At 43.5% G+C, this 143,162-nt stretch overlaps 7 protein-coding genes across 29 annotated transcripts in view; 1 reads left to right on the top strand and 6 right to left on the bottom strand.

Annotated features, from left to right (window-relative positions):
- Positions 1-2,582: 2,582 nt before the first annotated feature.
- On the bottom strand, positions 2,583-10,330 carry matn3a (matrilin 3a). Of its 9 annotated transcripts, none has more exons than XM_041865288.2 (8): positions 10,067-10,330; positions 8,558-9,052; positions 6,806-7,381; positions 5,393-5,530; positions 4,734-4,859; positions 3,883-3,981; positions 3,419-3,489; positions 2,583-3,339 (listed from the first exon to the last, which is right to left on the bottom strand). In XM_041865288.2, the coding sequence occupies exons 1-7, from the start codon at positions 10,230-10,232 to the stop codon at positions 3,434-3,436; spliced, it is 1,656 nt and encodes a 551-aa protein (XP_041721222.1). In that variant the 5' UTR covers positions 10,233-10,330; the 3' UTR covers positions 2,583-3,339; positions 3,419-3,433. The 9 variants fall into 9 exon arrangements, with proteins under 9 accessions (XP_041721222.1, XP_041721223.1, XP_041721224.1 ...); XM_041865289.2 differs by having other exon boundaries at positions 2,583-3,336; XM_041865290.2 differs by lacking the exon at positions 5,393-5,530 and having other exon boundaries at positions 10,067-10,329.
- A 12,581-nt stretch (positions 10,331-22,911) lies between these two features.
- LOC121552938 (lysosomal-associated transmembrane protein 4A) lies at positions 22,912-36,889 on the bottom strand. Of its 2 annotated transcripts, XM_041866046.2 has the most exons (7): positions 36,676-36,888; positions 30,767-30,905; positions 28,409-28,485; positions 26,909-27,031; positions 25,463-25,558; positions 25,020-25,118; positions 22,912-23,916 (listed from the first exon to the last, which is right to left on the bottom strand). In XM_041866046.2, the coding sequence occupies exons 1-7, from the start codon at positions 36,802-36,804 to the stop codon at positions 23,842-23,844; spliced, it is 738 nt and encodes a 245-aa protein (XP_041721980.1). In that variant the 5' UTR covers positions 36,805-36,888; the 3' UTR covers positions 22,912-23,841. The 2 variants fall into 2 exon arrangements, with proteins under 2 accessions (XP_041721980.1, XP_041721981.1); XM_041866047.2 differs by lacking the exon at positions 26,909-27,031 and having other exon boundaries at positions 36,676-36,889.
- Positions 36,890-43,890: 7,001 nt separating this feature from the next.
- LOC121552761 (syndecan-1) lies at positions 43,891-48,633 on the bottom strand. Its single transcript, XM_041865787.2, has 5 exons — positions 48,511-48,633; positions 45,235-45,316; positions 44,694-44,836; positions 44,433-44,547; positions 43,891-44,322 (listed from the first exon to the last, which is right to left on the bottom strand). Exons 1-5 carry the CDS (start codon positions 48,619-48,621, stop codon positions 44,156-44,158), a joined length of 618 nt encoding a protein of 205 aa, XP_041721721.1. The 5' UTR covers positions 48,622-48,633; the 3' UTR covers positions 43,891-44,155.
- Positions 48,634-48,988: 355 nt separating this feature from the next.
- LOC121552090 (pumilio homolog 2) lies at positions 48,989-70,575 on the bottom strand. 13 transcript variants are annotated; one of them, XM_041864796.2, is made up of 23 exons: positions 70,442-70,575; positions 68,524-68,878; positions 67,788-67,856; positions 67,540-67,645; positions 64,702-64,889; positions 64,268-64,440; positions 63,642-63,963; positions 62,334-62,427; positions 61,868-61,975; positions 61,515-61,663; positions 61,210-61,330; positions 60,507-60,674; positions 59,924-60,193; positions 59,470-59,703; positions 57,117-57,384; positions 56,798-56,927; positions 56,346-56,480; positions 55,747-55,884; positions 54,577-54,702; positions 54,088-54,159; positions 52,625-52,746; positions 52,107-52,299; positions 48,989-51,538 (listed from the first exon to the last, which is right to left on the bottom strand). In XM_041864796.2, exons 2-23 carry the CDS (start codon positions 68,863-68,865, stop codon positions 51,407-51,409), a joined length of 3,660 nt encoding a protein of 1,219 aa, XP_041720730.2. In that variant the 5' UTR covers positions 68,866-68,878; positions 70,442-70,575; the 3' UTR covers positions 48,989-51,406. The 13 variants fall into 13 exon arrangements, with proteins under 13 accessions (XP_041720730.2, XP_041720733.2, XP_041720736.2 ...); XM_041864799.2 differs by having other exon boundaries at positions 56,352-56,480; XM_041864802.2 differs by having other exon boundaries at positions 60,507-60,650.
- A 715-nt stretch (positions 70,576-71,290) lies between these two features.
- Positions 71,291-73,209, top strand: LOC121552091 (rho-related GTP-binding protein RhoB-like). Its single transcript, XM_041864811.2, has one exon. It carries the CDS (start codon positions 71,479-71,481, stop codon positions 72,067-72,069), a length of 591 nt encoding a protein of 196 aa, XP_041720745.1. The 5' UTR covers positions 71,291-71,478; the 3' UTR covers positions 72,070-73,209.
- Positions 73,210-87,140: 13,931 nt separating this feature from the next.
- Positions 87,141-104,606, bottom strand: LOC121552089 (apolipoprotein B-100). Of its 2 annotated transcripts, XM_045211369.1 has the most exons (27): positions 104,491-104,606; positions 104,134-104,178; positions 103,045-103,157; positions 102,764-102,909; positions 102,372-102,519; positions 101,768-101,920; positions 101,116-101,240; positions 100,899-100,984; positions 100,285-100,735; positions 100,043-100,160; positions 99,776-99,922; positions 99,265-99,506; positions 98,915-99,137; positions 98,646-98,819; positions 98,320-98,523; positions 97,948-98,115; positions 97,476-97,681; positions 97,181-97,363; positions 96,939-97,069; positions 96,621-96,822; positions 96,328-96,500; positions 96,010-96,185; positions 95,775-95,890; positions 95,273-95,646; positions 90,300-95,011; positions 89,175-90,170; positions 87,141-88,319 (listed from the first exon to the last, which is right to left on the bottom strand). In XM_045211369.1, the coding sequence occupies exons 1-27, from the start codon at positions 104,543-104,545 to the stop codon at positions 88,236-88,238; spliced, it is 9,951 nt and encodes a 3,316-aa protein (XP_045067304.1). In that variant the 5' UTR covers positions 104,546-104,606; the 3' UTR covers positions 87,141-88,235. The 2 variants fall into 2 exon arrangements, with proteins under 2 accessions (XP_045067304.1, XP_041720728.2); XM_041864794.2 differs by lacking the exon at positions 87,141-88,319 and having other exon boundaries at positions 88,851-90,170; positions 104,491-104,605.
- Positions 104,607-136,952: 32,346 nt separating this feature from the next.
- The window catches only part of LOC121552223 (apolipoprotein B-100-like), a 16,986-nt gene continuing 10,776 nt past the window's right edge, over positions 136,953-143,162 (bottom strand). The window contains exons 25-29 of the mRNA XM_045211368.1: positions 139,100-143,162; positions 138,896-139,007; positions 138,706-138,729; positions 138,352-138,538; positions 136,953-138,224 (exon numbers count right to left, since the gene is read on the bottom strand). The exon at positions 139,100-143,162 is cut by the window's right edge and continues 1,970 nt beyond it. Of these exons, the coding sequence (XP_045067303.1) occupies positions 137,235-138,224; positions 138,352-138,538; positions 138,706-138,729; positions 138,896-139,007; positions 139,100-143,162 (5,376 nt within the window). The 3' untranslated portion in view covers positions 136,953-137,234. The remainder of the gene's footprint in view (positions 138,225-138,351; positions 138,539-138,705; positions 138,730-138,895; positions 139,008-139,099) is intronic.

Here is a 143,162-nt window from a genome sequence, read left to right as displayed (position 1 = left end):
TGAATGATATACACTACCAGTCAAACATTTGGACACGCCTACTCATTCAAGGGTTTTCTTTATTTTTACATTGTAGAATAATAGTGAAGACATCAAAACTATGAAATAACACATATGGAATCATGTAGTAACCAAAAAAGTGTTAAACAAATCAAAATATATTTTATATTTGAGATTCTTCAAATAGCCACCCTTTGCCTTGATGACAGCTTTGCACACGCTTGGCATTCTCTCAACCAGCTAGTCACCTGGAATGCAGGTGTACCTTCTTCAAAGTTAATTTGTGGAATGTCTTTCCTTCTTAATGCATTTGAGCCAATCAGTTGTGTTGTGACAAGGTGGGGGGGTATATAGCCCTATTTGGTAAAAGACCAAGTCCATATAATGGCATGAACAGCTCAAATAAGCAAAGCGAAATGACAGTCCATCATTACTTTAAGACATGAAGGTCAGTCAATTTCAAGAACTTTGAAAGTTTCTTCAAGTGCAGTCGCAAAAACCATCAAGTGCTATGATGAAACTGTCTCTCATGAGGACCGCGACGGGAATGGAAGACCCAGAGTTACCTCTGCTGCAGAGGATAAGTTCATTAGAGTTACCAACCTCAGAAATTGCAGCAAATCTCTTTGCTTATTTGAGCTGTTCATGCCATTATATGGACTTGGTCTTTTACCAAATACCCCCCCCACCTTGTCACAACACAACTGATTGGCTCAAATGCATTAAGAAGGAATGAAATTCCACAAATTAACTTTTAAGAAGGCACACCTGTTACTTGAAATGCATTCCAGGTGACTAGCTGGTTGAGAGAATGCCAAGAGTGTGCAAAGCTGTCATCAAGGCAAAGGGTGGCTATTTGAAGAATCTCAAATATAAAATATATTTTGATTTGTTTAACACTTTTTTGGTTACTACATGATTCCATATGTGTTATTTCATAGTTTTGATGTCTTCACTATTATTCTACAATGTAGAAAATAGTAAAAATAAAGAAAAACCCAGGAATGAGTAGGTGTGTCCAAACTTTTGACTGGTACCGTAGTTTTAGAAATGGAAGGATCCTTCCCCTTCTTCCAATACGTTTCTGAAAGGTCTCACTGTTACCATACAGCCAGAGTACATTTTAACACAGTGTTAACATAAATATCGTTGCTGGAACTAAATATCTGCCTTGCTATACTGACACCTAAGCGTAGGGAGCTCAGGTTTATAGAACAAATACCACATAGAGCTTCTTTTGTATCTACATGTACTGCACAGAATTATATCAGTGTGGATCGAAAATGTGAATACCGTTATGTACATAAGTAATGCACTTGCTACCAGCAGATAGTCAATAGTCAGAGTGCGGGTCTAAACTTGGTATGTGCCACTCTAAAAAGATATGTGTGACTCTTTGTTTGGAATCTGAGATGTTGGTGTCTTTATATATATATATATATATATATATATACACTCGGTTGCCAGTTTTTTAGGTACACCCATCTAGTACCGGGTCTGACCCCCCTTTGCCTCCAGAACAGCCTGAATTCTTAGGGCATGGATTCTACAAGGTGTGGCGTTCCAGCTTTGTTCAATTGGTATCAAGGGACCTAATGTGTGCCAGGAAAACATTCCCCACACCATTACACCACCGTACCGTTGACACCGGACAGGATGGGGCCATGGACTCATGCTGCTTATGCCAAATCCTAACTCAGCATGACGCAACAGGAACCGGGATACATCGGACCAAGCAATATTTTTCCACTCCTCAGTTGTCCAGTGTTGGTGATCGCGTGCCCACTGGAGCCGCTTCTTCTTGTTTTTAGCTGATATGAGTGGAACCTAGTGTGGTTGTCTGCTGCAGTAGCCCATCCGTTTCAAGGACCGACGAGTTGTGCGTTCCGAGATGCTGTTCTGAACACCACTGTTGTACTGTGCCGTTATTTGCCTGTTTGTGGTCCGCCTGTTAGCTTGCACAATTCTTGCAATTTTCCTTCGACCTCTCTCATCAACGAGCCCACAGGACTGCCGCTGACTGGATGTTTTTTGTTTGTCGCACCATTCTCAGTAAACCCTAGACACCGTTGTGCGTGAAAAGCCCAGGAGGCCGGACGTTTCTGAGATACTGGCACCGACGATCATACCATGCTCAAAGTTGCTTAGGTCACTTGTTTTGCCCATTCTAACGTTAAATCAAACAGTAACTGAATGCCTCGATGCCTGTCTGCCTGCTTTATATAGCAAGTCAAGGCAACATGACTCACTGTCTATAGGAGCGAACTATTTTCCTGAACGGGGTGGTGTACCTGGCCACTGAGTGTATATTCTCCTTAACTACTAACTTGACCCATGTTCAGTATTCATGTGTTAAAGGGGAAGTTCACAGTTGCTCCTATTACCCCCATTGATTTTTAGCTAGTGGTGGCTAAAGTAAGATGACGTTTTTAGAGGCTGTTTAAAGAACTGAACCATTGAGTACTGTTTCTCCTGGTCTAGACTACTTTCAGGGAGAAACAATCTAAAAACAACTTGTAAAATACTGAACTTTCCCTTTAATATTCATCAAGTAGTTGGATGGATAAAGGCACTGTGCAAAATAATTTCATCTCCTGGTCTTTATTGTCACATATTCAGTACATTAGTACACTTTTCAGACAAACATACAATTTTTTATCCTGATGTACACAGCACACATGGGGGTTTACATTTTCCCCACATTATAGCGTTCAACATTTTGCACCGACACAACCTAACAAAAATACCTTATATGGAGAGCATAAAAAACTAATGACATATTTCTACCAGATTAGAAATGATCATATAGTATAACATTTCAACCATCTGTTAAAATAAAACAATATCTTAAAAGCAATGACCCTCACTGACTGGTCCCTACTGAACATTATTTTAATTTTTTTTAATATACTTAAAATAAACTTCCAAAAACAAAAACTCATTTCAAATGTGTTAGCTGAAGCAGAGACTTGATGAAAATGTATTAATACAATAAATGCATTTAACACATTTCTAATGTGTACACCGACATATACTGTAACGTTTCCGTGGGAACCTGATGCTCAGATATGGACAGACTGACACCCTTAGCCAATCGATAGCCCCCATAATTCCTTGATAGAGTCCTGACCTATGTCTAACAGCTTGTTTATAGCACCATGGACTGACGTTATTTCCTTCTAGCCATTGCAGTGCTGTTTATCCAAAGTTCCACTGTCTGTTGTTGTCGATATCCGCTGATGTGATGACGGAGGACAGCAGTAGTAGTACATGCCTGTGTTGCAGTGGTCCATGACTGTGACGGCTGGCTGCGGGGCCATCGGAGGTTGGCTGACCCTGCTGAGGGTAAACAAATATACAGAGGTCAGGTTTGGAAGGGTTTAACCTACAGTCTTCCTTACAGGGAATTGTTACTTACCGTTTCCTCCTCCCCTTAGACAGGACCCAAAATGTTCTCAATCTGTTCCACTCTTCCTGTCATGTCAGCTAGTGAGAAGAGTAAAGGCAATTCTTTTTCATGGTAAAACATTAGGAGCAAGCTAAAAACTTGAATTAAAGGTTAATAAACACAATTACATCTGAAAAACTCATATTTATAACCTTTCCCCCCCCTATATATATATATATATATATATATATATATATACACAATTCATCTACAACATCAGATTATTCAGTTGACAAAGTAGTATTTGCTTCCACAAATCTAAACACCATAATGTCATGGTAGATCATGCAACCTATCCCATCAATCATACAGGCATTCAAGATAACCCATGAATTGCTTTGAAGGAGGCATACCACTGAGTACCACTGAGTCTTCAGCCTATATTGAGTGTTGCGGTCAGTCATTTTCCTACTGTGAACTAACAGAAAGGATATGTCTGGCAGTGATCTCCTGGAGTGCGGCCTGTGTCTGCATCTGGAAAGCCAGTCTGGCCTCACACTTACAGGGGTCCTCCACCACCACCACCTTCACCTCTTCATGTTGGGGCGGAGCAATATGTCACGTTAGTGTTAAAGATTACATAATGTCTGTACATAGACAACACAGGAGGAGCCTCTCACTCAATAGCTCCTAACTAATCTTGGTATACTGTTGAGTTCCCTATACTAGCAGGGCATGCAACTGTACTTCTACAAACCAAGGTTGTGTACAGTAGAGCACACCGTAGCAAAAGGTTTTTTGCACCGGAAAATGTAAATATGTGTTCTTATTGGACTAGATCAGGTAGTGCCTGGAAGATTTTCTCCCTACTAAACATGACCCTGTATAAGTACTTTACCTAGGTTCAACTGATCCTCTTTTATAGCAGTAGGCATACCCAAAAACTCAACCCTTACCTATCCTGGTTTTGCTCTCTTGTGTTCTATAGTAGGCAAGACGAACAGCACAGAGAGTTTGGTTCCATTTGCATGGCCATGACAGGAACACAATGCTATGACAACGTTGCAGCAACGTTGAAGCAACCTAGCGAGTGTTACAAAGTGTTCTGCAAATGGAACACCAATGGTGAATCAAGAAGTAATATTGATTGTGCACCAGTTGGATTTTAAAAGCTGAATGAAGACTTGTCATTCATGTTCTGCTTATAAGAAAACAAACAAATTAGGGATCTTCTGTGATCACCATTCATAACGGGTGGAGCATCTGAGCAGACTCAACATACAGTTATAATTATATCAAGGAGGCATATTTATAATACAACCACAGTTAGCCTACTGACTCTTACGTTTCAGGGCACACGTTTTCTGGTCCAGGTTCAAGATATAGCCCTTCCGACACGTGCAGTGATAGGACGCGTTGCCGCTGACACATATGTGCTCGCAGTCGTGTCCCATGGCACAGGGGTCCACACCTGGAATAAGCCGGGGTTAAGGGAGGGAGCTGACAAGCTAGCAGCATGGGTACCATTTCATAGGCTGGCATCATATTTGGGACTGTAATAGTTTGTATATATATAATCATTCTGTCTAAGTAAAGGTGATCTGGGGTAGTACTCTGAAGAAGCCATACTATCAAACATACTTACCACACTGTATGTAATGATAGCATTGTTGGTCATTTATAACCCATTTATTCAATTTCATTCCTGGATGGCAATTTGATAGAAACCCTCATTTCAAAGTGAAGTTACCATAACAAACTGAACTAGGATAACATATATGTATAGGGACACATTTTGCCATAGCCTGTTTGATGAAATTGTGCATGCAAAGGACACTTGTATTGTCTGAGTTCCAGTGGCAATATTTGCAAGCTTCAAAAAGCTGTATGGAAGTATATATTGACATAGTGCCAGCTATACACTGTGACTGGAAAGCTGTTGGACCATACACCTTCAATGCAACTCAGCCAAGGTCCTTTGCAAACATAAATGGGGAGGTTTACGTTTCTGACTCTGGGAACATGTTTTCTTGTCCGTGTTCAAGAGATACCCCTCCCGACACCTGCAGTGATAGGAGTTGTTGCTGCTGCTGCTAACACATATGTCCTCACAGTCGTGTCCCATGTCACAGGGGTCCCAACCTGGAATAAGTCGGGGTTAAGTGAGGGAGCCATCAAGCTACACGTATAGCAGCATGGTACAATTTCATAGGCTGGCAAGTTTGGAACGGTTATAGCTTGTATGCATTCAAAGGTGATCTGAAGAAGCCATATTATCAAACATACTTACCATATATAAACGCTGGTCGTTTATAATCTAATTTCTCTAAGAAAACGTAATTTCTGTATATAGTATAAATAGCATAACAAGTATAGATACCATAGCAAACTGAATTAAGACAACATGTTTTGAGCATATGCATGTGAGTGCAGTAGAAGGTATAGACATTTTGCCATAGCCTGTTTGATGAAATTGTGGATGCAAAAGACTGTTTGTTGTATTGTCTGAGTTCCAAGCTTCAAACAGGTGTATGGAAGTACATCAATAGACTATTGACATAAGTCCAGCTATACACTGAAGGCCACCTAATGTGACTGGACAGCTGGTGGACCAAACACCAACTCAGCCAAGGTCCTTTGCAAACATAGAAGGGGGAATGTTAACATCAAAATATATATTTTAAAAACAATATTAAAATGTACACAACATTCAAGTTTAAAGAAATATTTGTACATTACAAATAAATCTGACTAGGAAAATCGTAGTATATTTACTATTCAAAATTACTTTGAAGAAGCTTTTAGAACAGTATTCTGATCATTTTAAACAAAGCAGTAGGATTGACGGATTCAAAGCAATCTCTGTGTGGCATGATGCTTTGATTTCTCATTGGTCAATCGTTAATGAGCAGTTACCTCTCAATCACCTTGCACTTGTCGAAGGACCATCCTGTCTATTACTCACTAAGATTTCTGTCGTTTTGGGGGACCATACCTGACTCTGTTCACTAGAGACCAAGACTGCCCTAAACTCTTGGGGCGGGTTTCCCAGACCCAGATTAAGCCTAGTCCTGGACTAAGAGGCACTTTCAAGAGATTCTCCATTAAAATATATTTTAAATCTGGGACTAGGTTTCATCTAAATCTGGGAAACCAGCCCAGAGTAGACCAAATGGCCGAACTACTTTCCAATGGGCTGGAATCTAGTACCAGGGTATATAAACCTTTAATCCATGTGAGGTCTGTTTTTTCTCTTTACCATTTTGTCAGTGTATAATTGACACTAAGGAAGTGCTAAAGAGAAACACAGATTAAACCACCCCTGTAGACGGTACGCGGTCCCTACACATTCTAGGACTAAAACCAACGTTTAAGGTTTAGACTGGTCTCCTCCTCCTCCACCCTGATCAGTCATACCACACAGGGTCTCCCTGAATTTGGAGGTGAGCTTCTCGATGACGCCGTAGGTCTCCACGTAGAACACGTGGTCTTCCAGAGGGTTGCTGGCCATCAGCCGCAAAGAGGTCATGTCGGCGCGGTCCACCCCCACCGCGTAGATCTCGATGCCAGACCCCCGGGCAGCTGCTGACACCTCCTCCACCTGGTCCTGAGGACGCCCGTCTGTCACGATGATGGCCACCTTGGCGATGTTCTTCGACTTCGGCCGGGCGCCCGACTCTTCGGTGAAGGCCTTGGTCATGGCCGACTTGATGGCCAGGCCAGTCATGGTGCCGGCGGCCAGGGGCTCGATGCGGGTGATAGCCTGCTTCATGTTGGGCTTGTTCAGGTGAGCCTTGAGCAGGAACTCGATCTTGACTGTGCTGGCATAGTTGACCACGGCCACGCGGGTGGCTTCTGGTCCCACGTCCAAGGTGTCGACCATGTCGGCCAGGAAGATCTTGACCTTCTCAAACTCGCCGGGGCGCACGCTGCGGGAGCTGTCGATGATGAAGACCAGGTCCAGGGGACGGCTCCTGCACGAATTGTCTGTCACTGGTGGCAAACCAGAAGCATTGCAGCTCTTAACAAGCTGGCCATATGTTCACACTGAAAAGCCCAGTTTATTTCATACAAACTTATTCCATTGAAACACACACATGTAGCCCTAGTTTGTGGATTGAAAAGCAACACATTCATTCATATTAGTGCCCATGAAGAAAGGTGAAACAATTCAGTTACACAAATTAGGACAACACTTCACATGGTTGTTTAGGGGATGCACAACTCTGGTTTCTTGAGAGTTATGGGATGAAAGAGGGGTTCGCAAGGCCATGACTTGTGCATCATTTCAGTTAGACAGATGGTTTAGAGGTTAGTTATTACAGTATATTATGCCTTTCATGGAGACATACTGTATCCCTTCACCTTTCTTAACTGTTCTTCTATGTCAATAGTTCAGGATTGGCATGTGAATGGCCAAAATTAATGGCAAGGCTTCATTCAGCTTTGACATCCAAGTGGTACAGAACTGTATTGTTACTAGTATCCTTCTTTAAGCATTCTGTTGTCAAAACTGATTAGTTTTTTTCCAGGATAAGTTTAAAAAATATCCTTCTAATATACAGGGAAGAGTATTTAAATGTATATCCAGTTATTCATAGTTTTTCTATTCCAAATTATAAACTGCGGAGGACAAGAAAGTCATTTTTGACTTGTCCCGGAATGCTTCACCCCAGTATTGTATGGTGTTTTGTCATTATTAGATTGCAAATAGCATAATTTCCTACGATTTCTTTCTATATATTGTAATACTTTTCTCTGGCTGGTTGATTATGTGATGAATTTATCAATGAGAATGGTTGGTTATGTGATGAATTTATCAATGAGAATGGTTGGTTATGTGATGAAATTATCAATGAGAATGGTTGGTTATGTGATGAAATTATCAATTAGAATGGTTGGTTATGTGATGAAATTATCAATGAGAATGGTTGGTTATGTGATGAAATTATCAATGAGAATGGTTGGTTATGTGATGAAATTATCAATGAGAATGGTTGGTTATGTGATGAAATTATCAATGAGAATGGTTGGTTATGTGATGAAATTATCAATGAGAATGGTTGGTTATGTGACAGTAGTCCTGTGCTATTCTAAAATAAAAGAGAGAGCTGACATGGACAACTATGGATTGGATTGGTTGGGTTGGAAGGGAAACCTGGCTTCTACCTGTCTTCACACTGGTGGTGGTGATGACGCCGCTTTGGGTACTGACCGGTAGCGTTGGCGGCACGGGGTTGGTGGTCACCTCCAGTGGCAAGGTGGTCATCACCGGTTGCAAGGTTGTTACTGGTGGTAGAGTTGGAACTGTGGTGGGTAGGTACACCACAGAGGTCGTTGGCACTGTAGTAGGCTTAGGCTGTACCAGAGGTAAAGTTTGTGGACATGGACCTTTGAATTTGTGGTGGTGGCTCACTGGTGGAAAAAATCCTTTAAATGGGTGGTGGTGAACTACTGGAGGTGAAAGGTCTTGATATAGGTTGTACACCACTGGTGGCGCTGGCCCTTTGAATCTGTGTTGGTAAGGTGGCAAGGGGACAGAGGGTCTGTGGTAAGCCACCGGTGGAGATAGAGGGACAGGCTGATGGTAAACCACGGGCAGGTGGATCCCTGGTGGCTGGTGGTGGTAGTGATAGCCTCTATGCCTGTATGCACTGGCGTGAACTAGGGGCCACCAGAGAGGAGGAGAGGAGGAGCGGTAGAGCAAATTAGTTAGTCAGCAAATGGGAAAGATGTGAGTCTGTATGAATTATAGCTATGGTTTTGATGTGAGTTTGTATGAATTATAGTTCTGGGTGTGTTGTTGATGTGAGAATGAACTCTGCTTGCTTTAAGAGTTAGTTGTTGAAGCATGAGTGACATTTGAGCTGGTAGCCGCTTGGCTCGTTTCGAACAAGCATAGAGGAATATGGCACTTGTAAAATGTTGTTGTAAATTACTTATACATGCATGTAGTCTTGTTGCACATATAGTTTTGACAAATATGGTGTCTGTCTTATTATAAGCTTGGATGTCATTGTTTAGCCAATAAAGCAAAATCAAATAAATGTATAATTTGGTCAATTTTGAAATTGTATGTCAAAAAAAATAAAAAAAATAAAAAGAAGGTAAATGTCAATCTATAATGAATTATTATTGCCATGTTGAACTGCATGAACATGGAATGCATATGTCCAAGTACCTTAGTACATTTATTAGCGTTTCCACATAGCAGACTAGGGTTGCAAAATTCTGGTAACTTTCCCAAAATTCCCAGAAAACCCTGTTAGAATATCCCCGGAATCAGGCAATAAGCAAGAAATCCGGAACCTCCAACCAGGATTTCTGGAAAACCAGGGAAAAAGTTAATGCAATTTTGAAACCCTATAGCAGACCCAATTCTCTACAATAAAAGGACTGGCTATAATGAAACCAATTGGACCGTGCGCATTTTACGCGATTTTAATTGTTCCCTATGAGAAGCATGAAATTATCGGATTAAACTCTCGTGGACAGACTACGAGTACCTGGCACGAGATTTTGATCAGATTAGACAAATAATTGAATTCAAGAAGCGCGTTTTCAATGTTGGCTGATAATTTACTTGGCTTAACAATCCAGTGCTATTCAGTGTGTATCGTTACACAAAACACAAATAGAAAGCTGTACTGGGGACCGACACCCTTCTATGAAACCTACCTGAAGGATCGAGCGTCCGCAGCGGTGGCCGGGCAAGATTTCTGCGTTGTGCATAACTTTGAGCAGTAACCTGCAGTGGATCGAATCCATTCAAACGGTACGTTCCGTATACATCAGACACAAAGAGGAAAAGGCAGTAGACGAGATTCCCGAATAAAGACTTCATTGTACCAATGTTTTCTTCTCACGTCCGTTCAAGTTCTTGCCGGCTTGCACGGTATGCACAAGTGTCTGAAACTCAAATGGCTAGGAGAGGGAACTTGAGGGCCAATTTGAAGACCACTGGCCAAAGCACGTGTACAATTATTGTCCAATCCAGATGCAAGACGGAAAGAGTGTGTTTTTCCCCTCTCCAGAACAAACACCATTTTGGAAGGGTCCGTGCTATGCGGGATACTTTGGAGTTCTCCTAAGCTATATTGAATTGTTTTAAGAAGGTCATACCAAGGACAATTTAGCCATTTGATTTTGAATTTTAAGACCCCTTGAAGTATCCAAAATATATATACCAAAGTTATTTGATGAAAATTTATTTTTGGCCTTACCGCTATTAGCCCATTCAAACACATTGAATAACAGATAGTCCTTCCCCTGAAAATCAAAAGGAAGTTTGTTCTGAAGTGTCTGTCCTATATCTGAGCGATATAAGAAAGATAATGTATTTAACCCCTTATTTTTGGCACTAAACAGTGTCCATATATACAGTGCATTAGGAAAGTATTCAGACCCCTTGACTTTTTCCACATTTTATTACTTTACAGCATTATTCTAAAATGGATTAAGACATTTTTCTTTTCTTATCAATCTACACACAATACACCCCATAATGACAAACTGGTTTTTAGACATTTTTGCAAATGTATATATAACAAAACCCTGAAATATCTCATGTACATAACTATTCAGACCATTTACTCAGTACTTTGTTGAAGCACCTTTGGCAGTGATTACAGCCTTGTGTCTTCTTAGGTATGACGCTACAAGCTTAGCACACCTGTATTGGGGAGTTTCTCCCAATCTTCTCTGCAGATCCTCTTAAGCTCTGTCAGGGTAGATTGGGAGCGTCGCTGCACAGCTATTTTCAGGTCTCGCCAGAGATGTTCAATCGGGTTCAAGACCGGGCTCTGGCTGGGCCATTCAAGGACATTCAGAGACTTGTCCCACAGCCACTCCTGCGTTGTCTTAGCTGTGTGTTTAGGGCGTTGTCCGGTTGAAAGGTGAACCTTCAGCCCCAGTCTGAGGTCCTGAACGCTCTGGTGCAGGTTTTCATCAAGGATCTCTCTGTACTTCGCTCCGTTCATCTTTCCCTGAATCCTGACTGGTCTCCCAGTCCCTGCCGCTGAAAAACATCCCCACAGCATGATGCTGCCACCACCATGCTTCACCGTAGGGATGGTGCCAGGTTTCCTCCAGACGTGACGCTTGGCATTCAAGCCAAAGAGTTCAATCTTGGTTTCATCAGACCAGAGAATCTTGTTTTGCATGGACTGAGAGTCCTTTAGGTGCCTTTTGGCAAACTCCAAGCGAGATGTCATGTGCCTTTTACTGAGGAGTGGCTTCCGTCTGGCCACTCTACCATAAAGGCCTGATTGGTGGAGTGCGGCAGAAATGGTTGTCCTTCTGGAAGGTTCTCCCATCTCCATAGAGGAACTCTGGAGCTCTCTCAGAGTGACCATCGGGTTCTTGGTCACATCCCTGACCAAGGCCCTTCTCCCCCGATTGCTCAGTTTGGCCGTGCGGCCAGCTCTAGGAAGAGTCTTGGAGGCCACTGTGTTCTGGTACTTTACGGACAATTCCTTTGACCTCATGGCTTGGTTTTTGCAATGACATGCACTGTCAACTGTGGGACCTGCAGACGAGTCTTGTGAGGCCCATGGGCTTCCTAGAGCAAAGCAACCAACATGTAGGTGTTTGTGAGAGTCTCACCTTTCCACAGGGGGGTTATTTTGTAGCACAAACTGTTCGGACGCTACAGACAGAAGTTGGCAGATCGGCTGTATGGATTTCAGATTAGTCCCAAGACACTTATGGGGGTCATAGAGAAAAACGGAGAACACCATCATATTCATGAATCTCATCCATCCATAATAGTTTGTAGGCCAAACCGTTTGGACGCTACAGATAATTTTGTGAGAAGACTGATTTTCGGGCTTTCATGGTCTGACAAACACCCCTCTAGCTCTGTCACCTTTCACCACAGATGCAGAAGGAGGAGCGGACATCGACCTCAGGGGTTTAACGGGTTATGTTTAGGGTAAGGGTTAAGGTTTAGGGTAGGGACGTCCCAAGGATCCCAGATAACAATGACCATTTTGGAAGCTGTCTGGAGAGTAGTCTTTTGCTTTTGAGTTTGCACTGTTTATTTCTTTCGAAGGTGTTATTATAAGCCTGAGTAAATGTGAAATGGATAAAGAATAGCATAACCAACTTCTATAACATTGATTTAAACAAATGATACAATGGGAAAATATTAAATAGCCCTATGGGAAAAACATAACATCTGGCCCTTTAGATTAGTGTAAAATAATTATGGCGCATTATTAAATTACCTAATTATATCTAATAAACTGAATACATTCATTTATTGGCATACAAAGCACAGAGTTTGCAATTCAAATTAGCATTTTATTTTCGTCATTTACTGACACAAGATGGCGCCAAAATCCATTCTTCGGGCTAGAGAAGCTGCCTCCAAATCGATTTTAACAAATGCCGAAAGTAATTTATACTGTAGGCCAAATAGGCATTTGTTAACAATGACATTAACACATTCAGAGCTTTTGTAGCTTTATAGTTGCATTTTTTATTTTTATTTATTTTACCTTTATTTAACTAGGCAAGTCAGTTAAGAACAAATTCTTATTTACAATGACGGCCTACCCCGGCCAAACCCGGACGACGCTGGGCCAATTGTGCGCCGCCCTATGCGACTCCCAATCACGGCCGGTTGTGATACAGCCTGGAATCGAACCAGGGAGTCTGTAGTGATGCCTCAAGCACTGAGATGCAATGCCTTAGACCGCTGCGCCACTCGGGAGCATTGCCTGCACTTTAATTGTATTCTATATTTTTGCAAACGTTTGATATTTCATAGAAATGCCACGTGCATCCACTTATATCAGTACATTTGTAACAGCCTAAACATTACGAAAGGTCTATTTGATCAAATAAGCCTCACATAATTCGCCACTCTCATAGACCTCCATACAAAAAATCCCCACTTCTCTGTTTATCGCACATGGACAGATTTTGGGCGGAGTAAATCTTCTCGCTTTGCCTCTTCCTCTCTGGTCAGATTAAAATGCAGGAAATTGTCATACCTATGAATTGAGAGGACTCAAGAAATCGAGGGTTTTGTTTTAGTAATTCAACCAAGTGCTGCCCTAAAACACAGACAAAATGGAAACTGCCATTTAAAATATGATTAAAGTATCACACAGTAGACCTAGGCCTAGCATCGTGCTGAAACTGCTAGATTAATGTGCTGTGAAATATACAGTAATACAGTGAGGGAAAAAAACTATTTGATCCCCTGCTGATTTTGTACGTTTGCCCACTGACAAAGACATGATCAGTCTATAATTTTAATGGTAGGTTTATTTGAACAGTGAGAGACAGAATAACAACAACAAAATCCAGAAAAACGCATGTAAAAAATGTTATAAATTGATTTGCATTTTAATGAGGGAAATAAGTATTTGACCCCCTCTCAATCAGAAATATTTCTGGCTCCCAGGTGTCTTTAAAAGGGAGTGCTCCTAATCTCAGTTTTTTACCTGTATAAAAGACACCGGTCAACAGAAGCAATCAATCAATCAGATTCCAAACTCTCCACCATGGCCAAGACCAAAGAGCTCTCCAAGGATGTCAGGGACAAGATTGTAGACCTACACAAGGCTGGAATGGGCTACAAGACCATTGCCAATCAGCTTGGTGAGAAGGTGACAACAGTTGGTGCGATCATTCGCAAATGGAAGAAACACAAAGGAACTGTCAATCTCCCTCGGCCTGGGGCTCCATGCAAGATCTCACCTCGTGGAGTTGCAATGATCATGAGAACGGTGAGGAATCAGCCCAGAACTACACGGGAGGATCTTGTCAATGATCCCAAGGCAGCTGGGACCATAGTCACCAAGAACACAATTGGTAACACACTATGCCGTGAAGGACTGAAATCCTGCAGCGCCCGCAAGGTCCCCCTGCTCAAGAAAGCACATTCAGTGGGGAGAACAAGTATTTGATACACTGCCGATTTTGCAGGTTTTCCTACTTACAAAGCATGTAGAGGTCTGTAATTTTTATCATAGGTACACTTCAACTGTGAGAGACGGAATCTAAAACAAAACCCCAGAAAATCACATTGTATGATTTTTAAGTAATTAATTTGCATTTTATTGCATGACATAAGTATTTGATACATCAGAAAAGCAGAACTTAATATTTGGTACAGAAACCTTTGTTTGCAATTACAGAGATCATAAGTTTCCTGTAGGTCTTGACCAGGTTTGCACACACTGCAGCAGGGATTTTGGCCCACTCCTCCATACAGACCTTCTCCAGATCCTTCAGGTTTCGGGGCTGTCGCTGGGCAATACGGACTTTCAGCTCCCTCCAAAGATTTTCTATTGGGTTCAGGTCTGGAGACTGGCTAGGCCACTCCAAGACCTTGAGATGCTTCTTACGGAGCCACTCCTTAGTTGCCCTGGCTGTGTGTTTTGGGTCGTTGTCATGCTGGAAGACCCAGCCACGACCCATCTTCAATGCTCTTACTGAGGGAAGGAGGTTGTTGGCCAAGATCTCGCGATACATGGCCCAATCCATCCTCCCCTCAATACGGTGCAGTCGTCCTGTCCCCTTTGCAGAAAAGCATCCCAAAGAATGATGTTTCCACCTCCATGCTTCACGGTTGGGATGGTGTTCTTGGGGTTGTACTCATCCTTCTTCTTACTCCAAACTCCAGAGTGGAGTTTAGACCAAAAAGCTCTATTTTTGTCTCATCAGACCACATGACCTTCTCCCATTCCTCCTCTGGATCATCCAGATGGTCATTGGCACACTTCAGAGGGGCCTGGACATGCGCTGGCTTGAGCAGGGGGACCTTGCGTGCGCTGCAGGATTTTAATCCATGACGGCGTAGTGTGTTACTAATGGTTTTCTTTGAGACTGTGGTCCCAGCTCTCTTCAGGTCATTGACCAGGTCCTGCCGTGTAGTTCTGGGCTGATCCCTCACCTTCCTCATGATCATTGATGCCCCACGAGGTGAGATCATGCATGGAGCCCCAGACCGAGGGTGATTGACCGTCATCTTGAACTTCTTCCATTTTCTAATAATTGCGGCAACAGCTGTTGCCTTCTCACCAAGCTGCGTGCCTATTGTCCTGTAGCCCATCCCAGCCTTGTGCAGGTCTACAATTGTATCCCTGATGTCCTTACACAGCTCTCTGGTCTTGGCCATTGTGGAGAGGTTGGAGTCTGTTTGATTGAGTGTGTGGACAGGTGTCTTTTATACAGGTAACGAGTTCAAACAGGTGCAGTTAATACAGGTAATGAGTGGAGAACAGGAGGGCTTCTTAAAGAAAAACTAACAGGTCTGTGAGAGCCGGAATTCATACTGGTTGGTAGGTGATCAAATACTTATGTCATGCAATAAAATGCAAATTAATTACTTAAAAATCATACAATGTGATTTTCTGGATGTTTGTTTTAGATTCCATCTCTCATAGTTGAAGTGTACCTATAATAAAAATTACAGACCTCTACATGCTTTGTAAGTAGGAAAACCTGCAAAATCGGCAGTGTATCAAATACTTGTTCTCCCCACTGTATACAGGGCCGTCTGAAGTTTGCCAATGAACATCTGAATGATTCAGAGGAGAACTGGGTGAAAGTGTTGTGGTCAGATGAGACCAAAATGGAGCTCTTTGGCATCAACTCAACTCGCAGTGTTTGGAGGAGGAGGAATGCTGCCTATGACCCCAAGAACACCATCCCCACCGTCAAACATGGAGGTGGAAACATTATGCTTTGGGGGTGTTTTTCTGCTAAGGGGACAGGACAACTTCACCGCATCAAAGGGACGATGGACGGGGCCATGTACCTTCAAATCTTGGGTGAGAACCTCCTTCCCTCAGCCAGGGCATTGAAAATGGGTTGTGGATGGGTATTCCAGCATGACAATTACCTAAAACACATGGCCAAGGCAACAAAGGAGTGGCTCAAGAAGAAGCACATTAAGGTCCTAGAGTGGCCTAGCCAGTCTCCAGACCTTAATCCCATAGAAAATCTGTGGAGGGAGCTGAAGGTTTGAGTCGCCAAACGTCAGCCTCGAAACCTTAATGACTTGGAGAAGATCTGCAAAGAGGAGTGGGACAAAATCCCTCCTGAGATGTGTGCAAACCTGGTGGCCAACTACAAGAAACGTCTGACCTCTGTGATTGCCAAAAAGGCTTTTTCCACCAAGGACTAAGTCATGTTTTGCAGAGGGGTCAAATACTTATTTTCCTCATTAAAATGCAAATTAATTTATAACATTTTTGACATGCGTTTTTCTGGATTTTGTTGTTGTTATTCTGTCTCTCACTGTTCAAATAAACCTACCATTAAAATTATAGACTGATCATTTCTTTGTCCGTGGGCAAATGTACAAAATCAGCAGGGGATCAAATACTTTTTTCCCTCACTGTAGCATGGATTAAATGCTGGTTAAATTTAGCCTTTTCCTTGAAAGATTCAAAAGGACCCCCCCCCCCCCAGAGGAAGTTGCCGCCACTATTTCGACGTAATTCCTGTCCTAGAGAAGAAAATTACGTTTACTAAACACATATTCACGAATTGGGAGTGGGAATTTCCACGTGGAGTTGATGAACGTCAACAGTTGATGAACGCTAGCTAATGTTCTGTTGTTGTTACTATTTTCTTATTTATTTAACCACACCATATACAAAAGATTAGCCAGCTGGCTCCATGGCTGGTTCTAAGAGGAGGGCGCATGAGGGAAAGGCCGAAAAGGAAGCAGGAAAATGGCGTCCCTTGAGAGGGCCAGAACGAGATAAATGTTAGGAGAAGTGCAATATTATCATAAGGAGACATATGCTTGGAATACGGAGGAGGAGGAGGAATGGAGGGGAAGAGAAAGGCAGAGGAGGTCGAAGAGAATGAGGGAGGTAGAGGGTGAGCTTGGCGGAAAAAAGGGAGATGGTTTGTCGAAAAAGAATGGTGGAAAGTGTAAACAGAGTGAGCCGTACACGGTGGCAGGTGTGGTGAAGTTCTTGGAACCCGAGGCTTGCACCGATGGTCAGGATAAAGATGAGTGTGATGGTAGGAGTGACATTTTTGGAGAAAGTGGACCCCTGCCTTTTGTCTGATCCATATGTGGTTTCAGGGTCGGTGAAAACGGAGTTGGGTGCGAAAGTAACCCGAAGTGGTCTTGTGATAATTGTCTGTGTTTCTACCAATCAGAGAAAGTGGGCGCTGTGACTTGTTTTGCGCTCAAGAAAAGGGCGCCATTGAAAGGAGTGATTACTAGGGCAGCTCTAAATGTGATAGTGGACCAACTGAAGGGGAAGATTCCCAGTGTTTGTGTGCTCACCGTTTGGTGCGACGCAGACAGGGTGGCGTGAGTGTTGAAACAGAAACTGTTCTTTTGAGTTTTGTTGAGTCTCTGCCCGACAAAGCGAGCTTTTGTGCCTAGTCCATTATGTTGTTACAGGTGTCAAGCTTATGGGCATGTGGCAGCAGTGTGTAGGAGGGAGGTTCCTAGGTGTTGAAGTGTGCAGAAGGGCATGAGACAAAGGAATGTGTAGTATTGGGAAAAGAAGCGGTATGTGTTAATTGTAGGGGTGCCCATGGGACTGGGCATCAGAAGAGTCTGGTGCGAGAGACGCAGGTTGAGGTTACCTGGGTTAGAGTAGTGCAGAGGGTGTCGTATGCTGAGGCAGTGAAGAAAGTAGAGGAAGATGGGTCAAGGGGGAGGGATCCTGAAAGGATTTGTGTGAGTAGTAGATCTGTGCCAGCACAGAGGGATAGGCCAACGAGTGATATATGCTTCAGTAATATTGGCTTTTTAGCGTTCATAGCAATGGTTATCAACTGTACCACAGGGATGGAATGTAAGTAGCAGAAAATAGAGGTTGTGGTGGCAGCGGCAGAGAAGTATTTGGGTGTACGAGATTTGACGTCAGAAGAGTTACAGGGTGTGCTGAGTGGTGGAGTCTCGTCCTCCCAGGCTGTTGGCCAAAGGTAGGACCAGATAGGTTTAAATTGTGGAATAAGATGGCAGGTTTTTAATGAGTTTAGGGTTAGATGGCAGGGCCCTTTTTATACACTGCTCAAAAAAATAAAGGGAACACTTAAACAACACAATGTAACTCCAAGTCAATCACACTTCTGTGAAATCAAACTGTCCACTTAGGAAGCAACACTGATTGACAATACATTTCACATGCTGTTGTGCAAATGGAATAGACAACAGGTGGAAATTATAGGCAATTAGCAAGACATCCCCAATAAAGAAGTGGTTCTGCAGGTGGTGACCACAGACCACTTCTCAGTTCCTATGCTTCCTGGCTGATGTTTTGGTCACTTTTGAATGCTGGCGGTGCTTTCACTCTAGTGGTAGCATGAGATGGAGTCTACAACCCACAAAAGTGGCTCAGGTAGTGCAGCTCATCCAGGATGGCACATCAATGCGAGCTGTGGCAAGAAGGTTTGCTGTGTCTGTCAGCGTAGTGTCCAGAGCATGGAGGCGCTACCAGGAGACAGGCCAGTACATCAGGAGACGTGGAGGAGGGCAACAACCCAGCAGCAGGACCGCTAACTCCGCCTTTGTGCAAGGAGGAGCAGGAGGAGCACTGCTTAGAGCCCTGCAAAATGACCTCCAGCAGGCCACAAATGTGCATGTGTCTGCTCAAACGGTCAGAAACAGACTCCATGAGGGTGGTATGAGGGCCCGACGTCCACAGGTGGGGGTTGTGCTTACAGCCCAACACCGTGCAGGACGTTTGGCATTGGCCAGAGAACACCAAGATTGGCAAATTCGCCACTGGCGCCCTGTGCTCTTCACAGATGAAAGCAGGTTCACACTGAGCACGCAACAGACGTCTGGAGACGCCGTGGAGAACGTTCTGCTGCCTGCAACATCCTCCAGCAAGACCGGTTTGGCGGTGGGTCAGTCATGGTGTGGGGTGGAATTTCTTTGGGGGGCCGCACAGCCCTCCATGTGCTCGCCAGAGGTAGCCTGACTGCCATTAGGTACCGAGATGAGATCCTCAGACCCCTTGTGAGACCATATGCTGGTACGGTTGGCCCTGGGTTCCTCCTAATGCAAGACAATGCTAGACCTCATGTGGCTGGAGTGTGTCAGCAGTTCCTGCAAGAGGAAGGCATTGATGCTATGGACTGGCCCGCCCGTTCCCCAGACCTGAATCCAATTGAGCACATCTGGGACATCATGTCTCGCTCCATCCACCAATGCCACGTTGCACCACAGACTGTCCAGGAGTTGGCGGATGCTTTAGTCCAGGTCTGGGAGGAGATCCCTCAGGAGACCATCTGCCACCTCATCAGGAGCATGCCCAGGCATTGTAGGGAGGTCAACACAGGCACGTGGAGGCCACACACACTACTGAGCCTCATTTTGACTTGTTTTAAGGACATTACATCAAAGTTGGATCAGCCTGTAGTGTGGTTTTCCACTTTAATTTTGAGGGTGACTCCAAATCCAGACCTCCATGGGTTGATACATTTGATTTCCATTGATAATTTGTGTGATTTTGTTGTCAGCACATTCAACTATGTAAAGAAAAAAGTATTTAATAAGATTATTTTATTCATTCAGATCTAGGATGTGTTGTTTAAGTGTTCCCTTTATTTTTTTGAGCAGTGTATATACAGTTGAAGTCGGAAGTTTACGTACACTTAGGTTGGAGTCATTAAAACTTGTTTTTACACCACTCCACACATTTCTTGTTAACAAACTATAGTTTTGGCAAGTCGGTTAGGACATCTATTTTGTGCATGACACAAGTAATTTTTCCAACAATTGTTTACAGACAGATTATTTCACTTATAATTCACTGTATCACAATTCCAGTGGGTCAGAAGTTTACATACACTAAGTTGACTATGCCTTTAAACAGCTTGGAAAATTCCAGAAAATGATGTCATGGCTTTAGAAGCTTCTGATAGGCTAATTGACATAATTTGAGTCAATTGGAGGTGTACCTGTGGATGTATTTCAAGGCCTACCTTCAAACTCAGTTTCAGGTAATGCAACATTTATTGGATGCCAACCGCCGTTAAACCTCATCGAAGTCTGGAGCTGGATTTATCATAAGCGCTGATTTAGGGAAAACTAAAAAAGAGCAGAGATCATGAAAAGAAGATGGCGGACAAGGAAAAAAGGAAGAAAGTGGAACATTCTGAATAAATATGGAGTGGGGGATTGCACAAGCCTTCTGGGAGATCTGGTGAAGGAGAACATGGCGGATAAGGAAAAAAGGAAGAAAGTGGAACATTCTGAATAAATATGGGGTGGGGGATTGCACAAGCCTTCTGGGAGATCTGGTGAAGGAGAACATGGCGGATAAGGATCGCACAGAACTTTTGGAAGAGCTAGAGAAGGAAAGTAAATGTGATGAGAGTGAGGGTGAATTCATTGTGGTGGCAGGTGCAGGAAGTGGTGTGGACGATTGGCGTCAAGTGCAAAAAGAGGGATACGTGCTCTAGTAGCTCAGAGATGGAACCTGACGAGGGTATGGATGTGATACTGGCACTGAGGACCGCTGAGTTTGGGACACTCCCCAGGATGAAAAGGATGACTCTGGCCCAGTGGGAGTAAGTTTGTGGAAAGAATGGATCCTTGCATTTTGGCTGATCCATATGTGGTGTCAGGTTGGGTGGAGAAGAGGTTGGGGACTGTTGAGTTGGTGAGAGTAACTGAGTGGATTAGTGATGATTTGTGTTTCTTCAGTCCAGAGGGAGCGGGCGCTCCGGATCACGCGATTAAGGACAATAAATGGGACTTGCTTTACTCTCCGGCACCCTGCGTTGACATGAGTGATAACAGGGTGGCATTAAGTGTTGAGGAGGATCAGTTGAAATTGAAGACTTCCGGTGTCTGGTGATGCCCTCCGTTTGGTGCGATGCATATCCGGTAGAGAGCGTGGGGAAACGGAGAAGTCATTGTCTGTCCCGCTGAGTTTTGATGGAGTCTTTGCCCGACAAGGTAAAGTTAGGAAGTGTAAGTTATCCAGTGAGAGCTTTTGTTTCGAAAACACTATGGCGTTTTAGGTGTCAAGTTTATTGGCATGTTGCAGCAGTGTGTAGGAGGGAGATTCCTAGATGTGAGAAGTGTGTAGGAGGGCATGAGACGAAGGAATGTGTAGTATCAGTGGAGAAAGTTGCTTTAGCTGGCCATGGGGCTGGAGAGGTGTCCGGTGAAAGGCAGGTTGAGGTTGCCAGGGTTAGAGTAGTACAGAAAGTGTCTTTGCCGAAGCAGTGAAGAGAGTGGTAGAGGAAGATGGGTCCAGGGTGAGGGATACAGAGATGATTCCTGTGAGTAGGCAGAGACCAAGAGAGAGTGATGAGAAAAATATCTGCTTCAGTAAGGTGAGCTTTATAGCATTCATAGCCATGGTTGTAAATTGTACTGCAGAAATGGATCGGAAGTCACAGAAAATAGAGGTTGTGGTGGCAGCGGCAGAGAAGTTCTTGGGATTGCGAGGATTTACAGCAAAACAGTTGCAGGTTGTTGAGTGGTAGTGTTCTGTCCTCTCAAACCGTTGGTCTGGAGTAGGATTATATAGGGTTAAATATTGGAATGGGGTGTTTTTATATTTTTTATAGGGTTAATAGTTGGCGGGCAATTTTCCTTTCCCCAATTTTATATTACCTTACCAAGAATTGAATGTAGGTAGGCCGTGAATGGCCAGTACAGTAGGTGGCGGTGTATGCACCTAAAATTTGGATGCGATCCGCCAACCAAACCCAAAAGAAGAAATTACACCACAGATGGAAATCACTGGCATATATTTGACTTCGCCATCGATTGTCATCTCCAAAGTTTGGGTATTTTCCATAAAATGCGATAGTGAATCCACCATATAAATAGTTGAAGATCTGGTAATATGGATAACTAGTGAAAGATAGCTGATGTGTTTTTCTACATTGTAATGGACACAGCGGGGCGAGCGGGTTTGCAAAATGCTATCATATCACACAATTATACCATTTATAAAATGGCAAGATATTTTAACAGACTAGCTCAAAAATAAGTGAACATTTACAAATTATCCAATTATGATCATTTTCACACACAAAAAAAGTGCCGGTGCAAAAACATACGTTTGCACCCCCTATTTTAATTAGCTCCATGTCTCAGGGGGCCAAGTAGACAAGGCTGTTTGGCTTATCTCTGTCACAAGGAGGAATAACTTGAGGTTTTTCTGATTAATAAACAATGCCATGCTGCTGGGTAACATTCAAATAAAACCCAACACCGAAACGAAATGTAGGCTGAAAATAATTGTATATCATATATGAAAAGACACTGCATTCACATGGATTTTAACATACTGGGCAGTTCGGATTTGTCACTTTAAGCCCAGAAATATCATAATTTGTCTAAGACGATCAGTTATTGACTTAAATAATTGTGCAACATCATAGGTACGCTCTGGCCATCGTTTTTCAGCAAATAATAAAAAAAATTAAAAAATAAGGGATTTCTACTGGAGTTTAACCAGAGTACAGAACCAAATTAGTCCACAACAAAAAGTATGGACATTTCTTTGAACACATCAGGGGAAAAAAATAATGGACACACCTTCCAAAGATTGGATACAAAATGTTTTTGAATGGTTTATTGAGGCCATTTGTTTCCCACAAGGATCAAAACACAATGTAAAGAAAAAGGCAGAAAGAAAGAGTAGAGCATCCAGTGCTGTTTACACTAGCTGTTCCTTCCCTACAGGTTTCAGGTGAGCCTTACGCTCTCCTTAAAGGGACAGTGCACTCCAAAACCAAAGTTTGTCTGATGTTCAGACCTCCAAAGTGGACTTTTGTTAAGAAGTCTTATTATTTCATCTCGACATTAGACTAATTTTGAGGTCTGAAAACATCTGCCAAATGTTGGTGTACTTTCCCTTTAACCAGCAGTGTCTGGACGCGTCGAACTGCAACACAAGTCACTAGCTTGACTAAGCTAACAACGCAAGGTCACAAAGGCAGCGGAGAATGAACACGGAACAGTGGCGGATGGACATTAAGGCCAAATATATAAAAGGAGAAAGAGCTACAAACGTCCCCATCAAACTCTTAGACAGAATAAAATCTAGATTATGTTAAACAAAAAACACAATTCAACAATAAAGATAAGAGTTATCATAAGTGGATTGTCTTAAGAGTTTTCCTTTTTACATTCACGCGTTATATCTATTAGGAAAGAATTATGTTTTTTTCTAAAGCTGGACTGGTGAAAGGCATTGAAGCGATGGTACTTTCACAATATCCCTTTTTTTTTTATTAAGACATCAAAAGACGGGGCGAGAAAAGGAAAGAAAAGTCATCGCTTTATACACTACACGGCATCCAATGGCAGACTACTTGAACTGCCCCTCCACTCTCCTTTCACTACAATATTACCGGGGGTCGGGTTTGAATGTTAGAGGGACTTTTAAAAAAAAGAGTATCCCTCCTCTCTAGAAATATATGGAGGGGTTAAAATGACGAGCTGTGGGTGGCCACACACACATCTAGATGGGGGTGGCACAGGGTCTTCAGGCGGGCATGTAGGGGGGAGGGGGCTCCTTCTCTGGCATCTTCATTGCCATCTCATAGGTGGGCAGGATGTACTGAGGAGAGAGGGAGAACACATTCAATCCTTACATTCTTTTAATTCATCAATCCATTTATAAATATACTGCACACAGTGGGAGGACCAAAGCGATGGACATAATCATATTTGAGACATTTCATATTGTGCTAGATATTTCATCCGTCTCTAAAATAATCTGGGAAGGAGGGCAGACTGGGTATACAGTGCAATCGGAAAGTATTCAGACCCCTTGACTTATTCCACATTTTGTTACGTTACAGCCTTATACCATAATTGATAAAATAATTTACACATAATACCCCATAATGACAAAAGCAAAAACAGGTTTAGAAATGTTTGAAAATAAACAGAAATACCTTACATACATAAGTATTCAGACCCTTTGCTATAAGACTCGAAATTGAGCTCAGGTACATCCTGTTTCCATTGATCATCCTTGAGCAGTTTTCTACAACTTGATTGGAGATCCTTGATGAAAACCTGCTCCAGAGCGCTCAGGACCTCAGCCTGAGGCGAAGGTTCACCTTCCAACAGGACAACGACAAGTCTTTGAATGTCCTTGAGTGGCCCAGCCAGAGCTCGGACTTGAAACCGATCGAAGAGACCTGAAAATAGCTGTGCAGCGATGCTCCCCATCCAACCTGACAGAGCTTGAGAGGATCTGCAGAGAAGAACGGGAGAAACTCCCCAAATACAGGTGTGCCAAGCTTGTAGCATCATACCCAAGAAGACGCAAGGCTGTAATCGCTGCCAAAGGTGGTTCAACAAAGTACTGAGTAAAAGGATCTGAATACTTATCTAAACGTGAGTTTTTTTCTTAATATATTTGCACAAACAAAATTTAACGTGTTTTTGCATTGTCATTATGGGGTATTGTGTGTAGATTGATGAGGGGGGAAAAACAATTGAACCCATTTGAAAATAAGGCTATAACGTACAAAATGTGGAAATACTTCCAAATGCACTGTACACTTGAAACCACTGTGCTTCCTTGAATTGACTAAAGATGTGAAAGGTATGCCCTCTACTGGTTATGCCTCAGTATACTTCATAGGTTTGATTATGTGTGCCATTGACAATTAATTTGGGACCCGGAGAGGGGGCTTTTCAGACACATACCTGGGGAGGGGCCGTGAAGGCAGGGTAGACGGCGCTCTCCTGCACGTTCCTGTTGTTGATGTACTTGTAGCAGTTCCACACACTGTTGATCAGGTAAGCCTGGGGGGGTGGAATGGCCAAAATGTTTAGTCTTTCTACCTGAGCCAGCGATGCTCAATCCTGGTCCTAGAGAACCACAGTGAGCAGGCTTTTGTTCTAGCCCAGCTCCAACACCACTGATTCAGCTCCTGAAGGTTTATCACCCATCTACTGATGGTCAAGTCAGTCAAGGTCTATCATTAGTCTACTAAAGTACAGCCATGGATTGGGAAATCAGATCAAATCTCACAATGAACATTAACAAGTGCAGTAAATCAAATAGATTGCATATTCTTGGGAATCTGGATGGGGGAAAAAAATTAGTTTAGTATTCAAATCACAGCCTATTTCCCAGAAACACACACCTTCATGATGATGAGGAAGGTGAAGAACACGAGGACGAAGAGCAGCAGGCAGCTGGAGTCCATGGAGAGCAGGTTGTCCTTGTAGGGGAAGTCCGGCTGAGAGGCGAGGGGAGACACATTCAGCACGTACAAAAACTAAACACCCCATAAAACCAGGGACAGTACTAAAATATGGGCCTACAGTTCATCTTTAGCTTCAGCTTCAGTTCCATTGAACATCCCAGTGCTTTTTCATTTCTCATTCAGATGTCAAATCCAGCTGATGTAATGGCGGCAGGTCTAATGTACAGACAGTGGATACAGGCCAGGCGACAACGGTAGTGAGAACATATTGTTAAGCTTCTGGGGGGTCCAATGAGTTTGCCAGCTAACTTTCCTAAGCATTCTGAAATTACTTTGTGTACTCTGAATATAAACTATATTGAACAAAAATATTAAATGCAACAATTTCAAATATTTTACTGAGCTACAGTTCTTATAAGGAAATCAGTCAATTGAAATAAATAAATTAGGCCAAAATCTATTGATTTCACATGACTGGGCAAGGGCACAGCCATGGGTGGTCCTGGGAGGGCATAGGCCCCACAGACAGAAATACTCCTCAGCGCCCCCTCAGACGATCCCGCAGGTGAAGAAGCAAGATGTGGAGGTCCTGGGCTGGCATGGTTACACGTGGTCTGCGGTTGTGAGGCCGGTTGGACGTACTGCCAAATTCTCTAAAACGACGTTGGAAGTAGTTTATGGTAGAGAAATGAACATTCAATTCTCTGGCAACAGCTCTGGTGGACATTCCTGCAGTCAGTATACCAATTGCACGCTCCCTAAAAACTTGAGACGTGGTATTGCGTTGTGACAAAACTGCACATTTTAGAGTGGGCTTTTATTGTCCCCAGCACAAGGTGCACTTGTGTAATGATCATGCTGTTTAATCAGATTCTTGATATGCCACACCTGTCAGGTGGATGGATTATCTTGGCAAAGGAGAAATGCTCACTAACAGGGATATAAATACATTTGTGCACACAATTTGAGAGAAATAAGCTTTTTGTGCGTATGGAACATTTCTGGGATCTTTTATTTCAGCTCATGAAACATGGGACCAACACTTTACTTGTTGCGTTTAGATTTTTGGTTTATATAATTGATTTAATTGTGCTTTAACTAGAAAATTAAGAGCTATATCTGGATGTTTATTTAAGTAAGCCGACAGGCCTGGGTGGTGGACTGGCCCGACAGGCCTGGGTGGTGGACTGGCCCGACAGGCCTGGGTGGTGGACTGGCCCGACAGGCCTGGGTGGTGGACTGGCCCGACAGGCCTGGGTGGTGGACTGGCCCGACAGGCCTGGGTGGTGGACTGGCCCGACAGGCCTGGGTGGTGGACTGGCCCGACAGGCCTGGGTGGTGGACTGGCCCGACAGGCCTGGGTGGTGGACTGGACTGACTCACCAGGTCTGTCATGTAGTCCTTGATCCGGGGCAGGTAGGTGAGGGAGCTGATGGCCACCAGACAACTCAGAGCAAAGTCAAAGAGCTGGTAGCAGAAGAACGGGATGAGCCAGCCGTCACGATGCTACGTGGAGTGGAAGGGTAAACACAAAATACATAATTGACCATACATGTAAAATGATGGCCATTTCACAAGAGAGTTTGTCAGGGGGTTTGTCAAGCAAGAAGCATATCCACTAGCAAAAATCTGATCTAAATTTTGGGTTCTTAGCAAGGTTGAGGATGTCAAACTTCACAGGCAGTGAATCAATCTATGTACATCTGTTCTTAGGTCATCATGACTGGGTATTTAGCAAGGGAGGCTACAGCCAGCAATGGAACTACTCTGACAAACACTGAATACAGGGCATCTACAAGGGTAACCTAAGAGCCTGTACTCACAGCTAAGGCATAACGCTCGTCGCTCACACAAAGACCAACCAAAACCTTGACAAGGCGTCATGCGTTAGCTGTGAGTCGCCATTTAAAGTAGCAGATCTATTTGGGTCCACGTCACATAGCCGTCAAACCTGTCAGTGTGGATACCCATCAGGCAGGCCTGGTGAGGTAAAGATGATAACGTTAGAACAACTTTCCGCTTGCCCTGGTGGGACTAGTTGAATGCACAAGCAAGGAGTCTGCATGCAGTGACTCTTATTGGTCAATGTCCTTTCAGACACCAGGAAGTGACAAAGGACTTGCCATCGGAGTTGTGTTCATTAGGGCACATATCAGATAACGTTTTAAAACATTTTGCAACACAAAACTCAAAATGAGTGTTTATTATTACTCCAGGTAGTCCCTCCCCGTTTCAGTCCGCTTTCCTTCGTAATGAACATGGCCATGGTTGAAGCTCAATGACAACAATATATTTTCAATGTTCTATTTTACCCACTCCTCCAGGGGTAATTGTCATCGTCCCCGCTGTCACACAACTTAAATTTGTATGCAGGGTTTAGAATAGCTGCGACCAAAAGGTCTATTATTAGAAAGCAGGAAAGCAAGGCTTTTCATACATGTGTATTTCGGAGCACATATTTGCATCACAAACCAAGACACTAGTGAGAGAATGCAGGGGTTATTTTCCCGCCCCTGAGCAAATATGTTGAGGAGTGACTCGCAAATTTTTTATTTTGTCGTAAATTCCATTGTGGACAGGATGTGGATGAAGACATGCGGACACAGACACACACAAATCTTTGAACGTCTTGAAGAACGATCTGGCCTAAATGACCAGGTACTCTTAATCTCCACCCGGCACAGCCAGAAGAGGACTGGCCACCCCTCAGTGCCTGGTTCCTCTCTAGGTTTCTTCCTAGATTCCTGTCTCTCTACATCCACATTGCTTGCTCAGTGGGGGTTTTAGGCTGGGTATCTGTAAAGCACTTTGACAACTGCTGATGTAAAAAGGGCTTTATAAAATACATTTGATTGACAAACACACACACGGATAGAAACTTACAGTAATGGCTCCATAGACCATCATGGCGCTGATAGTGAGCATCAGCAGAGAGATGACGAATCCCACACAGGCATTCTCTAGAAGCACAGAGAGTGTCAGAGAGAGATTAACAGACCGAGAGTTCATTCATTAGGGTCAAATACTTGTGTATTCAACTACAAACTCAACTTGTAGTATGTCTTGAAATTAATGTCAGTCAAAGGCGTCGGGAGAAAAAAAAATCTCCTAAATCAAAAAAATATTAGCCCAAACGTTGAATTATCTATAACTAACAATTGAATATAGTGGTATTGTGCACCTATCCTTGTGAGCCACCATGGCCGCCTGGTCTGGGTCAGTTGCATCCCATGGTGGGGCCACACAGAGAGCATTCATGCAACTGTCAGAGTGAGAGCTCTACTACTGAGAGGCCCAATTGATTTGTGTGTAACTGAAGAGTCTCCAGGGATGCATTGCCTACTAACTCGCTCTCGCTCTCTTTTAGCGTTAGCTTGCTCTGGGGAACCCTTAGCTTCTCCTGCTCAGGCACTCAGTAGCATCAGTGAAGACAACAACACACAACACAGGCTACGCTAGGCTAATTAAAAGGCCTGCCATCTGCTGCGTCGGTCAAGTGCTTCTGACAGCTCACAGCCTCGTGCTGGGGACTAAGTGAGTGAGGAGAGACATGTGTGGTTCGCTCCAAGGCTCCCAGACTATTATTCAGATAGTCACTCTAAAGCTGTGCAGGAAGCAGTATCTCTTCAAAGTGTAACGCATCCGATTGTCTTAACAGTAACTGATGCAATCTGCAAGCCATTCCTTAATAGTAGGGCATTGTGAGTGTGACTGTGAGTGAATGAGAAGAGGCGTATGCGTTTCATGCGGAGCGCCCAAATTCAGTTGTTCTGAAGCTGTGCATAGTGTGTGTGTTCAGAAGGGTCGTCACTGATGCAATCTGCAGCCCAATCCATAACAGTAGAGTTCAGCGTTACGTCCCGTACCTGTCTGAGGCCAGGCTATACATTCAGCCTCTGGCAGGCATTCTGGACCGGAGCATCTGCCAACACCAACAGGATAACTGTGTACCTTTCTATGCGCATGTGAAATATCTGATATTACAGTGAAAGATATCAGTGGAAAAGAACAGACGGAAATGGTAGTCAAATACAGAACTTTTTCAATTTTTTGGATGTAATGGTAGGAGAGTATTGGTGTGGAAGGTCTCTTATTTGGGGCGTCTCCATCTGTTCTCGGCTCTGTTAGAAGACTTCAGAAAGGAAGGCAGGATACCTTGAGGTAATCACAGATATGAAATGGTTGGATTGGTGAAAGTAATAGGGTGGTAATGTTGTTTAATACCAATCCAATCACTTACAGATCTGTGCTTACCTCAAGGAACCAAGAAAGGAAGGATGCATTTCTCAAGTCTTCGAACAGGGCCCTCTTTTTCCACACCTTGTACTTTGATAAACAAAATCTCAGACTACAGGTCACGGCGGTTCAGTCCCTCATGCTTTGTCTGTAAACAATATCCTTTATTTAGACTGTAGGTGGGAGTCATAGAAAAGGATGGACAGCATTGAAAGTGTCCTACCGGGGAGTCGTACCACTACCCTGGGGCGATGTCATACAATTGTTGGTCCGAAGTCGGCTGTGTAGACGCCAAACTCTGGCTCGCAACCTCCTTCTTAAACACGGTAACCAAGTGGGAAGAGTAACTAGAAATGGCACCGATGAAGCCACAGCAGTGCCAGGCTTTGATAATAGTCGAATCAGTCCCCTGAATGCTGAAGTTGTATCACAGCTAGGATTTACGTAGGGCGCACAGCACCCCCCGTCTTTTGGCACAGTCCTTCTGTTTGTTTGTGTGTGTGTGTGTGTGTGTATTGTGGGGGTGGTTCAATCGCTGCCCACAAGAGCCAAGCCCCTTCAGCTCTCTCTGAGTCACAGTTTCTGGGAAATGAGGAGTCTGCACCGAGCCAACTAAACAACAGCCAGCCACAGAGAGCACAGCCCAGCAGGTTATGTATTACAATCCTGCTTTTACAGGCTTTGGGCCTGCGACAAAATAAGAGCTCTAGCGAAATCAGTCAGTATTGGGCTGAAAGGTTAGAGAAGCAGGCATTTGGAGAAAGTTATCAATTCTGGATGAGAAGAGGATTTGTGTGTATGACAGATAGGAGGTACCAGTCTAGAAAAAGTAGTGCAGCTTTGCTAATGTCGGGGGGGAGGTGAACAAATACCAAAAATCAGGAGACGATGCTAAATCATGCCAGCTACTGCCTGTAGGGAAGATAAACACAGATTATCGTGAATGCTGTCACTACTGGCCTACGTGGACAACTTGACCCAAACATGAAGATAAGACGAACTAACCCTTTAAGGCATTCCCCTCCCCTTGGAGGGTGTGGCTAAAGTAGTGCTGGATAACCTCATACTGCAGGTCCACAGTGGGCACGTTCTCTGGGTGGGTCACAGCCACAGTCAGCAGGATGCCCATCAACAGGTTCACCACCTGGGGGGGGGAATAGAGAGGCATTGTTACAGTATGTCCTTGAACGCATAGCCTGGTCCTAGATCTGTTTGTGCTGGTTTGCCAACTCCTATAATTTTGCGTGAGTGACAATGACCATAGGAGTTGTCAAAACATTACAAACAGATCTGAAACCAGGCTAGGATAAAGTCTGTGATAGATTAGAACATCAATATTTTGTGATATACTGGGTTTCTGTTTCCGCAGACATAAGCGACACGCAGATAAGCAGCAAATTACACTTCATTTTATTTCAACAAACCAAGGCGCTCTCATTAGGATTAGCTTAAACAATAGTTACCAAATAGTTATTACCAAGTGGTTTGTATGGTTGCCAGGAGTCCTTTTCCCCTAATCTGTTTAATGGGCTTCCCTTCCCAGTCAAAGTGTATGTCATATTTAAAATATTAAATCCCTCTCACATGTTGCATAATATATTTAATGGTTAGACTTGTGATAAAAGCCTCTGTCGTCAATGTATCCAGAGGTTTTGCCAACAATCGTTGTAAACGACAGATGGATCAGTGGCGCAGTGGTCTAAGGCACTGCATCGCAGTGCTAGCTGTGTCACTAGAGATCCTAGTTCGAATCCAGGCTCTGTCGTAGCCGGCCGCAACCGGGAGACCCATGGGGTGGCGCACAATTGGCCCAGCGTTGTCCAGGGTAGGGGAGGGAATGGCCGGCAGGGATGTAGCTCAGTTGGTAGAGCATGGCGTTTGCAACGCCAGGGTTGTGGGTTCGATTAACTGTAAGTCGCTCTGGATAAGAGCGTCTGCTAAATGACTAAAATGTAAAATGGATCAAATGTGTCTTTTTACACTTGTCAACTGTTGGACGTGAAATCATGAACTGTTACCAATCGTCACTGTGCAAAAAAAATAACATTCAGAGATCTTATACACGTGTTGTTACGGTCCCTCTGTAGTTCTCACTTCTCATAATAAATCAAGTATTAAAAACAGACACACAGAAAGACAGAGAAAGTGAAAACTTATTGAAGACTATCCTAGCAACAGCAGAGAATTTGAATGTTCATTTCTCTACCATAAGCCACCTCCGTCGTTTTAGAGAATTTGGCAGTACTTCCAACTGGCCTCTTCACCTGCAGGATCGTCTGAGACAGCCACCTGATGAAACTGTGGTTTTGCACAACCAAATAATTTCTGCACAAACTGTCAGGGAAGCACCTCTGCGTGTTCGTCGCCCTCACCAGAGTCTTGACCTGACTGCAGTTTGGCGTTGTAACCGACTTCAGTGGGAAAATGCTCACCTTCGATGACCACTGGCACGCTGGAGAAGTGTGCTCTTCATGGATGAATCCCGGTTTCAACTGTACCGGGTAGATGGCAGACAGCGTGTATGGTGTAGTGTGGGTGAGCGGTTTGCTGATGTCAACGTTGTGAACAGAGTGCCCCATGGTGGCAGTAGGGATATGGTCAATGTTCCCGGCCTATTCCCCGGGACTGCCGGGCAGAAGAAACATCAGCCCGCGCAGAGAACCATGAGATTGAACGTCACTCAACTTTCTAGAGTTTTCCCCGTTAGCTAACACTATCAACGTTTCCATTTACTGTGGGAATTGTGATCGAATCAACACAATATTAGCCACTTTCAATGCTACATACCGAAACTAAAATGAACTATACAAGAATTAGTATGCAAAACTAACTAAGCAAGAGATTGTTGTAGGCAGAATGCATCGGAGTAGGATTTTATTGCATTAACAGGCACGACTCAGGCCCATACTCTACACAGACCGGTGAGCCATAACCAGTCAGAGCTGCAGTCTGCCTATATGCATAGACCAATGCCATATATGGATCTGTGCCATTCACTTTGAACTGGACTGTTTTTACAGCATGAGCGGTCGTGACTAGATGCACTTGTTTTGAGATCAAAGCGACCGCTACATGTAGCGACGTGTGCACATTTGTTCATATCCTTTGCTAGTTACTGAGTTATTAGATAATTTGTAGTCAGCAATGGGGGAGTGATTGCTTCCTACAAGAGCACAAAACGTGTGCATTTCTATACATCTTTGAAAAGAGTCAGGTAAAGAGCTTTTTTTGTCTTAAAGAGGGGGAGTGTTGTATTTTGAGACAGGCTTGAATAAGCTAAGTAGCCAATAGGCAGAGGGTAGCATAATTTGTCTGATTTGCTGTAATAATGGTATGGGGAAAATGATGCATTTTCTTGCATCAAAGAACAACATTTTTAGTCACCTTGTCTGAAGTGGATAAACAGGTTAATGTCAAGCCCTGCATGTTTTTTTCCCCAAAGGTCTCATGGAATGTATGCCTACATTGAACACCACACATTGGCTGCTACTGTAGGCTTAACGATAGAACAGCTATTTCCGTTAAAATGTTATGGGATGCATTTTTTCCATTGTTTTTGATGGTAGGCCACTCTGGTACTTACTTACTTTATTGTCCCCATGGGGAAATTTTGTTGCAGTGTCATGTACACATTTAAAGTGGCGTTAAATACAAAACAAGATTGACAATACAACTTTCAATAACAGTCACACACCAATAAAAGTAAGAAATAAGAAATAAAACATTTCAAACATTTCAAACAAAGACTAGCCTGCTGGCCTTACGGGGTCAATGGGAACATTTGCCGGAGCTATTTAAGAGGGATATCACACCTGGCACAAATGATTGTCTCGTTCTATTTTTCCTGCTGAGGGGTGCCCTATACCTACGCCCAGAGGGGAGTAATTCAAAGTCCAGGTACAGGGGGTGACTTGGGTCTAAAATGATTTTGTGAGCCTTACGGAGGGCCCTGACCTTAAAGATCTCATCCAGGCCTGTCTGTTTGACTTCAAGTACCTTACTTCCTGTGGTAATAATCCTTCTCAACATGTTTCTCTGACTGACAGTGGCATTGCCAAACCAACAAACAATACAAAAAGTTAAAATACTCTCAATAAAGGATTTGTAAAACAGAGTCAATATAGTACAGTCTATATTAAAAGAACCCAACTTTTTTGGGTATGCCTACATTATGACCAAATAGCCACAGTAGCCTACTTGACCACTGTTAAAACTAACTTAAAGTGGGTACAACCTCAGTGTTTACAGTAAACACACACCGGAAGTTGCACAGCATCTTCACAATGTTCAAGTTTTTGCTCAGCAGACCTGAAATTTGCTCAGTGACAAAAACAATTTTGAGGGAACATTGGTTATGGTATGGGCAGGCATAAGCTACGGACAATGAACACAATTGCATTTTATCAACGGCAATTATGAATGCACTGAGATACCGTGACGAGATCCTGAGGCCCATTGTTGTGCCATTCATCCGCTGCCATCACCTCATTTTTCAGCATGATAATGCACGGCCCCATGTCACAAGGATCTGTACACAATTCCTGGAAGCTGAAAATGTCCCAGTTCTTCCATGGCCTGGGTACTCACCAGACATGACAGATGTCCATGGGAGGGAGCTGAAAGGAGAAGGGGTGTTCCTGCAGATGCCTACATCAGAGCTGCCAATTCTCACACATTGGCTGTGAGACACACACATTTGACCCTCTTCTCACGCCACAGCTCATATCTCGCACATTGAAAATTACTGCTTTTATTTTTCTAAATTAGTACATTAGCGCGTTAACTGTGCTCCAAATCGTTTTGAAATCAGAGCACCTGCGCCTACAAGTTAACATCATGAGTGGAACCTCGATCATTGTCCCGTCTTGCCACAGCACTGTGAACCGCAGCACATTGAAGCATATGATTGGTCTAGATATGTGAAGGATCAAGGGGATTGGACGAATGTTTTAAAGAAACACAACTCAAGATTAGAGTGGAGCTGGATGGAGAGAACGTTCTCCACTGAGTTTATAAAACTGTAAAATGAGCAGCATGGTAGTGCTGTTTTATGTAAAATGTTGTCAACAGAATTAGGTTGCTGTTACTCCCGTCCATTAAATCTATTGCAGAATGGAGCCTTTTGACAGCATGTACTAAAGTCAATTTAACCCACACTTGCATTAGTTCCCTCGTTTGGTGATTGGCATTTAGGCTGAGACAATGAAAAGGCAGCAGACAGACCTACAGTATGTTTTAGCAGGGAAGTTTGGTGGGGTGACCTGATTTGTAACTATGAAAATACATTTTGTCAAACAGATTGTGAACCCAAAAGTGTATGTTTGATTGTAAAGTAAAATCATTTGGTTAGGGTGTAGGAGCAGATTTATGTAGTCTTGTCTTTAGGAGATTTTATTATCTATTTACTTTATTTAGTCTGATCAGTGGAACAATTCTCATTCTTAACAATGGCCTAAAATATAGGGTAATTACTGTGCTTGTCAGCAAGAACACTACTGTTATTCCCCAAACGTACTTTATTGTTCCACTTCTTCCCAATGTTGCCAGTGTAGTGTAATCACACATTTGAAATATATATGCATATTGTGTCTTTGAAAATGAATGATATGAGGCTATGTATTATTGCAGCCATTCATGGACAGTTTTTAATGAGTCATACAAACACGCAAACGGATATTAAATGCTCCAGGAATCAAATATAATTTGATATTTTAGTATTGTGCACATGCTAGGCAGAGATGGTAGGGGGACTCACCTCATAAACGCATCATATCGTGTCTATGTAGAGTATGATGAAGGCAGGGATCTTCAACTAGTAGGAATAAACCACCTGAATATGGATATTCATTAGATTTTTATTTTAGGTTGATGATTGAGAAATTAATTGTTATAACAATAACATTTTCAAACACCCTGCACTTGGGAGACATAGATCAGGGGTGGCCAACTTTCTGGAGAGCAAGCAGGATTTTCTTCCAGCCCTATTTTAAAGAGATAGCTAGTTCACCCGAATAACAAAATGTTTGTGTCCTTACCTTGAAAGCAGTCTATGGACAAGGACACTGCAATCTATGATTTGGTTACCCTCAACCATTAATATAGAAAATTCCTGTGCAGACTTGGTGTAGTGGTAACACTCCCCAGCATGTGTTGCACACAACTTTCAACCTGAGAACAGGGATCGATCCCGGCTCCAAAATGTTCTAGCATTTGCCTGTCTCCCTCTCTTATTTCATTAGTCTGAATTAATTGTCAAACCACCTAAAAATACATTTTAAAAAAATATTAGCGTACTTTAAAATGTAATCCACTCAAAGTCGTCGAATTTTGAGTGTTCATTTAATATTCAAAGCATCCTGAATACACCTGACCTGTGGTTTTTATTTTCCACCCTGGTCATAGGCCTAAACCATGTCAAAATACGCAGAATATTTGCTTTAAAACAGTAACATTTTCCCAGTCCCAGTTCTAGGGACTGTGTCAAGGGGCAATGAAATTCACTTAGCAAATCTCACTCCAAGCTTTCTTCAAAAGTTCGCAGCCCTGCTATATATGCAGGGACACCCCGAATTACGTGCCGCAATCACACTATTGGCTGAAAGTCCCTAACGGTAACGTTGACACTTAGCTAATTAACTAACGTTTGTTAACGTTAAATATCTGATTACATTAGTGCTAGCTAATATAGGAACATTCATTGACATCAGCTACCTAGCAATATGTGCGAAAGTAGGGCACGCATTCAGATATCAAAGTGACTTTCTCGACAAATACTAGCTTCGGTTTAATTTACTGGTAGCTAGTTAGCGCAATGGCCTACTCTCGACAGTGCAATGGCAACGAGGGGGTACTGCAACATGACCGCAACGAAGCTAACGTTAGCACAATCTAGCAAGGCGACCATTTGTACGTACCATGTACCAAGTGCCGAGAATTATGGTTCCCGTCCTGACATGGCAACACCCACAGCATCTCGTTGTGTAGTGCCTGTGTCGATTCGGTTTAAAATGGTGCATGTCTTCCTCTAAAGTAGGGATAAACATCGCTGAAACTGCGCGATGAAGAAAGCCTCCACCATCAACAACTTACAGTGATATGAAGCGCCTACTTATGTGACTTGCGTGGTGAAAAAAACCCACAAACGATAACCTGTTTTGATTGACAGACAATTTGGCCATTAGTAGAGCTAGGATGGTGAACGTCAACCAACCAGCTGCCACAGCTCACACTGACAAGTTCTCAGAACTGTCTCCTGTGGCTCAGGGGTTGAGGGTGATGATGGGGAGGGAATACAACATCATCATCAGTTTCCATTCTCTTACATCAGTTTCCGTTCTCTAAAAGACGAGATGCTCTTCAAAAAAGAAAACAAGCTGCTCTTTGTTATTCAGAACATTTTATTGTTCTACACTTACACACTAAACATGGGCCTGCATCTCTCACCTCTGCTTCAGGGGGATTACACGAGTTACATATGCAGATATCTATTAACATGAATAGAATCCATAACTAAAGTGGATGCATAGTTGCATACAGTATTCAGGTCAATGACTGGGCAATGCAGAAGTCTTTTGGGGTGTTTTGTTTTTGTTGCTGTTGTTTTTGTTTCCATATACCCCAGCTAATGCTGAAATGATGGAATGATGGATGAATGGTAACACTACAGTACCTTCAGAAAGTTTTCACACACCTTGACTTTTTCCATATTTTGTTGTGTTACAGCCTGAATTTTAAATGGATTAAATTGAGATGTTGTGTCACTGGCCTGCACACAATACCCCATAATGTCAATGTGGAGTGATGTTTTTAGAAATGTTTACAAATTAATCTAAAATGAAAAGCTGAAATGTCTTGAGTCAATAAGTATTAAACTCCTTTGTTATGGCAAGCCTAAATAAGTTCAGGAGTACCCCACACATATAATTATCTGTTTGTTCCCTCAGTAGAGCAGTGAATTTCAAACAGATTCAACCACAAAGACCAGGGAGGTTTTCCAATGCCTCGCAAAGAAGGGCACATTTACATTTACATTTTAGTCATTTAGCAGACGCTCTTATCCAGAGCGACTTACAGTTAGTGAGTGCATACATTCTGTGAGCATGGTGAAGTTATTAATTACACTTTGGGTGGTGTATCAATATACTCAGTCACTACAAAGACACAGGCATCCTTCCTAACTCAGTTGCCAGAGAGGAAGGAAACCGCTCAGGGATTTCACCATGAGGCCAATGGTGACGTTAAAACAGTTACAGAGGTTAATGGTTGTGATAGAAAACTTTGGATGGATCAACAACATTGTTGTTACTCCACAATCCTAACCTAATTGACAGAGTGAAAATAAGGAAGCCTGTACAGAATAAAAATGTTCCAAAACAAGGCACTAAAGTAATACTGCAAAAAAATGTGGCAAAGCAATCTACTTTTTGCCCTGATTACAAAGTGCTATGTTTGGGGCAAATCAATACAACACATTACTGAGTACCACTCTCCATATTTTCAAGCATAGTGGTGGCTGCATCATGTTATGGGTATGCTTGTAATCGTTAAGGACTGGGGAGTTTTTCATGATTAAAAATAAATGGAATGTAGCTAAGCACAGGCAAAATCCTAGAGGAAAACGAGGTTCAGTCTGCTTTCCACCAGACACTGGGAGATTATTTCACCTTACAGCAGGACAATAACCTAAAAAACAAAGCCAACTATACACTGGAGTTGCTTACCAAAATGACATTGAATGTTCCTGAGTGGCCTAGTCACAGTTTTGATCTAAATTGGCAAGACTTGAAAATGGCTGTCTAGCAATGCTCAACAACCAACTTGACAGAGCTTGAAGAATTTTAGAGTCACAGCTGTAATCGCTGCCAAAGTTGATTCTAACAAGTATTGACTCAGGGGTGTGAATACTTATGTAAATGAGATATTTATTCATTTCATTTTCAATATATTTGCAGACATTTCTAAATATATGTTTTCACTTTGTCATAATTAGTTATTGTGTGTAGATCGGTGAGTTTTTGTTGTTGTTGATTTAATCCATTTTGAATTTAGGCTGTAACAAAACAAAATGTGTAATAAGTGAAGGGGTATGAATACTTTCTAAAGGCACTGACTGTGTGTAGCACAAAGACCATGTAAACCAGGATATGTGACAAATTCAACTGAGATCCAGTCAGATGATTCCTACTTTGAGCCCTAGATGGCAGGAGAGCACTAATGAGACAAAAGTTTTCAAGACTACCTCTGAAGTCAGAGGCAGCAATGTGTTATAGGCCCAGTGGTGGAAAGTACTTAAGTAAAAATACTTTAAAGTACTACTTAAGTATCTTTGGGGGGTATGTGTACTTTACTATTTATATTTTCGACAACTTTTTATTTTACTTCACTACATTCCTAAAGAAAATAATGTACCTTTTACTCCATGCATTTTCCCTGACATCCAAAACTACTAGTTACATTTTTTATGTTTAGCAGGACAGAAAATTGTCAAATTCACACACTTAGAGAACATCCCTGGTCATCCCTACTGCCTCGATCTGGCGGACTCACTAAACACAAATGCTTTGTTTGTAAATTATGTCAGTGTTGGATTGTGCCCCTGGCTATCCGTCAATAAAATAAAAACAAAGACTATTGTGCCGTTTGGTTTGCTTAATATAAGGAATTTGAAATGATTCACACTTTTACTTTTGATACTTAAGTATATTTTAGCAATTACATTTACTTTTGATACTTAAGTATATTTAAAACCAAATATTTTTAGACTTTTACTCAAGTAGTATTTTACTGAGTGACTTTCACTTGAGTCATTTTCTATTAAGGCATCTTTACTTTTAATCAAGTATGACAATTGACTACTTTTTTCCATCACTGCATAGGCTGTATACTCATTTAGCAGACAGTTGTACGCACAAAACTGCATTAAGGTATAAGCTGAAAAACACTTATGGTTCACTTAACAATATCCCACTCACATAGACCTATGAATATACATTTTAAAATGTCTACAGTTTCTCTATGAACATATGAAAATATCTTAGAAATGTGTTTTTGCAAGGTAAAATATAGAATCTGGTTCAGAAATGTTGTAATACAGTTCTTTATGACGTCAGTGATTCAGAGAGATATATGGTTATTATATGGCTCTGCTTCATGATAAGGTGCTACTCACTGTTGCAACACAAGGAGTTTATTGTGTTAGGGAGGTCAATTTCCGCTCCAATTAAAGCAATAAGTGATGAGACATAGGACATAACTACAAGGTACACTTTAGTCTCAAGGCCATACTATGTTAATTACATTCAACACAGTTGTATGTACAGTGTCCATTACATCAAGGTGTAAAATATACACACAGTGTCACGTTCGTTTATAGACGGGACGGACCAAGGCGCAGTGTGATATGCGTACATGTTTATTAAATATTAAACACAACGACAAAATAACAAACAAAACGTGAAGTCCAAGGCAACACAACACAACATACCTTAACTGGAACAAGATCCCACAACCCACTAGTGCCAAAAGGCTGCCTAAGTATGGTCCCCAATCAGAGACAACGAGCTACAGCTGCCTCTGATTGGGAACCACACCGGCCAACATAGATCTACACAGAATAGAAACCCAACATAGAAATACACCACATAGAACATACACACCCTGACTCAACATATACAAGTCCCCTGAGTCAGGGCGTGACAGTAGGCGGATCCGGCTCAGGGCGTGACGACCACTTACTCTCCACCTCCCTGTTGCGCCCCTGGTCTGGTCTGGACCTCGGCACGCTGCTTCCCCTCTCCTTCCTCCCACGAAGTACCAAGCCCTGTCTGGACCCTGGTGTGGGAGACCCCGAACCTGGAGAGGGGCTGACGTCTGGGTCTGGACTGGAGCCGCTGACTGGAGCTGGACCCGACGACGGTGGAGCGAACTGCTCTGGCTCCGGAGTGGAGCCGCTGACCGGAGCTGGATCAGGCACCGGTGGAGCGGACTGCTCTGGCTCCGGAGTGGAGCAGCTGACCGGAGCTGAACTGGGCACCGGTGGAGCGGATTGCTCTGGCTCCGGAGTGGATCCGCTGACCAGAGCTGGACTGGACCCCGGTGGAGCGGATTGCTCTGGCTCCGGAGTAGAGCAGCTAACCGGAGCTGAACTGGGCACCGGTGGAGCGGACTGCTCTGGATCCGGAGTGGAGCAGCTGACCGGTGCCGGACCAGGCACCGGTGGAACAGGCACGGGCCGTGCCGGACTGGACAAACGCACCACTGGCTTGGTGCGAGGGGCAGGAACAGGCCGGACCGGGCTGGCGACGCGCACCACTGGCTTGGTGCGAGGGGCTGGAATAGGCCGGGCCGGGCTGGCGACGCGCACCACTGGCTTGGTGCGAGGGGCAGGAACAGGCCGGGCTGGCGACGCGCACCACTTGCTTGGTGCGAGGAGCGGGACTGGGTTCCTTTGTTAACCCCCGCTCCTTCTGCTGCCTAACCAGCTCCTCTCGCCGTGCCTCTACAATCTCCTTCTCCCTTATAGCCTACTGTAGCGCCTCCCTCTGACCGAATAACTCCTGCTCCCTCTGAACCAATAGCCCCCGTAACATGGTGGCCTCCTCTCCTAACCTGCAGACCCGCCCTTTAACGGCCTCCTGCTGCCTCGTCGTCCACACCGTGTGCCCCCCCCCAAAAAAAATGTTCTTGGGGTTGCCTCTCGGGTCTCCGTCGTCGGCACTCCTCCTCCCGTGAGGACTCCTCCGGGAGCCCCCACGAGTTAGGGAACAGAACCTCGTCGTCATCCTCCGACTCCTCAGTATAATACTGTTCCCACTCCTCTTCCCATGGTCGTAGGGACCCAATCTGAAAACCGACCGGGTGCAGTGGTCGGGGCTCTTCTCTCTCGCTCCCCGACCACCCCTTTAGCCCCCCCAAAAAATGTATTGGGGCTGTCTCTCGGGCTTCCTCCTCGACCGGCGTCCTCTGCGTTACCATTGCTCCTCTTCTGCCTGGGTATCTACCGTCGCCCATGGCCCTTTCCCCGCGAATATCTCTTCCCATGACCACAATTTGCCCACCTGGGACATGGCTATTCGCTCCTCCTGGGCACGCTGCTTGGTCCTCGTTTGGTGGGATCTTCTGTCACGTTCGTTTATAGACGGGACGGACCAAGGCGCAGTGTGATATGCGTACATGTTTATTAAATATTAAACACAACGACAAAATAACAAACGAACCGTGAAGTCCAAGGCAGCGCAACACAACATACCTTAACTGGAACAAGATCCAACAACCCACTAGTGCCAATAGGCTGCCTAAGTATGGTCCCCAATCAGAGACAACGAGCTACAGCTGCCTCTGATTGGGAACCACACCGGCCAACATAGATCTACACATAATAGAAACCCAACATAGAAATACACCACATAGAACATACACACCCTGACTCAACATATACAAGTCCCCAGAGTCAGGGCGTGACACACAGTGTACACGTTACAGATCATAACATAATACAAATGTGGAAGAGTAATAAAAATAAACCTCTGAAGATGTTTCTTACTCTAAGATAAACCTTGTAATTACATATACAGGTGTAGGATCTTAAGTTGACCAGTTTCTCACAGCAGGAAAATAATCTGTCAGCAAAAGGAAATGTGAATTATTGTGTGGATTAATGTACATTTTTGTTGAGGTTAATACATTTTTTATAAGGGCAAATAAGGTCTGACATATTAAAATGGAAATTACAAACTTTAGAAGCCTTTGTGGTAACACTTTACTTGACACCCAGCCTCATAAAACACTATGACACGGTCATAACCATGTCATAGTATGTCATAACAGCTGACATAACCTGTCATAATATGGTCATAGCACTGTCATGACTCATATATTTACACAGGTTGTGACAAAAATATGAATGCAACATGCAACAATTTCAAAGTTTTTACTGGTTACAGTTCATATAAGGACATCAGTCAATTGAAATACATTAATTAAGTCCTAATCTATGGATTTCACATGACTGAGAATACAGATATGCATCTGTTGGTCACAGATACCTTAAAAGAAAGGTAGGGGCGTGGATCAGAAAACCTGTCATTATCTGGTGTGCAGCGTAACACATCTCCTTCGCATAGAGTTGATCAGGCTGTTGATTGTGGCCTGTGTAATGTTGTCAGTCATCAGTCAAAAAGAAGGTGTCTTGTCCTGCTCCTGAAATCTGCTCCTGCATTCATCCCAGTCATCACTAATAGAGCATTGGAGTATGCGCATGTATGACATCAATTTGTGCGCAATTACAATGATAATTTAATACAGTCAATTTCAGAACATTTTATATAACATAAACATACTGTTTACAAGTAGGCTATGGTGTAATGGAATGTTTTGCCTTGTGTGTGTCACGCCCTGGCTCTGGGGACTCTTAAATGTTGAGCCAGGGTGTGGACTTATGTTTAGTTTTCTATGGGTTTTGTCCTAGATCGTTTATTTCTGTTGGCCAGGGTGGTTCCCAATCAGAGACAGCTGTAGCTCGTTGTCTCTGATTGGGGACGATACTTAGGCAGCCTGTTGGCACCAGTTTATTGTGGGATCTTGTTCCGTATGGTTTGTTGTATTACCTAGGACTTCACGTATCGTTTTGTTGTTTTTGTTCGTGTTGTGTACACTTAATAGATTAGCAGACGTTTATCAAAGCGACTTACAGTGAATTTTGTGTAGGGTGGGTGTGAACCCCTACCTTGCGACCAGTGAGCACGCCTATCACGCTGCGCCTTGGTCCGCTTCTCATAACGATCGTGACAGTGTGGTAGGTTTTGACACTCTTATGTAGGTGTCATAACCAGCCATAAAAGAACTACCGTGGTAGGTTTTGTGGGTTTTGACACTCTTATTTAGGTGTCATAACCAGCCATATAATAATGTAATATATGTCACAACAGGTCTAAATATATGTGTTATGACCATATTATGACAGTTTATGACAAGTTATGTCAGCTGTTATGACATATTATGACATGGTTATTTTACATTTTACATTTTAGTCATTTAGCAGACGATCTTATCCAGAGCGACTTACATGAGCAATTAGGGTTAAGTGCCTTGCTTAAGGGCACATCGACAGATTTTTCACCTAGTCGGCTCGGGGATTAGAACTAGCGACCTTTTGGTTACCTGGCACAACGCTCTTACCCACTAAGCTACCTGCCACCCTAAAACGTGTTATAACGTGTTATGATGCTGGGTGTCAAGTAAAGCGTTACCGCCTTTTTAAACCTCGAATACACAAGAAGTTTACATTTCCTGATGTGAATTTTATCATGGCCAAACCCTACCAACTTCTTTCTCTCAAAAATGAACTTTTCAATAATATCTGCTGGGTTGAGACATTATTATGTCTTTGAGGGGAAGTTACGCGATAAACTCCTCCTTGGTCTTAGGTTTCTGATATCCTCCATTCGACGTGTTTTTCTGGTTGACAGTGTAGCCCCCCTCGTCTTTCTTCTTCATGCTATAGACCATGAGTGTTAACAGGGAGGCAGCCAAGGCCAGTCCCACCACCCCTCCTGCAATAATAGCTGCAAAGAAGAAGAATAAGAAGGTTGGATCACAAGTACCTCAGCGCATCTGTTAGTAAATATGGAGGAAATAATATACCAAATAATATACTAAATAAGTCGGACTTTACCTGCAAGAGCTTCATTTGCTAGAATACTCCCGCTCTTTGCCACGTTGCCAATGGCTGATCCGTTGTTGTCATCTCCTAGCTTAGGCCTTTTGTCAAAGGTCAGGTCTGAGTCCTCCTAAAGACACAAAAAGAGGGGATACTCACACGTCGCAATTTTTGCACCTCTACCGAGAGAGAACATATTTAGCTCATAGTGAATTCTTAAAAGACTAATCAATTCTTAAAAGATGAATCAATTCTTAAATTACTAAAATGACCTACTGGTATTTTATTTCTGGTGTTGTCTGTCATTATAATTGGGACGGTTTTATCCTCTTCGTCGATGGCATTGAACATGAAGTAATCTTCACTCATTGTCATTGTAAATGTTGAGATTGTGGTAAACCTCACTGAGCCTTTGGACACTGAAGGGAGTGGAAGCAGAAATAATTACTGAGAAATGTGAAACCCACAGACACAGACCGACACAGACAGACACGTAGCTAACCTTGTGGGGACATACAATTCAGTCCCATTCAAAATCCTATTTTTCCCAACCCCTAACCCTAACCCGTACCCTTACTCTAACCTTAACCCAAAAACCTAACCTTAACCCTAACCCTAGCTCCTAACCCTAACGCTAATTCTAACGTTAACCCTAAACCCCCTAGAAATAGCATTTGACCTTGTGGTCACATTTTTCTTGGTATACTATTCTTGTCGGGACTTCTGGTCCCCACAAGTATAGTTAAACACGTCCACACACACAGATACACACACATGCTGACACACACACCCTGACACACACAATGAACAGGATTACCTTCCGCCCATTCCCCTGAACCTGAGCCAGAACTTTCCAGATCATGTCCCGATCCATCCAGGTCTTCTGGAGGTATAGAATACTGAGTACAGAGAAAAACAACACACGTACAACTTCAGTGTGGAAATCCAACATAAGGCCAGTGTCTATAGAAGCCAATAACTGGTCACCTCTATACCAGTGTTGGGGAGTAGTGAACTACATGTAGTTCAACTAGTACTTGAATTACATTTTCCAGTAGCTTGGTGGTAGTTGAACTAAATTCAAATCTAGGTAGTGTTTTCATTAGTTATTTACTCTTTTGCTATGTAACGGTGTACAGTGCATTCGGAAAGTATTCAGACCCCTTGACTTTTTCCACATTTGGTTACGTTACAGCCTTATTCTAAAATGTATTAAATTGTTATTTTCCCTCATCAATCTACACACAATACCCCATAATGACAAAGCTTAAACAGGTTTTATACATTTTTGCAAATGTATAAAACAAACAACTGAAACATCACATTTACATAAGTATTCAGACCCTTTACTCAGTACTTTGTTGAAGCACCTTTGGCAGCGATTACAGCCTCGAGTCTTCCTGGGTATGACGCTACAAGCTTGGCACACCTGTATTTGGGGAGTTTCTCCCATTCTTCTCTGCAGATCCTCTCAAGCTCTGTCAGGTTGGATGTGGAGCATCACTGCACAGCTATTTTCAGGTTTCTGCAGAGATGTCCGATCAGGTTCAAGTCCGGTTTCTGGCTGGGCCACTCAAGGACATTCAGAGACTTGTCCCGAAGTGACTCCTGCGTTGTCTTGGCTGTGTGCTTAGGGTCGTTGTCCTATTGGAAGGTGAACCTTCAACCCAGTCTGAGGTCCTGAGCACTCTGGAGCAGGTTTTCATCAAGGATCTTTCTGTACTTTGCTTCGTTCATCTTTCCCTCGATCCTGACTAGTCGCCCAGTCCCATGCTTCACCGTAGGGATGGTGCCAGGTTTCCTCCAGACGTGACGCTTGGAATTCAGGCCAAAGAGTTCAATCTTGGTTTCATCAGACCAGAGAATCTTGTTTCTCATGGTCTGAGTCCTTTAGGTGCATTTTGGCAAACTCCAAGTGGGCTGTCATGTGCCTTTTACTGAGGAGTGGCTTCCGTCTGGCCACTCTACCGTAAAGGCCTGATTGTCCTTCTGGAAGGTTCTCCCATCTCCACAGAGGAACTCTGGAATTCTGTCAAAGTGACCATCAGATCGTTGGTCACCTCCCTGATCCGATTGCTCAGTTTGGCCAGGCGGCCAGCTCTAGAAAGAGTCTTGGTGGTTCCAAACTTCTTCCATTTAAGAATGATGGAGGCCACTGTGTTCTTGGGGACCTTCTATGCTGCAGAAATGTTTTGGTACCCTTCCCCAGATCTGTGCCTCAACACAATCCTGTCTCTGAGCTCTACGGACAATTCCTTCAATCTCATGGCTTGGTTTTTGCTCTGACATGCACTGTCAACTGTGGGACCTTATATAGACAGGTGTGTGCCTTTCCAAATCATGTCCAATCACTTGAATTTACCTCAGGTGGACTCCAATCAAGTCGTAAAAACATCTCAAGGATAATCAATTGAAACAGGATGCACCTGAGCTCAATTTCGAGTCTCATAAATTCCACATTATGTTAACATATGACACCAAAGTGATCTGTTCTTGCAATTTGTAGTCTGACATTTCAAATTTACATATGATACGTTTTCAGAAAGTAGTGAACTACTTTTTCAAAGGAACTTTAGTAACTTTAGTTTAGTAAACTACATTTTTCTTAAAGGTAGCTTTAGTGTAGCTTAACTTCTTCCAGTGTGAAGTAATTGGTAGTAAACTATACTTTCAGAGTAGATTCCCAATCACTGCTCTATACCAATCCCTCTACCTCACTGGCAAGGAGGATTGTCACAGAAACAGAAAACAAGGAGTATTTATCACATTTTCATGGTAGTTTGAATGATTTAGCGACTGAATTGTAGTATTTACAGGGTTAACTTTCATGTAACCCTTTGAAACCATGTCATACTAGATTAAGGACTGCAAGAGGAAAGGCTAAAACAATATTGTCTCAATAACACAGAGCTGTGAGTCAAGCAGTGAATCATGAGGTCCGAAGTCCAGTGCCCCACCTGCAACACAGGCCATTTCATCCCTTCACGACATGGCCAATACGTAATGACTCAGGATGAGGTACTGCCGGCAAGCTGTCACTGTCCTATAAAAACACCCGACTGGACAATACATAGACTGTAGGGACAACAGCATTGGCTGGATTTTACAATGTGAGTGAGTGTCAATAGACTACAAATTAACCCAGTAAGAGATAACAAACAGAACATTGGATCTTTTGTCTGCCATCAGGAAATGGTTGGTAGAAGTGTGATTCACAACAGAAACGTTCATGAGGTGTCTGACAGAATCCATTGAGTGGCTAGAACTAATAACCTCTCCAACAGATGGCATCCATTTGGGAAATAAAATGCGTTTAATTTTATGTTTCTTGTGACATTGTTTTACTAATTCAAAAATATAGAATTAGGTCAAGATTCTGTCAGTATCATGGTGACATCACCGATTTTACTCCTCCAGCCGTGTGTAATGAATCTCATCACAATAACGGTGAGTGATGTGCACTCAGTTGATCCATGACAGTATCATCACACGTGAACACTTTTAAGATGAAACAGTAATCCTGCATATTGAGAATAGAAATTACACAGATGTACTTTTCAGATCGGAATCTTATCTTTTCATTTTTCACCTAAATTGTTTATGTGATTGAGCGGCGATAAGATCAAGTCCAGACTTTGTTACGAGGCTAGGTCAAAGGTGCACAAGTCTTATTCAAATTCCACCCCTTGAAAGCCTGTCCGAGAGCTGATCCCCTATATCATATCATAAAATCTAAATGAAGTTCAACAGCCTGATCTCTTATCATCATTAGGTATAATTAGTGATAGGCCTAATGATAAAATTCCAATGGCATACATACTGTAAATACTTACTTTTTAACTTTGCATTGTTGGGAATGGGCTCGTAAGTAAGCATTTCAAGGTAAAGTCTGCACCTGTTGTAATCAGGGCGCATGTGACCAATCGATCACAGTGTATTTCATATTTCAAGCTGCATATATTCATCCCGAAGCCTAGGTTCATTCACTGCAGTCAGAGCAGAAGGTGATCGAGAAAAGTCCACTGCTCAAATCGACATTCATGACAAGTAAATGAAATTGACATTAATGAGAAAAGTAAACCAGGCTACTCACCGAAGTCGTTATTGCAGGTAAACATGCGCCCATAGCAAACAGTAAAGTGGAAATCAGTAAAGTCCTCATTGTATCTTGTCTGCAGTGATTAAAACGTATTTTCAGTCTCATAATAATACAGGTGTACGTTAAACCTACCTGTGCGGGATTCAAGGCCCCGCCCTCTGTTTACAGAAGGACAGACAGTGAGCATGTCAGAGTCAGAGGCACAGGGTCAGACAACTCGACTCCAATTAAAATCTTATCTGATCCGCAGAATGTGGACATTTACATTCAGCAACCTGTTAGAAACTCCTTTATAAAACAATTGATAATGTGGAGACTGGAGATTGGCAAGAAGCACCGTCTGCTGCTCAAAACAGATTTAACTGACCTGCTTAGCACCTAACTTCAAGTTCCAAATTCAAGTACTGCAGTTTGCACAACACCAACTTCCTAAACAAGATATGGAAATGAAAGAAGGCACAGAAATAAATGATCAAATGTTAGAATGGTTTAATCATAGTCACAATTCTGCTTCCAAAAAATGAGTCTTTTTTTTCTTCATCTAACGTCTGGAAATGTACATAAGGCCACCTGAAAATGTACAAGACTTTGACAGTGTGACAAAACTCATATGTTCATATTTATATAATTGACAATATCTTACATTTCTTTTGCTTACAAGGTAGTAGCTGTTCCAAAATACAGCACTCTTCTGTACAAAAATAATTCTGTCATATCCTGTGAAGTTTTCCATGGCAGCAGAGGGGCCCAGAAGCAGCCTCATTTTAAGTACAGAGCATTGGTGTTCCTTTAAAACTGTCACACGTCAGAAAGACAATATCAACAGGAGATGTTATAAAGCTCCGCATACAAAACGAGGCCGACCTTTCTCATAACAGATTTAAAAACAAAAACCATGTCAGATCGAGAAGCCATAAAAAGACCGGTTTTAAAATAACGCTTGATCAAATAAAACTGTATACATTATATTTGAGGGGAAAGGGAGTGATGAATATACATCCACATCAAAATGCACATTTAGGCTAATTCTTCCCCAAAAGTGTAAAAGACATCCATTTACAGCATCAACGTTTACAAATGTACAACTGTACAGACGAAATAAAAGCATCACTACCAATTTATCAAGGCCTGTCAAACACAACAACTAGACTTGTCAATTAAACTCACACTTATTAACTGCACATATACTACATGTATTCTACAATTATTCATATGAAGCAAAAGCCATTACTACTAGCATCACAGAGGAGTTGTATAGCTTTTTAGATGGCCCCACTACCCTCCCCACCCAATTCACTAGAATATTCAGACCAGAATTTGTTTTAAAGAATAACTGAATTAAAACAACCTCATGACGGTCTCACATAAAATCATCCTGTTATTTTTCTCATCTCATCTCCAAATCCCAATTCTACTCTCCGCTTTACACACTTGGGATAAAAATATTAAATAAAAAAAACTCTTACCCAAGCCCCCTACCCAAAAAAGCAACAATTTAATATTTACTCATACACAAAGATGCTATAAATTTTTGCTAAACTACTTCTATGCAAGAGATGAATATTCAGTACATAAAGATACCGCTTCTAGGGCAGTGTTCATCTCAAAACTACAAGACAGATAGATGTTCCACAATACATGATAAAGAAATAATTCCAAGTTATTAAAAACCTGTTACAGCATGCCTATGCTTAACCCGCTCCAACCCCCACCGCCCCCCAAAAGCCCCGCTACGGTCATTTAATGTAAAGATTACAACCAGGTTAAACTTCCACTATTCAACCCGACCTCGTGCTCTGCTTCTGAATGAGAATAAACGTCTACGGTAGCCATGTCTGCCGTAAGCCCCCAAGCAGCCACATAGAGTGATCGGCCCAAAAAAAGAATCATAGAGTAAGACCGTATAGGTGGGGCTTAGTGGCATCACTGCCTACGGATGCAACAGCGTATGTACGCATTTCTCAATGTGCACCGTTTAGTACCAATGCCATTCGTTGCCGACTAGTCAAATCAAGCCAACTGCAAGCCAACAGTGCGACAGACCGATGCACCAGTCTGCGGAAAAACAGCGGGGAGAAAAATAAAAAATTCGAGGCCATCACGAGCCACCAACTGGATGACACTCCCCAAAAAATTAAGCACAGAGCTCTCCAAAGCAAATCATTCTAGTTGTTCAAGTAGAGACCAGTGGATGACTAACTCATTGGCACGAGAGACATAGTAATCGTCGGTGGGACAGATGGGTTTCATAATCTATCCATACTATGCAGTGCTAGAAGTAGAAAATTGATCCATCAGCTGCTTTGGCATTGGGATCATTGTGTGGTAGTAGAAAGATAATTATTTATATATTATATTTAAACACCTGGCTTTTAATTAGAACAGCTGATAGTAGTAGTAAGTCTGGGTACAAAAACAAATGGAAAATTGTTTAAAAGGATCACTCAAGTTCGGCCTTATAAAGTCACTTGCTGGTGTAATTGTAAGAATTGTACATTTTCAGCAAATGCGGTTCCTTTTTTTTTTCTACAGAGAATTTACAAGGTAAAAAACTAAATGTACAGGATTATATGAAAAATCAGTCAGTTACATAATAAACAAATGGGGGGAGGGGGTTGTGCTTTACCCAAGAGATTGCCTGCAAAACTGTCTGCTACCCCCTCCATGGTGGCCACGTAGGGGACCAGCGCTGAGGGTAGCATTAGAGTGGCAAGGTCAGTTGTCACAGCATTTCATAGGTGAAGTTGAAATCTTTTTTTTTTTGGTAATTCAACAGAGGGTGTCAAAGGTCAGCCCTGATGGCTCAGGAGCTAGAAATAAGAAGGTGTGGGGGGGGGGGGGCAGCTCCTACTCTGGTCTTTAGGTAATGGACACAGAAGGCAGGACAGGCCTACATGAGGCCGTTGGCGGGCCCTCCGATGGGCCCCAGGTCAGAGCTACTCTTCATGTAGTATTTCTCTAGCTTGGCCAGGATGTGCTTGCCGTAGGTGTACTTGCGCAGGGTGGCGATGTGGGGCCGGATCTGGGGGAGCAGAGAGCAAAGATTAATTAATTACACCATTTATGGTGGGACTGGACCAATCAGGTTTAAACGTCGTTCTTGTTTTACATTTTTAAAAACAATGCCGTCTGCCTTCCACTTAAAAAGTCTGCCCTTGAAGGATACTAAGACATAAAAAATGATGGGACAGCAAATGTCCATCTGGTCAACATTCCACATAAAAATACAGGACTTCACACAGCACTTGGCAAGGAGAGACTCCTATGGCTAACAATTAGATTTAGGATAACAACTAGGAATCACTTAATCAGAGTATCCTAACCATGCTGTACCGAAAACACCACCAACCTTTGGTTTTATGGCAATAAATGAACCTGGCTTAAATTAATCTGATCTAAATGAACAGGCAATAGGAGATGTGGGATGTGCTCACTAGGAACCAAAGGCAAGCAAACAGGGAGAAACAGGAAAGGGACTAACCTGAACTTGTCCATTGAGAAATGCTCGTTTCCGTAGCAAAATGTTTCCCGTTGTGAAACTATTTGCACTAATGACTTCACCTCAGAGCCGATGGTATATGCCAACCCACCTTGTGCATGATGATCTTGCGCTGGGCGGGTTCGGCCATGTCGATCATCCGCTGCACCACGTAGTTGGCGTACTGGTCCTTCATCATGGTGTACAGGGCGCTGTGGGGGCCATCCTTCTGGCAGCACACCTCGTCAATCAGCAGGGCCCGCTCGGCACGGGACGAGTGGATCACACACTTCTCCACCACGTTACTGAAGGAGAGACGAGAGGTGGACTTAGTTAAAAACACTAAAACTACATGGGCCGGTGTCCTGGACACTGTCAGCCTAGTCCTGAACTAAAAAGCTAACTCACTGGAGAATCTACATTGAAAACCATGGGAAACCACCCCATGAAGCCTCAGAATGTGATTAGTCTCACTCAGTGGAGGCTTGTGTCACTTTAAAACTGGAGGCTGGCCTCATTGTAATGGCTGGAATGGAATAAATGGATCTCACTCCCACCAGCTATGGAAAGGTATCTAAAATGAAAACAGCCCTATGACTAGTAATGGAGAACCAAAGGGTTTTGCCTTACCTTGCAAATTTGTGCTGGCTCAGGAGGAGCACCTTTCCGCGGACCTCTGCCACAATTTTGCTCTTATCTTCGGGTCTGCCGTGCTCCAGGACGTGCTGGATGACGTAGTTGCCGTACTGATCCTGCAGAGGGCGATGGAAACAGAAGATAGTGAGCGTGTGTGTGATCACGTTTCCCATTTGCCACAAAGGAAAACAATAAATTACATAATCTTGTAATGGCATTTAGTTAACCCCCACTATGGATTCAATACTTTTCAGACAGACAGTTGAGACGGATTTTCTTGTGACAGAAATCTACAACGACACCCCCGCAGAATCGTATCAATAGCACCAAATACCACCATGTCATCACTGCAGATTAAGGTCAAAAGACCAGAGAGGCTAGTGATTTGCGTGGGACTCAGGCCTATACAGGTCTATGAGCAAACAGCAGCATCTTTGTCCCTTCAGGGCCAGCTGATAAGACAGTTATGGGTATGGTTGTGAGGGAAAACAACCCAATACACCTAAAGCTGCGCAGGAAGACAGACACTGAAACTCACCTGACCAGATAATAACATCAATAGTGCCAACATTTTGACCATCTTAAATGATGGCGATTCCTCATTAAAACAGTTTTTTTTTTTTTTTATGGTGCAAGGCCTGGCTGGGTAAGGTCAAAATGTCACAAATATTCCAACTTCAATTCATTATTTCTCAATAATGCTTTCAGATAAAAATGTCAAATATAAGTCAACATATATAGTTTTAAATGACCTGTTTTGTCCTGGTTTCGTGGGGAATCACCCATGAGTATCATGCCTTATTATTACAGACCCCCCCCCATTTGATTTAATGCAAATTACATTGTTTGATTTACAAACCTCCCCATAATTTTGCATCATTGCTCAACATGGTCTGATGGACTTTACCCCTAAGTTCCAAGAACCCACAGTCGAGTTGGAAGCCTATAGAACAACCCATGTCAATGTTGGGGGGGAGAGTCCAAATTGTGGCAAAACAAATGCTCTTGACTTAGGGAGTCTTCCTACCAAGCATTGAGGATTACAAAATCACAGAAGTAAGGAAGAGAAGAGTGAAGGAGGGAGGGAAAAAGAGGAAGAATCAGGAGGCGCCCGTGACCTAAGAGAGGGATTATCCAAACAGAGAGAGCCGAGAAGTGGGGTGCTGTGAATCCTCTACGTGACAGAACAGAGAGATTGTTTATAAGCGAAGGAAGGAGAAAAAGGAGGGGAGGGGAGGGAGAGGCGTGCTCTGTGAGTTTAGAGGAGGAAAGAGGCCTGCAAAAGAGGGATAGAGTTTAGTGATGGTAAAAGGCCTTTACTGTGTAAAAGCACACTGGTTGTTGAGAGAGAGGGAGAGAGAGAGAGCGAGCGAGCGAGAGAGAGCAAGAGAGCGAGAGTAGGGAGGGAGGTGACACGAGGACCACGTCCGCGTGGGAGGGAGGCGAATTGCTCTGACCTTAAACAGTGCGTCGCTGGACACTGTATAATATGTTTTGGGTGTCATCTCCAATGAAACGCCTTGATATTTCTAGATGGAATAAGTGGGGGGGGTAATTAACATAGGTCAGAGGTAGAAATCATTGACAGCATTAATACACTTATCCTTATCTATCATTAACCGTAGGATTAACATTAACTGACAGGGCTCACAGTCGTGTTCGTTAGGCACCAAAGGGAAGAAAACAGATTGAAACAGGGAGGGACTGCCGGGACTTGTCCAAAGAGAATCGGCCATTTCTGTTTTCCGTCACCCTTTCGTGCCCTAATGAACACAACCCAGGCTACACAGCAACACTAACCACACTAACAATTAAAACAAAACTCCACAAAAACTACAACACACACCTAATCACATCTAACAACCACAAAGCATTACATTGTCTGTGTCTGGGCGACTGGGGCCTAGTTATGAGTTGAGACCAGGGGCTTGCCTGGCCGCACTTACCTGGCCGAGCTGCTCAGAGTGCTGGTGCAGCTCCTCCAGGATGGGCAGGGTCTGCTCCTGGGTGCAGTGCTCCAGGATCCTCTGAATCACCCTGCAGCCGTAAGGGTGGGTGGACAGCACAAACACCTGCAGGGAAGAGACAGACAGCACAATACACCTCAACAGAATGGGTGGCAGGCTCCCTCGGGTCTAGATAAGTGAAAAATAAAGTAACGCTTCAGATAAATGGAATTAAGCAGAACATTTATTAAAGCGTAGAGTATGTCGTCATTAGCTGGCGCTCAATGCCGACGTGTGAAAATGTATTTAACAAAACAAAAAACTTGTAAAGGGCCAAATGAGCCAGTCCATACATTGAATCCTAAGGAGAAAATGGGGGGAAACCTTTCTACTAATAGCCTGTGTGTCTGGGTCGTTTTCAATAAGTGAAAATTTTTCTGGAGCGGGCAGGTACTGCTATTGGAGCTGGTCCAATAAGAACATAGATTTTAGTTTCCAGTTGTAAAAAGTGTTGCTGCGGTGTGCCCTGCTGAACACGAGCCTGGCTACACCCATAACTAGGGGTGCGTTCGTAAAGTCACTCTGGCTCTCTACTCCTATTTCAGAGCACTCTCGTCCGAGTGTGCCAGCGCGCAGAATAACTGATGAATTTACAAACACGCAACACCCGTCTAATATGACCGGTGTCAGTAAACATTGGCAAACAATTGTTGCCAGCAGCACAGTTACAGTCACCAACGCTCTAGATAACATGAAAACAGCCTAACCAGCTCTGCTAGGGCGAGTAAAATGGTCAGAGTGAGGCGTTCTCTCATTTGTGTCTGGGAGTAGCTAGCAAGTTATCCAGTTAGCTTGGGTGCTTGACTGCTGTGGTGAGGTCAGAACGCTCTGATCAACCCTACTCCTTGGCCAGTGTCCAGTGTGCGCCCTGAACGCTCCTAGAGTGAAACGTTCTGAATTTACGAACGGACAATCTGACTACGCTCTGAATTTACGAACACACCCTAGGATAATGAGATTTATTGGTGCATCATAACGGGTTTATGTTTTATGGGTCGAGCTCATCAGGCATTAAAACACGGAGGGACAACTTAAACTTGTTCAATCAGAAACACTCATTTTCTGTTACAAAACATTTTCCATTGCGTGCCCTATTGAATGGGCTCTCACCTGGCCCTGGAAGGCGTCGATGATGAACTGCAGGGCCTGGGGCTGAACACACTCGATACACTTCTGCACCACATGGTTCCCGTTCTGATCCTTCACACACTTCAGCACGTGGCCGTCCAGTTCTCGTACTATGTCACTCTGAGGAAGGGGATAGAGAGGGAGAGGAGTCATCTATCCATCCCGCTCATATCCATCTATCAATTTTCTACCAGTCTTTGTTCATCCCATAGAAATAGAATGACTAAATAATGATATTTCTACAGTACATCCATCCATTCTCTTCCTTCCAATGGCTCATTGATAAGTCTAATTTCTACCATAGTCCTCAATGTAAAGGGCAATTCAGAGATGCTTAAGACTGTTCAAAGTGAACAGAAAAGATCACAGGACCGTATTACACAGTTCTATTCATCCATCCACCATGCTTACTGGAGAGTACACTAATCAGAATGCAGCAACTGATAACCCTAGGGCTTCGTCATGGGCTACATCATGGGCCCTGGTCAAAAGTAGTGCACTATAATGGGAATAGGCTGCCATTTGGGACGCATCCTAGAAGCAAATAAAATGATCTAACGAGAAGTGAAGATCCCACTTACAATTACCTGCTGGTCAGAGGAGATAGACTCCAGGGCCTTCTGGATGACCCGGCAGCCGTACATCTGCAGGGCCAATGGCAGCACGTGGCCGCGGATGCGGGTGGCCAGAGCCAGCTTCTGATCTGCACTGCCGAACTGCACAGACACAAAGAACATTTCAATTACGATGCAAAATTATGGCGACTTGAAAGTTTGTTCATTTGCATTATATAATGTCAATTTTAGTCATTTAGATAACCGTACAATAAGTGCAACCAACTAAAGTAGTTAAGATAATATCACGATTAATATTTAACCTTAAAGAATATATATAGATGTGCAATATCAGTGCTAGTAAAAATCGAATTATCAGACAGGTACTGGTTGAAGGCACACTAACAGTTGGTATGTTATGATCCAACGATAACAAGTATCCAGAGTGCCATCGAATCTAACCCGACAATGGTTCCCACCTCAAAGAACTTCTGGATGACGTAGTTTCCAAACACGTCGGTCATCAGCTGGTAGGCTGCTTGCAGGATCTCCCCAAACACCATCTGTCTCTCTGCCGGGGTGGCCCTCTCCAGCTTCTGCTGGATGAACCTGGAGACAGAGGAGGAGGGAAGAGGAGGAGAGGGAAGAAGAGGAGTTAAGAGCAACCCGAGCATTATGGTGATGTGTTGTTTTTCAAGAGCATGATAGTGGGGCATAATATGCAGCAGAGGATGTGTGAGTGTTTGTGTACCACTGTGCGTGTGTGTCCATTCATCCGTGCCTCTATCCGTCACCCACCTGGAGCCGTGCTGGTCCTGGGAGAACTCCACCATGTGGCCGGGCAGGTCACGCAGCTGCAGGTTGGGGAAGCGGTTGTTGCGGAAGTCCTCCAGCAGGCGGCTGCGCCCACTGGGCATGACGTCTGAGCGGCTATAGCGAGGACGCGACGGCGGGAACAGCTGACTGCTGGAGCTGAACAGGCTGGACGTGCCCCCTGCACTGCGGTACTTGGCCTCCGCGCCGGGCGCCGCCGAGATGTAGCGCCCACTGCCGTTCGTCAGGCCGCCTGGAGGTTGGGAATACCGGGAGGGAACAAAGGATGAGGGGGTGTAGCCATAGAAATAGAATTTCGATCCTCAGTATGTAGCTTGAATGGGAATCACCTCTCTGGTCACCAATTCTATGCATGTATAGCCATCCACTTAGACAGTGGTGGTTGAGTCAAGTGAAGTAGACAGATAGTATGTATGTATGTATATATATTTTATAGGTGGAGATTGTAGTAAGAGTCCTCGCAGCTCTGCATGAATCTACTCGTGTATGTATGAAAACAGACATTTCCAGCAAGACTGACTGACAATTGCCGCAGATGCAGGATAAAGACATACATCTCCATTTTGTGCAACACTATTTCCTCTTTTGAAGAGTGAGTGAATTACAATGGCAGGGTGGCGACAAAACGTCATGCAGCGATACACAATTAATTTCTAAATATATCTGCCTGCCCATCTTATGTTCATATACAGTGGGGGAAAAAAGTATTTAGTCAGCCACCAATTGTGCAAGTTCTCCCACTTAAAAAGATGAGAGAGGCCTGTAATTTTCATCATAGGTACACGTCAACTATGACAGACAAAATGAGCATTTTTTTCTCTCCAGAAAATCACATTGTAGGATTTTTTATGAATTTATTTGCAAATTATGGTGGAAAATAAGTATTTGGTCAATAACAAAAGTTTCTCAATACTTTGTTATATACCCTTTGTTGGCAATGACACAGGTCAAACGTTTTCTGTAAGTCTTCACAAGGTTTTCACACACTGTTGCTGGTATTTTGGCCCATTCCTCCATGCAGATCTCCTCTAGAGCAGTGATGTTTTGGGGCTGTCGCTGGGCAACACGGACTTTCAACTCCCTCCAAAGATTTTCTATGGGGTTGAGATCTGGAGACTGGCTAGGCCACTCCAGGACCTTGAAATGCTTCTTACGAAGCCACTCCTTCGTTGCCCGGGTGGTGTGTTTGGGATCATTGTCATGCTGAAAGACCCAGCCACGTTTCATCTTCAATGCCCTTGCTGACGGAAGGAGGTTTTCACTCAAAGTCTCACGATACATGGCCCCATTCATTCTTTCCTTTACACGGATCAGTCATCCTGGTCCCTTTGCAGAAAAACAGCCCCAAAGCATGATGTTTCCACCCCCATGCTTCACAGTAGGTATGGTGTTCTTTGGATGCAACTCAGCATTCTTTGTCCTCCAAACACGACGAGTTGAGTTTTTACCAAAAAGTTATATTTTGGTTTCATCTGACCATATGACATTCTCCCAATCCTCTTCTGGATCATCCAAATGCACTCTAGCAAACTTCAGACGGGCCTGGACATGTACTGGCTTAAGCAGGGGGACACGTCTGGCACTGCAGGATTTGAGTCCCTGGCGGCGTAGTGTGTTACTGATGGTAGGCTTTGTTACTTTGGTCCCAGCTCTCTGCAGGTCATTCACTAGGTCCCCCCGTGTGGTTCTGGGATTTTTGCTCACCGTTCTTGTGATCATTTTGACCCCACGGGGTGAGATCTTGCGTGGAGTCCCAGATCGAGGGAGATTATCAGTGGTCTTGTATGTCTTCCATTTCCTAATAATTGCTCCCACAGTTGATTTCTTCAAACCAAGCTGCTTACCTATTGCAGATTCAGTCTTCCCAGCCTGGTGCAGGTCTACAATTTTGTTTCTGGTGTCCTTTGACAGCTCTTTGGTCTTGGCCATAGTGGAGTTTGGAGTGTGACTGTTTGAAGTTGTGGACAGGTGTCTTTTATACTGATAACAAGTTCAAACAAGTGCCATTAATACAGGTAACGAGTGGAGGACAGAGGAGCCTCTTAAAGAAGAAGTTACAGGTCTGTGAGAGCCAGAAATCTTGCTTGTTTGTAGGTGACCAAATACTTATTTTCCACCATTAATTTGCAAATAAATTCATTAAAAATCCTACAATGTGATTTTCAGGATTATTTTTTCTCAATTTGTCTGTCATAGTTGATTACAGGCCTCTCTCATCTTTTTAAGTGGGAGAACTTGCACAATTGGTGGCTGACTAAATATTTTTTTTCCCCACTGTATATGCTCTCCAATATATATATTTAAAACTTGATCTTACCCAGGTGAAGGCTGGAGGAGGAGCCGTGAGAGGAGGGCAGAGAGGGTGGGGGTGTGAGGGGGGAGTGGCCCGGTGTTAGTCCAATGGGACTGGGCGAGGAGTAGCCCAGGCTGTTGTAGAAGGGCTGGCCAATGGGGGTGAGGCTGCTGCCGCCGCCGCCGCCACGCTTGTACAGGTCAGAGCTGGCCAGCAGGGAGTCCCGGCGAGAGACACTGCTGCTGGTGGAGCTCGACACTACGGGAGAGAGAGATGAACACGGGGAAATATAATGAGGAGAGAGAGAGAAGACAGCAGGGAATCTAAAGCAGGGGCAAAGAGAGACCTTTACATATATCACAAATCTTGGAAAACGCAATTAATTGTCAAGAGAAAAGTCTAAGTGGTGCATGACATCACATTTTATGTACGCTTTTTGCATATGTACAATGAACCTGAAAGTTCCTTCTCCACTAACCTGAGGAGCCAAAGCCTCCGAGTGCCGAGCCCAGGCCCACGCCCAGGGAGCCGCCGGCGCCGCTGAAGCCCAGAGAGGAGGTGGGGGAGAACAAGGAGCTGCTCTGGGAGCTTGCCGGCACCGACCCGGAGCCGTAGAAGGAGCTGGAGGGCAGGCCCTGGTTCTGCTGCTGCTGGGGCTGCTGCTGGGGCTGGGGCATGGAGCGGTACAGGCCGTTGGGCTGGGGGCCTGACATGTTGTTGCCCGAGCCGGACGCCGAAGCCGCGGCCGCTAAATAGACAGAAGGGATGGAAAGAAAAAGCAGCTCAACACGGTTCAGTGGTCCCCGTTTGGAGAGGACAGGGGGTGGGGTGAGCGTATTAACACTGCTGGACAGCCCTGTCCGTATGAGCAATTCATAATTGTAAGATTGAGAGTCTAGATTATAAAGCTTTGCTCATTTTTCACAAGCAAAGTACAGTAATATTGTGTTCACACTGTAAACGTGGCACTCATTCCACTGGCTGCTAAGCCGCCTCCAAAAACACAATTTCCCACAATAAACATGAGGAGAACACTGGGCCAAACAACCCGTGGTACTTACCAGCCTGCGCTGCGGCCTGTGGGTTGATGAGGAGCGGGGTTTGGACCAGGCGGACGGGCCCTCCCAGACCACCGCGGGCCCCGGGGGCCATCACCAGGGTTCCGTTCTGGTCATAGTAGGCGGCGGGGGCCAGCATCTGGTAACCTGGGTGGGCAGGAGACAGACAAACTGAGGGGAAACACACTGTGAAAACCAGCCTGGTCTATGAAGTTGCGTGTGCTCTACAAGAGGGCTAAAGATGTGGTATCTTACTGCACCATAATCAACAGTAAGAGAAAGGCAGTTTAAAATAGTATGTACACGAAGGTATTCCCACAGTGGGAATATGAGAGACAAGTTTTCATATCAAATTACCCCCCTAAAACACTACACGACCTGTTAAGCCTGTTTGAAGGGGCTAAAGGGGAACCTCAACATGCCTTTGAAGGCTGGCATAGATGCACATAATGCTGAGAGCAAGTATACTATATTCAAATGCTACTCTTCACCTCTCACTCCTTGGGTAAAATCCAGAACAATTGAGGGTGTTACACCGCGCCGACCCAAACCAAACTCTATTGGCTCGGATATTCTCTTTTCACATTGTCCTTTGTTCCTGCAATTATGTGAATGCTTAACCAGGCCTGATCAGTACAGCTTGGTTTGGCTCAGTAGTGTTAAAAACCCTTGTGTGCTCCTCAACTAACACTACTCGGTCACTGACCTGGCATACCAGCATAGGCGAGAGCAGGGTTGGCGGCTGCGGCTGCTGCCAGGGACTCCTGCTGGCTCTGCTGGCTCTGACCAGGGGTGAGGGGGCGCTGGTTGTTCCCAGGGCGCATCACCTGGAGAGAGAGAAGATCAAGGGTTACACCACAACCTCACTTAAAATGACTTGAGTCATCTGAGACAGAGGGAACATGTACAAGATCAATCATGGTCACTTCCAATATTCCTTTGTCTATAACTCTCTTCTCAATACTTAAATTAATTCTCCAGTTAGCTGCTGTTAATTGGGGAAATGCCTACCTGTTGCTGTCCTGGCCCTGGTCCCTGATTGGATGCCTGCTGGTTAGCATTGTGACTGGCAGCCGCCGCGGCAGCCTGTTGCTGGAAGAGGTTGGCAGGGTACACGCCCCAAGGAACACCATAGTACTGGGGGGGAACCACTGTAGGCCCTAAGGGAAGGGAGTCCTCAGTTACTACTACCAAACCTGTGGCATGAACTTGCAATTCAATTGAATTTTATACAATTGTTGGGTGCATGGAAGTAGAAGATGATACACTCACGTAGCAGTAAAGCAGCTTTTAATGAAGGTACCCACTCAGAGTGAAAGAGGTGCTATGTATGAATACAGTTTGTGTGTGTGGAGAGTGCTAACCGGCAAGTGTAGCCGCTGCGGCCAGTCCTGCAGCGGTGTAGGGGTCAGCTCCGGGGGGTCCAGTGTTGATGATGTATGGGTTTGGCACAAACGCGGGAGCAAGGCCGGCTGAAGAAAACATCCAGTTAGCAGTGCGTCCATATTGAATAACACATCATCCAATATCAAATTGCCGTCAAAACCACAATGAAATCCAACTAGTACGGCATTCGGTACATTTTCACGTACAAAATATTCAACCTTAATACTACACCAACGACTACCCAATCTGGCACAAATATGCTCTTTATATGTACGTGTGCAGTTTGGAGCCATGTAGATTTATGAATAAATCCACGGTACATTACACTGTATATAGTAATAAAAACTACAATTATATTCATAATATTATAATTTAGGGGGTGCTTATATTTTTCCTGTTATACACTTGTACAAATTTGGTGAACCAAATTGAGCTCCAACTTACCAAGGTGTTGTTGCTGGGCAGCAGCCAGAGCATACTGTTGCTGCTGGGCTGCAGTGAGCTGCTGGACAGTCAGATGGTTGGACCTCTGGAACAACTGGACAACAAAACAGAACCAGTTAGACACTTTAATACCCAAGTTTCCACTACTCTCAGGGACAGGGATGCAAACTGGTAAGGGCCCAAAAAGGTGACAAACAATTTGCACGGAAACATACGAAAGTGTGCCTATTTTCAGAGAACAACAAGTACATAATACATATTTGATTAATCTCAATATTCCTAACTTTCCAAACCACAATAAACAGAAAATATTGTCCTGGGATAGGGGTGAGTTGGGTTCTTTGGTCTGGGTTTAAAGTTACAGCATGTCACTTTTTGGGCGGCTTGACACCTAGAAAAGTGAGTTATCGATCTGTCATTCTCATTGAAAGCAAGTCTAAGAAGCGGTAGATCTGTTCTATGTGCGCTATTTCTATGCTTCCCGTTCTTAAGTTTGTGTCTTTTACTTTCGGTTTTGTACACCAGCTCCAAACAGCTGAAAATGCAATATTTTTGGTTTTTGAAAATATATTTCACAGAGGTTTACATGGTACAATGATTCTCTACACTATAGACTGTTTGTTTTGTCACATAAACTAAAATTAGGAAAACAATTAGAATTTTAGCAACCAGGAAAGATTAAGATTTTATTGCCAAATTCAGTTTTCTCCGTTTAGTTTCCAGGTTTTGGATTTTCCCTGTTTTTTTCCCAGGTTATTTTTCAAGTTGCCCTTTAATTAAATTGCGCACCAGGAAGAGACATTTGTGTTTGGCTAGCAGTGTTTCTGCAGAGGTTCTTGTAGCCGTGTTTGCAATTCAAATGCTAATCTGATTGATACAAATCCTCATGATATCATTCTGCCAGATAGACCTACTTTGCAGTCAACATTTCATTGGGAAGGTTTTTTGGGAAAGCCATTAGATTATGCAGAGAAAACATTAAAGTCATGCTAACTGGATACACAACACACAGGTGCACAGAAACAGTTACTTGTTCAGAAAGTTGCAGGAAATAAGAATCACTGATGCATTATTTTCATGAATGATGAGAAACTACTGTAACATAACTACTTTTCTAATAAGTTCAACACATTTAACTTCCTGTGCTCAGTCCAGCGGCTCAGCCAATGATTTCGATAGGCTACACAGACCCCACCCCAAAAATACATTGTTCCTTCAGATCTACAAGATTCACCAAAGAAAAGTTACATCAATCTATGCACCGAAGAGAAATGTAGTCCCTAGTTACAACTTCCTGGTTCAACCCACCTGCTGCTGGGAGTTGTAGTCAAACAGGCCAACAGGGGTGCCGGAGGAGTCCACCTGGATCTGGTTGCCGGCGTAGTCGAACTGGAGGGACTCCACACCCTGCTGCTGCTCCATGTTGCCCATGTTCTGGGCCTCCTGGCTCTGGAAGTCCTCCTGCTGCTGGGTCTTGCTCTGGGGCTGCATGGTGTGGTGCTGGAGGTGGTGCTGGTGCTGCTGATGCTGCTGCTGCTGGTGCTGGGCCATCATCTCCAGCCCGGCCTGGCTGGGGCCCATCCTCTCCACCGCTTCGGTGGGGGAGGCCTGGCGACTTCCTGGGGTGGGGCTGGAGAAGGGGGGGGTACATATGACGATATGGACTTTGAGGCTTTGTTCACAACTGTCTCCCAGCAAAGTCTCACAATGACATCGACTGCCTTAATCAGTTGCACTTTGAAACAAAAGTATTAGAACGTATTAGTCCCTAGGTCTAATACAGCTTGGAAGTGACTAACATCTTATCTGCATAATTCAAATAACTTTCATTTTCCAGAGAGGGCTCTATGTGTGGTGACGGATTGGTAAATACATCTCAATTATTATTTAACGACCCCATTCACCCCCCAATAATCACTAAAAAGGGCCCATACTTGAAGTCTTTGCAGTCTCTGTCCATGCCATTGAGCAGGCCTCTCCCGTTGGCCTTGGCCACGTCACTCTCCTCTCCCACTTTCATTTCTGGGCTCTTGTCCCCTTCAAACGGGGACGTCTTGTCTTGCGCGTCGCCCTTCTCCCTCCCGTCCGGGTCAGCGTCCCCTCCGCCCTACAAAAGCAAAAATAAATAAACATTGAGAAGGCTCGTTTCTCCAAACAGACACAACGCTCCATTGGAGAACACAAGGCTAGAGCCTAACCCTAAGCAATAAGACAATTTGAAGCTTCATTTGAGGTTGCATTTCTGGAATAACTCTAGACCTGACAATTTTTGTATCACTATTGAAGCTGATGTAGATCTTCTGTTTGTTCTGAGTGGATCGGCAAAAAAAGGGCAGAGAGCGAAAGAGACCTTGGCAGAAAGACTTACGTAGCCACCATTCCTGTAACGGCCATCCATCTTGTCACCGGGAGAGGAGCTCAGGACGTATTCCACCATGCTCACGCCAAGGCCTCCGCCCTCGGAGCGAGGGGACAGCACGGAGTTGGCATCGCCGTTCCCATGGAAACCCTGTCCGGGTCGTCGCTGCACCATGATTGGTTGGGACACCGAGTGATCTGCTCATCAGAGGAATAGGGGCGGCGCAAAGAATAGACAGCCAGGAAGGTGAGACACTCATAATATGGAGATTGTGCTCAGTCAATGCAGAGACATTTCTCAAAGGAGAAAAGGAGTTTCAGTAGATACAAAAAAATAATATTTGCATGGTCTTCATGGTACCAGTTCAACTATGTATTAACTGCAGTATTTTAACTCCACGCACTAAACTGTAAGGCTATTTATTTATGCATAGAAATAAACTTTGATTTTGGGTTGAATTGGCCATTTTGTTAAAAGCACCACTAATTCTGAGTAAATGGAATTTTATAAAACAAGTTACACTTAAGTAACTAAATGTAATCCCCAAAAGTAATTATTTCTCATGAGAGGGCCATAAACAATAACTAGTAATGCTGCATACTCAAAGAAAATGTTTGAAGAAAAAATTCTCACCTTTCTGGTAAAATATAGTTATACATTGCTGAGGTGTAGTCACTATTGAGGACACAAGCTCAAGTATACAGTAAAAATATGATAGAAATATTTCATATGATGTACTTCCTATTCAACAACTATATGAATAAAGTTTGAAATGACTTGTATGCTTTCTAAATATATACTGAACAAAAATATAAATGCAACATGTAAACTGTTGGTCCCGAGTTTCACGACAAAAAGCGTATTGCTCTCAAATTGTGCACATATTTGTTTACGTCCCTGTTAGTGAGCATTTCTCCTTTGCCAAGACAATCCATCCATCTGACAGGTGTGGCATAACAAGAGGCTGATTAAACAGCATGATCATTATACAGGTGCACCTTGTGCTGGGGACAATAAAAGGCCACTCTAAAATGTGCAGTTTTGTCACACAACACTACCACAGATGTCTCAAGTTTTGAGGGAGCGTGCAATTGGCATGCTGACTGCAGGAATGTCCACCAGAGCTGTTGCCAGAGAATTGAATGTTCATTTCTTTACCATAAGCTGTCTCCAACGTCATTTTAGAGAATTCGGCAGTATGTCCAACCGGCCTCACAACCGCAGAAAACATGTGACCACGCCAGCCCAGGACCTCCACATCCGGCTTCTTCACCTGCGGGATCGTCTGAGACCAGCCACCCGGACAGCTGATGAAACTGTGGGTTTGCACAACCGAAGAATAATAGGGAACCTCATCGTGCTCGTCGTCCTCACCAGGGTCTTGACCTGACTGCAGATCGGTGTCGTAACCGACTTCAGTGGGCAAACGCTCACCTTTGATGGCCACTGGCACAATGGAAGTGTGCTCTTCACGGATGAATCCCGGTTTCAACTGTACCGGGCAGATGGCAGACAGGGTATATGGCGTTGTGTGGGCGAGCGGTTTGAGCATGTTTGGGATGCTCTAGATCTACGTGTTGCCGCCAATATCCAGAAACGTTGCACAGCCATTGAAGAAGAGTGGGGCAACAATCCACAATCAACAGCCTGATCAACTCTATGCAAAGGAGATGTGTCACACTGCATGAGCAAATGGTGGTCACACCAGATACTGACAGGTTTTCTGATCCATGCCCCTACCTTTTTTAAAGGTATCTATGACCAACAGATGCAGATCTGTATTCCCAGTCATGTGAAATCCATAGATTAGGGCCTAATGAATTAATTTCAATTGACTGATTTCCTTATATGAACTGTAACAGTAAAATTGTTGAATGTTGCATGTATATTTTTTGTTCAGTGTAGTATAATCAAATTATTAAATAACCAACTATAAGATTTCACCTTCCTTATAACTGAAAAAATACATGTGTATGTTTAGTGTTAGAGAAAATGTGCATACTTTCTAAAGGTCCCCTAAATAGGGGACTTTACATCCAAGAAGTTAAAGCTGCAATGTCACTTTTTGGGCGACCCGACCAAATTCACATAGATGTGTGTTATAGATCTGTCATTCTCATTGAAAGCAGGTCTAAGAAGCGGTAGATCTGGTCAATGTGTGCGATTTCTATGCTTCCCGTTCTTAAGTTTCGCTTTTGCGTCTTTTTCACTATTCCGTTTTGTACACCAGCTTCAAACAGCTGAAAATACAATATTTTTGGTTATGGAAAATATATTTTAAAGCAGTTTAGATGGTAAAAAATGTTCTTGAGCTGATGGTCGGGGGGCCGGAACATAATTACAAATAATTTGTAGACCGCAAGAAGCCCAAACAGATATAATGTTTGACTAAAACAATCATTTCAATCCTTGCTTACATTTGTATATGATCATGTCGTATCTCTACATTATGTGTTGGAAGGCTTGGGAACAGATTTCTTGACGTAAAAATCAGTATTTTATGTCCAACAATTAAAATTCCACACACATCAACAACAAAAAATCTATACAGAGAGAAGTATTTATTTTTTGCTCAGAAAACTTGGGGGGCCAAATAAAACCACCCGCTGCCAGTTGGGGAACCCTGCTCTACACTAGTTTTGCTTGTTTTGTCACATAAACTGAAATTATGCTAACTATTAGAATTTTAGCAACCAGGAAATGGAGGAGCGATTTCTGCATAGTGCCTCTTTAAGAATGCATGCATATGGGGGAGCAAAGGGGTTGATAAAAATAAAAATAGGTTCTCAAAAAACCCTGAGGGTAAAACATACAGACAGACCAGCAGAGGCACAGAAAACCACTCACGAGAAGATCCCCAGGCATTCTCCCTCCACTCCTCTCCAAGAAGCATCCCTTTCCTTCCATCCTTGGACAAGTCATCCGAATCCCACAGTTTCTTTGCTGGCAGGAGCTGTAAAGAGAAGGCAAAATGGCTACTTGAACATTATCGACATTCTGGGTCACTGTGGGAGACTTCAATGGAAGATGTAGGACAGAATCTATCCTAGGTTTAAAGAGAGAAACTTTAGATGTTGTGGTGGATCTCAACCTACCTCACCCATGCCCCTGGACTCCAAAGCAAGGGCTTGAAAACCATAGTTCATCTCATCCACAGTTCGAACCTGAGAAAAAATATGTATTTTTGTGTGGCTTCAGTCAGTTCCAGCATATACACAATTCGACCCGGCAAAAATGGTATGCTCAGTCATGTAAGCTAGTTCTGGACATCATAGTGAAATTGGAAGAAGGCAAATGGATGCCAACTCCTGCCACACTTGCGAGGTTGTCCTCAACAACAACAAGGACATTATGAGTCTAAATAAATTACCATGTTTACTAAAAAGTAATACAAATTACATACTACTGTATACACTGTAGGGGTTGTTGAAGCAGAGGATGAGAGTTAAAAATCTGAATTCTATCCTTAGATAGAGATCACTGGCAGAGACCCCCCGACAACAATTGACTTGGGAAGTGTGTGTGTAAACAGGCTGGGTGTTTAAACTACCCATTAGAATGACCCACTAGGATATTTGACAGGCTAATGCTTTCTACATTTAATATTTGTTGAATGTGATTTCTATGAAACAGAAGTAAGTGTAGCTTTCTAAAGAGTGGGAAATCTTTGGCTGGTGCAATTTATGTCATGCTCTACGCTGAAACAGCAAGGGTCTCTGTTGTGGTAAAGTAGTTTCTAGAAAGTATAAGATCTGCTTCTTTCAAATATTTTACCATTCTCAAACAGGAAGCTTGTAGCCAAGCAGTTTGGCTCTGGCAAAATCATTGTACCTGGTCAATGTGGTTGCCATCTCCAGTGGGCCAACGGTGCTTGCTGGGGGTGTAACCTCCAAGCTGCTCCCCAGGCTGCCTCTGGAAGAAGTAGCCCACTGTGGCATCATCCTGAGAGCGCCCACTTAGTGGAGGCTGTGGGGTGCCTGGGATGGGGTTGGGGCCCTGCAGACGGTGTGGCCCTCCAGGGCCCTGACCTGCTCCCCCCATGGCGGCCAGGGATCCCCCTCCGTGAACTCTGACGCCCCCGGCTTCAGGGGCACCGTTTGTGTGCAGCATCCCGCCTCTTGTCTCCTGCCAGGCCACGTCATTCATACCTAGGATGCTGCATGGAACGCTCATTCCACGGGGAAACCTTTGGAGGGGGAGATAACAGAACATGTCAGAGTAGAGTTGCTTTACATTGGATGCAGATAGCACTTATCAAACATCATGTATAGACATTAGCCTGAGGTTTCTGATATAAAATGTATTTGTATTTATTAGGGATCCCCAATAAAAGCTTATTGAATGAACCAAACATATAATATATATCTATTGTCTTTTTTGGTCCCTAACAAAGGCAGAGTTTATTTGCTTTGTTTCATAAGTTACAATAACATTTGTAAGTTGACACACTGAAAGGTCTGTAGAATTTCAGCATAAAGCACTAGCAGCTAGTGTCAATATAAACACGCTAGTTAACAACATAATCTTCTCTTGGGACGTTACCTGCCCTTTCTTTGACTTGGCTACCTAGCTTGCTAGTTAATTTATGTAGCTAGCTATTACATTGTTACACATTAATAAACTTGAACTCGTTGCTAGCTAGCTAACATTAGCTAATAAATATTCAGTGTCCGAAAGTCTGTGTAATATGCGATTTGGCCTTCTTAGCCAAATAACTTAGCTAACATCAATCGCTAACATGGCAAAATGTAACTAATTAGCTATAGACAGTGGAAACAAATATCTTGATAATAACAATCAAAACAATTTTAGGTAGATGGATAACGTTAACTAGCTAGCCATCTAGCCTAGCTAGCTTGCTAACTAACTTGTTAGCGTCGCCAATCGAACAATGAATGTCTGCCCAAGGAGTGCTAAACTCTTCGGTGTCGGGTGTGTGTTTCGTCAAATAAATATTACAGGCAGCATGTGGCTAGCTAGTTACTGTAGTTCGTCGGATTAGTTTGGCTAGCTAGTTAGCTAACGTCATTCAAACAAGTTTTTTTTATCATGCGAAATGTATAACATTTGCCAACTAACGTTTGCTGGCAATTTAGCATAAAGATAGTTTGCGATTTCTCTGTTCAGGACAACGGGCTAGTTCACTGGAAAAACAACCGTTCGTGAACTACGTTAGCTAGCTAACATTAGCGGTTAGCTACCTGACGTTAGTTTGCTATACTGACAGAAGCCAAGTTAGCCAGGTAACTAGCTAGCTAACGTTAACAGTTCACTTGCAAATCCAGCGTCAATGTTGAATTTGTTTGTTAAATTAACTAGCTAGCTAGCTAGCCAGAAAGCTACATTTGTTGATGCTACCATAGCTAGCTAGGCAGATTAAGGAAGGCCTCTTACCTTTTCAGTTTGATAATAAAAAAATAAAAATAAATGACTAGCTAGCTATTGTAGTTAAATAAGTGCATACAATAAAAGCATAGCTCTCCGTTGTTCACACGCCGTTGAACAGTTGTAAGCAAACGTTGTTAACCGAGCGAACCATACAAATGCCGTCTGGTGAGCTGCATTAACAAAACACCATTGCTGCTGGGTAACTACACACTCACTAACAACATGGCCCCCCTCCAAGTTCCAGAGGGGCCTTACCCGCTAAACAAAAGGGGGAAATACTCAACGACCACAGCAATAATCCACGTTTAAAATAGTGAGAATACGTACTACATCGCATTATAGACATTTAGAAGATACTCACGCGCTGTCTTTTCGGTTGAAGAGCGATGTTTGTTCAAAATGTCAGGGGTATAAATGTATATTGTTTTGTTTCCGTGGAGATCGGTCTTTTAATGATTTGGGATTGAACGTGCAATATATAGGAGTTGGACTATATCACGCTAGTGCCCTCCCTGCAGCCTGTTATGCATATTGTACGTTAATTACAACCGCGCACTAAAATGTCAAACAAGCAAATATACTATTTGCAATTATAATACAATATGAAAAAATACCCACTCATAATTTCTCAATTATTGACATGTGGTAGCCTATACATGATTTATCTGTATCAAAAGTCTACTCTAGGGAGTCATTCCAGTGCGTCTAAAGTTTGAGTAAATGCTGATCAATATGATGATGGTTAATCAACATGACTATGATTGTTATAATTCTATTGGTGTAACTAAAACCGACGAAGACGCATGTTCCTATGCTTCTATGAGGGGGCCCACTGTACTGTAGCCTGTTGTAGGCTATAGTTTAGGATAGGCCCTATGTGTTTGCCAAATGGATAAACAAGTGGCATATGCCCATGTCAAATGGTTATTCATAAATGAAGTTATGTAATTATTAATTATGAAACATTTATTCAGACATTTTTTATGATGTAGGAAATATCCCAAAATCATATTGCCAAATTATTTGAGCTCTGATTTCATAGAGCTGATCCCAGGTCGGTGTCTGGGCGAGACATGATCCTCGTGGTACGACCATCCCCTACTGACAAAGCAGGTCTGGGATCCAATCACCTCCTTCTTTTGAAATAATGATCTCACCGCCCTACTTCCGATTGGATTGCTATATTAAGAAAGCGCCCATGCTCTTTATAAAGGAAGTCAGTTGCTGGACAGGGAGCAAATAGCTGAGAAATATCGAATCCAGCAGAGAAACGCACAAGGCTACATTCAGGGAAGTTTAACCAGACTCGTACAGCCAGAATCGGACTTCTTAGCCAACACAGACGTCATATTTGTTAAACAGTTAGGATCAAGGGAAAGTATCGGTTAAGAGCAGCAAATGGCAGAGATACGAAAAAAGCTGGTCGTAGTAGGTGACGGCGCGTGTGGAAAGACCTGCTTGCTGATTGTGTTCAGTAAAGACGAGTTTCCTGAGGTCTATGTGCCTACTGTATTTGACAACTATGTGGCCGATATTGAAGTGGACACCAAGCAAGTTCAACTAGCACTGTGGGACACGGCTGGACAGGAGGACTACGACCGCCTTCGCCCGCTGTCCTATCCGGACACTGATGTCATTCTGATGTGCTTTTCCGTGGACAGCCCAGACTCCCTCGAAAACATCCCAGAGAAATGGGTGCCAGAGGTAAAGCACTTTTGTCCCAACGTGCCTATTATTTTAGTTGCTAACAAGAGAGACTTGCGCAACGACGAGAATGTTAGGAGCGAGCTGTCCAGAATGAAACAGGAACCAGTGAAAACCGAGGACGGGCGGGCCATGGCCGTGCGCATTGGCGCGTATGACTATTTGGAGTGTTCTGCTAAAACGAAGGATGGTATTCGGGAGGTGTTCGACACTGCGACACGTGCTTCATTACAGAAGAGATCAAAACCCTCCAGCGGTTGTGGGAACTGCTGTCTGTTGTTGTGAATGAACAGCTAACGTGAGCAATAATGTCTCTTACGTTAATGTACGGCTGCCAAGACCTGTTGTCATTGTGCTTGAAAAGATGCATGACCAAGTCTGTGCGTCTCCCATTAGGCTAAATACTTTCTTGCGAGCCGGTAGCCATGAAAAATAAATAATCCTCAGATTGTGGATCATCTGGATCTATTCACCTGATCCCTTCATTGACGCGAATACATAATCTAATACAAGTAGCCTACAACTGACACTCCCTGCGACTCTAATTTACTGAATAAATACGTTTGTCAAGCATTCAGGATGCTGCCTAAAATGATGCTGTAGCCTTTGAGGATCTTGTTCCAAGTAGCCTACTTGAGTGTCGGGTGCCAAGGCTTGTTGACATGCAACCAGTTAGTCACGAAATGTGGCGATGCCTTCAATTGTGTAGGCAACGCCATGCACATTTACATAGACAAAAACCTAAACTTCCCTTGTCTGTCACGAATGTTGAATACAATTCTATTTCAACTTAATCTGCCGATTGTGCGTGGTGTTGGTCCTTCAGCTGGTCGACATTTGAGACAAAATATCCACAGGAACGTATTATTAAACCAACTTCAAAACGCATGTCTGTGTGTAGCAATCAAGATGTTTGCTCATGACCAAAGGCACGTGCACGTAACTTATGCATAGTAACAGGTGTTTACATGGTTTTGCACATGTGCCAGGTGATAGAAATTTCAACTTCAGTACTAGCACTTTAAAAAGTATTGTAAACAATACTCTCCTGTGGATATTTTGTCTCAAATTCCAAGCAGCTGAAGGACCAACCAAACAGGCAACTGGTAGAATAAATTCAAACAATTTTATTCAACATTCTGGCTTGTAAGGAACATTTCCATTTCTTTTTTTGTTAAGCTGCTCTCCATGTGTTTTTAAAAGGCTGTACATCCTGCTGTGTGTGTGTGTGTGTGACATTGCATTAACATGACAGGGATACCACTCTGCAGCACTGTGTAAAGCATGAATGCAATTATTTCACATACTGTATATGGTGGAGTTTCAAAAAGATCCCCATAGTGCAATATTTTTGTCATAGTTTCAAGTTTGTCAGTAGTTTCTATTGTTTTATGTTTTAAATAATAAATATATGATCAGAATGTGTATAGCCTACTGCCAGTTGAATTCCATTTGTATGGCCTGCTGCTGTGGATGTAAACTGTAAATGCACATGGGACAACCTAATTATTTGACTTTTGTGGATAATTATCTGTCTCACATAGGGACAGTTTCATAGTGGATCATCATAGCAAGAATGAACTCAAGTCAGGAATTTAAGGTCACTGTTATAGGGACATAAAATGTGAAAAGGATCTCTCACCGCTGACTTATGGGTCTAGTGATGCTCAGGGTCACAAAGCAATCCACTTATGTAATGCAGCTATAGCTTACTGATAGCAGCAGTTAACCCACATCCTGCATATTTTCACTCTCTCATAGCCTTGTTTGGGATAAATGGCAACACAATTAAGGACAACACAAACTACCCCTTATGCAGGAAGGGGGTAGGTGGTATGGAAAGCTAATTTAACAGCTATCAAAATAAATAAATAATACAGTTATATATATATATATATTGGAAATAGTATTACAGCACAAGGGGATGAAATTAGGACAGAAAACACAAAGGCACTGTTGTAATATGGGGACTGGGCAAACTGGAAAATTGGGAGACTGCTTTCCATCACAGCCCAACCACACAAATGACGAAGCACTGGGAGGCTGCTTTCCATCACAGCCCAACCACACAAATGACGAAGCACTGGGAGGCTGCTTTCCATCACAGCCCAACCACACAAATGACGAAACACTGGGAGGCTGCTTTCCATCACAGCCCAACCACACAAATGACGAAACACTGGTAGGCCTACTAAATATTACGGTGGTCAGCTTCGTGGTTTAGGACAATAATGACATGCAATTCTGTCCCATTCTACTCTCTATTGTCTACATTATTGGTTTAAACCGGGAAGATAAGAAAGCAAGTGTGTGTTTCTAAAATGAGTTATTTTGGGATGTTTCTATCAAGAGAACTGTCAGGATATTATACTGTAGTTTTAATCTACTTTGTCTAAAAACAGGTGCAGTGGAGACGGAAGGATGAAGAAAAAAAGAATGCAGGAAAAACATGAGGGACTTTTTTGTAGACACAGAAGTTCTTAGCTGCCCAGCCAGGTTACATAGGAAGGTGAAAGGTGTTCAGTTGAAAGCAACAAAAATGAGTTGCACAGTGAATGTTTGAGAAGGCACTCAGTTAATGGCAAGACATCTTGATATGATGTGGTCTTTGTCAGTGTTCAATAAACCCTGTGTTTTATTGATGTTTGTGGTGCCCTACCTTTACAGTACCACGTTAAAATTGCCTGTGAATCAACATACAGGTGATGGGTGGGACCTATTTATAGCTGGTTTATTCCCAGTAATCAAGTTTTGGAGAACTATAAGGGTTGCTTTTTTTTAAGTCACATTCTTTACTATAAAGTTCTGTTGCTGGACCCTTTGTTTACGTTCAGGATAGGAACACAATGTACCCTCATCTCTTTCATATACCATTTCCTCCATTCCTCCCTTTTCCACATATAATCATGTATGACTGAATTCTTCCTGAAGGAGGGCAGAAAACATGGTTTTCATGGTTAAACAAGTTTAAAGATAGCTATTGGGTCTGGTTCCAAATGGAGGAAGTCTGCCTTCGGATACTACGACCATAAATGTTCCAACAATGGGGGGTTTTCCCATGTAAAAGGCAAAGTAGAGGACATTTTTTTGGTAGGGACTGTCCCAAAAAATTACTCTCAGTCCTAGATAAATTCATCAACAAAGGTAAATTGGTAGGAAACAAACTAAAGTATGCAACATTATACTACATCATCTCTGCAACATTACATAGATCTGTGCATTTGTAGGTTGATTTAAACCAAAACCTAGTTACTAAACTCCACCCAGTATCTCTGAATAGTGCTAAAAATGAAATTAATGGAAAGTTTTAATTGGAAAAGCAATAGAGAATTCAAGGGAACAATTGCCGGCAGCAGGACAATCAATATCTAATCTCCGTTCCCCTATGTGCCAAACGGGTTTCCCATTTATATGACAGAGTCACATCAGACTGTTGTTGTAAATCACAGGGAAGTGGGGATATTAATAGCAGTTGCCGAGTGGCGCAGTGGTCTAAGGCACTGCATCGCAGTGCTAGCTGTGCCACTAGAGATCCTGGTTCGAGTCCAGGCTCTGTCGCAGCCGGCCGCAACCAGGAGACCCATGGGCGGCGCACAATTGGTCCAGCGTCGTCCAAGGTAGGGGAGGGTTTGGCCGGCAGGGATGTGGGTTTGTTTGAAAAAAATACGTATGCATTCACTAACTGTAAGTCGCTCTGGATAAGAGCGTCTGCTAAATGACTAAAATGTAATAGAGAATTGATAGTTATAAACAATGACCTCATAGGCCCTCACTTGAAAGCCTAACATTGAGCTAGGCCTACACCACAGCAACTCTCCACTATTTTCAGCTCCAACTACATAAACTCCACTACACTTGATACTCTGTTTAAACACTGCAGTGAAGATGTTTAAAATTACAAATGGTTTTATATCCAGGCCCATAAAATAGTGTGTGTACCAGGAACAGTAGGTTCATGACCTTGCATGTAAGAATTGAGCCCATATATAAATTACACAGACAATATTCCACACAACTACACAGATGGATCACAGTGTGTTTCATGATCACAAGTTGGTTGTCATAATACATTTTTCATTTACATCTTAGTCATTTAGCAGACACTCTTATCCAGAGCGACTTACAGGAGCAGTTTGTGTTAAGTGCCTTGCTAAAGGGCACATCGACAGATTTATCACCTAGTCGGCTCAGCGACCTTTCGATTAATGGCCCAATGCTCTTAAACGCTAGGCAACCTGCCGCCGGATGATGATATACACTACCGGTCAAAAGTTTTAGAACACCTACTCATTCAAGGGTTTTTTACATTTATATTTTAGTCATTTAGCAGACGCTCTTATCCAGAGCGACTTACAGTTAGTGAGTGCATACATTTTCATACTGGCCCCCCGTAGGAAACAAACCCACAACCCTGGCGTTGCAAGCGCCATGCTCTACCAACTGAGCTACAGGGTTTTCTTTATTTTTTAAATGTTCTACATTGTAGAATAATAGTGAAGACATCAAAACTATGAAATAACACATATGGAATCATGTAGTAACCAAAAAAGTGTTAAACAAATCAAAATATATTTTATATTTGAGATTCTTCAAACAGTCACCATTTGCTTTGATGACAGCTTTGCATACTCTTGGCATTCTCTCAACCAGCTTCATGAGGTAGTCACCTAGAATTCATTTCAATTAACAGGTGTGCCTTCTTAAAAGTTACTTTGTGGAATTTTTTCCTTCTTAATGCATTTGAGCCAATCAGTTGTGTTGTGACAAGTCCATCATTACTTTAAGACATGAAGGTCAGTCAATACGGAAAATGTCAAGAACTTTGAACGTTTCTTTAAGTGCAGTCGCCAAAACCATCAAGCGCTATGATGAAACTGGCTCTCATGATGACCACCACAGGAATGGAAGACCCAGAGTTACCTCTGCTGCAGAGGATAAGTTCATTAGAGTTACCAGCCTCAGAAATTGCAGCCCAAATAAATGCTTCACAGAGTTCAAGTAACAGACACATCTCAACATCAACTGTTCAGAGGAGACTGTGTGAATCATGCCTTCATGGTCGAATTGCTGCAAAGAAACCACTACTAAAGGACACCAATAAGAAGAAGAGACTTGCTTGGGCCAAGAAACACGAGCAATGGACATTAGACCGGTGGAATCCTGTCACGAATCTGGAATCCTGTCACGAATTCCGCCGAGACTGCTCCTCCTCCTTGTTTTGGAGTACTAGCTGCTACTAGCTGCTTGATGTTCTCTATGTTTGTTTGGTTTTGTCTTGTTGGTGCACCTGTTTCGTATTATGTATTGATTATGTCACCTATACGTTTCCTTTGGTTTTGTTTGCAGTTGTGTGTTGTTGTCCGCCTGTCCGCTTGTGTATGTTATTTGTTTTCTAGTTGTTAGTGTTTTACGCACTGTTTGCGCAATCGCTCGCCTCCTGTGTTTTGAGGCCCGTTATTTTGTATTTGTCTTTGTGACAATTAAAGTCGTTTTCGACTAAGCTTCTGTGTCCTGCGCCTGACTCCAACACCGCATCCACATCAGCTTTTGACAGAACAACACACCATACTATGGAGTCAGCAGGAGCAGCGGCGGCGACTGAGTCGCTGGAGGATCGGGTCTGTCACAGTTTCGGCCGAGGCTGCTCCTCCTCCTTGTTCGGGCAGGCTTCGGCGGTCGTCGTCCCCGGAGTACTAGCTGCCACCGTTGTATGTTTTCGATGTTTGTTTGGTTTTGTCTTATTGGTACACCTGTTTCCGTTTAGTGTTTATTATGTGTCCTATAAGTTCTCGTTGTTTTAAATCAAATCAAATCAAATTTTATTGGTCACATGCGCCGAATACAACAGGTGCAGACATTACAGTGAAATGCTTACTTACAGCCCTTAACCAACAGTGCATTTATTTTAAACAAAAAAGTAAGAATAAAACAACAACAAAAAAGTGTTGAGAAAAAAAGAGCAGAAGTAAAAATAAAGTGACAGTAGGGAGGCTATATATACAATAGAATAAAGTGACAGTAGGGAGGCTATATATACAGGGGGGTACCGTTGCATAGTCAATGTGCGGGGGGCACCGACTAGTTGAGGTAGTTGAGGTAATATGTACATGTGGGTAGAGTTAAAGTGACTATGCATAAATACTTAACAGAGTAGCAGCAGCGTAAAAAGTATGGGGTGGGGGGGGCAGTGCAAATAGTCCGGGTAGCCATGATTAGCTGTTCAGGAGTCTTATGGCTTGGGGGTAGAAGCTGTTGAGAAGTCTTTTGGACCTAGACTTGGCACTCCGGTACCGCTTGCCGTGCGGTAGCAGAGAGAACAGTCTATGACTAGGGTGACTGGAGTCTTTGACAATTTTGAGGGCCTTCCTCTGACACCGCCTGGTATAGAGGTCCTGGATGGCAGGGAGCTTTGCCCCTGTGATGTACTGGGCCGTACGCACTACCCTCTGTAGTGCCTTGCGGTCAGAGGCCAAGCAGTTGCCATACCAGGCGGTGATGCAACCAGTCAGGATGCTCTCGATGGTGCAGCTGTAGAATTTCTTGAGGATCTGAGGACCCATGCCAAATCTTTTTAGTCTCCTGAGGGGGGAATAGGCTTTGTCGTGCCCTCTTCACGACTGTCTTGGTGTGTTTGGACCATGATAGTTCGTTGGTGATGTGGACACCAAGGAACTTGACGCTCTCAACCTGTTCCACTACAGCCCCGTCGATGAGAATGGGGGGCGTGCTCAGTCCTCTTTTTTTTCCTGTAGTCCACAATCATCTCCTTTGTCTTGGTCACGTTGAGGGAGAGGTTGTTGTCCTGGCACCACACGGCCAGATCTCTGACCTCCTCCCCTATAGGCTGTCTCATCGTTGTCGGTGATCAGGCCTACCACTGTTGTGTCGTCGGCAAACTTAATGATGGTGTTGGAGTCGTGCCTGGCCATGCAGTCATGGGTGAACAGAGAGTACAGGAGGGGACTGAGCACGCACCCCTGAGGGGCCCCCGTGTTGAGGATCAGTGTGGCAGATGTGTTGTTACCTACCCTTACCACCTGGGGGCGGCCCGTCAGGAAGTCCAGGATCCAGTTGCAGAGGGAGGTGTTTAGTCCCAGGATCCTTAGCTTAGTGATGAGCTTTGAGGGCACTATGGTGTTGGTCTGGTGTTGTGTTGTGTGTAATTGTTCACCGGTCAGAAGGTGCAGTGTTCGTTTCCTCCATTGTATAGGAGAGAGTTTCCGCACTTGTTGTGCGCGCTATTTTGGCGATTAGAGTTTTACGCGTTGTGTGCGTAATTTCGTTTTTGCCTTCCGGGCTCTTGTTGAGGCCCGTTTGTTTTCCCGTGACTTTACTAAAGCCTGTTGGACGAAGCCTCTGTGTCCTGCGCCTGATTCCTGCACCACATCCACATTTCACACTGACAGGGTCAGCTGCCAGGACGCCAGGATCCAGCAACTCGGCTCCGCCATGCAGGAGGTGATGAACACCCTGCGTCGATGGGAAAGGGGAGGCGTGCCCACACCTCCTCCTACATTACCACCACCATCGGCCAGCCCCACCAGACCAGCTCCGGAATCCAGTGGAATTCGGCTCTCGCTCCCGAGGGCGTATGATGGCACCGCAGCCGGGTGTCAGGGGTTCCTCCTTCAGGTGGAACTCTACCTGGCCACCATAGACCCGGCGCCCTCGGGATACGAGAGCGTTTCCGCCCTCATCTCCTGTCTCTCCGGCAAGGCGTTGGAGTGGGCCAACGCCGAATGGAGGGGAATAGACGCCGCCACCATCAGCTACGCGGAGTTCTCCCACCGCTTCAGGGCTGTTTTCGATCACCCTCCTGAGGGTAAAGCGGAGGGGGAGCGTCTGTTCCACCTCCGACAGGGGAAGAGGAGCGCACAGGAGTTCGCCCTGGATTTCCGGACTCTAGCGGCGGATGCGGGGTGGAATGAGAGGGCCCTCATCGACCACTATCGGTGTAGCCTGCGTGAGGACGTTCGTTGAGAGCTGGCCTGCAGGGACACCAATCTGTCCTTCGACCAGCTAGTGGACATGTCCATCCGTCTGGATACCCTGCTGGCCACCCGCGGACGTCCCGAGTTGGGGCCATCCATTCCATCCCCCAGCACCTCCGAGCCGAGCCCTATGGAGCTCGGGGGTGCTGGCGCTAGAGAGAGAAGGAGAGAGAACCTGAGGGGGGCCGTCCCCTGCACCAGCTGTGGCCGTGGAGGACACACTGCGGCTAGGTGCTGGGGAGGGTCTCCAGGGAATTGGGGCAACAGGTCGCGCACTGGGGAGTCATTTCAGGTGAGTAGGCGCCCCACTCACCCAGAGCTCTCTGTTGTTCACTTGTGTATACCTGTGGTATTTCCTCAGGTTGCATCTCATTCCCAGCATAAGGCGCTAGTCGATTCAGGCGCAGCTGGGAATTTTATTGATCGGAAATTTTGTTCTAAGTTAGGAATTCCCCTCCTGCCCGTTGATGCACCCTTTCCTGTCCATGCCCTAGATAGCCGCCCGTTGGGATCTGAGTTGATTAGGGAGGTCACAGCGCCACTAAAGATGAAGACTCAGGGGGGTCATGAGGAGATTATTCAGTTGTACCTAATTGACTCTCCTGCGTATCCCGTGGTGCTGGGGCTTCCTTGGTTAATCACCCATGACCTCACCATTTCGTGGCAACAGAGGGCTCTCAAGGAATGGTCTGGCCAGTGTGTTGGGCGATGTTTAGGTGTTTCCGTTGGGGCGACCACGGTGGAGAGTCCGAACCAAGTGCCCGCAATGCACATTCCCCCTGAGTATGAGGATTTGGCACTCGTATTCAGCAAGACGAGGGCGACGCGATTGCCACCTCATAGACAGGGAGATTGTGCGATAAACCTCCAGACAGGTGCGGCACTCCCACGGAGCCATGTGTATCCTCTGTCTCAAGAGGAGATGGCGGCTATGGAGACATACATAGCTGAGTCCCTGAGACAAGGATACATACGGCCCTCCACTTCCCCTGCGTCCTCGAGTTTCTTTTTTGTGAAGAAGAAGGATGGAGGGTTGCGCCCGTGTATTGATTACCGTAGTCTCAATCAGATCACTGTGAAATACAGTTACCCTCTTCCTCTGATTGCGAGTATGACTGAATCATTACGCGGAGCGCATTTCTTCACAAAACTGGATCTCAGGAGCGCTTATAACTTGGTGCGCATTAGGGAGGGAGATGAATGGAAGACGGCATTTAGTACCACCTCAGGTCATTATGAGTATCTTGTCATGCCATACGGGTTAATGAATGCTCCTTCAGTCTTCCAATCATTTGTGGACGAAATCTTCCGGGACCTGCATGGGCAGGGAGTGGTAGTGTACATTGACGACATCCTAGTGTACTCTGCTACACGAGCCGAGCATGTAGCCCTTGTGCGCCGAGTGTTGGGTAGGCTGTTGGAGCATGACTTGTATGTCAAGGCAGAGAAATGTCTGTTTTTCCAGGAGTCCATCTCCTTCTTGGGTCATCGGTTGTCTGCGTCAGGGGTGAAGATGGAGATTGACCGTGTGTCAGCCGTGCGTAACTGGCAAACCCCAACCACTATTAAAGAGGTGCAGCAGTTTTGGGGTTTTTCCAATTACTACCGGAGGTTTATCCGGGGTTTTGGACAGGTGGCAGCTCCCATTACTTCCCTGCTGAAGGGGGGCCCGGTGCGTTTGCAGTGGTCGGCTGAGGCGGACAGGGCGTTTTGTAAACTGAAGGACCTGTTCACTTCGGCTCCGGTGCTGGCGCACCCGGACCCCGCTTTAGCGTTCCAGGTAGAGGTGGACGCGTCAGAGGCCGGTATTGGGGCAGTACTGTCGCAACGCTCCGGCACGCCTCCTAAGCTCCGTCCCTGCGCTTTTTATTCTAAAAGCTCAGTCCGGCGGAACGTAATTATGACGTAGGGGACAGGGAGCTGTTAGCCGTGGTTCAAGCCCTAAAGGTGTGGAGGCATTGGCTTGAGGGGGCTCAACACCCTTTTCTCATTCTGACTGACCATCGTAACCTGGAGTACATCCGGGCAGCTAGGAGATTGAACCCTCGTCAGGCTAGGTGGAACATGTTTCTGACCCGGTTCGCTTTTTAAGATCACTTACATCCCAGGGTCCCAGAACGGTAAGGCAGACGCCCTGTCCCGGCGGTATGACACAGAGGAGAGGTCCATTGAGCCCACTCCCATACTGCCGGAGTCTTGTCTGGTGGCACCGGTGGTATGGGAGGTCGATGCGGAAATTGAGCGGGCGTTACGCACCGACCCTACTCCCCCAGAGTGTCCAGTGGGTCGGACGTACGTGCCGCTCGAGGTCCGTGATCGTCTCATTTATTGGGCTCATACGTCACCCTCCTCTGGACATCCAGGTATTGGCCGGACAGTGCACTGCCTTAGTGTTAAGTACTGGTGGCCAACTTTGGCTAGGGACGTGAGGGTTTATGTCTCCTCCTGCTCGGTGTGCGCTCAGTGTAAGGCGCCTAGACACCTGCCCAGGGGGAAGTTACAACCCCTGCCCGTTCCACAACGGCCGTGGTCTCACCTATCGGTGGACTTTGTCACGGACCTTCCCCCCTCTCAGGGGAATACCACTATTCTGGTCGTTGTGGATCGGTTCTCTAAGGCCTGTCGTCTCATTCCAATGCCGGGTCTCCCTACTGCCCTACAGACCGCTGAGGCTTTGTTCACCCACGTCTTCCGGCACTACGGGGTTCCCGAGGATATAGTGTCTGATCGGGGTCCCCAATTCACCTCTAGAGTCTGGAGGGCGTTCATGGAAAGCTTGGGGGTCTCGGTTAGCCTTACCTCGGGTTACCACCCTGAGAGTAACGGGCAGGTGGAGAGAGTGAACCAGGATGTGGGTAGGTTTCTGAGATCCTATTGCCAGGGCCGGCCGGAGGAGTGGTCGGGGTATATCCCCTGGGCAGAGATGGCTCAGAACTCTCTTCGCCACTCCTCTACTAACCTGACCCCTTTTCAGTGCGTGTTAGGGTATCAGCCGGTTCTGGCACCATGGCATCAGAGCCAGATCGAGGCTCCTGCGGTGGATGAGTGGTTTCGGCGCTCGGAGGAGACGTGGAACGCTGCACACGTACATCTGCAGCGGGCCATCCGCAGGCAGAAGGCGAGCGCCGATCTCCACCGCAGTGAGGGTCCAGTATACGCCCCTGGAGATCGAGTCTGGCTCTCGACTCGAAACCTGCCCCTTCGCCTGCCCTGCCGGAAGCTTGGCCGGCGGTTTGTGGGGCCATTTAAAGTCCTGAGGAGATTGAACGAGGTGTGTTACAAGTTGCAACTGCCTAATGACTATCACATTAACCCCTCGTTCCATGTGTCTCTTCTCAGGCCGGTCGTAGCTGGTCCACTCCAGGAGAGTGAGATAAGAGAGACCCCTCCGCCCCCACTGGACATCGAGGGGGCTCCGTCGTACTCAGTCCGGTCCATCGTGGATTCGAGACGTCGGATGGGGGGTCTACAATATCTCGTGGAGTGGGAGGGGTACGGTCCGGAGGAACGGTGCTGGGTGCCTAGGAGTGACATTTTAGATCCATCCCTCCTGACTGAGTTCCACCGTAGTCATCCTACGCGCCCTGCTCCACGTCCTCCTGGCCGTCCCCGAGGCCGGGGTCGGCGCACGGCTGGAGCCGCGCGTCCAGGGGGGGGTACTGTCACGAATTCCGCCGAGACTGCTCCTCCTCCTTGTTCGGGCAGGCTTCGGCGTTCGTCGTCCCCGGAGTACTAGCTGCTACCGCTTGATGTTCTCTATGTTTGTTTGGTTTTGTCTTGTTGGTGCACCTGTTTCGTATTATGTATTGATTAGGTCACCTATAAGTTTCCTTTGGTTTTGTTTGCAGTTGTGTGTTGTTGTCCGCCTGTCCGCTGGTGTATGTTATTTGTTTTCTAGTTGTTAGTGTTTTACGCACTGTTTGCGTAATCGCTCGCCTCCTGTGTTTTGAGGCCCGTTATTTTGTATTTGTCTTTGTGACAATTAAAGTCGTTTTCGGCTAAGCTTCTGTGTCCTGCGCCTGACTCCAACACCGCATCCACATCAGCTTCTGACAAATCCAAATTTGAGATTTTTGGTTCCAACCGCCGTGTCTTTGTGAGATGCGATGTGGGTGAATGGATGATCTCTGCATGTGTTTTTCCCATTGTAAAGCATGCAGGAGGAGGTGTTATGGTGTGGGGCTGCTTTGCTGGTGACACTGTCTGTGATGTATTTAGAATTCAAGGCACACTTAACCAGCATGGCTCCAACAGCATTCTGCAGCAATACGCCATCTCATCTGGTTTGGGCTTAGTGGGACTATCATTTGTTTTCAACAGGACAATGACCCAACACACCTCCAAGCTGTGTAAGGGCTATTTTACCAAGAAGGAGAGTGATGGAGTGCTGCATCAGATGACCTGGCCTCCACAATCCCCCGACCTCAACCAAATTGAGATGGTTTGGGATGAGTCGGACCGCAGAGTGAAGGACAAGCAGCCAACAAGTGCTCAGCATATGTGGGAACTCCTTCAAGACTGTTGGAAAAGCATTCCAGGTGAAGCTGGTTGAGAGAATGCCAAGAGTGTGCAAAGCTGTCATCAAGGCAAAGGGTGGCTACTTTGAAGAATCTCAAATATAAAATATATTTAGATTTGTTTAACTCTTTTTTGGTTACTACATGATTCCAAATGTGTTATTTTATAGTTTTGATGTCTTCACTATTATTCTACAATGTAGAAAATTGTGAAAATAAAGAAAAACCCTGGAATGAACTTTTGACTGGTAGTGTAGTTTTAGAAGTTCCATTAGGAGGGAGTTGAGGATTTCACCCACTGGCTTTACAGCACTGAGCATACCAGTATCATAACCAAGGACTGTGGAAATTACAGTAAAGCTTTTCTCCAGCCTCATCATTTTGTTAATCAATTGTATGAGCAGAGACACGCTAGCAATGAGGCCATAGTCTTTCTTTAGACCATAGAATACCATTCAATTTAAGGGTGGGCATGTTTGTTGAAGAAAGTTACATTGGCGTGTAAATGATGGAATGCCATAAGATTCTACGGTTATTCATTACCTGATGGATACAAATCAGATGATGCTGTGAAATATCTTAAAATTATTCATTTTACATTACATTTTAGTCATTTAGCAGACGCTCTTATCCAGAGCGACTTACAGGAGCAATTAGGGTTAAGTGCCTTGCTCAAGGGCACATCGACAGATTTTTCACCTAGTCGGCTCGGGGATTAGAACCAGCGACCTTTCGGGTACTGGCACAACGCTCTTAACCACTAAGCTACCTGCCGGGTAGGACAGTACAGTCATGGTCAAAAGTTTTGAGAATCATGGTCAAAATCATGGTCATGAGTTTTGAGAATGACACAAGTATTGGTCTTCACAAAGTTTGCTGCTTCAGTGTTTTTAGATATTTTTGTCAGATGTAACTATGGTATACTGAAGTATAATTACAAGCATTCCATAAGCGTCAAAGGCTTTTATTGACAATTACATTAAGTAATGCAAAGAGTCAATATTTGCAGTGTTGACCCTTCTTTTTCAAGACCTCTGCAATCCGCCCTGGCATGCTGTCAATTAACTTCTGGGCCACATCCTGACTGATGGCAGCCCATTCTTGCATAATCAATGCTTGGAGTTTGTCAGAATTTGTGGGTTTTTGTTTGTCCACCCGCCTCTTGAGGATTGACCACAAGTTCTCAATGGGATTAAGGTCTGGGGAGTTTCCTGGCCATGGACCCAAAATGTCGATGTTTTGTTCCCTGAGCCACTTAGTTATCACTTTTGCCTTTTGGCAAGGTGCTCCATCATGCTGGAAAAGGCATTGTTCGTCACCAAACTGTTCTTGGATGGTTGGGAGAAGTTGCTCTCGGAGGATGTGTTGTTACCATTCTTTATTCATGGCTGTGTTCTTAGGCAAAATTGTGATTGAGCCCACTCCCTTGGCTGAGAAGCAACCCCACACATGAATGGTCTCAGGATGCTTTACTGTTGGCATGACACAGGACTGCTGGTAGCACTCACCCCAGTCCTCAGCAGTCCAATCCCTGTACTCTTTGCAGAATATCAGTCTGTCCCTGATGATATTCCTGGAGAGAAGTGGCTTCCTCGCTGCCCTTCTTGACACCAGGCTATCCTCCAAAAGTCTTCACCTCACTGTGCGTGCAGATGCACTCACACCTGCCTGCTGCCATTCCTGAGAAAGCTCTGCACTGGTGGTGCCCCGATCCCGCAGCTGAATCAACTTTAGGAGACGGTCCTGGTGCTTGCTGGACTTTCTTGGGCGCCCTGAAGCCTTCTTCACAACAATTGAACCTATCTCCTTGAAGTTGTTGATGATCCGATAAATGGTTGATTTAGGTGCAATCTTACTAGCAGCAATATCCTTGCCTGTGAAGCCCTTTTTGTGTAAAGCAATGATGACGGCACGTGTTTCCTTGCAGGTAACCATGGTTAACATTTGAAGAACAATGATTTCAAGCACCACCCTCCTTTTAAAGCTTCCAGTCTGTTATTCTAACTCAATCAGCATGACAGAGTGATCTCCAGCCTTGTCCTCGTCAACACTCTCACCTGTGTTAACGAGAGAATCACTGACATGATGTCAGCTGGTCCTTTTGTGGCAGGGCTGAAATGCAGTGGAAATGTTTTTTGGGGATTAAGTTCATTTTCATGGCAAAGAGGGACTTTGCAATTAATTGCAATTCCTCTGATCACTCTTCATAACATTCTGGAGTATATGCAAATTGCCATCATAAAAACTGAGGCAGCAGACTTTGTGAAAATGTATATTTGTGTCATTCTCAAAACTTTTGACCACGACTGTACGTTTTGGTAGTTAAGAGAGTGTGTTGTAAACATTTTTATAAATTCCTTATTGTTCTGGCTTTTGAACAAGTTTGTATCAGGCTGTATAATCCCTCATATTAAGAAATAATTCAGTTTCTTTCTCATATTTAGTGTATGAATACTAGGCCTATCTCTCAGACTAGAGACATTGGAAACACTCAATAGGTTTTTGGCTGCCACAGCATCTCCATGAGGGCTACTGAAGTATTGCACTGTGTTGAAGTAAAACATTTGAGTAAAATGTATAGTTGTTGTATCATAGCTAATTATTTTTATAAATAGATCAAGTACATGAACTACATAATAGTGTATTATCATAGTACATTTAATTTAATTAAAGAGCTTTGTTTTATAAGGTATTTGACCAAAATCAGAGAGACCCACCAAGGACCCATTTACTATGTAGGATAAGACAACACAGGCTTGCTCTGTTACTGTTATTGATAGAGGCCAAGCAAGATAGATGCAAGGTTATGAATGGGTGGGGAGTGATATAGAAAACATTTATCTCATCATTTGCGGTCCAAATCGTCTTTATTCATGTTTTTCTTTTCAAGTTTAAAAAAAGAACAAGACACATTGGGAGCAAAATAAGACTAGTCAAGTTTGCGGTCTTTCCTTGTGAATAATAAACTAAATTAGTAACTTACAAAAAAGACATTGAAATTAATTATAATATGAATAGGCTACATGTGAGAATAACAGTTATGTTTGCAAGTTGAAAGCCAATGAATTGGGTGTATATGTTTTACATGTCAAGCAATGAATGGAATAGGAATTTCTATGTCCATCTGTTTGTCACTCACTGTCACAAAAGACTCAGCATTTCTGGTAATGTCCTGAAGAAACTCAATGACCTTGGTGTGGATGGCATTAATGCTCTGAATCATGGCTTTTGAACAAGTTTGTATCAGGCTGTATAATCCCTCATATTAAGAAATAATTCAGTTTCTTTCTCATATTTAGTGTATGAATACTAGGCCTATCTCTCAGACTAGAGACATTGGAAACACTCAATAGGTTTTTGGCTGCCACAGCATCTCCTTGAGGGCTACTGAAGTATTGCACTGTGTTGAAGTAAAACATTTGAGTAAAATGTATAGTTGTTGTATCATAGCTAATTATTTTTATAAATAGATCAAGTACATGAACTACATAATAGTGTATTATCATAGTACATTTAATTTAATTAAAGAGCTTTGTTTTATAAGGTATTTGACCAAAATCAGAGAGACCCACCAAGGACCCATTTACTATGTAGGATAAGACAACACAGGCTTGCTCTGTTACTGTTATTGATAGAGGCCAAGCAAGATAGATGCAAGGTTATGAATGGGTGGGGAGTGATATAGAAAACATTTATCTCATCATTTGCGGTCCAAATCGTCTTTATTCATGTTTTTCTCTTTTCAAGTTTAAAAAAGAACAAGACACATTGGGAGCAAAATAAGACTAGTCAAGTTTGCGGTCTTTCCTTGTGAATAATAAACTAAATTAGTAACTTACAAAAAGACATTGAAATTAATTATAATATGAATAGGCTACATGTGAGAATAACAGTTATGTTTGCAAGTTGAAAGCCAATGAATTGGGTGTATATGTTTTACATGTCAAGCAATGAATGGAATAGGAATTTCTATGTCCATCTGTTTGTCACTCACTGTCACAAAAGACTCAGCATTTCTGGTAATGTCCTGAAGAAACTCAATGACCTTGGTGTGGATGGCATTAATGCTCTGAATCATGGCTTTTGAACAAGTTTGTATCAGGCTGTATAATCCCTCATATTAAGAAATAATTCAGTTTCTTTCTCATATTTAGTGTATGAATACTAGGCCTATCTCTCAGACTAGAGACATTGGAAACACTCAATAGGTTTTTGGCTGCCACAGCATCTCCTTGAGGGCTACTGAAGTATTGCACTGTGTTGAAGTAAAACATTTGAGTAAAATGTATAGTTGTTGTATCATAGCTAATTATTTTTATAAATAGATCAAGTACATGAACTACATAATAGTGTATTATCATAGTACATTTAATTTAATTAAAGAGCTTTGTTTTATAAGGTATTTGACCAAAATCAGAGAGACCCACCAAGGACCCATTTACTATGTAGGATAAGACAACACAGGCTTGCTCTGTTACTGTTATTGATAGAGGCCAAGCAAGATAGATGCAAGGTTATGAATGGGTGGGGAGTGATATAGAAAACATTTATCTCATCATTTGCGGTCCAAATCGTCTTTATTCATGTTTTTCTTTTCAAGTTTAAAAAAAGAACAAGACACATTGGGAGCAAAATAAGACTAGTCAAGTTTGCGGTCTTTCCTTGTGAATAATAAACTAAATTAGTAACTTACAAAAAAGACATTGAAATTAATTATAATATGAATAGGCTACATGTGAGAATAACAGTTATATTTGCAAGTTGAAAGCCAATGAATTGGGTGTATATGTTTTACATGTCAAGCAATGAATGGAATAGGAATTTCAATGTCCATCTGTTTGTCACTCACTGTCACAAAAGACTCAGCATTTCTGGTAATGTCCTGAAGAAACTCAATGACCTTGGTGTGGATGGCATTAATGCTCTGAATCATGGAGTCAATCCAGGACTGGATGTCAGCGTTGAGCTGCTCAATGGACATTTCAGCAAAGAGGTCGCGATATTCTCTGATGATTCTCTTGGCTTCCTCGATCTGCTGTGTAATATCAGACATGGCACGGGAGTTGATGGCTTCGCTGTAGACGTCACTCATCCACATGGTGAGTTTCTCCGCATCCTGAGATTTCAGGGAGACAATGAGCTCTTCGGATTTCTCCACGGTTAAGCGCAGGAATGCAGACAGCCTGCTCACAATATCCTCCAGAGGGACATCTCCGACTCTCTTCACAATGATGATCACCTGCTCCTGGATCTTCTCAATGGCGGCCATCAGGTCATCTAGGATTTCTCTCCCGCTGATGAAGTTGCTGGAGCCGGGAAGAGTGAATTTTATGTTTCTGATCTGTTCGAGGAGAGCGGCACTGTGGGAGGCGAAGAATTCTGGAACCTTCTTGAAAGCTTCCTCAACAAATTCAGCGAAGAATCCACTCAGTTTCTGGTAGGCCTCAAGACCGGACATCTTTCCCTCAAGTCCAGGCATCTGGAACTGGGTCTCTCTCAGGAACTTGATGGCAGCATCGAGCAAAACCTGAACGTTCTTCTGGTACTGCCTGAGAACGAACATGACACTGTCGGAGAGCTTGTCGGTGATGGCGGTAAGGTCCATAGCTGCAATGTTTTCTGCAGCCCTCTTGTACATGACCTTGCCCTGATCCGTGATCTGCTCCATGCTACCCTCAAGTTTGTTGGCCATCTTCTGGGGAGCAGACAGGATATCCTCCATGCGAACCGCTGACATGATCTCAGGCACCTTGTCCTTCACTACCAGGAGCATCTCAGTGGGAACCTCCATATTCCAGGTGGTCTGAATTTTCAGCTTCTCAGAGTTGATCACAGACATTTTCAGGCCCATGATCTCCACATCAGTGGTGGGTTCAGACTGCATGAGAGAATGAAAACAGAAACAGAAATAGGTGAGTGAAACAGCATTGTTACATGCTCTACATGGCTGTCATAAACACATTGCAAACAGTGCTTATGAAGTCATTGAAATGTACATGAGTCTTACCGGGTATCTGCCGTAGATTCTTCCTTTCACTTGGACTGGTTTATTGGCCTGCAGCTGGAGTCCGAGGAGTCCAGCATTTGGAGAGGACACAGAGATGATGAGGCCATCCTGCGCATTTCCAAAGACCTCCTGGTTGACTTCCAGAGTCCAGAGGGTAGGGACATTGACCTTAGCTGTATTTGTGATTGAGGCATCCATACCGTCGCCATTGAGGCTGATGGTGCTGTCATGGCTGCCCTCAATACACATGGCTTCCAAATTCAGGATAGAGGCCAGTTTCACTCCATTGTTCCTGTTCAAGGTGGTGGTACCATCAATCTTGGCCTTCAGAGCATCAAACTCAGAGGTGGAGGAAGCGTCAAATCGGACAATGATATCATCCTGATTGAGGACGCCAGCATTTGTCTTCACTGTCAGCACAGCTGTCTTCATGGAGAACTCGTAGGTCAGGTCACCGAAGACAGGGATCATGATGTTGCTCTGCATTTTGGGCAGAGTTATTTTTGGCAGGGTCAGCTTGCTAAGAGCAGATGGAACATGCAAAGTAGGCATTGTGATGAGACTGAAGTCGGGCACGGGAATCGTGAAACCAGATACTTCAATATTCAGCACTGGAACTTTGTATGCTGGAACAGTGAGAGTTTTGGGTAGCTCAATGTTGTATTTCTCGTACTCTGCCTTTGCCTGGTCAAATGAGGTAGAGAGAACGGCAACAGCCTTGTCCCTTCCAACAATCATGTTCTTGTTCAGACTCCTGGTGTGCTTGTTGATGGCATTGAAGATTGGCTCCATGTCAATGTCAATGGTGATCATCTCAGGGTTCTTCTTGTATGTGAGCTTGGTGTCCATGTCAAAGGTCTGCTGAGGTGTGGTCAAGAGCACACTCAGACCGGTGTCCTCCCACAGAGAGAACTCAGTCCTACCAATGAATTCTACAGCTCTCTTGGGAATGGCGATGGGCTCCCTCAACGCATCAAGGTTCGCTTCTCCATTGATCTGGGTGAAGACGTGGATTTCCTGCTCACTGTTGTCCATTGTGAAGTAGTGTGAGTATTTGTACTGGTTGAATCGTGCCAGTCCAGTCCAGCTAGCCTGCTGCACTTTAGAGTTGAGGGTAAAGGCAAAGTCATTCTGAAGATCAATCTTTCCAGTCAGCTTGAAGGGAAGTGCAACTTTGGTGTTTTCCTTGTTCTTGGTGTCAAACACAAACTCATTGGGTGTAGCGATGAAGTTGATTGAGTTGGAAATAATTCCCTCAACTTTGCCTACCAGCTCTGTGTTGCAGGAGGCAGTTACCTCAATTTTCAGATTCTGCACCTTAGCCTCTGCTTTCAACTCAGCAACACTGCTCTTGATGAAGGGAGTTTTGGTCTCAGCGTTGGCTTCAATGAGGATGTGACTGAAAATGACGGCTTCAGCATTCACATTCTGCTTTATTTTCAGGTTGTTGGTGTCGGTTGCCCCAGTGAAGGTCAGTTTGACAGTGTTGAGGTTCATGACAACCTGCATGTCGTACTTGTGGGTTCCTTCATCTGAGTAATCCTGGATGGCAGATTTACCGTTACCCTCATTGGTAAGAGTCAGAGTTACAATGCCAGCTTCCAGGAGGGCAATTGCCTTCTGGGTAATGGCAGCCTCGCTGAAGATGTTGAGAAGTGGCAGGTTCACCTTGTGGTTGTAGGTAGTCTCCAGTGTGGTAGAGACTCCATTCTCCATGTCGAAGAAGGCATTGCTAACCAGCTCGGCAGTGTAGGGCTCAGTAGTGGCCTTGGCATTGGTCTTGGAGGAAGCCTGGGCTGATGTGCCGTAGAAGGCAACTGTTCCCTGGTGGTCCATGGAGAAAGTGGTGTGCATGATCTTGATGTTCTCAGAGAGAGACAGGTGGCTCATCTTGGGCACAGCAATATCAACTTTGGCATCCAGGGTATAGGCTAGCAGATCAGAGGTAGAAGTGGCCTGAGATTTGAGGATAATGTAGAACTCTGGTGTTACTTTGGTAGTTGTGGCATTCCGGAACTCAGCATTGGTGCTCATGCTGTAGTCAGGTGAGGTGACTCTGAACTCTCCGTTGAGTTTTCCGAAACAGGGGACCCTGCTCAGTTCGATGACTTTCTGTTTCAGCTCCTCGGCGAATGTGTTATAATCGAAAGACCTGATCTTCTCGGTCAGTCTATCGAAATAGACATTCATGTTGTCTACCATTTGCTTGAAGTCAAAGGCATTCAGTTCATTTACAAACTCATTCACATGTGTCATGATTTTGTTCAGCAGGGCTTGGATATCAATAGACTTAAGAGCGTTGCTTGCTGACTGAATGTGTTCTCTGAGCTGGTAGGACTTCATGATTATGACAACCTCATCCATGATGTTCTCAACCATCTTTTCAACCTCATAATTGGACAGGATCTCTTCAATTTTGGTGTAAATACCATTCATCTTGCCAGCGATGTCATTTTTCTTGATCCACCTCATAATAGTGTCCCTGATTGACTTAAGGATATTAATGATTTCTTCAGTGGGAATCTTGGCCATCAGTGTGGGAATGTGGCTTTCAATGGAATTGATGAAGTTCTTCAGGTCCTGAATGAACAGGTTGATGTCGAAGCTCTCAATAACTTGTTTCAGTTCACCCACTTTCCCCTGGATCTTGGCTCTAATTTCGTATTTGGTGTCAATATCCAGCAGCAGGCCTTTGCTGTTCTCCATTGTCATCATTGTGGCAATTTTGACTTGTTCAATGACTGCAGGGAGATGCTCAATGAATGGCAGCTGAATGAAATGGCTGTCAACATTCTTCTCGTACTTCAGGGAGCCAGAGATGGCATATTCCTGGTTTTCACTGGCCTTGTTCAAGATGGTGGTGAAGACAGCTCCTGTCATCTCCATTCCCATCGTTTCAGCATTGTTCAAGGCGCTAAGTTCTTGGTTGAATTCATGGTTATTCAGTTTGGATGTCATCTTCATTGAGGCATACTGCTCCTGAGGAGTCAGACGACTGGTGATCTTGTTGCCCAGGTTGGTCTTGACAGAGTCTCCATTTTCCAGCTGGAGGGTGGTGGAGGCCTTGCATTCGTGGGAGTGGGAGAAAGCTAGGGGCTCTGCCTTCAACAGGAACTGGTTGAACAGCTCAATGTTCTGAATTCCGAACATATTCGGAGTTCCGTTGGAGTTGAATAGGGCAGAAATGTCAACCATGAATGGCTCAGCGACAATGTTGATAGTGCTGTCCAAGTTCAGTGCTGTCCCCAGGATAGTTTGAGAGTTGATGCTAGCCACACTGTTGAACTTGGTGGACAGACCAGCGATCTCGAGGTCAGCGGTTTGGGTCATCTGAGAGAGTGCATATTTTCCATTGGTGTTGCACTTAGCAGTGGTGGTCATGTCAGCAAAACTGATCTCATAAGTGTGCTTGAAATTGGCCTCTTCGGAAGAGACTCCCTTCAGGCTGCCGGTCAGTTCCATCTTGTAATCCTCAACCTTGAACATGGCCTCATTGACAAAGTTAATCTCTGTGATCTTGAGGTCGTTTTTCACGTTCACAGCAACGCCCGAGCGCTGAATGTCGACAGAGATGTCGTGCTTGTAGGTGTTCTCCTTGTTGAATAAGTTCTCGGTCTTAGAGCGGAGGGCCAGGGATTTGAGAGTGAGAGTCAGGGTGTGTGTGTTCTCAGTCTCCATCTGATACAGTTCAGCGACCAGCTTGTTGGTGAGGTCCAGACCGTCTTCGTTCACCTTCAGGTTCACTCTGTTCATGGTGTTGGCATCGAAGAGATTTCCCTTGAACATGCTGTTTAGGTAGACCTCAGAGCTTGCCACTTTCCCCTCCAAGTTGAGCTCGGCGGTGTTCTCCTTAAAGGCTCCCTTGGTGTTGATGGACACATGGGCCCTGGTGGTATCGACTCCACCATTGAAGACATTCTCAAAGGTTATGGGGCTGCTTTGGGCGGTGGTGGTGGCACTTGTTGCTAGACCTTCCTGGCTCAGCGTTAGAGCAGCCTTGTGGGAGGCGCGGCTGCCGAGGACGTTGACGGAAGCATCTGCATTGATCTCCAGACTGGTGGGGTTCAGGGCTCCGGAGAGCAGAGAGTAGGCACGGTTCTCGGTATCATCAGCCTGGTTCTCTACCCTGATGATGGCTTCATCCCTGGAGGCAGTGAAGTCCACTTGGCTGCGGATCATTTTCTCTTCAGCCTTGGTCACAGAGTCGGACTGGATGGTCAGCTGGGCCTCCTTGTAGCCGATGCTAAACTTGGTGGTGTGCTTAATGGGGTCGTTGTTCAGGTTGGTGTTGGACTCAATCAGAAGCTGCTCATTAGCATAGCCGGCCTTGAGCTTGTTGATAATCTCCAGGATTGGGGAGTTCACCCTAAGTGTGGACTCTGCTCTGGCTTCTTTCTTCATGGGTTCGAAAGAGAAAGACTGGGAATAGGTGGTGCTGGCGGTCACTGATCCAAGGGTTACACTTCCATCCATGTTAGCATCTCCAATGAGCATGTCAGAGGCCAGGGAGGCCTGGGAAGTGATGTCCAGGGACGTCTGCAGACCCAGAGGGCTGAAGACCTGAATCTTGTGGTTGCCTGTGGCTCTCACTTTGTCTGACATACTGACGGTTTCCATTACCTCAAAGCTGGTGTCAATGAGCTTGTGGCTCAGGGAACCATTCAAAATAGCATTCAGAGAGTCTTCTGGCATGTCAGTGATGAAGGCTGTTCCTGTAATGAGACAAAACAAGGGACATGAAGTCACTATAGTATACACAAGGTAAATCAGTCAAAATGACTCAAGGTCAGTTATATTGTATGATCTAATTTGAAGTTATAATGTAACATGTTTCTCCCCTCCAAACATGATAATACGGCAATCTGTAAAACTACTAAACATTTCTGATTAGGAAGTTCAATGAACTACTATATATGCTTTTGATAAGGTTATAACATCAAAAAGGTAAAAAGAAGTTGAGAGAAAAGGTTTACCTTCAGATGTGAAAGCGAGGAGTTCAATGGGACTGTCAGCCACCACCTTAAACTTGGCAATGTAGCTGGGGGACTCCACAGAGTTGTTGCCACCGGAGACCATTCCCTCCCAGTTGTAGTAGTTGCTGTTCACCTTAGCAGACACTTCAACCATTCCAAAGAGTGGCACAGTGAGCTCGTAGTCGTTGGGGATGGAGAAGGTGGGGACCTTGACCTCCTTGGAGGCAAGCTCCAGACCGACCTGGGGCACAGACAGATGTGGGGTGGTCAGCATGGCAGGAATCCTCAGCTCCTCAGATGACTTTCCTCCGAGTGGCATGGGGATGGTGATGGTGACACGGTCCTTGTTGAACTGGTATTTGAATGTGCCCTCACTGTTGAAGGAATGAAATAATGAGATGTCTATGGATTTACTTTTTTTGGACACTGACATCACATAGAAGATTAATAGGCTCTATAAAAAGAGACCCCAAAATAGTTTACTGCTTTCAGATGTACTTACGATTTCAGGAACAGTCTTTCGGGCATAGCGGGCATTGCCAGCTCTGGCATGTTGTCCTTCAGTGTCTTAACCACGGGAACATCAAAGGTGATTTTGTTCATCCAATTGTTGCCGGCCTGTTAAAAAACAATTTTGTTATGTGTTGATCTGCCACCATTGGTTTGACTTCTATGGAAGAATAAAACATGGAAAGAATTGAGGAGACTGTACGAAAAGTATTTGGGTGTTGTCTTACCTCAAGAGACTTGGTGAAGATGTGACGCAGTTTCATGTCGGTGTTGACCACCTGCTTGTCCAGGATGTCCTCAGAGAGCTGCTTCAGCCATGCCTGGAGGGCTTCGGTATGAGGGATGAGCTTCTGGATCTCAGAGCCCATGTCGGACACCAGCTGAACCTCAACCTTGTTCTCATCTAAAAGGAAAACATGTTGTATTATTAGTACATATAACTTTGAACATTATGTCCATTGCATACAAGTCAAATAAACATACCACATAAAGATCAACCTCCTCCCTACACAATGGTGTGTTATGAATTTGTAGAATTAGCATACTGTATTTGAAGATGACTCCCTGAATGGAGGTGGTCTTGGGGAGCTTGATGTCGCTCCTGAGCTCCAGGGTGAGTTCCTCTGCACTCTTCATAGTGGCAGTGATAGCTGCGTCAGTCTTGAGGGCAGGGACAACCAGCTGGACCTGCAGCATACTGTCGGTCATGGCCTCAAGCCTGGAGGAAAGAAAACCATCAGAATCTCTTAGTGATTCAATTAATTTCCAACATGTGCTGATCTATGAAGACACAGACAAATGAATGTGGCTAATGGGGAGGGCTTTTGCGTTTACTTACTTGGCGCGGCCAATTAGAGACAGCTGAGGGATGTTCTTGTTGGTGATGTCGATGGTGATAGACTTTCCATTGGCTCTGCTGTCGGTAAGACCAATCCTGATTCCAGCCTCCACATCATAGTCGGGGATCTGGACGTTGGTGGTCAGGACGTTCCTGTTCCTGTTGTACTTCATGGTGGTGGTGGCCTCAGTGGGTTTAGCACCTAGGTAAACAAGGAGGCAGAGAGTGAGTTGATTTAAACCACTGATTCATAAAGCTGATTCATACCAAACAGTATGAACCATGGGAAATGTAGTGCTTGGACAGAGATGTTCCTACCCTCTGCTCTCAGTGTCATCCTCATGGTGTCAACCTTCTGGCGTCCCTCCTTGCCCTCGCTGAGGAGGTCATAGGCGAAGGTGGCGGTGTACTCAGAGACCTCGCCAGTGGGCTGGATATCAAGAGCAAACCTAGGACAGAGAGACTGTTGTTCAGTATGATGCTAGTTTGATCTTCAAATATGGTGCATTAGCAATTTCCTTCTATAAACACATCCAAACTCCCTCAAATGTTGTCCTTACTTAGTCTCTCCGTTGAGAGGGAAATAGGGAGCGGCAGCGTTGTCACCAGCGATGTTGTAACGGACGGTGGTGCAGTACTTCACTCCAGAGAAGAGAGGGCTGCAGTTCACGACGTTGGTCCTGCCCTCATCCATGGGGGGGATCAGAGTAGCCTGACCAGAGGTCACTTTCAGCATTCTGTTGCTGTTGTTGAAGAGGTGCAAAATAACAAAAAGAAATAACAAATTATGTGACTTTTGATACATTTACTAAATTGTTTTTGATGTACATAGGACAGTATTTTTTTTTTTTTTACCTGACTCTGAAGAGCTGGGTTGAGCCCTGAGGAGCAGGGATACTCAGCTTGATCTGGTTCTGGTCCATGGTGATCTTGGCGTTGACGGCGCTTTCATGGTACATGTTGGTGTGCATCTCCACAGCGGAGCTGGTAAACTCTGGGATGTGTACTCCCATCTGGGTCACAAACTCCACTCCCACAGAGGGCATGAAGGACACTTCCTGCTGTTAAAAAATAGCAGTGAGAGGCACATTAGAAAACTCTGTTATATGTATAAATGCCTTCATATATTATAAATGTTTCATATATTATTATTACAAATGTTATAAATGCTTGAGAATGTTTATACATTTTTTACAAACAATTCGATACAAATGTATTAATAGTATGAAATCTACTGTTTCATACTTAGTTTTCATAATTAGAATATTGTGAAAGAATGTTGTTTGAGCGCAGTAAGATAGAAGAGAACAGAGAGTGGGATATTTACCATGTTGCGGTGAAAGCGGAGGCCTCCCTTAGCTCCAGGAGCAAAGGTACCAGACAGAGAGAACTTCAGAGGAAAGCCAGAGGCAGTTGACAGGGAGAACTTGTTGTCCATGAAGATGTAATGGACGAACACTTCATTGTCAGTGCCTGCCACCATCTTCTGCATGAACTAAACCCAGGAAAAAAATTAAATCAATGCCATAATAATAAATAAATATAATATATACCATTTAGCAGATGCTGTTATCCAAAGCAACTTAAAAGTCATGCATTCTTGATAAATGTTGTAAACATTAAATTGTTCTTAGCAGGAAATAAAACAAGAGGGCTCTTCACACTTGGAGGTACACATAGATGTATACATGTGAATTACCTTTGTGGGTATGTCCTTGAGGAGGATCTCAGCGTACATGGCTGCGTATTGGGCGATGCCCTTCAGCTCGCTGCCCTTGATGTATCCAAGCTCAGTTCCCATGATCCTCAGATAGGCCATGGCTTCAGGGGACTCCTGAGCCTGCAGGTCCTTCGCCAGCTTGTTGAAGTTGCGGATAATCTCCCTCATGATGTTCTCTGGGACCTGAAGAAAATATTTGAAAAGAGTTAACAATGGCAATAGTAACATTTACAAACAGTTAATGATCAAATAATGCAAACTGAATGTAATAACTTTTTTTTTTATACAAGATGTGTGGTAAGCACCTTCGTTTTCTCATTCTTCAAGGGGGCAGCGAAGTTCTTCAGAACCTCGTTCACCTGGTCTGGCATCTTGTCTCCAGCCCAGTACATAGCCTTGGATATGGTGTCGGGGAAGAACCCATTCTTTCCGAACAGAGCCTCAATGGTTGGCTCAAACTCTTTTCCCTCCATGCCAATCTATAGAAAAACAAAACAATGAATGGTCGATGCAATGCAGATTGGATATAACAAAATCACACTACAAACCTGTTATTATGGGTTAGTAGACATACCTCCCACATGTCCATGTTATAGCCGAAAGCCTTTAGGGTAGTCTCAAGCATGATCTCCTTGGGCAGTTGGCTGGTGGGATCAAAGATCATATTTCCTTGCATGCTGGTCTTTATGTTGTTCATGGCAGCATCCATCTTGTAGTTGCGAGACATAGTAGTGTAGTCACCATGAGTGGTTGCAATGGTAGGGTCAGCAAGGACATCAAGGATCTTTTCGCCCAGCCTGAGTAGAAAAGTAAAGAATATGTAGATTAGGATTATGGAATATTAAGGAACAGTACTAATACTAGATACTTTACTTTTTGTATAATATTATGACGAAGTCTGTTTCAGATTATATTTATACATACTTTATGGTCTCGGGGTCATTGGAGTGGATGATGTTGTAGATGTGAGAGGTCACGAAGGCCTTGACCTGCGCATTCTGCTCCTGGACGTCTGGTTTCTGCTCCTGCATCGACGCCTTCAGTATTTTCTTCACCAGCTCCAGGTCACTTGCCTCAGGTGTCCTCATCAGAATCAGGTAGGCTGCCAGTCTCTTCTGCACGGCACCCTTAGCATATGAGCTCACCCTCTGGAGGTTAGAGCGCACCTGGAAAGGAAAACAAAATGGCAGCTAATTAGTCAAGGTATTCTTGAAAGGAGATTGTGTGCCACAGCATAGCAGTGCAGGGCCCTTATTCACAAAGTCTCAGAGTAGGAGTGCTGATATAGGATCAGCTTGTCTTTTTAGATCATAATGAAAAACATTATATTGATAGGGGGGACCTGATCCTAGATCATTACTCCTACTCTGACTTTTTGAGTACAGGCCCAGGTTTTTGTTCTTCAAGTTCATTTTGGAGTTTGCATATAGTTTACCTCATCAGTCACAGACATGCGTCTGAAGGCCTGGATGGCAGCAAGCTGGACCTGCAGGGTTGTGGTGGGCTGTCTCATGCACTTCAGCAGGGTGGTCTTCACTGTGGCGTCGGCGGCCTCCATGGCTTCTCCTATGTTGCCAATAATCTGGACGCCATTACAAATAAAGAGAGAGTCAGATAAGCAGTCAATGAAGTCAAGCTTTCCATGTCATGTGATTAGGTGGGAAGAAGAAGCTGATTGGTTGAGCAACAGGTGACAACATACCCTCAGGGTCAGGAAAGTCAGCTCCTTTTCTCCAGCACAATCAGCACCCAAAAGGGAGGCAAGGAACTCCGACACAGCAGCGATCTCGGGGGTGACTTTGCCCTCAGCCTGGTAGAGCCTAGTAACACAAAGCAAGAGGGTGGCAATGAACATTTGGACCACAATGTTTATTAAACTAAACTGAAAACGTCAGTCATTGTCTGTCAGTCAATAACCAAGTAGAGTATACATTTTGGACTTACTTTCTGACGACGTTGCCTAAAGCAAACATGATGGGCTTGCTCTGTTTGTACTGAGCCATGCTGAGCATGTCTTTGACCAGGAGGCGGGAGGGGTTGGGCAGGAGTCCCAGGGCATAGACGGCGGCGTCGACCTCCATAGCTTCAGGCTCGAAGGTCCTGAGATGCTGGAGCATGGCGCTACTACACTCAGGGGTACCGCACTGGGCCAGGGCCTGCCAGGTCAGGGCGTCCGATACCGACACCATCTCAGGGACGGCGGGGCTCATAGTCTCACCCTTCAGTCCACGGAGCTCAGCCACGAGTCTCTGGAAGGTGCTGGCACGCTGGTGGCCCTGGTTGGTCTTGGACAGGATGCTCAGTTCCCTCAGGGTGGCAAGAGCGACATCTGCTGTCTGGACAGCAGCTTTGTCCTCAGCAGCCTCCATGGGTAGACCCTTGAGGTTGGCCTCATCTTTAGAGAGTAAGATAGAACATATTTCGTTTTCAAGGTAATTCTGTAAAGGCCGCCTGGTACAGTACACATTCTGTTTATCAGTTTGGTAAAAGCAGATTTTTGTCCTGTTTTTTTTTCAAAAGGTTGAAAAGTAAAAGGAACAGAAAAATGAAATTCTTACTGTGGTTGAAAACTCTTTCGTTGATCTTGCTAGTCTCCAGGAGAGTCAAAGTCTGTTTGACCAGTGTTGACACTCCATACTCAGTCCTGCATTTAGGAAGAGGATGGAAGAACGTGACGAATGTTAAACTGGCCAGGATCAAATCTGGGCTAACGTCATTGAAGACTCAGTATTCTATTCATAGGATTAAACAGATTTTGAAGTTGTCTGGATTTACTGGTGGGAGAAAGGCAGGAAGATGTGCTTCTCAGTGCAGGATCCAGCAGTCATGTGCTTCTTCTGGTTGTCAAACTTGTAGTTGCAAGTCTGGGTGCTGCTGATCAGCTTGGACAGTGGGTATTGCTGTTGACAGGGAAGCACAATCAAACGCTTTGTCAGGAACAATAATCATGATGGGTTTATGGTGTAAATCAGGGTTCCCCAACTGCCGTGATTTAATTTATCCCCCCCAAGTAACAAAATAAAAGTTAGTTATATATTTTTTAATTGTTGGACTTAAAAGACTAAAAACACCAGCAAATCACCCCGAGTGATTTTAATTTGGGAACTCTGTTCCAATGTTTGTATATAAATGTAAGCAATGATTATTATCGTATACAAATGTAAGCAATGGTTTTAGTCAAATATTATATCTGTTTGAGCTTCTTGTGGCCAATTTGCAGTCTACAAATTATTTGTAATTATGTTTGGGCCCCCTGACCATCCGCTCAAGAAAAAATTGGCCCGCAGCTGAATCTAGTTGATGATCTCTGGTGTAAATGAATAAAACAATTATATTCTATTCAAATGTAATGCTTAATCGAAGAATGACCAATTGTTTTTTTGTAAATGATCACCATTTATTTTTACAATTCCCCCCCCCTTCTTACCATCCCAGAGATGATAGCCAGGGGGCTGGTGTGGTCCCTCTGGGCAACGAAGCTATCGCATTTGGACAGGTCCCTGGTGACGGTGACGTCAGTGGCGATGTCTTCCCTGGCATTGACAGCAAAGTTGGTGCCACAGACTCCATGAAGGGTGGCCTGAATGTTGAGAGAGTTTTTGTTAGAGTGAATGATGAACACACATCCATTTCGATTATTAGGTTAACACAATATACTTTGGTATCTGTGATTCTATGTCACATGTCTGGTACCAAGAAGGATATCTACAGATTATATATCTAGATTCAATAAGATAGATAGACCACAGATGGAGACACACAGTTTTGAGAGTAAGCTATCAAGGACTTTGACCTGCAGCTTTATCTACGGTGCGTTCATTCTAGGTAGTCATTCTAACAACTGGTTGTTTGGTATTTACCACCATAGATAGGGGCATCTTATCTCTTTATTATGCCATTTGTATCTTGATACATCACAAACAAAATCAAATTGCCTCGATGACCCAGACCTCTATGGACCTGATGACTGTTATGTCACGTCACTGACTAATTGGCTGTGAGCTTGCAGGTGAGGAAATTGCCATGGTTACCATGTCCTTGTTTTTCTCTTCCTCCAAAGCAGGCACGATAAGGGCAGAGACAATTCCCCTCTTGATGTTTAAGATGGTGGTGGTCTCATCCTCCTCAGGGAAGAGTTTCACACCTGTCTGTCCCTCAACCATGACCTTCAGGGTGTTCCTGGACAAGAAAGGGGTGATCATCTTAGTAACTACTTATTTCGTATACTCTTATTTTGAAATGAAAAGGTATCTCCGCACATTCAGGATCAATGCACAATTTTCTATTTATTAACGCTGAGCTTTCGTTCGTCAAACCTTCATCAGAGCGTGCTAAGTATACTCTTATTCTGCCATCAAGGGTTATCAAGCAACAGAAAATGTACTATAAATCACTGTGGGAAAAAAGTGACGTGATAACGTACTTCGCCATGGCAGTCTGGAAAGCCTCAGCACCAGCAGCGGGCGCGAACACAGCGGAACCTTCTGCGTCGACGTCAACGACCTCGCTCAGGGCACACTCTGTGGTGCGCAGGATGAAACTGCATGTTTGGGGCACATCGATTTCGACCTGTGAGAAGAAGGAGAAAATGATCGGTCAGAGGACTGTCCCTTTAATGTCCGCTTCTGTAAGGGAGGAATGGAAGTTGAGTGAGAGCACGGAAGAGTTGCTGGAGGGCTCTGGGCTCAGTTGCCTGTCACGTACCTTGCAGGTGACTTTAGGGCCATTCTTGAGGTTGGTAGCTCCATTTACGCCATTAAGGGTCTCTGCTTCGTACTGGTACAGAAATCTTCTGAAGTTCTTGAACCTCTTTGCCACTAAAAATAAGGGGGCATAAATGACTAACGTTGCAATTAAATTTATTAGCAAGAGGGGAGCAATACATATGGACATGTTATGTTGAAAGACATCTAATCTCTAGTGAGATAAGGAGTTTTGGACTCTACCTTTCGCATGATAAAATGGATAGTGTTGACTTTTGTATAAGGATGCTGGCAAGTCAACATGACACTGATCGATGATCTCATCATAGAGTTCAAAGTCACACATTTCTGGCTGAGACCAGTGCAAATTGAGTAGGCCTAGGTGAAGTAATGTTCCCTATAGTTGTTGTGTGTCCTAGGCTACAAGGAGTTGTAACAAAGATTTGCCTATTCCTCTATGGTTATAACAAGCAGTGATAACTTCTCACAAAATCACTCTCCTTTTTGTTTGATATCCTGTTTTGGGTTCTGATGACAGCTGAATTAGTGTGCGCGAATTATCAGAATTTTACCAGAGAGAAAGCTAAGCAGAAGTTTTGTCCTGTCCCATTCACTCTTTTTAAATGTTTGCAAATTAAGTATAACCTAATCCACAAAAAATCCATATCATTGTTGTATCGAATCTACTCGCTTAGTATATTAGCTAGCAAAGTCAACCTGATACTGAACGGTGATATCATCATAAGAGTTCAAAGTCACACATTTCAGCTGACCAGTGCAAGTTCAGTTGGCCTAGGTGAATTTTAGCAATGATCCCTTGAGTTCTTGTGAGTAGGCTACAAGGAGTAAACATTATAACAAAGATTTGCTTATTCCTCTACGGTTTTCGACTGGAGTCTGGAAGAATACGTATTTTCATTGTAATCCTGAGCTAAAACTAAATCCCCTGAATCCTCCTCTCTTCTCGTTGACATTTTGCAACTCTTTTAGTTTTGAAGCGAACTAGTTGAAAACCCGTTTTCCCTAGAGACCATTATCTACTGGAAGAATACCTTCATCTAACATTTAAATAAAGAAAAAACTAACTTACAGAGACAAGTTGGAGATTGTCCCTCGGAATTCCCAATATCTTGCTCTGTGAATAATGAAAATGAAAAAAGGATTAGGAAGTTATGAAATACCAGTGCACAGAATATCATCCATTACAGCTATTGTCTGTCTGTAAAATGTATTCAGAGTATCTGCATATTTTCATTATAGGCCTATATGTCAATGACAATTTAAAAAAGTATAAGTAAGCTACCCAGAATTAGTTACATTGTCTCTTGTTAAATGTAGACCTATTTCAACACAACTGGATGCTTGTAGCACAAAACTACCAAAACGAATGAAAAGCATGTATTAAAAATGGACCTCAAAAACAATGTGTAAATTGCGCTGTACTTACGGGCCAAAGCATAGGTGCCTAGCAGCAGCAAAAGGCAGAGCTTAGTATCCCCCATGATGGGTTGGAAGAAGCTCTGTAAGCCTTTGGGATAGAAGAGTCCTTGCTTTCAGTGAAGACTGATTCCTCTGCTTTGGCTCGAGGCTTTTATAGTTCTCACAGCCCTCTTTCAGAAATCCACTACTGCCTGAGTGCCGCCCTGGTTCCAGAGTTCAGACCGTCCTTGTGGCAGGGCAAAGGTAGGCCTAATTCATTTCACAAACACTCCCAAGACTTGTCAGCACTGGACTTGATTGGACTCTCTGATTGTATTAGATTAGCTTTTTTATTATTATTATTTAACTTTTGTTTTTACAAACTGAGGTTTTTCATGCTTTAGAAACAAGTGATTAAAGTAAGGGGTTGTAAAATAAACTTGTTGTGTATTTTTTTGAAATGTTGCCACTGGTGTTCAAGTACTGTAGTGAATTATTTATCATTGTTACATGGGATTTACTGTACACCTGTACTGATATTTGTGTTGTATTGATGATTGTGGTCACATGAGAGATTGGTGGCCTGCAAGTCTTTATTACACACTCAGAACATGCCTACTAACATGAATAGCTTGACTTCATTGACTGCTTATCTGACTCTCTCTTTATTTGTAATGGCGTCCAGATTATTGGCAACATAGGAGAGGCCATGGAGGCCGCCGACGCCACAGTGAAGACCACCCTGCTAAATTTTTTATTTATTAATTTCATTCATTTGTTTGCTGTATGATTTTATTATATTTCCCTGACATTTTTTAATACTATCTACAAGACCCTGAACGCTATTTATCCACTATCTACAAGACCCTGAACGCTATTTATCCAACTGAATATCATATGTACACATTTATAATGGACAGATGTGTAAACTGAGGCCTTATAACATGTAAATTAAAAGAAGGCAACAGTAATCAACCAAATTTCAGTTGATTAATATAGCGCCCCTCTTGGGCCAATCAAAGGAATTTTGTAAATGCCAGATCTCTATGGCAAGATGCATCATTTACCCAAGTTTAGTCCAAATCAGGCCAGTGGTGTCTGACATATCGTGTGTGACTAACATACGAACGGATGGAGACAGATCCATAGTCCCCCCTTTCACCTCTATAAAGAAATCTATGAACAACTTTGCTCAGGATTACCACAGAAGTGCACTCAGTCAGTCTGCTGATATTGGCTAAAGTGAGAAGATAACTTAATCAGGCAGAGAAACACAATGTGAAGTTGCATAAGTCCTTTAAAGAGTAACCTCAGGACTGAAGAACACTATTATCTACAGAAAATGTTTTGAGTAAATGTTTAAGGCTTCATAGAGACCAGTCCTAATTCTAAAAAGTAGGAGATTGAGAAAAAGTAGCCAAAGAAAACATTGACTCTCATAGTACTTCAGTGTTCATACTTAAAAATATTCAATGCCTAAATCAACTGTGATATCACTCATTTTAATTAAATGTAACAATTTAAATAAATACACAGTAAATCAATGTTCATAAGCTTACTTCACAGTTGATTTTATGGCGAATTGAAAACTACAAGTTTGTACTGATAGAAAGCTGTTTTATTTACTGGTACTCCTTTAGGCATGAACAATGATCAAATGAGTGATTAGGCAACATTAACAATAGGTTTATGCCTAAGTTAAGAATATAAAATAGACCAGGGAGCGCAGAAAGGGGGTTGGTCCCATACAGACTAGGGTTGAACATGGGTTGTAGGTCTCATTTGGCATAAAATTGTTCGATGCCGTTCATTTGTTATGAGTGTGCTGGCATGAACACTTTCATGCCCCCCTCCTAGCACCCCTCCCCCCCCCTCCCCACCAACAACAAATAAACAAACAAAGATAAACAATAACAACATCAGAACAAACAAACAACAACACAACTACCTACATGCATTGTTACAAGGAAGTAGCATTGGGCTCATTGGACCCATAATATTGTATGCTACCCTCATAAAGTACATTTTGGTTTCAAAACTATAAGTCCTACAATCACATGCTTAGTACTTTTAGAAAGGTAAGAACTGTGATTCTGATATAGGTGTCAGAAACAATGTGACTAGTGCCATATGTCCACCAGATGCACATACATTTAGCCATTTGTTGTTTTTGCCCGCATTTTCCGTACTTGATGCACATGTGCGTCACAAGGCTGCAGAACGGTTTGCAGCATGGATAAGATCCTTTTCACCCTGTTTAGCCAAAGCTAATAATTAGAACAAATTAAAGTTATTCTCCTGTCGACCTACTGGTTTCATAGGCTGGCAGAGCTACCAACAGACTGGCGCGCACAAGGGCGCATTACAACAATTAATCTAGTTGGATTCTATTCTTCTGTCATTCATCTCTAGCAATAAATTGAACTGGTTGTTCCCATATAGAGTACTGATTTTAAATCACTAGCTTGCCCTGCATGATGGCATGCTAAATTACGCACAGAACAGTTCTGTGCATATACATTTTGTACACCATTCTGTTGGCTGGATGGTATACATAGTCTCTACTGAAGTCTCTACCTATCCATTCATGTAAATATATCCCCTGTCTGATTCTCAGTTTGTCCACTAGATGGCAGTAGGAGATCACATGACGTCTCTTGGCCACTTGAAACCAGTTGGGTCTGGTTTGGGTAGTGAGGCACTGAACGGATATTCAAGCCTGACACCTTAAAATTACCTTAGTAATCAGGGCTTTCAAGTTATGGAGTTTTTTTGTTGTTGAAATAAGACACAGACAGGTGAGGAAACTTCAAACGTATTTTCCCATTCACTTTTTCTTAGTACTGAGCGATTAGTGCTTTTTGAGGTCGGTTCGGTTTTGGTTCGATTATTTAAAAAATAGTCATTGTTTTCGATTTCGGTTTTCATTGTTTTTTAAAAGCATTTAATGCACTGTGCATTATGTGGGTTGAATGCTGTAACAATACAGAATAAAACAATTCATTAAAGTCCCATGATGGTAGTGATTGCCCATTACTGCTTATCACTTATTAACTATCATTTATTCACGTTCTTTACTTTAATAAAATATTTCAGTTGTTATATATTATATTTGTTTTATTTGATTACTTTATTATTTCAAATCAAATGTATTTATAAAGCCCTTTTTACATCAGCAGATGTCACAAAGTGCTATACAGAAACCCAGCCTAAAACCCCAAACAGCAAGCAATGCAGATGTATGTTCCAAGTTATCATCTCATCTCTATAGAGCTGCTGCCTATGCTGTCCAACAAAATCACTATTTTAGTAGTTCTTCAAAGTAAATAAGGCATATTTTTATGACTGCTGAATACTAACTCTCAATCACTTGGATCATGTATTTTCAGGTAGAGATACCTCGCGAAGCAACTGCTCTCTATTCCTCTCGACGCGCGTCTTCTGTCTCTACTCTCCCTCTCCGTGTCTGCCGCACACAGACCAGACAAGTAGGTGTGCAATTGATTATGGTCATTGTAGTTAATTACCATGTTTTCTGGAGGATGCATACAAGGTAATGTAGATGGAGAAATAAATGCATTGCTTTACAATGACCATCAGGATGTACAGTGGCTTGCGAAAATATTCACCCCCCTTGGCATTTTACCTATTTTGTTGCCTAACAACCTGGAATTAAAATGAATTTTTTAGGGGTTTGTATCATTTGATTTACACAACATGCCTACCACTTTGAAGATGCAAAATATATGTGTGTGAAACAAACAAGAAATAAGACAAAAAAACTGAAAACTTGAGCGTGCATAACTATTCACCCCCCCAAAGTCAATACTTTGTAGAACCACCTTTTACAGCAATTACAGCTGCAAAACGTGTTTGCTTTTTTTTTTTCTTTAAGCAATGGCTTTTTTCTGGCCACTCTTCTGTAAAGCCCAGCTCTGTGGAGTGTATGGCTTAAAGTGGTCCTATGGACAGATACTCCAATCTCCGCTGTGGAGCTTTGCAACTCCTTCAGGGTTATCTTTGGTCTCTTTGTTGCCTCTCTGATTAATGCCCTCCTTGCCTGGTCCGTGAGTTTTGGTGGGTGGCCCTCTCTTGGCAGGTTTGTTCCATTTTTTAATAATGGATTTAAATGGTGCTCCGTGGGATGTTCAAAGTTTCTGATATTTTTTTATAACCCAACCCTGATCTGTACTTCTCCACAACTTTGTCCCTGACCTGTTTGGAGAGCTCCTTGATCTTCATGGTGCCGCTTGCTTCGTGGTGCCCCTTGCTTAGTGGTGTTGCAGACTCTGGGGCCTTTCAGGACAGGTGTATATATACTGAGATCATGTGACAGATCATGTGACACTTAGATTGCACATAGGTGGACTTTATTTAACTAATTATGTGACTTCTGTGACGACCCTCCCACTCTGTCTGCCATATTCTCTCTCTGCTCTTGTTTCCTTATTAGGATGCCGGTGGGCGGAGTTGGGAGGGTCGTCAGCTACATGGGAAACACCTGGGCCGGGTGTGTCCCAGCATAAATGGACCTCTTCCACATTCATTGAGGAGACTCTCTCCAGGCAGATACTTTGATTTTGGTATTTTTGTGGCTTTTTGGTTGTTTGCTTTGGCACCTTTCAACACCTTTCCATATTACATTTATGCATGCAAACACTCACTTACACTACTGATTACTGATTACACACACCATTGTTATTTGATTTAGTTTACTTTAGTTAATAAATATATACTTTGAGTATTCCTTGTCTCCAAGTGTCTCCCTTTTGTTACGAACTTGAGCCGGTTCGTGACAAGTGGGGGCTCGTCCGGGATCTTGAACTGGTTGTGTTTGGGAGAACGTGGAGTTAATGTCAAATTCTGTAGGGTCTTTGTTTGTACATTTTGTTAGTTTGTTTGAGTTTGATAGGCCCAGTATTGGTTGCCTTTGGGTTTTGGGTTGTGTACTGCGTTGGAGAGAGTACATTGGTTAGTTTCCAGGCCCTGCCCAGCCTGGAAACTCTTGCTCTACTCGCTGTTGGGACATCGGCCGGAGGTGAGTACAATCGGCTGTTTACCTCAGTGGGAGATTTGGATAGGGTAGTGACATTTGCTACCCTGAGCTATAGCTTTTTCCCCTGATAGGCTTAGTGACGTGTTTTGTTTTGGAATACGTTGGGCATGGTTAAATGTTTGTTATTTTTGTGTGGTGTCTGTGGACTGAGCAGTTGTCTCGGGGGCACATCCGTGGCTTGGGGGAATCTATCAGCGTGCTGGGGGGTTTAATTCCTTGCCAGCGGGCTACAGTGGGTAATTACCCACCGCGAATCCGCACGAAGACTAGTGTTGAGGTATTGTAGGTTTTGGAGAAGCTCCATATCCCATCTCTCTTCTGTGGTGCTCGGTGTGATTGTCATTTCTCTTGTGTCTGGTGTGCTCAGCAGAGGGGTTGAGCGAGATTATTATGATATATATATATATATATATATATATTTTTTTTCTTCTGATTATGGCGTCTAATGTAGACGAGTTCATTCGCTTTCCATCAGAAGAACTGTTAGAATTATGTACTAAAGAACAGCTGTTGAAGGTTGCTGAACACTACAAGGTTGAAATGAGTGATAAACGTCTAAAAAATTCTATTAGGTTAATATTGAAAGCCAATTTGATGGAGTGGTATTCTTGAAGTTACCACTGGGGCAGCCTCTGCTGAGGACACGTTGTCTCCCCGATATGTTACAATGACCGCTCCATCGTTTAGTCATAGTAGTCTTCTTTTTGAACAGCAGAAAGAACGGCTTCTGTTACAGCTAGGGCATGATCGTGTAAAATATGAAAGGGAATTGGAATTTAAACAGGATATGGAGCGTGCTAAAATCAAGCTGCAACAAGAGCGACTAGAGTTGGTTAGGGAAGGAAAGCTCTCAGGGGAGAGTTTGCTCTGGGAAGGTGATCCAGAGTTACCTAGGGGTCGTTCCTCTTTTGGTCGTAATCCAGACACATTTGATATGGTTGGGAATTTACGGTTGTTGCCCCAGTTTAATGAAAAGGACCCGGAGACATTCTTTTCGTTGTTTGAGCGTGTTGCTGACGCTAGGAGATGGCCTGATTCTGATCGCACTTTGATGTTGCAGTGTGTGCTGACTGGTAAAGCGCAAGAAGCATATTCAGCTCTTAGTGTAGCCGACAGTGTTAGTTATGATAAGGTTAAAACGGCTGTGTTACAGAGTTACGAATTGGTCCCTGAGGCTTACCGCCAACGATTTAGAACTTTAAAAAGGGATGATCAGCAGACTCATGTTGAGTTTGCACGAATATTATCTTCACAGTTTAATCGCTGGTGTTCTGCCTCTGCAGTTATGACTTTCCAAGGGCTGTGTGATCTGATTATGTTAGAACAATTTAAGGACACAATCCCTGATCGTATAGCGACGTACATTAACGAACGAAAAATAAAGACTGTCGCTGAAGCTGCGGTTTTGGCAGATGAATATGTGTTGACTCACAAATGTTTTTGCAGAACCCCGTATTCGGAGTGAGTGGGGGCGTTCGCAGAGATTTGGGCCTCGCTCGCCGAGATACTTCGGTTCCCGGGCAGAGTTTCATTCAACTAGGGTTGAGCCTGATTCCCGTGGTAAAACTGACTTTGGTCAAGAGTGTCACTACTGTCAAGAATTAGGTCATTGGAAAAATGAATGTCCGATTCTTAGGTCTAGGGGTAAATTCAGTACAGGTGCTTATGGTAAATCGAGGCCTACAGCGTTAGCAGCGCCTGTTCCACATCAGTTCACTCCTGACGCATTGTCTCATGCCCAGGGCCATGTGAAAGGCTATATTGATCCCGACTATTTTCCTTTCATTACGGAGGGTTTTGTGTCTATGTTAGGAAGTAAGAACCTAGTGCCAGTAAAGATCCTAAGAGACACAGGTGCCTCTGAATCATTTGTGTTGGAATCTGTGTTACCCTTCTCTGCGGAGACTGATTTGGGGAATAGTGTTCTAATTAGGGGAATAGGTTTGAACACTCTGTCAGTTCCATTGCATAAACTGATGTTGGATTGTGGACTGGTGAAAGGTGAGGTTGTTGTGGGGGTGTGTCCTTCATTGCCTATTGAGGGTATTGATGTGATCCTTGGAAATAACTTGGCTGGGGAGCGTGTGTGGCCTATCGTGTTTCCATCTTTAGTGGTTTCCACTAAGCCGTCAATTGTAGGGATTCCTGATGAGAGTGTGCAGAATTTCCCAGAGGTGTTCTCTGCGTGTGCAGTGACGCGTTCTATGATCCATGACGACCTGGTCACGGAACTGGCTAACGAGAATACCACAAAGAAGTCTGTTACTGTTTTCCCTGTTATCCCGTTATCTGTATCCCGCTCCGATTGAATCGAGGCACAACGGACTGACCCTACATTAGAGTTGCGGGACCAAATTGTGCCTGTGGAACAGTTGGGAGATGTCGCACAGGGCTATTTTCTCCAAGAGGAGGTCCTGATGAGAAAGTGGATGTCTCATGGTAGTTGTTTTCTGGGGGAGGCGATTAGTCAGGTTGTGGTACCAGTTAAGCTTCGTGAGTTGGTGCTGACAACTTCTCACAACGACGTTGCTGGACATATGGGTGTGAGAAAAACCTACAATCGCATATTACGACATTTCTTTTGGCCAAGATTAAAGAGGGATGTTTCTGATTTCATCAGTTAACTGGTAAACCTAATCAAGCTATTAAGCTGGGACCACTGTTCCCTATTCCTGTACTCAGTAAACCTTTTGAGTATCTGATTATTGACTGTGTTGGTCCTCTGCCTCGTTCTAAAAAGGGTAGTAATAATTTGTTGACTGTGATGTGTCAGACCACTAGGTTTCCTGCTGCCTATCCTCTCCGGTCTATCACGACTAAGTCTGTGTTAAAAGCTTTGACTCAGTTTCTCTCACTGTTTGGAATCCCTAAGGTCATTCAAAGTAATCAAGGATCTAATTTCACCTCAAATCTCTTTGGTCAGGTTCTCCAACAGCTCCATATTAAACACAACTTGTCTAGCGCCTATCATGCCCAAAGTCAAGGAGCACTGGAACGTTTCCATCAAACACTTAAGTCTTTGTTGAGAGCTTATTGTACTGAGATGGATAAGGATTGGTAGGAGGGGTTGCCTTGGTTACTGTTAGCTGCTAGGGAGGTTTCACAGGAGAGCACGGGTTTTAGCCAAATGACCTTTTGTTTGGATATAGGGTGCGTGGGCTTTTATCTGTTCTCCAGGATGACTGGAAGTCTCCCGAGCCTCCTCAGTCCCTGTTATCATATGTGTGTGATTTTCCGCGACGCTTGTATGCCACTGGTGAAATGGCTAAAGAGAAGCTATCATCTTCACAGGACAGGATGAAGAGCATATATGATCGCCGAGCTGAGCCTCGTCACTTTAGTCCAGGTGATCAGGTTCTGGCTCTGCTGCCAATTGTTGGTTCTCCCTTTCAAGCCAAGTTTCAAGGTCCATATACAGTGGTGCGCCAGTACACTGAGCAAAATTATCTAGTTGCCACTCCAGAACGGAGGAAAGCACACCAACTGTGCCATGTAAATTTGTTAAAACCCTATTATGCACGTTCCTCTGAGACTGAACAGGGGGAGTCTACAGAGGACGGTAAGGCTGTTCTTTTGGCTGATACTGTTTATTCCCTGGGTTCTGGTCATGCTAGGTCTGTGCAGGAGCAGGAAGATGTTTCTGGTCCCGACGATTGCATACTGCAGGGTAGATTGAAAAATTCAGAGACACTGGAGATTTTAGATAGCCTTCTTACTCATCTACCTGTTGATGGGCGGAAAGAGATGATTGGTTTGATTCTGATATTTCCAGGGTTGTTTTCTGATACACCTACACGTACAAACTTAATAGAACATGATATTGACATTGGAGATGCTGACCCCATTCGTCAACGGTTCTATAGAGTTTCTCCAGAGAAACTGCGTTGTCTGGATGCTGAGGTCGGGTACATGCTGGAGAGTAAAATAGCAGAGCCTTCTTTCTCCAGTTGGGCTTCTCCCTGTATCTTGGTCAGTAAATTGGATGGAACAAACAGATTTTGTACGGACTACCGTAAGGTAAACAATGTCACTAAGCCGGATTCATTTCCTCTTCCTCGGATGGAGGACTGCGTTGATCAAGTCGGCGCCGCTAAGTTTGTGAGCAAATTTGACCTGTTAAAGGGCTATTGGCAGGTGCCACTGACGAGTAGGGCACGTGTAATCTCTGCCTTTATTACACCTTTTGGTCTGTACTCGTATTTGGTTATGAGTTTCGGCCTGCCACTTTTCAGCGACTTATGAACAGGGTTGTCTCTGGTCTGGCCGGGTGCGCTGTTTATCTGGACGATGTAGTGATATATGCAGATACTTGGGAGGAACATCTGTCCCGTATTCAAGCCTTGTTCGGACGTCTGGCTGCGGGTCGCCTCACGATAAATTTGGCTAAATGTGAGTTTGCTCAGGCGACTGTGACATACCTTGGAAAGGTGGTTGGGCAGGGTGAAGTGCGTCCTGTTCGGGCTAAAGTGGTAGATATTGATGCTTTTCCACTACCAACTACTAAAAAGGAACTGATGCGTTTCTTGGGAATGATTGGGTATTATCGTGGTTTTTGTAGGAACTTCTCTACTGTGGTCGCTCCCTTGACAGATTTGCTGAAAGCTAAGGCTGTGTACGTATGGTCTTCTCGTTGTCAACAGGCTTTTGAAGATGCAAAGAGGTTGCTTACCTCAACTCCGGTACTGGCTGCTCCTCGTGTGGATTTGTTATTTACCTTGCAGGTGGATGCTAGTCATGTGGGGGCAGGTGCAGTTTTGCTGCAAGCAGATGTGGCTGGGGTTGAGAGGCCTGTTAGTTTCTTTTCCAAAAAGTTTAACCATTATCAGTTGAACTATTCGGTCATTGAAAAAGAAGCATTAGCACTCATATGGGCGCTACAACACATTGAAGTGTATGTCGGGTCGGGAGTAGTACCTATTGTGGTCTACACCGACCATAACCCTCTCACCTTTTTGAGGTCCATGAGGTGTCCTAATCAGAGGATAATGAGATGGTGTTTATTTTTACAATCCTTCCATCTAGATGTGCGGCACATCCGGGGGACTGATAACGTGATTGCTGATGCGCTCTCTCGTGTGCCCTGTTCCTGAATATTGATGTGACTGACCATTGTTTGGTTTTGTCATGTTCTATCTTTCCTGTTTGTCCCCTCCTAGTCTTGTGTTCTTCTTTCCTCTTAAAGGTTGTGTAGTATATGATGAATGGTGGCAATTATTGCTGTCAACAAAAGGAGTCTGCTCATACTGAACATTGATCATAAGGTTTATTCAGACCACAAGCTTCAGCATGAGTTTACAGACACGCGTGGTCCGGAGAGCAGTGGCGTCCAATTCTAATGTCTGCTCTGTCCTATCTTCTTCGTTCACCCCTATTTATAACCAATGCAACAAGATGGGCTCCCTCTTCTGGCCAGTTTACAATACACTTCCTGTCTATTATATGTTACATTATACTAACCATTGTCTTGTGATACTAACATAACCAACATTCCATTTCGTCATGAAAAACATTTAACAAAGGCATAATCTTCAGATACGACATTCCCCCCCTTTCGAGACGAAATAAACGTCTCGAAAACAAACAGAATAAGATTATGACTATTAACCATTTATCTCCTTGAGTATCTTTAACATTAAACCAAACACCTTCTCCTCTAGAGTGTAAATACCTTTCTATGAAATACCTGTTTATGAAGTGTGAATACATTACTATGACATATGAAGAAATCTCTATGGAGTGTAAGAGCGAAAAACTGTCCAGCAGCCATCCATCCATATCAATCAAGACAGTAAAATTCTCTCACGGTCCCTCTGCCCCAGGCAACCACCGTCGGTACTCCAGATAACCTCATTAACCATGTAAATGCATTTGAAACTATGATGTAATTAAATACACATGTAAACAAAATCCTATCCATAAATATCCATTGTACGGCTGGTCAACCCATCGAATCGTACAATGAATCTCTCCCCCTTCCTAGACCTTCTCTGTCCCTAAACATTCACCGAAATAAACAAAAGCATCTAAGATCCTCATCTGCATTCAATAACATCAAACATCATTCTACTAAAATCAATACCTAAGAATATGACACAATTATGTATTACACATCAAATATGTCTATATTTCATTGCAGACACTGGAATATAGTCCACTACACTTCATCTCCCTGTAGTGTCCTCTTCCAATGGACTTGTTGATGATGGAATCAGCCACACCCTCCTTGTTTCATCTCCTCCAGTCATATTGTCCCTTCATATTGTCTTTGTTTGAGTATTCCAATCTCCACATGTTCTCCCAAATGCTTCTGGAATGACAAGAAAATAAACGACCAAACAGTATCCTTTGCAAAACAACCACTTTCAAATTAAACCTCCATTTCACCTAAGAATTTAAAAAATGATACATAAATGATGCATGAATCACATTAACCTATCCCCCCCTTGATTCATAAATCATACTAAAATCATACTAAAAAAAAAAAAATGTTTTCCTTGAAACAATAAAAATAAAATGATCAAATAATCAAAAAGGATATTTATCCATTCAGTAGTCCATCTAGACCCCCTCGTCCGTCTTCGTCCAGATCCGGAACAGTCAACACCGGCATCATTCTCCAACCTATTTCAATCTCATAGCTTCCTCAAAAGTCAGTAACATATTACACCTTGCTATCAAAGCTGTCATTAACCCATCACTGCCCCTACTGGCCTAATTGATCTTGCAACCAAATCCTTTCAAATGCATCCCTTATAATGCATCTATAACCCCAGTGATATTATCTGAACTATCTGGACTCAAAGTATAACTAATATTTATCAATATTATCTTCCCAAATGTTACACCATACCATGAATGAAGTCCCCCCTTCTCCCTTAAACTTATTCTTCAATGATAGGCTTGAAGACTATGACCTGTAACCATGTCTCTTTTCACCCCATTTTCAACCCTAGCTTCAGATTTCTGTATTGGTACCACTCCTCTTTTAATGGTAAAAACCTCATATGGAAGCTTAAACGTTGACCTGTAACAACATCCTATCCCCCATAGGGTAAGAATATACTCTATCATCACAAACCTACCAAATATCTCTAAAATTCCCATAGTCACATTGTCAGTCAAAAGCTAATCTTTTAACCATCAAAGTCCTAAGTAACATATTATTTGTCATTACTACCCTTAAGGTCATACTTATCCTAAGTAATCCTATAACATCCCAATCTGATCTTCCCATAAACACACCCTTACCTCATATGTTTTATTAGAATAACAACAACTTTTATCCTCACTGGTTCACCTGAATACTTCAGGTTTCCACTGTTACCTGACTTTACTTTCCATCTAACAATTCCCATAGGATAATTCATTTACCCAAGAACACTTAAACCCTACTGTTCTGACAACTACATTATTTTATCTGTCAATGACTGTTGCCGATACCACAGTCATGACAAAGCATAACCCTGACCCACACCTGCCAGAGGCCGCGCGACCGTCTAACACGTCTTGGGCTGGCATCCCCAACAGACATCAACCCTCAAGATTCCTCACTGACTCTTACCGAATGAGTTAATCTATCTCTAATTTTCACAACAGAGGAACGAGCAGCACTGATCAGATGCCCCCCCTCTGTCATCAAAATCAAAAGACCCCATCCTGCAGCTTCCATGATGAATCTCTCTTCTCCATTTCAGATTAACCTATATTGCTCTCTACTACTATCTGCTCTACTTTTTAACCCTATTCGTAGTAACCTAAACCCCCTGAGTCTCTCTTGCTGCCTCCTTTAATTTCAGAAAAGTTGTTGTCATCCTTCCTACATTTGCTATTACCATCGTATCATTAATCCCTTCCCAAAGTTACCATTAACGTTGTTGATTTAGTTGATGAATTAAAACCCTTAATTCCCTCTAGTGGGAAACTACCAACATCCTATTCGATTATTCCCTATTGGAGTGACTACTGTAATAAACTTATCCTTAACTCCCTCAATGACTGTGGAGGCTACAACAGACCTCAACTCTTCCATTATAAGCATCACTTTATGAATTACATAGCCCTTTACCCAATAATTCCCAACCAAAACAAATTCTAATGCTTGCACTAGATAAGTACACATATTCTCCCTGACCTTTCTCTGTAACATTACACAACATAAGTGAACAGTCACTCCTAACCCTCTTCTAAACTATACCTCCTTTTACTCCTGGTCCTGATAACAACACTTATTCTCCATAATTATCTCTCCATATGGGAGAAACGTCCCCATCCTAAACCCTAATAAGTGTTTTCCCCCTAAAATTGGTGCTGTATTGGTTCCCTTATAATCAAATGCAATATATTTATGACTTTAATACCTATCAATGTTGAAAGAGTTAAATTGCTTCTCTCTGTTGTTCTAATAGACTGAAGTGTTAATGTCCTTATTTACTCCTAGTTTCCCCCAGTTTTCCCCTAAAACTTTGAACTCTTTCCTTGTACTTCCATCCATCACCACTAGTGTCACTTTTTCCCCAAATCTCAGTCCTATCTCTAAATCCCTGACTTTCAAACTTTTGATTACACAAAGTACACCTATAATGACCTTGATCTCCCTGCTGGAAACTGTAAATATAGATACTCAATCACCCTCAAATCATTCAGCAACACATACTTTCTCAATGCATCTGCTCCTAATCGATTTAAACTCCTACCATATCTCCCCACTAAACTTTAAAATGTCCTTCCTCACTGTTCTCTCTCTGTCTTACTACTAACTTTGAAACTTAGCTTACTGTCTCAGAGTTCCTTCACCCCTAGTTCTCCTAACTTATTTTAATCTAATCTTTTCTCTCATAACATTTAAAACCTTTTCCCCTGATTTATTGACAAAATTCCTTCCCCACCAATTTTTAGAATACGTGATTGGGAATTCCCCACCTGCTCCTGACTCCTTTACACAGACTTGGCAAAACCGACTAAACACCTTTTAGCCTAACCTCAAATCTCTTAGTGTAAGAATATAACCCAAAATAACAGTCACCCCTATTAAGTTTTCAGACAGATTGTCTTAGACAGTCTAGTGTACATCTTATTGTACAATTCAATTCTCTTCCCAACACTGCAATAACAGTATCTTCTAATATTAGTATGTCTATTTTGATTAACTGTTTTACTACCTCAAATCCCTATCCTAATTCGTTATCAATTAGTGATATGTTTAACCTCTTTAGGCTGAACCCAGATAAGTTTTTCCCCTATTCACTATCACTTCTAATGGTCGGTTGTTTTTACTTCAATTGTTGGCTATTTTCTCTTCTTCTCTAATCGATGCTATCAGCTGATACCCCCCTTCTGGATATTCTAGGCACTCTAGAATATTTAGTGTTCACCTGGAGAACAGGTGATCTTGAATTGCCCCTGTATCTTCCTTAAAAATGTTCTCTTGTTTCCTCCTGACTTGTTGCTGTGGATAAGGAACATCTGGTACCCCCTTTGGCTGGTACAATTGCATTTGATATTGTTCAGTTGAAGCTGTGACAGTGATTGTTGATTTGGTTCACTCTGATTCTTCATACTTTTCTTCTTCTCCACCACCAGTTATAAGTTGTATTTGATTGAGTTTTCTTCGTCCAGTTCTTCTCGTTGTGGACCTATCAGTATTCTTCAACAGGTTATCTTCTAAGTTCTGTTCTTGAAATATCATCTTCCATCATCTTCTTACTTCTCTTCTGTGCCAGTCCTTGTAGGACAAACTCCTCTTGAAAATAAAGCACCTTTAATCTCCAAATCTTCATCGCTTTCTTCATCTTCAACTTCCATCAGAGATCAAATCTCTAGTATCCATTTCTTCTTTCCTCTCTTGCCACTTCCCTCTGATCACAGAGTCATATCCACCCATGCATAACCTCTTCATCATCACTCATCTTCTTTAACTTCCCCTTCTCCTTCACATTCCAGACATCTCCTATTGTTGGGATCCTTTTCTTCATCATCTTCTCTTCTCTTCATCTTCATCTTTCTGAACCTCCTTCTCTTCGTTTCCAGACATGTCGGTTCTTCTTACTTCTGGAGTTTTGAATTCATCTTCATCGTTGTTTCTGCTGGTACCCTATCTATTATTAATCTATATTTCTGATGCAATAATCACTCCTGGATGATTATTGTAAGCTGAGAATAAACCTCCCTAAGCTCTACTTTTTAAACCTATCTTATCGCTGACATATTTTATCAATTTCTGTTTGAGAATGAAGGGCAACTTTTGTTTCACTTGCCGGATACCCTAGCAACACTTTAGTTAAAGGATTACCACTATGCACTATATCAACCCGTGTAATGACTTTCATAGTCCTGATATCTTTTTCCCCATTGTAACAACATTTTATATTCCTTTATTGTGAACTATCTTATTTTAAATTATATAGCCTATGTAGGCTTCCCCCTGTAATTCTTAATATAACCTAAACAACTCCAAATAAATCCAAATAAGTCAATTAAAAAATCATGAATAATTAAAACCAATTTTTATTCCTATCTCCTATGTCCCCAATTTATCCATTAGTGTTGACTATATTACCACAACCCATCAAATGCAAGTAAATTAGTCAACTTCAAAGCAATCCCAAAAACAAAGCCTCTAACCCTTCAATAAATGATACACAGAACATCCAAAATGCAATTTTTAATGAAATAGTATTTGCCAAGCCTATGCAAAATCGTCATAAACTCACATATCTTGTAACAGTAACCTGTTTGATGATTTGATCCCTCCACCGCGTCACGTGATCACTTCCTGTATCTCCTCACTCCCCCTCTCTCCTGTCTCTCATGACAAGGGACAAAGACACAGAAACAGCTTTTAATAGTTCATGCCATCACTGAGTGTTTCCAACCATTCAATATTCGTTCGTTCTACATTCACTCTAAAACTTTAACTCAGGACTAATTATAGATCGCCCAAAAACATTTTGATTTTAATCCGTCATTTAATTATTTAATTCACTCTATTATAATCCGCCACCATATATTTAATTTATAAATTCAATAGGTCCCAAAACAAGTTTCATCTTAACCCACCGCCGTTTAAACTAGAATCATCGTGTTAAAATTTCTCCTTATGTCTATTTGTTCCGTCGTCTGTGTTCCTCTGTCTCCCCCTGCAGTTTAACCAATGTGTTGTTTTGCAGAATTCCACGCATGCGCAAATATCATTTTAACCTCATGCTTGAGTTGCAGCATCCCATCGTGAGGCCGTCTAGTGCCGTAAAACAAAACGTTCCCTAATCTCATGCCATAAACTCCAACTCCCCCGTTCTGTAGTGTAATGTCGCAAAATTAAACACATGCCCAAATATCATTCCTCACTACACTTTCACCGTGAAAGGAAGATTCTCTACTCTCTCTCTCCAAACAGAATACCAGTCCAGCTGTAATTCCCCATTTCCCCCTTATAGTCAAACAACATTTAACAGCGCTCACAAAACATATAACCTGACTTACAAACACATAAACAAGTTTAAGAGACTTTCACCCGTCGCAACGGAATCTCTAAGGATACGTTAACATGTAGCACACAACACAATTAGCCTGTAGCATTAGCATTTAGCTTAGCCTAAGGTACACTATAGCATGATTCACACTTTAGCCTTACAACGATTAGCCTTAGCAACGAGGCACCACGTGACCTGAAACAATCAAGCATTAGCCACGAGGCACCACGTGGCCAAAACAATCCAGCCTTAGCCTCTAGCTAACTGCGGCCTAATACACAATCCCACATCCTGCGCTTCCCTTAACATATAACCATAACCATATCCTTGCACATAGTTACCAATGAAATATAACTTAATCATTTTCCCTCTACTAAATCCTCATTGTCTATAGTTACCAATGAAATATAACTCCATCATTGTCCAACGTTACCAATGAAATAACCCCATCATTGTCTATAGTTACCAATGCAATATAACTCCATCATTGTCCAACGTTACCAATGAAATAACCCCATCATTGTCTATAGTTACCAATGCAATATAACTCCATCATTGTCCAACGTTACCAATGAAATAACCCCATCATTGTCTATAGTTACCAATGCAATATAACTCTCTACCGTTCCGTTTGCTCTAAATTTGTCATTGCCCATAGTTACCAATGAAATATAAATGTATGCTCTAAATCCTCATTGCCATCCGTTACCAATGAAATATAAACTTATCACTCTAAATTATCATTGTCTATAGTTACCAATGAAATAACATTTTAGCAGACTCCAGTCGACCAGCAACAACGCCACCCGAAACACGGTCGTACGGGTACACTCCTCCAGTGTACATAAGCAGTAACAAAACCAACAACTTAGCTGTGTCTAGTCGGGTCATGACTCCAGACCAAAGTCAGCCTGAGTTAGCTTGATGACTCCAAATGCAGCAAAGAAGGATTGCATCATCCCTCCTGGCAAGCTCGCCATTATGTAGTATATGATGAATGGTGGCAATTATTGCTGTCAACAAAAGGAGTCTGCTCATACTGAACATTGATCATAAGGTTTATTCAGACCACAAGCTTCAGCATGAGTTTACAGACACGCGTGGTCCGGAGAGCAGTGGCGTCCAATTCTAATGTCTGCTCTGTCCTATCTTCTTCGTTCACCCCTATTTATAACCAATGCAACAAGATGGGCTCCCTCTTCTGGCCAGTTTACAATACACTTCCTGTCTATTATATGTTACATTATACTAACCATTGTCTTGTGATACTAACATAACCAACATTCCATTTCGTCATGAAAAACATTTAACAAAGGCATAATCTTCAGATACGACATTTGCTTCCTGTGTGTAAAGGTCGCTGAGGTCTGGAGAGGAGGAGGATGATGGTTGGGGCAAGTGGAGGTGTGAACATGTACAATTTGTTGGTTTGGGACGCAGGGGCTGGTACGTTGTTCCGGGGTCCTTGTTGGTCCCCGGTTTTATGGGGGGGGATGACGACCCTCCCACTCTGTCTGCCGTATTCTCTCTCTGCTCTTGTTTCCTTATTAGGATGCCGGTGGGCGGAGTTGGGAGGGTCGTCAGCTACATGGGAAACACCTGGGCCGGGTGTGTCCCAGCATAAATGGACCTCTTCCACATTCATTGAGGAGACTCTCTCGAGGCAGATACTTTGATTTTGGTTGTGGTATTTTTGTGGCTTTTTGGTTGTTTGCTTTGGCACCTTTCAACACCTTTCCATATTACATTGATGCATGCAAAACACTCACTTACACTACTGATTACTGATTACACACACCATTGTTATTTGATTTAGTTTACTTTAGTTAATAAATATATACTTTGAGTATTCCTTGTCTCCCTTTTGTTACGAACTTGAGCCGGTTCGTGACACTTCTGAAGGTAATTTGTTGCACCAGATCATATTTAGGGGCTTCATAGCAAAGGGGGTGAATACATATGCACGCACCACTTTTCCATTATTTATTGTTTAGAATTTTTGGAAACAAGTTATTTTTTTCATTTCACTTCACCAATTTGGAATATTTTGTGAATGTCCATTACATGAAATCCCAAAAAAAAAAAAACATTTAAATGACAGGTTGAAATACAACAAAATAGGAAAAACACCAAGGGGGATGAATATTTTGCAAGGCACTGTACCCTCGCCATGCATACTAAATGTTTGTATTTTTGGTGACTTGAACTACATTGCATACTCTATGAATATGACCATAGTGCATGATTTATGGCCATCAGTAAGACTTGAGTTCATTTTCCAAAAAGAAAATGACTGTACATTTCAAATGATATGTCACTTTCTAATTTCTGACACAAAATAAATCACCGGTACCGGTTCCAAAACAACCACTCAGAGTTTAACAGGTTAAATGCCTAAGTATCTAATACTAGTTTGTAATAAAAGCTATTGCAGCTCATTTTATTATGATGAGTGACCAGAGTTTTACGAGTGCTGTGTCATGTTGGTGTAAAGCAAACACTCATAAAATAAACTGCTTGTCGTGATTCAGGGCAAGTCTTGTGTTTAATCACTGACATGTTGAGTCATAGCTGTATTCTAGAATTTTGAGTTTGCTATGAGAATGATAACAACAGGGGCGATCTATGGATTGTAGATGTGGGGACATCGGGATGTAAATGATAGGTAAATGTCGTTGTCACAGAACAATTGTGTTGTTTCCACATTAAAGTGGAATTGTCAGGAGAGTTTTCTTCTAGCTTCGCCAGCGAGTTGTACTCCCCCACAAATGAGAGGCTTTTAATACTCAAGACTGAGTGTTAGGGCCTGGAGAATGTATGGCATTCACTCAGATTAAATATGGAAACTTGAAATATGTCTTAGAGAATATGGTGAAGTCCTCCCCATATTCTGTTATGTTCTGTTTTATTCCAGAAATTACACTTAGAATTATGGGAAAATAACAAAATGTTTCATTCTAAGTCCATGTCAAAGAACAAGTAGGCCTAAATTAAGCTCATGTTCAACCGTCCACAGCCACATTGAGATATTTTGTCCGAAAATTCCCTGTTGAGCCAATAGTCTTTCAATCAATCAATCAAATGTATTTATAGAGCCCTTTTTACATCAGCAGTTGTCACAAAGTTCTTATACAGAAACCCAGCCTAAACCCCAAAAAGCAAGCAATGCAGAAGTAGAAGCACGATGGCTAGGAAAAACTCCCTAGAAAGGCAGGAACCTAGGTAGAAACCTAGAGAGGAACCAGGCTCTGCGGGGTGGCCAGTCCTCTTCTGGCTGTGCCGGGTGGAGATTATAAGAGTACATGGCCATTAAGGCCAGATCGTTCCTCAAGATGTTCAAACGTTCATAGATTACCAACAGGGTCAAATAATAATCACAGTAGTTATAGATGGTGCTACAGGTCAGTACCTCAGGAGTAAATGTCAGTTGGCTTTTAATAGCTGAGCATTCAGAGGTCAAAAACTGCAGGTGCGCTGGAGAGAAAGAGAGGGAGGGAGGAGAGGGAGAGAGAGAGAGTAGAAACAGCATGTCTTGGACAAGGTAGCACGACTGGTGAACAGGTCAGTTTTCCATAGCAGCGGGCAGAACACAGCCAGGTGGACTGGGGATGAGCATAGCCAGGAGTCGTCAGGCCAGGTAGTCCTGATGCATGGTCCTAGGGCTCAGGTCCTCTTGCTGGAGGGGGGAGAGAGAGAGAGAGAGAGAGAGAGAGAATTAGAGGGAGCATACCTAAGATCCAGTGGAGGCTCCTCAGAGGAGGAAGGGAAGGACCATCCTCCTCAGAGAATTTCAGAAAAATAATGAAACAATAAAAATGTATCCTTTTTAGATATAACTATACTAAATATATTCACGTCACCAAATAATTCATTAAAACACACTGTTTTGCAATGAAGGTCTACAGTAGCCTCTACAGCACTCTGTAGGGTAGCACAATGGTGTGGCCGGAGGAAAGCTAGTTTCCGTCATCCTCTGGGTACATTGACTTCAACACAAAACCTAGGAGTCTCATGGTTCTCACCCCCTTCCATTGACTTACACAGTAATTATGACAACTTCCGGAGGACATCCTCCAAACTATCAGTGCTCTTGCAGCATGAACTGACATGTTGTCCATTTACATTTGACATTCAGACCAACTTACAGTAGTGAGTGCATACATATTCATACTTTGTTTCATTCTCTGATCCAATCAAAGCATCAGAGAATGAATCTAGTACTAAAAGCTAAAGCTAGCTAGCACTGCTGTGATGAGGTGTGAATGACGGAGTCAGGCTTAGGAGGTAAAACACAGAAATCAAGAGTTTATTCAGTGTACAATAATGTAGCGCATATAGCGACAGAACGAAACTAGCACAAGGGAAAATCAACCTTGGCTGCATACAAGTAAAGAGTACCTCAACCGAGCTACTCACTCTCATAACGAACAATCACTCACAAAGGATAAGGGGGCAGAGGGAACACTTATACACAGACTAATGAGGGAATGAGTACCAGGTGTGTGTGATTGACAAGACAAGACAAGACAATACAAATGGAGCGGTAGTGGCTAGTAAGCCGGTGACGACGAATGCCGAAACCTGCCCGAGCAAGGAGGAGGGGCAGCCTCGGCTGAATCCGTGACAACTGCAGTGCATAAAATGTGGTGAGTAGTTCACTCAAAGAGAGAGAAAGACAATAGTTGAACAATTTTGAACAAATGTATTTATTTAAAAAGGAAGGAGAAGCAAGGTTAAAAGAGAGAGAGAGAGGCATAGCTATATTTAGTTGTATTTTTTTTGCAACTAGCTAGTTTAGCCTACTCAAACACCCGGCTCAAACAGAGAGGGATGGTATGTTAGCTAGCTGGCTGTGGCTCTCCAACACTGGAACTCTTCCAAGTCAAGGTAAGCTTTTGGTTTGATTAATTTATTGCCACCAGGGCCCACTAGTGTAACAGCTAAACTGCTTGCTGCTGACTGTACACTGTACTGCAGGATTGTAGCGGTTTTACTAACGCGTTAATTTGAATAGCTATGTTGACTATGACGTTAATATGGTAACAATGATGTAGGCTGTGTGAAGCGGTTAGTGGTTATGATAGGAAGGTTTGGCTTGAAAAGGTTTTTTCGCCGGGTCACAAACAGCTGATGTGCTGTGCACTGAAGTCCACAAGCAAAGGGAAAAGGTGAGAGGAGGAGAGAGCGTAGATTTGAGAAGGAATTATACAACGATCAAAGGGATCATGCTGTTTCTACTGTTTGTGGCTGCTATGAAAGTGAACTGTGTTTGCATGTGATCATGGGTGTGTTCATTCCGGCAATTCTATTGAAAAAAGTTTCTTAAACGGAAGCAAACGGAACAAAACTGGGATAAACATACCTGAATTTGTCCAATAAAAACTCTTATTTGCAACTGTTGGACTAACGATTACACCGTAGATCAGCTAGATGCAGGCAAGAGTGTACAAGGCTGTATTGAATGTGTCAGTGTCTGTCACCTTGATTACTAACATTTTAATGTTGTGAACTTGTAGCAACCTCATGAGGGATATAGGGAAAATGTGAATATCATGTAGTAGGCTAAACCTATCGATGTTACATTGAGATGGGTGAATGGAATATGAATGACAGTCATCCAATATGCTGTAATAGAAATAAGGCCATGCTCATAAAAACAATTATCATCCTCCCTCATCTTAAACGTCACCGACCGCCATTGTTAAGATCACACAGGACACCAGATAACACAGGAGAATTATACCAGATAGGACAGACTGACCCTAGCCCCCTGGCACATAGTCTATTGCAGCATAGATACTGGAGACTGAGAGTTAATGAACAACGGAGGTGATTTTCCTGGAATATCAGATAAAAAAAACAACCAGTGCAACCATTTCATGAACAAAGCACAGAAATAGTTTGGAAAGGTTGTCACAACCTCCGACACTGAATATCAAAACAAACATTTAATGAACTTTAAAAGGAAGTCCACTGTGTGCAGCTCAACCTGCACTATCAGCTCAAACATAAATAACATTGTCATGTCTACTTCTAATAAGCTTCACAGTAAAGCAATAAAAACAATCAAACATCCCAAAAAAGTGCTAAGAATAGCCCAAATTAACATACACTACCGTTCAAAAGTTTGGGGTCACTTAGAAATGTCCTTGTTTTCGAAAGAAAAGCAATTTTTTTGTCCATTAAAATAACATCAAATTGATCAGAAATACAGTGTAGACATTGTTAATGTTGAAAAATGGCTATTGTAGCTGGAAACGGCTGATCTTTAATGGAATATCTACATAGGTGTACAGAGGCCCATTATCAGCAACCATCAGTCCTGTGTTCCAATGGCACGTTGTGTTTGCTAATCCAAGTTTATCATTTTAAAAGGTTAATTGATCATTAGAAAACCCTTTTGCAATTGTGTTAGCACAGCTGAAAACTGTTATGCTGATTAAAGAAGCAATAAAACTGGCCTTCTTGAGACTAGTTGAGTATCTTGAGCATCAGCAATTGTGGGTTCGATTACAGGCTCCAAATGGCCAGAAACAAATAACTTTATTCTGAAACTCGTCAGTCTATTCTTGTTCTGAGAAATGAACCCACAAAACGCCAGTCTCAACGTCAACAGTGAAGAGACGACTCTGGGATGCTGACCTTCTAGGCAGAGTTGCAAAGAAAAAGCCATATCTCAGACTGGCCAATGAAAATAAAAGATGGGCAGTCTGAGATATGGCTTTATCTTTGCAACTCTGCCTAGAAGGTCAGCATCCCGGAGTCGCCGCTTCACTGTTGACGTTGAGACTAGTGTTTTGCGGATACTATTTAATGAAGCTGCCAGTTAAGGACCTGTGAGGCGTCTGTTTCTCAAACTAGAAACTCTGATGTATTTGTCCTCTTGCACAGTTGTGCACCTGGGCCTCCCACTCCTCTTTCTATTCTGGTTAGAGACAGTTTGCGCTGTTCTGTGAAGGGAGTAGTACACAGCGTTGTACGAGATCTTCAGTTTCTTGGCAATTTCTCGCATTGAATAGCCTTCATTTCTCCGAACAAGAATAGACTGATGAGTTTCAGAAGAAAGTTATTTGTTTCTGTCCATTCTGAGCCTGTAATCGAACCCACAATTGCTGATGCTCAAGATACTCAACTAGTCTCAAGAAGGCCAGTTGTATTGCTTCTTTAATCAGCACAAGAGTTTTCAGCTGTGCTAACATAATTGCAAAAGGGTTTTCTAATGACCAATTAGCCTTTTAAAATGATACATTTGGATCAGCAAACACAACGTGCCATTGGAACACAGGACTGATGGTTGTTGATAATGGGCCTCTGTACGCCTATGTAGATATTCCATTACAAGCAGCCGTTTCCAGCTACAATAGCCATTTACAACATTAACAATGTCTACACTGTATTTCTGATCAATTTGATGTTATTTTAATGGACAAAAAATTTGCCCAAACTTTTGAACGGTAGTGTATGTAGCCTAAGAAACAAGGTTCATAAAATCAATAAATTGCTAGTAACAGATGACATTCATATCTCTGAAACTTACTTAGATAATACCTTTGATGATACAGTGGTAGCAATACATGGTTATAACATCCACAGAAAATACAGAAATGCCAATGGGGGCTGTGTTGCGGTCTATATTCAGAGCCACATTCCTGTAAAGCGCAGTGGTCTAAGGCACTGCATCGCAGTGCTAACTGTGCCACTAGAGATCCTGGTTCGAATCCAGGCTCTGTCGCAGCCGGCCGCGACCGGGAGACTCATGGGCGGCGCACAATTGGCCCAGCGTCGTCCAGGGTAGGGGAGGGAATGGCCGGCAGGGATGTAGCTCAGTTGATAGAGCATGGCGTTTGCAACGCCAGGGTTGTGGGTTTGATTCCCACGGGGGGCCAGTAAAAAAAGATATGTATTCACTAACTGTAAGTCGCTCTGGATAAGAGCGTCTGCTAAATGACTAAAATGTAAATGTAATGTAAATAAAGCTTTGAGATGATCTCATGTTAAATACTGTTGAAGTAATATGGCTACAGGTTCATCTGCCTCACATAAAGCCCATTCTTGTGGGAAGCTGTTATAGACCACCAAGTGCTAACAGTCAGTATCTGGATAATATGCGTGAAATACTTGTTAATGTATGTGATATCAACAAAAAGGTATATTTTTGGGTGACCTTAATATTGACTGGCTTCAAACTGTAACCAGTGCCTGCAACCTGGTTCAGGTTATCAGTCAACCTACCAGGGTATTTACAAACAGCACAGGAATTAAATAATCAACATGTATTGATCACATCTTTACTAATGCTGCAGAAATCTGCTTCAAAGCAGTATCCAAATCCATCGGATGCAGTGATCACAATATAGTAGCCATATCTAGGAAAACCAAAGTTCCAAATATAGTGTATAAGAGGTCATACAATAGGTTTTGTAGGGATTCCTATGTTAATTAAGTAAATAATATTTGCTGGTCTGTGGTGAGTAATAAACAGGGAGAGCTCAATAATTCAAGCCCCTTGGGTGCTGCTATAGAGTTACATTAGAAGTGCCCAAGAAGGCTCAGGGTCATTGGCCACAGATAAAAAGACATAAAATCACGTTATATCTACAGTAGCTTTGATTGAACTGATCATGTCAGCATCATACTTTCAAAATCTTAGCTAGCAAGCTAGCAGTCATCATCATGAATCAAGTCGACAATCTACTGGCAAATCCTTTTCAGAAGAGAAATTATAGATAAAAAGTATCGGTCATCATCAGCCACTGGACATAAACATTATACAACAAGTTGGAAATCGCAAATTCAACAATGAGTGGTTTGGAAGGAATCAGTGGCTAACTGCAAGCAATCCCTAGCCTGCTATTAAGTGGAGTGGATGTGTGGTCCAAGTCTGGGTTTAAGGGTCTCTTTTCCAAGCTTAAAAGGATAAACATTCAACATTGGCCATGCTGTCAATACAGCATGACTTCTGCCGCTTTCAAAACTACTAGAAACTCGGAACTGGGAAATCTCAACATTGATGACAAAGTTTGATGACAAAATTTGCCCACAAAGGACCTCCGCGCCACCTTCCTGTTCAAGTGAGCACAGCACAACAATGTGAGTCCAAAAATGTATTGTATGCTGCTGCATAAATGATGTAATATGCCAGGGAGATATGTACAGTGGGGAGAACAAGTATTTGATACACTGCCGATTTTGCAGGTTTTCCTACTTACAAAGCATGTAGAGGTCTGTAATTTTTATCATAGGTACACTTCAACTGTGAGAGACGGAATCTAAAACAAAAATCCAGAAAATCACATTGTATGATTTTTAAGTAATTCATTTGCATTTTATTGCATGACATAAGTATTTGATACATCAGAAAAGCAGAACTTAATATTTGGTACAGAAACCTTCGTTTGCAATTACAGAGATCATACGTTTCCTGTAGGTCTTGACCAGGTTTGCACACACTGCAGCAGGGATTTTGGCCCACTCCTCCATACAGACCTTCTCCAGATCCTTCAGGTTTCGGGGCTGTCGCTGGGCAATATGGACTTTCAGCTCCCTCCAAAGATTTTCTATTGGGTTCAGGTCTGGAGACTGGCTAGGCCACTCCAGGACCTTGAGATGCTTCTTACGTAGCCACTCCTTAGTTGCCCTGGCTGTGTGTTTCGGGTCGTTGTCATGCTGGAAGACCCAGCCACGACCCATCTTCAATGCTCTTACTGAGGGAAGGAGGTTGTTAGCCAAGATCTTGCGATACATGGCCCCATCCATCCTCCCCTCAATACGGTGCAGTCGTCCTGTCCCCTTTGCAGAAAAACATCCCCAAAGAATGATGTTTCCACCTCCATGCTTCACGGTTGGGATGGTGTTATTGGGGTTGTACTCATCCTTCTTCTTCCTCCAAACACGGAGAGTGGAGTTTAGACCAAAAAGCTCTATTTTTGTCTCATCAGACCACATGACCTTCTCCCATTCCTCCTCTGGATCATCCAGATTGTTATTGGCAAACTTCAGACGGGCCTGGACATGCGCTGGCTTGAGCAGGGGGACCTTGCGTGTGCTGCAGGATTTTAATCCATGACGGCGTAGTGTGTTACTAATGGTTTTCTTTGAGACTGTGGTCCCAGCTCTCTTCAGGTCATTGACCAGGTCCTGCCGTGTAGTTCTGGGCTGATCCCTCACCTTCCTCATGATCATTGATGCCCCACGAGGTGAGATCTTGCATGGAGCCCCAGACCGAGGATGATTGATCGTCATCTTGAACTTCTTCCATTTTCTAATAATTGTGCCAACAGTTGTTGCCTTCTCACCAAGCTGCTTGCCTATTGTCCTGTAGCCCATCCCAGCCTTGTGCAGGTCTACAATTTTATCCCTGATGTCCTTACACAGCTCTCTGGTCTTGGCCATTGTGGAGAGGTTGGAGTCTGTTTGATTGAGTGTGTGGACAGGCGTATTTTATACAGGTAACGAGTTCAAACAGGTGCAGTTAATACAGGTAATGGGTGGAGAAGAGGAGGGCTTCTTAAAGAAAAAATAACAGGTATGTGAGAGCCTGAATTCTTACTGGTTGGTAGGTGATCAAATACTTATGTCATGCAATAAAATGCAAATTAATTACTTAAAAATCATACAATGTGATTTTCTGGATTTTTGTTTTAGATTCCGTCTCTCACAGTTGAAGTGTACCAATGATAAAAATTACAGACCTCTACATGCTTTGTAAGTAGGAAAACCTGCAAAATCGGCAGTGTATCAAATACTTGTTCTCCCCACTGTATACTGTAGCTAAGAAAGTAATACTTAGTAAGCTGTTAGTAGCCCATGTGCCTTACCCTAATCATTTGGTCCCTTTTCCCATCATAATTTAGCCTACTGTTCTGACTTGGTGGTGCACATGTAGCCTGTAGCATGTTTTAGATAAATGTCATCATCGAATATTGTAAGTGCTTTCATTGTCTGCTTATATGCCCCCTTTATTTATCCTACGGTTCTGACTTTCTATACAGGGAGAATACTGTAAGAACGGCCCATGTTCTGAATTCTGTCGCTGTACATTTCAAAAGTGGTGAACCAATAGTTATATTGACCATGTCCATCCTAGCTCGCTCATTAATACCGTAATTGAAATTATGGATTGCCTCTTATGTGCTCATCTTCCCCTTATGCCATAGTTTGTACATCTCAATTGTCAGTAGAAACCACATTTGTTTAACAAGTCAGCCATATCAGCTACGTTTCTTTTAAAGGCAGTAAATGAGGCTGAATGAACTGTTTTGCTGCCAGACAAGGCTCCGCTGATAGCCAGGTGTAGCAGTGGTAAGGTGTTGGGACTGCTGTTGGGACAGCTTTATGTAGGCCCTAACAGTTTGTGGGCACCGTTTGTCACTGTTATAGTCCAACTAATATATTGTTTAGTGTTGTGTTGTGTAGTGGCTTTGCTGGCATGCATCCCCATTTTTTTTTCTTCTGCCCTACTAAGATTTACATGCTAAAATCGCCACTGGTTGACTATCAACAATGACAAGCCACCTGGGTCTGACAACTTGGATGGAAAATTACTGAGGATAATAGCGGATGATATTGCCACTCCTATTTGCCATATTTTCAATCTAAGCCAAGAAAGTTTGTGCCCTCAGGCCTGGAGGGAAGCAAAAGTAATTCCGCTACCCAAGAATAGTATAGCCCCCTTTACTGGGTCAAAGAGCCGGCCAATCAGCCTGTTACCAACCCTTAGTAAACCTTTGGAAAAAATTGTGTTTGACCAGATACATTGCTATTTTACAGTAAACAAATTGACAACAGACTTTCATCACGCTTATAGGGAAGCTCATTCAACAAGCACAGCACTTAAACAAATTACTGATGATCGCCGGAGAGAAATTGATGATAAAAAGATTGTGGCAGCTGTTTTGTTAGACTTCAGTGCGGTTTTTGACATTATCGATCATAGTCTGCTGCTGGAAAAACGTATGTGTTATGGCTTTACACCCCCTGCTATATTGTGGATAAAGAGTTACCTGTGTCACGTCTCCTCCCGTTGCTTCCCTCCAGCGCTCTGATTCGCCGGTCTACTGAGCTCTGAGCGCACCACCTTGGCAACACCGGAATGGAAACCCAACGCACCCTAATTACCTCCAGCGCACCTGCACCTCATCATCTCATCAGCACCCCTATTTAGCCCTGGACTGTTCTGTATGATGTTGTGTGTGATTGTTAAGCTTCATGTTGTTTACTCTATATTTGTTATTTCTCGTTCCCATTGTTACATAAACCTTGACCTTGTTAATTCCTGCATCTGCGTCCTGCCTCTTCATATACTCAGTACTCGTCACAACCTGTCTACACAGAGGGTGTTCTTTAATGGAAGCCTCTCCAGTGTAATCCAGGGCAGCTGTCTAGGCCCCTTACTTTTTTCAATCTTTACTGATGACATTTGAGTAAAGCCAGTGTGTCTATGTATGCAGATGACTCAACACTTTACACATCAGCTTCTACAGCGAGTGAAATTACTACAACAATTAACAAAGAGCTGCAGGCATTTTCAGAATGGTTGGCAAGAAATACAGTAAGTGAGTCCTAAATATTTCAAAAACTAAAAGCATTGTATTTGGGACAAATCATTCACTAAACCCTAAACCTTAAGTAAATATGTCACGCCCTGGCTCTGGGCACTATTAAATGTTGAGCCAGGGTGTGGATTTTCTATGTTATAGTTGTCTATGTTTTGTTCTAGATCGTTTAGATCTATGTTGGCCAGGGTGGTTCCCAATCAGAGGCAGCTGTAGCTCGTTGTCTCTGATTGGGGACCATACTTAGGCAGCCTGTTGGCACCAGTTAATTTGTGGGTTCTTGTTCCGTAAAGGTTTGTTTTGTGTTAACCTCAGGACTTCACGTATCGTTTGTTTGTTGTTTTGGTTCGTGTTAAGTACTAAATAAATAATGTACACTTACCACGCTGCGCCTTGGTCCGTATCTTCAGTCAACGATCGTGACAGAAGAACCCACCTCGACTGGATCAAGCAGCGTGACGAGGAGAGAGGATGGACTTGGGAGGAGAGGAGAGAGAGTCTGGCGAGAGGGATGGAGGCCATGATCACGGGGGAGAGACAAGCCCAAACATTTTTTAGGGGGGGGGCTCACGCCGTGGACGACGAGGCAGCAGGAGGCCGCGATAGAGCGGTTCAGCCGGTTAGCAGAGGAGGCCGCCAGATTAAGGGGGTCATTGGTGCAGAGGGAGCAGAAGGAGAGTGTAGAGGCACGGCGAGAGGAGCTGGTTAGGCAGCAGAAGGAGCGGAGGTTTATAAGGAAACCCAGTCCCGCTCCTCGCACCAAGCAAGTGGTGCGCGTCGTCAGCCCAGTCCGGCCCGTTCCTGCTCCCCGCACCAAGCCAGTGGTGCGCGTCGTCAGCCCAGTCCGGCCCGTTCCTGCTCCCCGCACCAAGCCAGTAGTGCGTGTGTCCAGTCCGGCACGGCCCGTGCCTGTTCCACCGGTGTCTGGTCCGGCACCGGTCAGCTGCTCCACTCCGGAGCCAGAGCACTCCGCTCCACCGGGGTCCGGTCCAGCTCCAGTCAGCGGTGCCAGACCAGACCAGGGGCGCAACGGGGAGGTGGGGAGAAAGTGGTGGTCACGCCCGGAGCCGGATCCGCCTCCGAGGCGGAATGCCCACCCGGCCCTACCCTGTTGTGTTTGACTTAGGAAAATTACAATTGGCTCAGAACGGGACAGCACAGCTGGCCCTTAAATGTACACGGAGAGCTGACATTAATAATATGCATGTCAATCTCTCCTTGCTCAAAGTAGAGGAGAGATTGACTTCCTCGCTACTTGTTTTTGTAAGATGTATTGACATGCTGAATGCACCGAGCAGTCTGTTTAAACTACTAGCACACAGCTCGGACACCCATGCATACCCCACAAGACATGTCACCAGTCTCTTCACAATCCCAATGTCCAGATCAGACTATGGGAGGCGCACAGTACTACATAGAGCCATGACTATATGGAACTCTATTCCACATCAGGTAACTGACGCAAGCAGTAGAATCAGATTTAAACAACAGATAAAAATACACCTTATGGAACAGCGATGACTGTGAAGAGACACACACACAGGTACAGACACACACATACACATAACACATGCACTCTACACACATGTACACATGGATTTTGTATTGTAGATATGTGGTAGTAGCGTAGTGGCCTGAGGCCAAGTTTTTGATACATGTTTTAAAGATGGAATCCGCAGTAGGGGAAACAGCACCACTGTTTGCCCCATAGCCATTGTTATTGTTGACAAAGAGGATATAGCTGACAAAGCAGAAGTAAGGAGCATCTTACAATGTGTAAAAAAATCAAATCAAATGTTATTTGTCACATGCGCCGAATACAACAGGTGTAGACCTTACCGTGAAATGCTTACTTACAAGCCCTTAACCAACAATGCAGTTTTAAGAAAATAGAGTTAAGAAAATATTTACTAAATTAACTAAAGTAACAGTCTCCTGTACAGTACATATTCGGCTGTTCTATCGCGCGCGCAATGATGTCACAGAGGGAGAAAAACTGTGTTTGTTGTTTGCAGTAACTTCTTTGTTGTTGTAACATCAAACAGAAGTGGTAGTTTCACTAATTAAGGATTCCAGCTTTAAAGGTAGACTCAGCGATATGAAAGTGAACAGCATAGTGGGTCAATTTCCACAACAACTAAGAGCGTTGAAGTGTGAGGCTCAACTTCTCCGCTGTTTCGGTCTCGTGGCTACCAATCTGTGAACAGCATGAAGCGAACCTGTGCTCATGCGCAGATACTGTGTGTGACTGTGTGAGAGCGAAGTCTTGCATCTCGCTCATCTCAATATCTGCGGTGCTGCTCATGGCAACCTCATTTTGCTGAGTCTACCTTTTAATATTCATATGTATTTAATGTCTATCTTGAAATTATATTGCCTTTGATAATTGTCCACCGATGACCATAATATGTTGTTAGTAGCCACTCCCTCACCAGTCATGGTTGGAATACTGTTTGTTCTGTAGTTTGTTCCCATGACAAGCCATGTTGTTTTTTCAATTATTGCATTAGTCCCGGACGAAGGCTAGACATGCTGAAAAGTTGTAAATATTTTGTTCCATTGGACATTCCACCCCAATAAAGGCATTTTAATTACAAGAAGAGTGCCTTGGTCCTTTTTGATGCCTACACTAAATAATTAAGAGGTGCTAATGAATGGAAAAGTTACACAAACTTATGAAAAATAAAGTTGCACACTATGCATAGTCATATACTTTATGTCCCAATTATTGAATTAGTGTAGAACAGCCCATATCCTCAAAATTGTTCACACTTAAACTAGCTACCTACTGACATGATGTTACCCGCTGCTGCTCTGATGCCTGAATACCCTAATGGTGTTGTATAAAATGTGAAATGGATTCCTCCCCCAGTGATTCCCTAGTCACTAGTCAACCGGAGTACATTCATCTCAATGTCGTTCTACACAGGAGAGAATTTGATCTTAACAAGGTGTACAGCAGCATACATCAGCCCTTAATTTGAGTAGTGCTCTATGTTACAGTAATTTGTACAGTCAGTAAAAAATGTATATTTGAAATAGGAGAGTAGTTTGAAAGCATTCCATGTACAAGTATTTGATCATGCTCAATTATGTGTTTGAGCCATAGTTTGTGTCCTATGATTCCATAATATCGGTCAGTTTTAAAGATCAGTATGACTTTAAGCATAGACTTAATATTATTCATATAGGCTTTCCACTTTGCTCATTTTGGAAATTATATTCGGGCTATGTCTAAAGATCTCTCAACACTGAAGGAAAGTCAGTATTTTCGATGTTAATAATGTCTATGGTTCACCTGACTGCGATTTGCATCACTCATTTGCATCACTAATGGAATGCCTGTGGTTAAAATACTGAGGATCTCAAAACATACACATAGCAGGTGGAAAAATATCAATCAAACATAATGCTGTATAAATGTTATTTATTTGTACTCTCATATTGCATCTTGTATGGTACAGATAGATAGGGAAATAGGACTCAACAGTATTTCATTTTTATGTTGGTAAGTGTACCAGTTGTCATTTACACAAAAATTATAAAATAATAGCTGCATGTTTACCTAAAGGCTTTAAAGACATGCTGAAATACTTGTTTGAGGTACATTTCCAGCCCTGTCCCTCTGAGTAGCATTATGTTTTTAACAGATGGAAGTGTTTAATAGACTCAGGGTTTAGTCTGTGAGCGTATCTCACTGGTGGAAGGGAAAGGGAAGGTTGATCTCAAGCCTTCCGCCGCTAACTTTCACAAAAGCCTCATCAGAAGCCTGCTGCAGAAGACCAGTGATGGCGAGGTTGAGCTGGTTCAGCACAGACATGACCATCTCCATGATGTGTTTAATTGCGCGGTTCACCTGTTCCATGTTCAACTTATTTACCTGGTCCAGGACGGTCTTGATCACGCCGACAAAGTTACCATACAGAGGGTTGAAGTAGACAGCGAAGGCATCCAGGTAGTCAGACTTCAGAGTGTCGACAAACTCCTGGGCCTTCTCAACGATGACCTTCAGGGTCTCGCCAAGCTTCACCAGGACCATGTCAAGGCTCTCCAGATGCTTCACCAGACCCACAAGCTGGGCAAGAGCATGCTTCATGTTGGCCCTCATGTTATCTATGATTTGGGCTCCAGTCATCACATCACCAATTGGCATAGTGACCTGGATGTTGCTGATCATATCAACCAGAGCATTGAAGGAGGCCTCTGCGCTTTTTACGAGCACCTGGATGGCCTGCTCAACCATAGTGGCAATGGCTGTGGTCAGCTGCTTGAGGACCTCAGGCAGGGTGGTCATTTCCTCAGAGCCAGGGAGCTTGAACTCTGTCTCCCTAAGGAACTTAATGGCAGCATCCAGGAAGACCTGGACGGTTTTCTGGTACTGGAAAACAGTGTTCCTGAAGAGGATTGACAGCTGGCTCAGCTCGGCTGCGTGGCTGTTGGCAGCAGTGTAGGCTTCCTCAATGAGGTTGATGATGGAGCTCTTCAGCCCCTCCACGTGCCTGAAGATCTCGTACTTGTCGGCGAAGTTGGTCAGGGTGGATGTGATGGCAGGGAGTCTCTCCTTCAGGCCGAGGAGCATGTCGTGGGGGGCCTCCATGTTGTAGGCAACCTGCAGTTTTATCTTATCGGCGTCCTTGGCAGAAGCTCTGATGACCAAGATGTCAACATCATCCTCAGGGGCAGACTGTTGGACATAGGAGAAACACAACACATTTCAATTGACCTGTACAATAGGGTGACATTTATTTGACTTTTGAATAGGGACACAAGTATTGAGTATTTTAAGATGAATTAAATTAAAAGACACTCACAGCATAACGGCTGTAGAGTCTAGCGCTCAGCTGAGATGGGATCCTGCCCTGGAGTTGAAGACCCAAGAACCCAGTAGATGGAGTAGAGATGGAAGCACTGACGCCGTCTTTGCGGGCAGCATAACGGAAGTTCACATCAGTGAAGGTTGGGCTGGTGATGTCCACATTCAGGGTGTGCCGGGAGACACTAAGAAGTTGAAGAAAAACACTGTAATCAGTTGCTGTCTATTCATTCATAGTTTAACTACATGTAATACATTTGTGTAGTAGAAGGTAGGTCAAAAGATGTAGACTTTAGTTGCTCAGGCAACAGGCCTGGATTGAATAAATTGAAGGTATATTATTGTGTATTACCTTCCCCCCTCTTGACGCTTCTTCCTGAAATGCACAAATGACAAAACAAACCATATTAATACATATTCAGGTATCTTCAAATTGCGAAATGTTTGTAATGATTTGATTAACATTGTGCTAACAAGCCTAAATAATTTGTTTCAGTATGTATTATGCATTGAAATCAGCCTGTTTCAAAGTATTAGTTTACCTCATAGCCTGGGTAATCACATTCTGAATGTCCATGGTCAGGTCTGCATGGGTAAGGACAGCCTTGCCAGTCACAGCCAGGGCTTCGTTCTCAAAGCTTGCAGTGACGGAAGCTGTTGAGGCAGAAAACAGTGGTTTCAATTTCATCAAATACAATTATTTTGCATCAAATAATGACATTATAGAGGACATTTTTATAATTTACCATCCACGTCATAATCCAGGAAGTTGATGACAGAGGTAGCAGATGACTTCAGTTCGCCCTTGAAGACAGGGGCATCACCCTCCAACTCAGCTCCCAGATTTGTGGTGTACACAGGGGTGGCAATCTTGGCAGTGGCAGAGATCTTCTGCTTGGGACCTGTCAGCTCGACAATAGTCTTCTCAAAGAGGGAAATGTCACCCAAGTTGCTTGGCTGAGACATGTCAATCTCAACATCAGCAGTCAGTGATGTCAATGGTACAAAGTCAATGGTAGCCTGGGCTACATGCTTTCCCTTGGTGTTGAAGGTATTCACATTGGCCTCATTGTTGCTGGTGAATTTCAGCACTGCATACACGCGGCTCACGGATGCCTCAACAGCCAGGTTCTCGTCCACATCCATCTCCAGGATAGTTGTCTCACCGTTGCTGAGTTTGGCATTGGCAATGATCTTTGAGGTGGAGCGTAGGCCATCAGCATTCAGGTAGATGTTAGCCTCATTGTCCAGGGCTCCCAAAACAGCATTGTGCTCCAGGATTGTGCCATCAATATTGCCCTTCGTGGATGACTCCACAGAGATGTACTCAAGGGTTCCCTCCAGCTTCAGGCTGTGGTCAGCTTCTGCCCTGCCTACTGCCTTGATAAGGGGCAGGTTGAAATCACCCTTCAGCTTCAGTGTGGAGGCAGCATTTGGCTTGGTCTTGGTGTCTGCAACCAGTTGCTGGTTGGCTTCCAGGTTGAAGATGGGTAGGGCAATCTTTGCAATGGTAGCCACAGACAAAGCAGCTTCCAGGTTGTCAGTGTTTAGGCTGAAAGTACTGTCATGGTTTCCCTCAATGTGGACATTCTCCAAGGACAGGGCAGTGGCCAGCTTAAGCCCTCTTTTTGTGGTCAAACTGGTGGTGCCATCAAGCTTGGTCTTAAGAGCCTCAAAAACGGAGGCTGTGGTAGCTCCCAGGCGGAACACAAGGTCGTCCTCAGAGTAAAGTCCGGCATTGGCATTCAGATTGAAGATGGGTGACTTGAGGGAGAGTTCAGTGATCAGGTTGCCCAGAGAGGAAAACTGACTCTTCTGGTACAGGATCTTGGCATCCACATCAAGAGACTGCTCAGTGGTGGTCAAGATGTTCTTCAAGCCAGTATGCTCATAAAGGTTCAGATCGCTGATGGCTGGGACGCGCATGTTAATGAAGGGCAGATCAATCTCTGGGATGCTGATGGGGTTTGTCAGGAATTCAAGATTAGCCTCACCGTTCATGGTAGCAAAGATGCCAGCCTCCTTTTCGTGGTTGTCAATTGTGAAGTTGTAGGAGGATTTGTACTGGTTGAAGCGGGCAAGAGCCACAGTGTTGATCTGTTGAGCTTCAGGCTTGATTGTGGCAGAGTAGTCATTCTGGAGATCAATCTTGGCCACCAGTGCCTCGTTGAAGCTGAGCTTGGTGTTTCCCTTGTTTTGGAAGTCAAAGATAACCTCAATAGGACGGATCACAATGGTGAGTGAGTTTGACAGGATTCCACTGAGACCTCCAACAAGCTCTGTGTCATGGTTTGCCTTCACTTCAATCTTCGTATCTCCCAAGTTAGCATTTCCAGATGCCACCAGAAGGCTGTTCTTGATGAAGGGGCCTTCTGCCTCAGAGCGGGCCTCAAATGTGATGTGACTGAGAATGATTGCATCGGCGTTCATGGTCTGCTTCATCTTCAGAAGGACAGTGTCTGTGTCAGCAGAGATTGTCAGTTTAGCAGTGCTGGGAGTGATGGTGAAGTGAAGGTCACACTTGTGTGTGCCCTCGTGAGAGTTGAACTTGATAGCACCATCATTTCCAATGGTCAGAGTGATTGTTGTGTCCTCCAGGCGGGCAACAGCCTTCTGGGTCACAGAGGCTTTGTTGGTGACGCCAAGGATTGGGATATTGATCTGGTGGTTGTAGGTGGTATCCACAGATGCAGACATACCACCCTCTGTGGCAAAGAATGCATTATTGACAATGTCAGCACTGTAGTGTGCAGTGGTTGCCTTGACTGTGGTCTTAGCTGAGGCCTGGGCTGCAAGGCGGTAGAGGGTCACTGATGCCTGGTGTTCGACTGCAAGTGCAGTGTGAGTGAACTTAAGGGTCTCTGCAACAATCACACGGTTCAACTTGGGGATGGCAATGCGAGCAGTGGAGTCCAGGTTGTAGCTGAATATCTCAAAAATGGGAGATATGGCCTGGGAGGTTAGGAAAGCAGTGAGCTGAGGAGTCTCCTCACTGTCAGTAGAGTTCTGGAGCTCAGCAGAGGTCCTGATGCTGTAGATGGGGGTGCTGACTCTGATCTCACCATAGAGCTTGCCAAAGCAAGGGACACTGATCTCACTGGGGATGGCAGGGAGCTTGATCTCAGGGATCTGGAGAGTTGGAATCTCTAAGAGTTTCTCAGCAGCCACCTTAGGTAGGGCAGGGAAGGATAACTCTGGGAATGTGATCTCTGGGAGGGTAATCTCAGGTAGGGTTGGCAGGTAGCTCACGGTCAGGTCTCTGAAGAAAACATCCAAATTAAGCTTCTGGATCTCAAAGTTGACAATAAAATCTATGAGCTCTATGACCTTCTGCTTGATATCGTCAAAGGAAACGGTGGTGGCTGACACTGTGTGGAAACCCAGGATGGTGAACTCAGGGATATCTAGCTGTGTTGGAATTTCAAACTCCTGAATCTTTTCTAGGCTGATCTTCATGGCGGGGATTACCAGGTCTGTGAGAGGGATGGTGAATGAAGGGAAGTCCAGCTCAGCTGTCTTCAGTCCAGTAAAAACTCCCTCAATGATCTGCTTGACTTCGCTGACAATTTGTTGTTCACCAGCAAACTTCTGGATCACCTCAATCACATTGCCGAACACCTCATTTATGACAGTGATGACCTTGGTGTAGTGTTCGCTCACCTGCTGCAGGTATGATATTATATCATTTCTAAGGTCCATATCGGTGATTCTCTGCTTCAGCCTCTCAGAAATTGCCTTAAGGTCATTAAGGATGGCATGGTCAACCATGTCCTTCACTGTTTTGATCATGTCTACAACCTTGATTTCCATGAGATGTTCAATGAAGTTATGTGCAGATGACACAACAAAGTTGACAAACTCTCTTGAAGCCTCAAGTTTCTGTGGGATCTCAAGTGCCTTGATCAGCTCATTCACACGAGCGGTGTATTCAGCAATCATCTGGTTGGCTTCATCCACATAGGCATTGTAATCAAATGACTTCAGCTTCTGGACAAAAGAGTCAAGATATTCGTTCAGCTGTTCAATCACCTGTTTGATCTCAGTAGCTTTGAAGTAGTTGATGGATTTTTCCAGCATCTGCATTACCTTCGCTGGGATATCGATGGCCTTCAGGTTGTTAGCAAGGACCTGAATTGTTTCATAAATTTTGAACTGCTTAATTAGACCCACAACCTTCTCCAGGACTGCTTCAACCTTCTTGTCAACCTCATACTTGACAATCAGACCTCTCAGCCTGGCGTGTAAACCATTCAACTTGCCAATGATGTCAAATTCCTGGATCACTGCCTTGACAGACTCAATCATCTTGCTGATCACTTCAGTGGGAAGGTGTGCCATCAGCTGCTCAACATGAGCTTCCAAGTTGAGGGAGGTAATGTAGTTTCTCAGAACCTCAACAGTCTTTGTTCTGTCAAAGTTCTCAATGAAATGCTTCAATTCACTCACTGCATTTTCAATCTTAGCCTTGATTTCAAACTTGGCATCAATGTCATGCAGGAGTGCAATGCTGCTGTCCTTCAGTTTCTGCATGTCAATCTGCTTGATCAGCTCTTCGATGGCATCAATGACAGCTACGATCATAGTAGTGATTTCATACTCCTTGTTGATGGCATTCAGCTCCTGGCTGAGCCTCTCAATGACAGTTTCAGACAGGGTGCCACTCATAATCAACTCCTTGGTAGCAGCAACAATGCCCTGGAGACTGGATGCCAGGCCCATCAGCAGTTTTTCAACAGCAATCTTGAGGTTCACAAGGGAGGCCTCTAGGTATTCCAGAGTGATGGCATACTCCTCGGTGAGGTCAATCAG

The sequence above is a fragment of the Coregonus clupeaformis genome, chromosome 36, assembly GCF_020615455.1.
Source record: "Coregonus clupeaformis isolate EN_2021a chromosome 36, ASM2061545v1, whole genome shotgun sequence".
Classification (NCBI taxonomy): Eukaryota; Metazoa; Chordata; class Actinopteri; order Salmoniformes; family Salmonidae; genus Coregonus; species Coregonus clupeaformis.
This window is presented reverse-complemented; position numbering and strand designations above follow the sequence as displayed.

Excerpts from the sequence above, each read along its gene's own strand:
- matn3a (XM_041865288.2), bottom strand. The coding sequence starts at position 10,232 with ATGAAGTCTTTATTCGGGAATCTCGTCTACTGCCTTTTCCTCTTTGTG. Across the intron at positions 7,382-8,557 it reads CACCACCAGTGTGAAGACAG|TGACAGACAATTCGTGCAGG; the intron begins GTAGAAGCCAGG and ends GTTTGCCACCAG. Across the intron at positions 5,531-6,805 it reads ATTCAGGGAGACCCTGTGTG|GTTGGGACCCCTGTGACATG; the intron begins GTATGACTGATC and ends GACTTATTCCAG.
- LOC121552938 (XM_041866046.2), bottom strand. The coding sequence starts at position 36,804 with ATGTTTATCCCTACTTTAGAGGAAGACATGCACCATTTTAAACCGAAT. Across the intron at positions 25,559-26,908 it reads AGGACTACATGACAGACCTG|CCGGACTTCCCCTACAAGGA; the intron begins GTGAGTCAGTCC and ends CTCGCCTCTCAG. Across the intron at positions 25,119-25,462 it reads CCTTCCTCATCATCATGAAG|GCTTACCTGATCAACAGTGT; the intron begins GTGTGTGTTTCT and ends CCACCCCCCCAG.
- LOC121552761 (XM_041865787.2), bottom strand. The coding sequence starts at position 48,621 with ATGAGACTGAAAATACGTTTTAATCACTGCAGACAAGATACAATGAGG. Across the intron at positions 45,317-48,510 it reads TACCTGCAATAACGACTTCG|TATTCTATACCTCCAGAAGA; the intron begins GTGAGTAGCCTG and ends CTCTGTACTCAG. Across the intron at positions 44,837-45,234 it reads TTCAGGGGAATGGGCGGAAG|TGTCCAAAGGCTCAGTGAGG; the intron begins GTAATCCTGTTC and ends CACTCCCTTCAG.
- LOC121552090 (XM_041864796.2), bottom strand. The coding sequence starts at position 68,865 with ATGAGCGTTCCATGCAGCATCCTAGGTATGAATGACGTGGCCTGGCAG. Across the intron at positions 67,646-67,787 it reads AGTCCAGGGGCATGGGTGAG|CTCCTGCCAGCAAAGAAACT; the intron begins GTAGGTTGAGAT and ends TTCTCTTTACAG. Across the intron at positions 56,481-56,797 it reads TCATCCAGAAGTTCTTTGAG|TTCGGCAGTGCAGATCAGAA; the intron begins GTGGGAACCATT and ends GTGTCTGTGCAG.
- LOC121552091 (XM_041864811.2), top strand. The coding sequence starts at position 71,479 with ATGGCAGAGATACGAAAAAAGCTGGTCGTAGTAGGTGACGGCGCGTGT.
- LOC121552089 (XM_045211369.1), bottom strand. The coding sequence starts at position 104,545 with ATGGGGGATACTAAGCTCTGCCTTTTGCTGCTGCTAGGCACCTATGCT. Across the intron at positions 100,985-101,115 it reads TTCCTGCCTTTCTCCCACCA|GACTGAGTATGGAGTGTCAA; the intron begins GTAAATCCAGAC and ends TCCTAAATGCAG. Across the intron at positions 99,138-99,264 it reads AATGACCCCGAGACCATAAA|GCTGGGCGAAAAGATCCTTG; the intron begins GTATGTATAAAT and ends TTTTCTACTCAG.